The following is a 129,059-nucleotide window of genomic DNA, read 5'->3' on the forward strand; positions in this document are numbered from 1 at the left end:
ACCGCAAACAGCGATGCGGCCCGCACCGCATCCTGTACACTCAGCAAGTGGGACTGACGCCACAGAACAAGTAGCACCAATGGCAGCCGCCTGTCAGGTCTACGTAAGCGACAGACTGACGTGGCGACACCCCCACAACCGACATGCCTGACACACCTGCAAAGGTGCAGCATGCCGTCAGTCTATCCATCCACCTCCTCCTTCACTCCTCGGCTATAAGTACCAACCCCAAACCAGGTTTGAGGTATCTCTGGACAACTCTCTCACTACTACTACGATCACACTTTGCTTCCCAAACAAACTACTGATTCTCACGCCGAAGAGTGGTAACAAGGAGCACCCCCCACCCCATCCTCCTTGTTACGAGTCACGGTTTGTTTCCTTGTGCAGGAGATCAACCCACCGGTGATCCAGCCAGCGATCCTTGAGAGGAAGGGATTAACCCTTCTGGACGAGACCAGTGAGTTAATCCTGCCCGGTTAACCATTGTTTCATCACGTTAGTTCGTTTCCTAGAGTTCGTAGTTGTTTAACCCCTTTTCGAAATTTTTATAGTTTTGTTCAATTTGAATAAGTTATTTTAGAAATTTTTATTTTATAGTTTTGTTCAATTTGAATAAGTAGAGGGACTTTAACATGCAAAAAAATAGGTTAAGGGATTTTTATGAGAAAAAACAAAAATATATTGGTTTTTATAGTTTTTGCTCTTAAATATATGTAAACAATTCTTAATTCACATTATATTTATTCGATTAGGTTCTTCTTGACTTTATTTTATATGCAATGACATAATACCACTAATGCTATTCTTTTTTAATTGCCACTAGGTGAAATTCTACTTTTTTTATACAATCATTGACATATAAAAGATATGGATTTTAAAGCATAATCTGATGAAAACTTCGATCACTTGATTTTTAAACAGCCATGATATGCACAATCATAATTCCTATATTTTAATCACGGTTCTTATTTGAAAACTAAATAAGACATAAAATATCATTGCTTACTCTAAGATTAATCAGTAATAGATTAATCTTATATATAAATATAATAATAAATATAAAGTTGGATATTTCATATTTGGTACTAAAGTCAAAGTATCTCAACAAGAAAACAAGACCTGCAACAGCATAAACATGGTGAGTAATCTAATGAAGATGGCTACAATGAAAATTGACAATGATAAGAACCTTTTTTATTGTCGGCATGCCGCATGCGGATTGTGTTCTGCAGACAATTTTTGATGAATATGCAGACTTCCGGTGATTTCATTCTGTTTAGAAAGAGGCTAAGAAAATACCTACTTATCACAATATACGTAGGTCAATTAGTGAATGTAACATGTATTTGTTAAAATTCACTTGAAACACTATACTCTAAATTCACTATACTCTATTTTAATATAGTCGCCGTTCGAAAAAAAAAAAGAAAAAAAAAATCTAAGATCTCTTCACTTATCAGATTACTCCCAAATTTAATAAACTGGATGTTAAACGAAATGTTGTGTAGTTAAGTAAATAATTAGAATTTGGCAATTAATAACCTACTTATTTTCTCAAGGGTTTTACATTTTTTAGGATGTTAATGCATCTTTAATCGAAATTTTGGTTAAATATAAAAATAACGTTAAGTTGGTCGACACTCGACAATAACCTCAAATGCGTAACATGAAAATAGTTGCAAGCTGACACATTATTTGCAGACAAACAAAATATTAATAGTCCTAAGACTATGGGGTATGGGGTTTGGGTTGGGGCGTGGGTTCGAGGAAAACGCCCAAACCACCACCTCGGGTGGGCTTGGATTGGGGCGTGGTCCTTGGGGGGCTTGGGTTTGAAGCCGGGCATGGGGCGGGGAAAGCATGGTGACATGGCGGGCTGTCAATGGCCAAAGGAAAGTAGCCGTTGGCCAACGGCTATGTTAAAAAAAATATATATTTTTTTTACTATAAAACTCACATTTTTCTTCCATTTTTTTACCACATTCAACTCACATCTTCTATACTCATCTTCAATTCTCATTCTACAAAACCAAAAATGCATCCTCATAATCGTGCTTACGACCCGAACAACCCATATGGGTTCCAAGAAAATAATCCTAGCCCACCACCCAATCGTCCAATGCCTCGTCCATTTTTTCATACACTCCCCTATGCCCCTTGAAGCGAGTTATGCATCGTATCTCGGGAATCATGTGTTTACTAACTTCCCACACACTGACGATTCGATACCTACCCCGTTTACCCAAACACCCATCAACCTTTCACCAACCTCCATCGACCTTTCACAAACCGAAACGGTCCCCGAAACTCAACCACCCAACGATGGTCCTTCTGCCTCAATAGTTCCCAAAAAGAGAAGCCATAAGAAAAAAACCGAGGCGGAGAAAGCACTTGAAAACGTCAAACGAAAACAACAAAAATGGGTCGTTAATGAAGAACTTGCATTGGCGAGAGCTTGGTGTCAACAATCTCAACATCCAAGTTTAGGTATTGTTAAATATTTTGTATATAACTTTGTAATATATTAAATTTTGTTTTTATTAATGGTTATTTTTTATATAATTTTGTAATATATTAAATTTTGTTTTTATTAAAATAGGAAACTCTCAACATCGAACCCATTTCTGGGAAGCGGTTAGTAGAGCATTCCATGAAGAATTGGGAAGGGAGGCTTATCATGAAAACGATAGCTTATCCTCGAAGTGGAGCGAGATTAGCAGCCAACTTACAAAATATAGTGGTTTTTTAAATAAAGAAAAGCAAAACCCAAAAAGTGGTCAAACCGAAGCCGACATTGTGACAAATGCATTGGTTGCATTCAAATCAAATGTGGGGAGCGACTTCCGTTTCATGCATTGTTGGAAGATTTGTAAGTTCCATCCAAAGTGGACGAATATCCCCAGTGGTAGCGAAGGTAACACGTCTTCCAAAAGGTCAAGGGCCTCGTCCCAAGCCCAATCTGATGCACGAGATCAAGAGTTTGATGACCTTTTGGATGATTCGCCAAACCGGCCTGAGTATGGATGCCGCAAAAAGGCGTGCTCAAAAATCAAGATCTGGTACGGCATCGCCTTCAGCTGGGAGTTCGGGCTCGCGTAGGGGAATAGACAGCGATCAGTTGGATGACATTGCATGCAAGTTAGATACATTCAACGTCTTCCAACAACAAAGGGCCGAACAACGATCACCTAGAGGGTGACGAATTGCAACTAGTCTTGGAGATGAGAGAAGAGATAAAAAAACAAATATAAACGTTAAGAATTTTTTTATGTAATTTTCTTTATTTAATAATATTAAAAAAATTATATTTGTTGTTTTAAAAAATATACAAATAGCCCAGCCCAGCGGTTTGGCTCAGCCCAGCGAAGCCCACCAAACCCACACCCCACCATACCGTGTTGAATGTGGGTCAGCCCATGTCTGCCCCCCAAGCCACGTGTCAACCCATGCCTCAAACCCCCGCCCCACCATACCCCACGGTCTAACAACCAATTTAGTTGACTTTTGTACTTATATTTGGTAGCCCGGTTGGCATTGAAACCGTGGTAACTAATTTATATATATAAATTATATATATATAGAGAGAGAGAGAGAATTGGTCATAATGAACTTTATTTTACTATTATAACTAATTATATTCGAAGATTAAGTTGCATTACTTGCGGATGCATGTTTTATTTATGTGTAGTTGAATTCAATGTTTTAAAAACCGGTTTTTTAATCATACCGGATTAGGCATAAAAATGGTTTAACCGGTTGAACCGGGTTGTGCCGGGCGGTTCAACCGGGTTGACTAGTTAATTGTATAATTTCATAAATTACAACATTAACTCAAAAAATAATCCAAAATTGGATTAAAATAGAAATCTGGAACAAACGATGGGGGTGATGGAAGTCTGGAACAAGTCACGAATGATGGAGTGATGAAACAAGTTTTGAATTTTGCTTGATGGAGATAAAATATTAAATGGAACAAGTCACGAATGATGGAGTGATGAAGCAAGTTTTGAATTTTGATCGATAGAGATAAAATATTAAAAGTTGTTAGGTTAAAGCTAAGAGTAAACATGGAGATCGGATGATAAAAAGTAAAATCCCAACCCAAAAACAGACCTGAGACGGTACCGGTATAACGGTTCAAACCGGTATACCGGATTTTACCGGCGGTACAAAGTCTATGCCGTTTCTCCTACTTACCGGGGTGTTTCGTACCGGATTTACATCCGAAAACGGTAATACCGGTATAACCGGCCGGTATTTACCGGTTTTTAAAACATTGGTTGAATTAGTCATGATGGACCTTGTTAATTACCTTGTTTATGCATATCCTTCGTTTGTCATTGATCACAATTTGATAACATTTTTAATCAACTAAGTTATGACATTTGTATATATTCTAAAATAGGCTAACAATTTGACTAATATTGATATAACAATAGCTTAAATTTTTTGGCTTTACATTCGAAAGAAGTAATAACAACCCTTTGTAGATTATATTATATATGATTGAAGAGGTCATAATGGATCTTGTTTAATAAGATTATATCCATCATAATTATTGCCATTGACAAATTCATAACATTTTTAAACATCTAAAATCATGATCTTTGTTCACTTGTATCTTGGAAAATGACTTCTCTAGAGTATGGATGTATTAACCCAACAAATCAATGTGTTTTAATATCATATGAATTCATGACAGGGTGAAGGATTTGGTTATATATCACTTGTGTTCATGCCAAATAATATTAGCTTTTATTGTAGGTTGCACTACAAGAAAAAAACCTCATTGGTGTCCACTACTACACAACCAAGTATTAGTTACCGAAGAGATTTGTTGCAACTTTTCTACAAATTAGCTATGGATATATTATTGTGTCGTATAGCCATAGCAAAATCAATAAAAATAAGAGTAAATTATTTTTTGAGTCCCTGTTTAAGTGCTTTTAGCCATTTGAGTTCAAAATAAAAAAGTTTAACGCTCTGATCGAGTCACTAACCGCTCATTTTATAACTTTTTGAGCCCTTGTGTTTTAGTGGTTTTAAGTAGTTGAGTCCAAAATCAAAAGTACAAGTGTTAAAAATTGGACTCAAAACGTTAGAAACTGAGCGGTTAGGGACTCAGGATGTTAAACCTTTTTATTTGTATTCAAGTGATTAAAACTAGTAAAGCACAGTGACTTAAAAAGTAATTTACTCTAAAAATAACAATTTAATAAATAATGTAAGAATATACTTAGCAAAATCATGAAATAAATATTAACAAATAGATTAGCAGAATACATAGCGAAAAAGTGAAATAAATATTTTTAAAAGATAACAAGAAATAGTTAATAAATTCGTAACAAAATACACAACAAAAGTAAGAACTCAAATATTTAAAAAATTTGATAAAATTCTTATTGAAGTTATAGCCAAAGTGAAATATATACATTGAAATATTAAAAAGTACATAGCTTAAAATCGGTAGAAAATATTCTTAGCAGAATTATAACACAATTACAAAAAATATAACACAATGTCGAAAAAAAAAAAGGACAGAATTAGTCATAAAAAAGACTCAATTACGCAAATATAGAAAAGACACAATGATAAATAAAAAAACACAATGATGTAAATAAAAAATCTAAAATCTACCAGTTAAACATCTAAAAACAAAAACCTAAAATTTCACATCGTAGAATTCAATAAGACAATTCTAATGTCGCTTGAATGGTATCAATCGGGGTTCGTTTGATACCCTTCTTACGACTTCTTATTTTAGAAGACTTTGTATTTTTATCCTAACACTATAGTATATTAAAAATAAAACATTTTAAAACTTAGAACTAGTTGATTGTACCTGTTTTAGATATTTCAAGTGTTTTTTAGAATTTTTAGAACGAGTTAGAGTAAAGAGAATCTAAAATGGTAAATTTTAAGCACCTAAGATCATAAATGGTGACCTCTAATCTCCATAAGGAAACCTATGAAACCTATAAACCTGGTGGTTATTGGCACTACTAGAAAACTAGGTTTTTCTGACCGCAATTTTGGTCGCAAACCGGTTGCAATTGCCCTGTTGCGACTGTTTTCCGACCGGAACTACAATCGGAGAAACACCCGTCGCAATTGCTCTATTCCGACCAAGTTGCAACTGCTGCTATCTTTTGCGACCCGGGTTTTGCGACTTTAATAATGGTCACAAATATTGCGACTGTTCCTGGTTTTGTGGGACTTCGGTTGCGACGGTCTTGACGCGACCGTATTCCGACCGCATGCCTTTTACAAACTGCGATCGTTTTCCGACCGCCTGTCTTTTACAAACAGCGACCATTTTCCGACCGCCTGTCTTTTGAAAAATTGCGACCGTTTTTGCGGTCGCAATTTCTATTTATTTTTTAAAAATTATTTTTATCCATTTTCTATTTTAACCTGCATATAATGTCAATTTTAAATTTTACATATTATCAAATTTTCACAATTATATAAAACATCCCACTTGAAACATCAAATACTAAAGTTATCATAACAAAATACATATTCAAAACAAAGTGTTTATACGTTTTGAAACCTAAGTCGATGATTATACGTTTTGAAACCTAAGTCGATGATTATGCGTTTTGAAACCTAGCTTTTAGCATCGCTTCAATGTTTGCCATCATTTCATTCATAGCCTCTTTCTCCGCCTTATCTTTCTCTTTTTCCACCAGCAATCCCGCAATAATCGCGTTCAACCTTTCAATCTAATAAAACCAATGCAAAGTGAAATATTAATGGCCAACCTTATACAATTATAGAATAAAGAGAAAAAATCAGTTTGACTTCTAAGGTCAAATAGCCTATTTTCAATAATATAAATACAAAAGTTAACATATTATTGACTTATTGACTGGTTGCATGAAAAAATAATGTCAATATTTGAGTTTAAACATGTTTAAACCAAACAACTTAAAAGAATAAACATACCTCTTGGTCTTGTTTGCCATGATGCTGAACGTTAAAATCATTCTTAAGATTGCTTAACCCATATACTTTACCTCTCTTCTTTCCCCCGGCAGCTCGGTACCACAATTCTTTGTCAAGTTCTCGGTGTTGGCTACTTTCCTCCCCATATTTTACCTACAAATACAACCTAATTTAACATACTTTGCAGTACCGAACCAATAATATAGATATAATAAAATTGTTATGTAACTTTTTATTATTTATAAAAAAACACCAGATAACTTGTTTCAACCCAGACCAGCAATGATATCTCTAAACTGGAAACCAACCACTGTAGTACACCAGAATATCACCTCAATCAAGCGTAAGGGGGTGTTTAGATAGTTGGGTCACTTTATATTCAACTCGTTACTCATTATCCGTTTTCCTATAGCACTTCTCCTTGGATATCTAACCAAAACTAACCAGCAGCCATAAACATGTTATTGACATAAGTCCATACACGTATATGATGATATTAACAGGAATAAAACATACAGAGCATAAAACAAAATCAATCGATTCCTGTTGTTGACTCTCAACGGATACTTGTTTATCAAATACTCTCAAGTCAAGTCTGAATAACAATTATACTCTCAACTCAGCACAGATATTTTGATTGTGGACCCAGTATTATTAGGTTTAATTTAGCTTGGGCTTGGGCTATCAAATTGGACTTGGGCTATCAAAGTGTACACAATTCACTATTTCAATTTTCATCATCAGTGATTCTTACTCACTTATAGAGGTGAACACAAAACCGGTTAACCGAACCGATTCGGAAAAATGACCTGAATCGAAATCCGTTCAAAACCGAAATTGTAGAAATCGGTTTGGTTTGGTTTGGTTTGGTATACAAAATTACAAACCGTAGGTTTGGGACCGGTTCTTATTCTCCACACCAAAAACCAAATCAAACTGGTTTGGAACGGGTAAGAAAACCAGTCCATTTGTACAATAAAATGTTATTTTATTAGATTTTTAAAAAATAAAAAAACAATTATTTTTATTCTATGATAGTTCAAAAACTATAAAAAAATATAAAATTTGTATTTTATGTTTTTTTAACTATTTTGTCGTAAAAGCAATTAAAAAATGCGCTTAAGAACAGGTTTGGAACCGAAACAAAACCAACCCAAAACTTAGAGTTAATAGCTAAAATGGTCCCTGAGGTTTGCTCATTTTTGCCAGTTTAGTCCAAAATCCAAAATTTTTAAATCTGGGTCCCTGAGGTTTGTATTTTGTTGTCATTTTAGTCCAAATTTCAAAACCCCCTTTTTAAGTGTTGAAACCTAATTGTTTTGTCTTTTTGTGCAGGGGCAATTTGGTCATTCTGATTTACCCTTTTAATAAATTAAAACAAAATTATATATATATATATATATATATAACTCTCTATCTCTCACTAAAACACAGTTCTCTCTCTCTCTCTACATAGATCCCCCATCCACAGATCACCACCGTTCACCACCGCCATCTAAATGCCAAGAATGTGACAAGGGTCATTGGAAGACTCTGGTCTGCCGCTCACTCAAATCCATCTTATGTTGGATCCTCGTCTCAAATTAGCAATGTTTCTTGCCCTAATCCGGATGTGCGACCCCCAATTTGTGCAGACATCAACTGTTCTTCTATTTCCCAACATATCCCTAAACCTAAAGCGGGTTCCCCTAAGAACTTATCAAAATCGAGCAGAGGTGAAGGGGCTAAATCGAGATCTGGAGATCCGGAACTCGATGCTGCTCGTGCTGCGGCCATTGCTCATGATGCTTTAATCCAACAGAAGTTTGATGAAGCCAGAGGTTATGTTCGCCCTACTCGATCTCGGTCTAAACAAAGTGGTGTCTAGATAGCTGGGTTTGGAGTCTGGTGCACGATGGTTCCGGTGGAAGCCCGGCTATGATGACGAAGATGATGGTAGCGGCGATGCTGTAGGTTTGTTATTGTTGTTGTTCATCGAATGAATAAAGATTTGAATCAAAACCAAAAGTTGTGGTGGTGGAGTTCCTGGATCTGATCATCACCGGCGTGTCGACCTCCGGATACCGGGCTTCGTACATCCGGCAGTCGGAGTTTGCGAGTGATGTCGTTGTTGACATCGGTGAATGTGGTGGTGGAGTTTCAGGGTTTTAGGTTTTGGGGGTTTCGATTTGAGAGTGAAGGTGGATGAACAGATCGAGAGAGAGAGAGAGAGAGAGAGAGAGAGTACAGAGACTTTATAGAGAGAGATGTGTTTTTTAGGTTTTTTTATTTGTTATAATAACTTATAAAATGACTAAAATGCCCCTGCACAAAAGGACAAAACAATCAGCATTCAACAGTTAAAATAGGGGATTTTTGGATTTTGGACTAAAATGGCAACAAAATGCAAACCTCAAGGACCCAGATTTAAAAATTTTGGATTTTGGACTAAAGTGGCAAAAGTGAGCAAACCTCAGGGACCATTATGGCTATTAACTCCAAAACTTATCTTAAAAATCGGCCATAAAAACTGGCCAAAACGGGGCAAGACCACTTTAGGCCAAAACCCCAATTTTTTCACCAGAAAGTTCTCTAGTTAATTTTACAACTGTTAATTTATCCTTAGACATTAGTTATAACTGTTGGAATATTCGTTTGGCATCAAATGTTTTTATTATTAAAACACTACTATAAGTGAAATTATGTAATGATGTGATTATAACATTGAGTAAGAAACTTACCCAAGTCTCATGTGCCCTATCATCAACCCATGCCGATTTTTTTCTTGTACATTCCCTTCTAATTCAACGCCCTCCAAATCAACGTCCTCCAAATCAACGTTCTCAACTACCGAACTGCTAGAATCAAGGTCTTTATCAAACGGCCTACTTCCTTTTCTGAGATGTGTTTGTTTCCACATCTCTGAGTGTGACGGTTCATGCCCAATTATCTCAGCCTACAAAGTTAGTATTTATAAGTTAACAAATAATGGTATATTTATCGGTTAAAGATAACGATTAACAACGTTTACCAGTTTTCTTTTGGCAGTCACATAGGTTTGTGACCCGAGGGTATGTTTGCCCCCTTTTGATTCAGTTCTGATTTTTTTGTTTCTTTTAGACTTCGCTTTCCATTCGGGTGTGTTCCAGATCTTAATCATTTGTTTCCATGTCTCTGTTTTGATCCATGGTGGTTTAAAATCAGTAAGAACAGACATATCGTCTTCGACTAGTACATCTTTACTTCTCGCCGTTTCTTTAGCTTGATCTCGTACCCTACACAACAAATCCGGAATTTTACCAGCAATGCACCGCTCCCAGCAACTATATATTTCACCATTCCATTTCTCCTCCCACTGAAAATAACACTACAATAAAAGAAATTTTTAAGAAACATACAAAAGGGTTTAAGTACACACATGGAATCTGATGTAGTGCGTGGTACGATAAATGAAGATCAAACACGTTGATTCTACGAATACCCGTGTAGTTCTTCCCCAACCCCCAAATTGCAACCCAAAGGGCACAGAATTTGAAGTGAAAAATTGAGTATTTTCAAAATTCAAGTCTGATCATTCATATTACTAGAGGAACATATAAATAGAAACTGAAATTCGAAATAGGCCTAAAAAAGACAACGGGCCAAACACATGGCCTAAAACAAAAAGCCCAAAATAGTTCAAAAAACATAAAAATGCAAATAAGTAATAGAAATAAGCATTTTTTTGGCCCGGCCGATGGCCCAAACCGCCATAGGCCGTTTGCAGCAAGATGGAGCTCGTTCTCACGTTCGAATCGCCTGGTCGCACGTCCAAAACGGACCCCCGTAGCCCAAGTTAGAGCCATTTTAGTGAAGCCCCTTTTGTTACGCGGTCTTGGGCCTCCAAATACAAAATAGCCCGTTCCTCCACACTTGGGCCCGCATCAGAATCGTTCAAACAACCGCTTTTTGTCCTCATTAGGAACATCTTTCCAACTTTCCCATGGACCGGACCACATACCCTTTAGGTTTACTCCAATAATCCGCGTAGCCGTTATTTGATTGCTAAATCTATAAAGCAATAAATGAAAACCACATTAGTATCATTTTTATATCCACATAAAGGAACAATATTAATGTATGTGTACTTACTCTCCATCTATAATATAGATCCACTCACGGTTCACTGGTTCAGGTACTTGGACTTGGGAAGAGCCTCCCCGCTTCGTAGAAGCAACACGACACGAAGACTGTAACACCCGTTCTTATAAATCAAGGTTTAACGTATATTTTGCGAAAATAATCATGTAATTTAAAATTACATATACATCGGAAATACGGGTTTGTTAAAAACTTTTACAATTTAAGTGATAAACATAATGTGATTTAATTCGCCGTTTAGAATAACGACAAAACAACGTTGCGGAAGCTTTGTTTAACGTGTGTTCGGTTCTTGCTCGATGCTCGATCTTCATCCGGGACTCCCGACATTCACCTGTGATCAAAACCAACTTAAAGGTCAGTTTTGATAATTAATTAACTAATACAATGGGGAAATTAGGAAAATCCAACATGGATATCTTAAACCCAAAACAAAAACTCATTTCTAACCTCCACCGTAACTTACGGTAGCACCGTAAGTTACGGTGGCCTCTGTGTTTCAATTATTCAACCGTACAACAGTAGGCATTTACCGTAACCAAATTATGTCCACCGTAACTTACGGTGGCACCGTAAGTTATGGTGGCCCCTGTATTCCATCTTTCTATTTTGCCGTTTTTGACACGAAAACTTTAGTATCTTTCAATTTGCTCGTCCGTTTAACCTACCGTTTCTTCCTACGTGTTTGTAATTTGATTCTCCATCATATGGAGTTAAAATCTAACATCCGGTTTAACAAAATTTCAGACTTTTAAGTCTTTGGCTTATTACCCTTTTTGCCAACTTTTGACCCGTTCGTGATTTCATCATCAAACTTGTGTATTTGACCTTTATATCTCATATATTTCTTCAACTTAATGTTATCTACCATACTAGATTATAATCCCCGGTTTATTACACAAATTAAACTCGTTTTCGTTTGTATGCTTATTTTGACCCGTTAAGGGTATTTATGCACTAAGGTCCCATAACATCCCTTTTATACTTATCTTAAGGATTTAATCTACCAAATCACTTATTTCCAACAACCTTTAAAGGTCGTTTGCCCGGTTTACCCATCAAGGGCATTTTAGTCAACTTTAGCCCCTCATTTACGACGAAGGGCATTTGCTACTTAATTGACCCCAAAAATGTATGTTTAACTACAATCGTATTTATACGTACCTGGCTCGAGTCAACCTAGTGACCCGTTTCGACACCTTGCTTTTATTACCGATATTCTATGGCGACGCAATTATCCCAATTACTATTCGCTCCTGTAACACATGACTTGACCACCACATTAGTTGATTTTGTCAAATGACGTTATTCCCACGATTTGACCCGTTCGGTCTATATAACCCAACATTTTCATATGTAACAAAAACATGGTTCTTAATTACCAATCACACATCCGAACCATTTCGGGTTTTCTCACTAGATCCCTTTCTTTCTAAAGTCAATTTCCTATATTTTTGACCCATTCGGCTTATGCTATGGGTGTCCTTTGAAACTTATTTTACTTTAGTCAATACTTGACTAAATTTCCATTTTTACCCATTTTCCATTACTAGTTACGCTATAAGGTAACTTTAAGAAAACTCTTAAACTATTAACCAATTCATGACTAGTTTACCATTTTGCCTCTTTCACCATTAATCATGGTTTAAAACGTTTCTATTCGTTCCAACCCAATTCGTTTCGTGTTGGAACCCATAATTCGAACCAAATCCTTTGTTGTATTTATCGCCTATAAAATAAACACGTATACTACAAGTAGGTGTAAGTTTTACTTACCTTGCATCCGAAACATGCTTTTACTTCTTATTTACTTCGTTTGACCCGCTTCCTTTCCAAGCCTCCACCTAGCTTGTCAAGCGTCAAACTATCATCATAATTCGTAAGACGGTTAGTTTAGTCATTATCACATACGACTATTCCACCTTACAAACTCTATGTCGGAACTACTATCCGACTTCAATATTGGTTTATTTGACTTTCGATAGTCAACTAACTTCAATCATATTACACGCACAATAAGTTCAATCAACATCACGTTTAGAACCCATATTATTTCGTATTACACGTAGTTAGTCGAGTTAGCCAATTACGCGTTTCTTTCATAATTTCATTATGTCAACATTCATTTGGGCATTTTAACAAACACCTAATGTGCATAATATTACTTATTTACTAACTAATTCATAACTAGTTATCTTTACCAAGATTTATACCACAATTCAAACCTCTATGTTTAGTGTTCATGAACTACACATCATATTTCCAGAAATCAGTTTCTAAGCACCAATTTACACTAGATTAGCATCCTACATCCTTGTGTTTATCATTTTCTCATAAAACCCATGAATTACCTTCAATGTGTTCATGAAATTTTTCAGAATTTAGCCATGATTTTACATGTTTTTGTCTAGGTTTTACTCCTAGACACCATATCAACCCTAGTCTACCCAAATAGCTAACATGCAACATAAATTTTCAGATTTCCCAATTTCATGAGAAATTCAAACAGAGAATTAACACCAAATTTTACATACCTTGTAACCCCCTTGTGATGAGGATCACGAATCTATATATGTTTAGATTTTGATTTGGGACAAGAATTGACCTTCAATCTGGTTGTTTTGTGAATGTTTAAGGTTTAGATGGAGCCTGGGGGTCGCCCCTGATGTTGGTCGATTTCCACAAAACACAGACAATTGTGTTTTGTGTTTTATTTTGTTATTTCTATACAATAGTTTTCATTTAGACACATATGGTCCCTCATTTTTCACTCTTAATTCTTTTGAACTCCTAACTACTCATAAGTGACTAACTAACTTAGTTAGTGTCATTCCTAGTTAGTTTAGTAGGTTCGGGAAGTCGTAACCCGTTTACTTTAAGTCCCGTTAAATCGGGCCTTTTATCCATCCTATTTCTTTAAAAGCTTTTATTGACTTTTTGTTTAATATTAGGATTAATTATTTAAATCATAATATTTACCGGGTAAAATTTTACCACTAACGGTACTTTACCCGTCTTTTAGTGTTAACGGAGTTTGATTACCCAAACCCGTTTTCGGGGTGTTACAAGTCTACCCCCCTTAAAGAGGTTTCGTCCTCGAAACCTTTTCTTACATAATTTATTGAGTTTCAACCCAATGTACATAAACTGAGTAACCTTCTAAGCATTACTCACACTCTGACCATTTGTTAGTGTCATTAGACAAATATGGTAACATCTTTTAATTACACAACATATGTATTCTTTCATGCGAAATTACGCAACTCAGAATAACACCATCTCGTTATTTCGACTTGTTTGATTAACTTAGCGAAATCCATCGCCTTTATACTTTCGGATTCTTTGTGAATCCGTTATTTTCGCCCATTTGTATGTTTCTATTGAGATCTTTCACTGTTTTTTTTTTTTACAAACAGACCCTTTCCTTTACGAACTTATTCATTTGGTTCATTCATACAGAATTCGCCGCTAAAATGAATTTCCTGATTTTATCTTATTTATTTAGCACTATCTAGGTGTGCTATTAACGGAATTCTACAAGGCATATTACCACATACCTTTCGGCCTTATCCTTTTTATCGTGCCTTTACTCGAACTGACTTCCCAACACTTTGCTTGTGTTGTCTTGTGATCGCTCAGTATAGGCGATCAATACTTTTTGTTATTATGACCTTATGGACCATCGCTGCCGTCTTCTACTCACTTACCTTTATTGTTTGGCTTGACTGAGTAGCTATTTGGCCACTTGGTCATACACGCTTATCAACTATGATTATTTGACGCTAATCTTAATATAGATAGCGTGTTGAACACTTTCTTAATTTAAATATTGACCTTAACCGGCCTCACTGACTAGACTTATTAGTCTAGTTACTTCATACCCATCTTTCGCGCTACTATGTGATTTTATTTCACATAACTTTCCTGACCGTGATCGCGTCACGTCATGTTTAATTTATATCAAAATTTCATTTTTGAAAATATCGCTTTTCAAATGTAACGTCTTGCGCCTATCAGTGTCAAGACTTGAACCTTTCATGCTTAATATTCAATTTCCTATCAGAATTCATATTGGTGACAACGTTATTTCTTACAAAAATCGAAGTTTTAGTTTTAGGATCCTTTCTTTAACTTTTGTCATTTATCCATACATTGATATTGACAGTTGATGAAACAATGGTTAACCGGGCAGGGTTAACACACTGGTCTCGTCAAGAAGGGTTAATCCCTTCCTCTCGGAGATCGCTGGCTGGGTCACCGGTGGATGATCTCCTGCACAAGGAAACAAGCCGTGACTCGTAACAAGGAGGATGGGGTGGGGGGTGCTCCTTGTTACCACTCTCCGGCGTAAGAATCAGTAGTTTGCTTGGGAAGCAAAGCAAGATTGTAGTAGTAGTGAGAGAGTTGTGTAGAGATACCTCAAACCTGGTTTGGGGTTGGTATTTATAGCCGAGGAGTGAAGGAGGAGATTGATGGATGGGCTGACGACGAGCTGCACCGTTGCAGGTGTGTCAGTCTCGCCGGCCGTGGGGGTTACGCCACGTCAGCCCATTGCTTTAATAGCTCTGACAGGGGACTGTCGCCGGCGCCACTTGGTGTCAGCCACTTGCCTGGCGTGTCAGTCCACTTGCTGGATATGCAGGGTGCGGTGCGAGCCGCATCGCTGCATGTGGTAACGTCTGAAGTTACCGCGTCTCCTACTTGTGATCAAGAAATACGCGAGATGCGGTGTTGGCCGCATCGTCGTATGTTGGAGACTATTTGCTCGCTTCCCTTGTCGTGACGAAAATGGCCATATGATGCGGTGCCAGCCGCATCGACATGTTCATCTTCTTTCGTACTTGGGTCAAGCTATTCATCTTCGAACCGAATGGGTTCGAAGGATGTGACCGCATGGGTGCGGTTTGCTTGCTGGTAGGGGTTTGTTTGATGCGGGTAATGGTCGTTTTGGGACCATACCCCTTCAAGTCCCCCCAGTCTAGTGTTGCTCCCTTGTGCAAGTTGCACGTGGGAGGAGTACTGGACTTATAGTGTAGGAAGGTAGTGTGGCAGTTTGGAGAAAATTTTAGGCCAGATCAACCTGGTGATCTGGTAAAAAATCCGGCTATGCCTCTTCCGTACCGGTGAAGGGATTTCGCTTGATGCGAAATTCTCAGCCGTTGCATGTCATCAGGTGGGTTGCCACCTGTTGTTGTGTTGAAGGCCTGTTAGGGACCTTCATAGTAATGCTGCACAAACTTCGAACCAACCTTTTTGATGGTGGTTCGAAGGTTTGCACATGTTTCGAACCTCTTGGAGGTGGTTTCTTCTTCGAACCATTTGCCAGAATGGTGCACGAAGAAGAAAAGAAAAACTTGTAAACCAACCGTTGCGGTCAGGTTTGAAGGTTTTGGATGTTGTGTTAGAACTTTGCTCAAGTTCTATGTTCAGCATCCTATGATGAGATGACCATCCCTTTTTTGTTGGGTGTTCGTGTTCATCTTGATAGCTCTCAAGTAACCGTACGTTCTTTGCGGTTACTTCGTTGCGTCATTGTTGGCCGTGTTTGGTCGAACAATGTGGATCTAGACTATGGGTAAATAAACATGGTCATAGGCAAGGGGATGCCCATCGTTGTTTATTCCAAGCGATCCATTGGTAGGTAAACAAAGTCCTAAGCAGACTTGTTACCGCGGTCCGTTGGCAGGTAAACAAAGTCATAGGCAGACTTGTTACCGCTGTTTGGACACTTGCTGCTTGATAAGTGCTTGTTTAGAGCACGTATCTGCGTTCTTTCTGGGGCCACTTACCTTCACGCTCCAATACCGAGTTTACAACGAGGTAGCCTCGTTCGGTGATGTGGAGTGAGCTTTGCGTTTCCGTAGCAACCACTCTGCGGAAGCTATGGTTATGTCTGTAGCTCGTCATGGGTGTCTGCAATGTTGCAGTCCCATATTCGCTCAAAGTGTGCTTGTTGCACGGACGTAACTCTTTGAAGGTTCAGGAGTCAGGGCTGCTGATGTGCGGGCGCGTAGATTCCGTTCCTTCTTTCTTCTGAAGAAGTTGTTCATGCACCCTCTGTGGTTGTGAACCGGACAGGAGGGATTTGAAGCTTGAAGAAAAGGAAGGCAATGCGCTTTGCCTGTTTCTGAGATGCGGTTCAGTCCAAAGAACAATACTGGTTCTGAGCATCTGACACATCTGAATGGGTTCATGTGTGTCACTTCCGCATATTTCACGTGTGTTCGTGAGTGATGCGGAAAAGGTAATATATCCCTTTATAGCATAGATAGATATATTTCTACCTATTTTTCAGGGTATATAAAAAAAACGACATGCGGTATGGGTTATGGTGCGGTAAACCAGAAAAAACCGCATGCCGCTTATGTTTTTTGGATAATGTTGTCGCTTTTTCTTGCCTACGTGGCTTAATCGCACGTGTGAGTTGGTAGAAGTTGGTGAGACGTTTCTGCATGTGCTGAAATGAAAGGACATTTGTACTGCCCGAGGTATTAAATGCACTGTAGCAGGGAGTGTAAACGTCTTCTTTGTCAGGCGCGTGGGCGGCCACGCGCGCGTGATAACCGTCAGCTGAAACGGCGCTCGACACGTGTTGTTGCAGGATACGCTCTTTTTGAACGTGATAATTTGCTTTCTCCCTCCGCATTAATTGCGATGGGTATATAAGGGGATAACCGTTTGTGGTTTCCTCTCACTTTGTCGAAAATTCAAAAAATTTGCCGTTTGAGAGAAAGTTGTTATCTGTCTTCTCCGACGATTTTTTCTGAAATTCCGGTGAGGTTTCTAGTGTTTCTGTTCACCATCTTCTATTTCTTTGATATTTTCGATGGCTGAACCATCTAGTCCACACAATGTGGAGGGTGAAAACCCTGAACAGCCGATAGTGGCTGAGGAAGAAGAAGAGGATGATGACGTTGATGTTCCCGGTGGTGGGTTACCGGTGTTGAAGTGGACAAAAGGTAGTTTTAAAACCCTGATGGCCACTGTTCAGATGGCCAAAGACTGGAATGCTACTTACCCACAAGTGGGGGACACCGGTGCCGATGCTCCGGCCGGTTATATAACCTTGTGGGCGGATTTTTTCACCCACGGTAACCTTGGGTTGCCGGTGACGGTGTTTGTGGCGGAGGTATTGGAGTATTATCACCTCCATATCTCCCAGCTTAGTCCTTTCGGAATGTTCCGAATTAGGAATTTTGAGTACACATTCCGTGCCCATGGCCTGCCCATTTCAGTGGAGAATTTCCGGCGTTTCTACCAGTTGACGGTGAACACCGGTTTTTTCTCGTTCACTCAAAGGCATGGGAGTCTGAAGTTGATGACACCCCCTAAGGGTGTGACAGGCTGGAAGAAGAGGTTCTTCTACGTGAAAGCCTGTGCGGTCTATGCTAACATGTCTTTCAGGAACGTCGATGTTGGAGTTTCTGATGAAGATATTCCTGTTGCTTCCGCAAAGACCGCGGACTGGTTCTCTAGGCTGCGGCCTATTGAACTCAAGAAGTTGGATAATGACCAACTATGGATATTGCGGATGATGCTCTCTAGACCGGATAGGAAGGAAAGACCCGTGTTACGAGAACAGGGTGGTGGTAAGTTAGTTACCCTTTGTTATTTTCCTTATTTCCTAAGCCTTTGTGGTAACCTGCATGCATGTATCAGCGGATGCGGTTGGCTTGTGGAGGATGTTTGAACCTGATTTCAAGGGCCAGGTTGAACTGATCGCGGTTGAGCTGAAGAAAGGTTTCAACCTTGAAATTCTGAAGAACTTCCGCGTACCATCAAAAGCGGTGCTGGAAGCCCCGGTTCCGGGAGACGCAAGAGGTACGTCTTACGTGGCATTAGTTTTTTCAGTTTATCTTTTTGACTGGTTCTGTTGATTGTGTCAATCCAGGTGTCCTTGCGGATTTGGGGAAGTTTGAGAAACGCGTCCCCAAAAAGACTGTGGAGAAGAAAACGGTAAAAAAGACCGTGCGGGGTCGTGGTAAGGGGAGTGTTGAAGGCTCAGCTGCCCCTTCTTCCGTTTTCGAAGCCGCAGGTACCTATCAATCTTGTTCTCGGGGATATACCGATTACGTCGTAGTATCTGACACCCTTGAGGGTTTGGGTGTTATAGGTAGCGGTGCGGCCGCGGGTGGAACTGCTGTGGTTCCCCCCGTTGTTGGAGAGAAAAGGGGGACAGAGCAGAAAGCTGCTGGTGGTGGTGAACCGAAGAGGCGGAGACTGCAGACCAGGAGAGTTGCTCCGGTGCAGAAGAAACCTGCAGTCGCTGCTGGTAAGTATATCCCTTTTCTTTGTTTTGTATGTACCATGAGTGGGAAATACTCATTGAATACTCTTTGTATTTGCAGAATCCCGAGATGCGGGGTATTCTTTTTTTGACATTCCTGCGTCTCCTCCGCACACCGCTGCCGCGGGTGCGGATGTATTGAAGGAGAAGGTCGCGCCTAAGGAGCCTGCGGCCCCTTTTGCTGTGCCAGTTCGTGATCCCCTTTTGGAGAAGACGGTGGAGGCGACTGCTGACCGGATTTTTGACACTGTGGACTCCTCGGACAATCTGATCTCTCCTGATGAGGGTGACGGATTGAACTTGAGGTTCTCAGATGCCGGTAAGCAGAAGTCTGATGCTGAGGTGCGGCAGCAGGATGCTGAGCCGCAGAAGTCTCCTGCTGGGGAGAAAGGTAGCGGCTCGTCTGCCGGTGGTGCGGGTTACGACGGGCCTCCAATTCAGCCTGGAGAGTCTGAATTGGAGTATTATTACCGCACCTACTCCCCGGGTCGCAGTATGGTGTACCACCGACCCCCCTGGGCTGTTATGCAGGGGGATGATATTTCTAACGACCCTGCGGCATGTAGGGAGATTTTGGGTGGTCTGGGGACCCCCTTTGAAGTTGATCGGGCTCGTGCCGCACCGCGGGAGCTGCGTATAAACCAGCTCTCGACCATGTTGGTAGGGACTTCCATTGTGGCTAATGCCATTGTGGAAGATTATAAGGTGCTGGGCCGCCGCGAGGAAGATGCTGCTCGCATGCGGGCAGAAGCGGAAAAGCTGGTCCAGGCTGCCCGTGCGGGTGCGGAGCAGCTGGAGAAGGACAAAGCTGCTTTTGAGAAGCAAAAGCAGACTTCTGAGTGGGCTGCCACTGCCCAGCTGAAACAGGTGCGTACTCTTGCTAAACTCCTTGCTGATGAGCGCAAGAGTTGGAACGAAAAGTTGTCCAATGAGCGCAAGAAATGGAATGAATCTTGGGCTAAGCAGAATAACGTTCTGTTTCATACTCGGCAGGAGTTGGCGACTGCCAAGGCAGCGAATGCTACCTTGAGCAAGGAGAAGGCTGCGGCTGAGGCCGTTTCTGTTAAAGCGCTGCAGGCGAAGGCCGACGCCTTGAAGGCCCTTGAAGAGGCCAAAGAAGCCGGGGCTCGTGCCTCAAAAGCCCAGGAAGAGGCCGCAGAGAAGGAGAGCCGTGCTTCTAAGGCTCTTGAAGAGGCGAATGCGGAGCGCATTCGTTTAGGCAAAGTTGTTGAAAGCCTGCAGGTATGTTTCTTTACCTTTGTTGCTTTCGTCTTTATTGTTTTGAAAATATTCATTGAGTGAACTGTTTGCTGTTCTTGTAACAGGCTGAGGTTCAGGCCCGGGAGGTCGCGGTTACGGACCTTACTGCCCGCGTATCTGTTGCGGAGAACCGGGCTGACGCTGCTGTTGAGGCCAAGGATGCCTTGGTGTCCTCTTTTAACCAGCTGGAAGCTGACCGTGAGTGGTTGCGGACTCACGGCATCGCGCGTGTAAGTATCCTTTGCCTTTACATTTGCTTGGATTAGCATTCAAGACTTATGATCTTTTTATTGCAGATTGTCGAGGCTATAATGAATGCCCCTGAGACCTCATCAGGTTTGGACCTGGTTAAGGAACGTGCGCGTGATGCTGGCTTCAAGGCTGGTTTTAACCGCTGCATTGGGCACATCAATGTACTATCCGCAGGCGGTTATACCGATCAGGCATCCGGGTTCCGTGATGTGGATACCGAGGGTCGTCTGGAAGCGGCCGTAGCCTCCTTTTATGACACGCCCCTTGCCTGTGTAGGGGAGCTGGACGAGTGTTTGGAGGTTGCGGACTATGTTGACCGCTTGCGGATGCTGTACCCTGTCGTGGAAGAGGAAGAACCCGCTGGTGGTGCCGGAGGCGACGCGGGGACCAGTGGTTCAAAATAGGGTTTAGGTTGGCGAGTGTGCCTCCTTTTTTGTATTCCTCTTGTATAGGGTAGGAACTTTATGTAAATTCAGTAAGCATCATGTAGATACTTGAATTTTTTGAATATAAAGTTTCTTTGTTCAGTTTATACAAGTGTTTTTAATTCTTGCATGTCTGAACGTGTGTATGCGTAATCTTTACCCATTTATGAACGGGGTCAAGTATACTCCATACTTTTGTTGTATGGGTATGCATCAATTCTGTTATTTACCGTGTGAGGGTTTTTAGAATTGCTTAAGCTTTGTAAAAGCTTATGTTACCGGAACTCTACCCATTTGTGAATGGGGTCGAGTGTACTCCATACCTTTGTCGTATGAGTCCGCGTCAATTCCATTGTTTGCCTTTTTGGGGCTCAGGAATTGTGTTTAACAAAAACTTGTGTATCCGGCCGGATAAAACATGCAAGTCTGTTTGTCTTTTGCTGGCCTATTACAATATTTGTGTGTGGTTACCACTTTGTATGGGTATCATGAATGAAGATTTTGCCAATCTGTTTTTGGGATACCGCAAAGTGGAACACGCATTTGTAATAGTAATAACAAACAATATTGTAGAAAATTGCTTATTTATTTATTTGCAAATGGCCTGCGGCCCGATAGGTTACATAGAGAGTGTAGGAACATAGCTTACATATAGCAGCGTCTAAGCTGTTGTGCGTTCCATGTTCTGGCGATAGGTTCGCCCTCTAGTGTTTGTAACCTGTATGCGCCCTTCCCTAAGACCTCGCTGATGAGGTAGGGTCCTTCCCACTTGGGGGCAAGTTTTCCTGGGCGTTCGGCATTAGATGCCTCGTTGTCACGTAGGACGTAGTCCCCTGGAGTGAAAGTACAAACGCGAACTCGCGCGTTGTAATACTTTTCCAGTTTGGATTTGTATTTGGCCTCGTTGATGGCGGCGTTCTCGCGCCTTTCTTCTAGGAGGTCCAAATCGATCCTACGTTCCCTATTGTTGTCTAGCTTTTCGATAGCCAACATTCTAGGAGATGGGAGGCCCATTTCCGCGGGTATCACCGCTTCAGACCCGTAGACGAGGCTGAAAGGTGTTTCCCCGTTGCTTGTTTTTGGGCTAGTGCGGTGAGCCCATAAGATGCTTGGGAGTTCATCGACCCAGCCACGCCTGGCTGTTCCCAATCGTGCTTTGATTCCTTCGACTAAGCCTTTATTTATACTCTCGACTTGGCCGTTCCCTTGTGGGTGTGCGACTGACGAGAATATGTGTTTGATGTTCAGCTCTTCTAGCCATTGTTGGAATTCGTCGGCAGCGAAGTTGGTGCCGTTGTCGGTAACAATGTACATTGGTAAACCGAAACGGCAGATGATGTGCTCCCAAATGAACTTTCTTGTTATCATAGCAGTGGTGGAAGCGAGTGGTTTCGCCTCTACCCATTTTGTGAAGTAATCAACCGCCACTATGATAAATTTAACTGCACCTGGTGCGTCCGGGAATGGTCCCACTACGTCGATCGCCCATTTTTGAAAAGGCCATGCAGTAGTGACGGGGACCAGATTGTTTTTTGGCCGCAAAGTTTTTGGTGCATGGCGCTGGCAGTCCATGCATTTGCGTAATTCTTTGACGGCGTCCAGGTGCATGCCGGGCCAGTAATACCCGGCATTCATGATTTTTGCCACGACCATGCGTGGTCCGGCATGTATGCCGCATATGCCCTCATGTATCTCTCGGATAAGGTATGTGGCATCTTGTGGATTAACGCATCGGAGGAGCGGTCCGAGGTATGACTTTCGGTATAAGATACCGTCTCCCATTTGATAGTGGCACGCTTTGTATTGCAACTTACGTGCCTCTGTTTTGCTCTCGGGAGTCACACCTGACTGGAGGTATGCGATAATTGGTGTCATCCATGACGTTGTTCCGTATTGGATGACACTGACCTGGCGTAGAGGAACCGAAGGATTTTGCAAAATCTCGATACGTACCTCCTTTGCCAAGTGTTGGAAGCTGGTGGATGCAAGTTTTGATAGTGCATCCGCAGATTTGTTTTCGCTTCGATTAATGTGTCGAATATTGAATGAAGCGAATTTGGATTTTAGCTGCAGGGCTTGCTCGAGGTAGAGGATCATGATATCCCCTTTGGCGGCATAGTCGCCGCGTACCTGGCCCGCAACTAACAAGGAATCGACGTGCGCTTCCAGATGTTGCACGCCGATTTTGACTGCTAAACGTAGCCCGGCTAGTAGTGCTTCATATTCTGCCTCGTTGTTGGTGCTTTTAAAATCGAGGCGGATGGCATATGTAAGCTCTTGGCCGTCAGGGCTGACGAGTCGCAGACCTGCGCCCGCGCCGTCCTCGTTGGATGCACCATCGGTAAATAGTGCCCATACTTCTGAGGAGGGTGGTGGGGGCGCAGGATTTTGGGATTCTTCGCATTCTTGGATGCGATCCGCTGGTACTTCAGCGGCGAAATCAGCTAAGATTTGGCCTTTGATGGCAGGGCGCGGTTTGTAATGTATTGTGTGTGCGCCCAGCTCAATTGCCCATTTTGCTAATCTCCCAGAGATGTCGGGTTTGGACAGGATCGGGCCGATCCTGTAATTGGTTAACACTGTGATGATGTGGTTTACGAAGTAGCGTCGTAACCGTCTTGAAGCATGTACCAGTGCTAGTACCAATTTTTCCATTATTGAGTATCTCGTCTCCGGGTCGTTGAGCATTTTGCTGATATAATAGATGGGTGTTTGAACCCCCGTTCGTTCCACTATTAATACCGCGCCCACTGCGTTGTCCGCAGCGGATAGGTATAAGATGAGTGGCTCATCTTTGCATGGTGCGGTTAGTGTTGGGAGTTGTATCAAACACTCCTTCATTTCCTGGAAGGCCTTTTCGGCCTCTGTGGTCCACTGGAATTGTTCTTTCTTTGAACAGCTTCGCAGGGTCTTGATGAAAGGGTATGACTTGGCTGCGTGGTTAGCCAAGAACCTGTTGAGTGCCGCCAGCCTTCCGGCCAGGCGTTGCATATCTTTCATCGATGCAGGCGATGGCATGCGCTCGATCGCCTGCACTTTTTCCGGGTTTACCTTGAATCCATCTTTGGTGACGATGAACCCAAGGAATTTGCCCTCTTCCATTCCAAACGAGCATTTCCCTGGATTGAGCTTCATGTTGACGCTTCGCAGAGTTTGGAATGTTCTTTCTATATCGGTGAGCATGGTATCTTCTTCCATGCTCATGACGACCAGGTCGTCCATGTAGATTTCGACACTTTTGCTTATTTGACCGCGGAAAGTGTCGTTCATCAGTTTTTGGTAGGTTGAGCCCGCGTTGCGCAACCCAAACGGCATTTTTGTGTAGCAGTAATTTCCGGTTGGGGTCCGGAATGCCGTTTTGTCTTCATCCTCAAGTGCCATTTGTACCTGGTGGTACCCTTTGTAGCAATCGAGGAAACACTTCCACCGAAATGGCGCGAGGTTATCGACTTTTTCGTCGATTTCTGGAAGCGCGTAACAATCCTTGGGGCAGGCCTTGTTAAGGTCCTTGTAATCGACGCACATGCGCCAGCCCCCGGATGGTTTTTCTACCATGACAGGGTTGGATAACCAAGTCTGGTACTTGACTTCCCGCAGTATACCTGCGGAGAGCAGTTCTTCGATCTGCTCTTGCATCGCCTGATTTTTAGCTGACCCAAGGTGGCGTTGGCCTTGGATCACTGGTTTGATACCTGGTTTGGTATTCAAATAGTGCTGCGCTATTTCACGTGGGACCCCTGTCATGTCTGCAGGAGTCCACGCGAAGATGTCTTGGTTCCTGAAGAGAAGCTCCTTCAGGTGCGCTCTGGTGGTCGAGGACAAGGCGTGACCCAATGTGACCTTCTGTTCCGGATGCGTTGGGTTGAGAACCCATTTTTCCGGTTGGTCGACGGGGGTGGGCCTTGCGACCTTTGTCGGACGTGCTTCGTCCGTCATCATAACGTCCTTGCGGGCGTAGATGATTGCAACCCCTGATGCGGTTGGGAAACCAACCGCGGAGTGGGGGACGGATGTGATCATATTGAAGTCTCCTTGGGATTCTCTCCCAAGGATGACGTCATAATTGGAGGTGTGGGGTAAGACCATAAAGTTAACCTCCTCTGTCCGCGTGTGTTTACCATTGGTAAGACGCACGGGAAATGTAATTTGACCTAGGGGAAAGACTGTTTCCCCTGCGAATCCGGCCAGCGGGTAATCTACGGCTTGCAACCGATCTTTGTCCTCTTGGTCAAATTGATTGAAGCATTGCTCGTAGATTATATCGGATGTACTGCCCGGGTCGATGAACAGACGCTCGGTGCAGTAATGGGCCAGCTGGCCTGAAATGACGACGGCGCGTCTGTCACGCGGTCCGCCTCGGACTTTTGGGAAGACGACTTGCTCGTCTTTCCAATCATTGTCCGGTCTTCGTGCCGCTTTTCGCGGCCTACCCTTGCCTCCGTAGATCATGTGGGTGGAAGCCACGCACATGGCTTTCTTTCCGGAGGAGGTACCTTCGTTGTGAGGGGTGATATGCTTGGTGGGCTTTTGTCCACCTGGTAAAAGGTGTTGCAGTTTCCCCTCTTTCAACGCCCGCTCAATCTCCAGCCGGAGACTGATGCAGTTGTTGGTGGTGTGGCCCGAGTCCTTGTGGTACTCACAGTATAGTGTGAGGTCCTGACTTTTCTTGGACTTCATTGGTTGGGCCGGTCGCAAGAATTGTGGGTCCGCGAGGAGGACCTCTCTTGGCGACTGGTTGATCTCGGTCCATTTGCGGTCCCGAGATTCTTTTCTTGGTGCCCGAGTGTCTCGGGCCGGGTTGTAGCATTGTGGGTCAAACGTGTTGGGTTGCGGGAAATAGGGTTTAGTAATATCCCGATTTCCTGCCTCCCGGTTTCGCTTGTTGTTACGTTTGGACCCTTGGTGGGATGTTTCGGCTTGAGGTTTTGCCTTTTTGACGTGCGGTTCGAGCGACCGCTGTGTCTGGGCGTATGTCTTGACTGCGGTCATGACATCCTCCCATTTTTTAGGCAAACCCTCCTTGCCAGAGATGGTCATGACCATCTCTCTGTCTTTGACGGCCCGAATAAAATGGTTTCGCGCCATTTGGTCCGCCACGTCGCCTATTTCTAGGCATTCTTTATTGTAACGGATGACGAATGCCTCGAGCGATTCGTCATCCCTTCGCCAGATGTTCATGACGTCCAACGAATCGCGTTCGTGGCGTCGCTGTTGGCTAAAGTGGGCGAGGAACTTGGCGCGCAAGTCCTCGAAAGAATCCAGTGATCCCACTGGCAAAGAATCAAACCATGCCCTGGCCAGACCGATAAGGGTCTGGGGGAAAAAATTGCACCAGGTGGGTTCGTCCCACCTGCCATTGACGCCTGCGCCTGTGAAGATGTTCATGTGGTCGTCCGGGTCGGTCGAGCCACTGTATTTCCCAATGTTGACTGGGAATTTTGTCGTTGTGATATCGGCGTTGGCGATGTGCGGGACGAATTTTGAATTTTCGGCCGCGGCCCTTGGCCTGTATGGTTCGTGCGCAGGGCGCTTTGCCGCCCTGAGGTATGTAGTGCGGGGGTGACTGGGAGGAACATAGTTGCGTCCCCCCGGTCTGCTGTTGGTGTCGTGAGACTCCCCGCGGTAGGTTTGATCGTCAGGGTCGGTATGCCCGTACCCTTCCGTGTAGGGTTGCGGGCCCAGTCGGCTCTGGATGCCTGGGCCGCGCCTGGAGGCTGACCGCCTCCTATCTTCCCCACAGGGGCCCAGGCGGGTGTGCACTGGCCCTCTGGAGCGGGACTCATATGAGAAAGTGTCCTCATCGAGTGTGTGGATCGAACAGTAAGATGATCCACGGTCGTCATGTCGGCTTCTGGAAGCCGGACGTGAGTGTAACCTGCCATCGTATTGGAGTATACGGTTGGCAGGTGTGTGTTGTATTGGAGTAGGCCCAGCTTGTACGTTTGCTTCCGTACAAGCGCGGTTGTAAGCCGCTATCAGCAGATCAGTCTGCTGTTGGTACCAGGAGTGCAAGTCCACGCCTGGTGGAAGCACAGTTGGGGCCTGTGATAAGTCGTGTCCGAACGCAAAGGATGGGATCCTTTGGGTGGACGTGCCAATGTGTCCGGGTTGGGGGGTCGAAGGGTGGACCCCTGTTGTTACCGGGGGATTTGGGTTATCCGCATTGGTGTTTTGGTTATCAGTCATGATCTTGAGAGGGAGAGGGATGGATTAAAAAGTGCTAATAGTAGCGGTGGGCGCCAATGATGAAACAATGGTTAACCGGGCAGGGTTAACACACTGGTCTCGTCAAGAAGGGTTAATCCCTTCCTCTCGGAGATCGCTGGCTGGGTCACCGGTGGATGATCTCCTGCACAAGGAAACAAGCCGTGACTCGTAACAAGGAGGATGGGGTGGGGGGTGCTCCTTGTTACCACTCTCCGGCGTAAGAATCAGTAGTTTGCTTGGGAAGCAAAGCAAGATTATAGTAGTAGTGAGAGAGTTGTGTAGAGATACCTCAAACCTGGTTTGGGGTTGGTATTTATAGCCGAGGAGTGAAGGAGGAGATTGATGGATGGGCTGACGACGAGCTGCACCGTTGCAGGTGTGTCAGTCTCGCCGGCCGTGGGGGTTACGCCACGTCAGCCCATTGCTTTAATAGCTCTGACAGGGGACTGTCGCCGGCGCCACTTGGTGTCAGCCACTTGCCTGGCGTGTCAGTCCACTTGCTGGATATGCAGGGTGCGGTGCGAGCCGCATCGCTGCATGTGGTAACGTCTGAAGTTACCGCGTCTCCTACTTGTGATCAAGAAATACGCGAGATGCGGTGTTGGCCGCATCGTCGTATGTTGGAGACTATTTGCTCGCTTCCCTTGTCGTGACGAAAATGGCCATATGATGCGGTGCCAGCCGCATCGACATGTTCATCTTCTTTCGTACTTGGGTCAAGCTATTCATCTTCGAACCGAATGGGTTCGAAGGATGTGACCGCATGGGTGCGGTTTGCTTGCTGGTAGGGGTTTGTTTGATGCGGGTAATGGTCGTTTTGGGACCATACCCCTTCAACAGTCCATAATTTATTCTTTTCTTTTTTCTTTTTTTTTTAAAGAAATCTTAGTTTTATACGGGGAATCGTAACAAGTTCCCTTATATCACACTACTGACCCGTAGGTCCCTTTACTTAGCCTCGTAGGCTATTTCCTTAGGCTTTCACCTCTTTGAGGCGAGGCCCTTATGATCCTTTTGCTTCAATTCATGACTCGTGGGTCATTTTGGCCCCGTAGACCTTTTGCTCTGATTAATATCCCGGTTATGATGATCCCGTATATCATCTTTTATTCGAGTCTTCATTCAATGTGTATACATTTATATACGCATATGGCGTTAAGGCACTATGTTTTTGTTTAACATCATTTGTTTTCGTCTTGATATTATCTTTGACCTTGACCGTAGTCTAAGGCTACATTCGTTTCTTTTCGGTTTTCCGACTTTATGACCTCTCATGTCATTTATGCGTCGGTTTATCTTATGCTCACCATTATCCAGTTTACATACATTCGTGTTTGATTATGTCCCTTTGCCGGGCTCATTATTCTTTTGATTTTAACGTTACTATTGTCCCGTTTGTGTTTACTCATGTCACCCGGCATGATATTATATTCAACCCGTTCAACTTCAAAATAGTTGAACATAATTTATTCACAACTCTATTTACATTATCTTGTCATCTTTTAATTATGACCCTAAAACCCGAGTCTTTTAACTTTCCGTCCGGGTTCCTGTTTCTCGGTCTACGCATGTGTTTAATTCCTACCCATCAACTGGGTGGTTTTACCGAAGTCGTTATTATTGCAACCCTCCCGGTATGCACTAAGATCTCGCTTCATCTTTATATTCCGACTTTGTCCCCGAGTTTGGCGTTTTACAAAAACGACCCATTTAGAGACATATTTGCATTTTCTGGGTTCGAGTGTAAGTACACCCCCTCCCAGTGCATATCTACATCATTTTACATGTTTCCATGTCTACATGTTTATATTCCTCGGGTTCGAGTGTAAGTACACCCCCTCCCAATACATGTCTACATCATTTTACATGTTTCCATGTCTACATGTTTATATTCCTCGGGTTCGAGTGTAAGTACACCCCCTCCCAATACATGTCTACATCATTTTACATGTTTCTTTGTCCCTTCTCTCGGGCTCATTATACTAATAGAATACGCTTCCGTCACTCGGCTGTGCGTTTATATTATGATCAAATATTTTGCTTATCTGATTCATTTGGGTACTTTTTAATTTGTCCCACTCACCCCGTCCTTACTACACCGGGTGTGAATGTGTCCGCTATAAGAAGTTCATGGCATCATATGCCACTACTTACTTGGCCAGAGTAAGCGATTAACACATGACACGCATGACCTTTTTATAGTTTTCGCATCACGCCCTATGTAAGTAATACCTCTGTTTATTAATCTTGGAAACAATATCCTGGATAGGTATTCTATTCAGGTTTGTCCAAGTTTTCAACCTACATCTGAAACTATCAGTTTCTACTTATTGGTTGCATGTTTATATTCATGCAATAATTTAAACGTGCACCTGGTAAATGCTTGCCCTAACGGGCTTTTCTTGCCATTAGTCTTGTTCGCGACCATTACGCGATTTAGGTCCTTGATGAGCATGCTCTTCTTGTCATATCTCGGACCGTTCCATCATCATATCCACAATTCGTTTGACTCTCGTCGTCTTCAAACGCGAGTGTCCTTCAATTAAAACATTCGCAAAAGTTAGTAACATTAACTTCAATAATCGCTCGTATTATAATACAAGGCTTTTTCTACTATACGCGTCAACGCGCGTATTTTCGTCAACTATATCAATCATTTCAATTGGGGTAACGTGTATCACACGATAGCCCTATGTGTTGTTTACAACACATTAGCATCTAAACTATTAACGTACATGTACTTACCGGATTTGCGATCAAGCCTCGAACCGAACACTATTCTTTGTCAAGAGCATAAGGTTTAAGTCCAAGCATTGTTCCTCCCCACCATACTCGAATCTCTTAAACCAAGGCTCTGATACCAACTTGTAACACCCGTTCTTATAAATCAAGGTTTAACGTATATTTTGCGAAAATAATCATGTAATTTAAAATTACATATACATCGGAAATACGGGTTTGTTAAAAACTTTTACAATTTAAGTGATAAACATAATGTGATTTAATTCGCCGTTTAGAATAACGACAAAACTACGTTGCGGAAGCTTTGTTTAACGTGTGTTCGGTTCTTGCTCGATGCTCGATCTTCATCCGGGACTCCCGACATTCACATGTGATCAAAACCAACTTAAATGTCAGTTTTGATAATTAATTAACTAATACAACGGGGAAATTAGGAAAATCCAACATGGATATCTTAAACCCAAAACAAAAACTCATTTCTGACCTCCACCGTAACTTACGGTAGCACCGTAAGTTACAGTGGCCTCTGTGTTTCAATTATTCAACCGTACAACAGTAGGCATTTACCGTAACCAAATTACGTCCACCGTAACTTACGGTGGCACCGTAAGTTATGGTGGCCCCTGTATTCCATCTTTCTATTTTGCCGTTTTTGACACGAAAACTTTCGTATCTTTCAATCTGCTCGTCCGTTTAACCTACCGTTTCTTCCTACGTGTTTGTAATTTGATTCTCCATCATATGGAGTTAAAATCTAACATCCGGTTTAACAAAATTTCAGACTTTTAAGTCTTTGGCTTATTACCCTTTTTGCCAACTTTTGACCCGTTCGTGATTTCATCATCAAACTTGTGTATTTGACCTTTATATCTCATATATTTCTTCAACTTAATGTTATCTACCATACTACATTATAATCCCCGGTTTATTACACAAATTAAACCCGTTTTCGTTTGTATGCTTATTTTGACCCGTTAAGGGTATTTATGCACTAAGGTCCCATAACATCCCTTTTATACTTATCTTAAGGATTTAATCTACCAAATCACTTATTTCCAACAACCTTTAAAGGTCGTTTGCCCGGCTTACCCAACTAGGGCATTTTAGTCAACTTTAGCCCCTCATTTACGACGAAGGGCATTTGCTACTTAATTGACCGCAAAAATGTATGTTTAACTACAATCGTATTTATACGTACCTGGCTCGAGTCAACCTAGTGACCCGTTTCGACACCTTGCTTTTATTACCGATATTCTATGGCGACGCAATTATCCCAATTACTATTCGCTCCTGTAACACATGACTTGACCACTACATTAGTTGATTTTGTCAAATGACGTTATTCCCACGATTTGACCCGTTCGGTCTATATAACCCAACATTTTCATATGTAACAAAAACATGGTTCTTAATTACCAATCACACATCCGAACCATTTCGGGTTTTCTCACTAGATCCCTTTCTTTCTAAAGTCAATTTCCTATATTTTTGACCCATTCGGCTTATGCTATGGGTGTCCTTTGAAACTTATTTTACTTTAGTCAATACTTGACTAAATTTCCATTTTTACCCATTTTCCATTACTAGTTACGCTATAAGGTAACTTTAAGAAAACTCTTAAACTATTAACCAATTCATGACTAGTTTACCATTTTGCCTCTTTCACCATTAATCATGGTTTAAAACGTTTCTATTCGTTCCAACCCAATTTGTTTCGTGTTGGAACCCATAATTCGAACCAAATCCTTTGTTGTATTTATCGCCTATAAAATAAACACATATACTACAAGTAGGTGTAAGTTTTACTTACCTTGCATCCGAAACATGCTTTTACTTCTTATTTACTTCGTTTGACCCGCTTCCTTTCCAAGCCTCCACCTAGCTTGTCAAGCGTCAAACTATCATCATAATTCGTAAGACGGTTAGTTTAGTCATTATCACATACGACTATTCCACCTTACAAACTCTATGTTGGAACTACTATCCGACTTCAATATTGGTTTATTTGACTTTCGATAGTCAACTAACTTCAATCATATTACACGCACAATAAGTTCAATCAACATCACGTTTAGAACCCATATTATTTCGTATTACACGTAGTTAGTCGAGTTAGCCAATTACGCGTTTCTTTCATAATTTCATTATGTCAACATTCATTCGGGCATTTTAACAAACACCTAATGTGCATAATATTACTTATTTACTAACTAATTCATAACTAGTTATCTTTACCAAGATTTATACCACAATTCAAACCTCTATGTTTAGTGTTCATGAACTACACATCATATTTCCAGAAATCAGTTTCTAAGCACCAATTTACACTAGATTAGCATCCTACATCCTTGTGTTTATCATTTTCTCATAAAACCCATGAATTACCTTCAATGTGTTCATGAAATTTTTCAGAATTTAGCCATGATTTCACATGTTTTTGTCTAGGTTTTACTCCTAGACACCATATCAACCCTAGTCTACCCAAATAGCTAACATGCAACATAAATTTTCAGATTTCCCAATTTCATGAGAAATTCAAACAGAGAATTAACACCAAATTTTACATACCTTGTAACCCCCTTGTGATGAGGATCACGAATCTATATATGTTCAGATTTTGATTTGGGACAAGAATTGACCTTCAATCTGGTTGTTTTGTGAATGTTTAAGGTTTAGATGGAGCCTGGGGGTCGCCCCTGATGTTGGTCGATTTCCACAAAACACAGACAATTGTGTTTTGTGTTTTATTTTGTTATTTCTATACAATAGTTTTCATTTAGACACATATGGTCCCTCATTTTTCACTCTTAATTCTTTTGAACTCCTAACTACTCATAAGTGACTAACTAACTTAGTTAGTGTCATTCCTAGTTAGTTTAGTAGGTTCGGGAAGTCGTAACCCGTTTACTTTAAGTCCCGTTAAATCGGGCCTTTTATCCATCCTATTTCTTTAAAAGCTTTTATTGACTTTTTGTTTAATATTAGGATTAATTATTTAAATCATAATATTTACCGGGTAAAATTTTACCACTAACGGTACTTTACCCGTCTTTTAGTGTTAACGGAGTTTGATTACCCAAACCCGTTTTCGGGGTGTTACAAAGACACATCATCATCATCACCATCACTATCCTCCTCAATGGGAGAAGACATCAAAGTATGCTGCTGATTTGACTTTAGTCCAACGGTATCACTACTACCTAGAACACTTCCTTGACTACGACCTTGCTCACCACTACTTCGATCAACATCTTGGCCACGACCCTTGCTGATATTTGTCGTAGTACGTCCCATGATATCTACAATAAAAATCCAAGTTTGAGATTCAGCAAATATGATTTGTTGATTTTGATTTTTAGGAATTAGTTATTTCTTGTCAACATACCTTGTTGCTGCCCTGCTCTCTTATTTTTGACCAAAGGAACCTCAACTTGTCCATGTTCATCAAAAGCATGCCGGATCTAACAGAAAACAAATAAAAAATTAAGAATTTGCATGATTACTAACGGAAAACAAATAAAAAAAGAACTTAAATATGAAAAACTTACATCCTCTTTAGTGACGGTCTTTGGAACCGAACTAACAGAAAGTTTGGTAACACTGCCTCTAGATAGTTTTTTCTTCGCAAAACTGCCTCCACCATATTGATCTGTGAAGTTTATCAATTTCATCACGTTAATAGGCAATTAAAAAAGAACTCTAATTACACGCTTACATACCTTGTTGCTGCCCTGTTCTCTTGTTGTTGCCCAATTCTCTTGTTGCTACCATGTTCTTTTCAGTGACCACACCTTGCCCCCTGCCGCCTCCTGCCACAAACGATTACATAAAAGTACAAAGAAAACAATTTAAGGCTATGATCATATTGGCTATTATATAGCATAATACATAATAGCACGGTTCATGCTGCTGATCAATGACAGACATTTTATCATAATACAAAGACAAAACAAGGACAACTCAAGATCATAATTGGACCAAGCTTAATTGGCCACAACAGGATAAAACATTTGAATTGATGTCTATAAGGAATCAATATACAGTAAGCAACATCATTAGTCTAGTATATAACCATGTTCTTCCTATATATAAATGCATTCAAAGCTGATGCAAGTGTTGTTGCGGTTCATCTAGTATATAACCAACATCCTCCTCTTCCTATATCATTAACTAACGAAGGTTAAGACGACCAATTCTTATTCAGTCAACACAACGCAAGTGGAACGATGAATCTAAACAGCTAGTAATGAACAAAATCGAAGGGAAAAATACACAGATTAAGGTTTAAGGAAGAAATTAGGGAGAATAAGAGACCACACCTTGCCCTCTGCCTCCTCCTGGCACAAAACCACGACATATGCCAGCATCTGCTGTACTGCGTGCCATGATACTACAAAAAATAGAATCAAATTAACCTTCAAATACCTTAGATCCGTGAAACGATGTGAAATCGAGAACAACTTCAATGTACCAGCAAAAGTGTGACAGAAATTGGTTAAGATATAGAGAGCAATAGCTAGCAAGCTCATCCATAAGATTAGCCTGAACGATGGAACCTTCAACCTTTCCTTTGTTTTTAATCATTCTTTTTAATCGACCCAACTTTCTAAAAATTGAATTGGAAAATGTTAGCAGTTACCTAACATTTAGAAAATTAAAAGATCACTTTGTTAAGTAAAATCAGTTAACTCTCATACGGATACATCCACCTAAACTGCACCGGACCACCAAGAATAGCTTCATTAGTCAAATGTATTACAAGGTGTTCCATTGAGTCAAAGAACACGGGTGGAAAGATTTTTCCTAACTTACAAATTGTTACAACAATACTTTTCTTCAATTTTCGTAAATCTTCAATGTGTAGAACCCTTGAGCATATTACACGAAAGAATGTGCAAAGCTCTATTATCGATTCCCATATTTGCTTTGGTAACATCCCTCGTAAGACGATAGGCAACAATCGTTGCATGAATACGTGACAATCATGACTTTTAAAGTTGTAGAAGGTATCATCCTTTAGGTTCACACATCCCCCTACATTTGAAGCATAGTCGTCTGGGAACTTTACTTGCTTCAACCATTTACATACTTCATTTACCTCCTTTTTGGTTAAGGTGTATGCTGCTTTTGGTTTTAAAATTTTATTATTATTTCCACTTGAAACATGCAACGATGGTCGATTGCAAAACTGTTCCACATCCTTCCTTGCCTTGACGTTATCTTTTGTTTTAGAAGTATCCATAACCATTTGAAATAGATTCTCAAAAACGTTTTTCTCGATATGCATTACATCAAGGTTGTGTCGAATTAACAACATGGGCCAATATTCAAGCTCCCAGAAAATGCTTTTCTTTACCCAATTATGAGTTTTACAAAATTTTGGATCTTTATGCTTCGGGTGCGTTACACCTTCATAAAACTGGTATGTTAGAAACTTGTTCTAAGATTTCCCAACCGGTTAACTCGGGTGTAGGTCCCACTAACGACGATGTTGATCTCCGAAATCCATCTATATCAGTACGAAAAGGATGTGACATTGGTAGAAACCTTCGATGACAGTCGAACCAACTAGTGTTACCCCCATCATGTAACCGAAAAGCATCTGTGTCCCCCATACAATATGGGCAAGCTAAACGACCATGCGTACTCCAGCCAGATAACATTGCATAGGCAGGAAAATCACTAACTGTCCACAAAAGAATAACTCTCATAATGAAATTTTCTTTACGATAAGCATCATAAACTTCAATGCCTTCTCCATACAACTCTTTCAACTCATCTATTAAGGGTCTTAGAAACACATCGATGTTTTGACCTGGACTCTTTCCACCCGGAATAATCAAACTTACTTCAACAAACGAGTCTTTCATACTCATCCAAGGGGGTAAGTTATAGATTGTAAGAAAGACGGGCCATAATGAGTAAGGAATTGAGTTAGAGTTATTTGGATTGAAACCGTCAGTGCATAACCCAAGACGAACATTGCGATCTCTTTTGCAAAGTCAGGATTCTCCGAGTCAAAATGCTTCCAAGCCATGCCGTCACTAGGATGTGCCATGCTACCCTCTTTTGTTTTGTGGTCATGGTGCCAAGTCATATCTTTGGCCGTTTTTGTAGACATATATAACCTTTTAAGTCTAGGACCAATTGGCATGTACCACATCACCAAATTAGGTACCTTATTCAAGACACTTTTGTAACGAGATCCCTTACAATATTTACAATGTGTCAATGCCTTGTCTTGCTTATAGAATATCATGCAATGGTTTTTGCAAACATCAATTCTCTCGTATGGAAGACTCAATGGTTCTAAACTCTTCTTCGTATCATAAAAGTTTTTTGGAAGTTTATTATTTTCGGGCAACATTGCATTAATCATGGAAATGTTAAAGTTGTAAGCTGCAGTTGACACATTGAAAAGTGATTTCCATGTAAAAAACTCGTAGCAGCTTGTAACTTTGAAAAACTTGTAGCCTTTTCGCCCTCCCACAAAGGTTCATCAGCAGCTTCTAACATGTCATAGAATCTTTTTGCTTCTGGATTCGGTACACGTCCTTCCAATGTACTTGAAGTATAATCGTATGAACACAAGTTATCTAACACCATACCTTTGCAACCATCATCATCATCATCATCAATCTCCATTGTAGTAGAAGACTGTCCAACATCATGGTTGGACTTTTCACCATGTTCACTCCATATTTCATAGTGAAGCATGAAACCATCCTTAAATAAGTGTTTTTGTACAGTGGCTCTGTCTCTGTAACTTATATTTTGGCATTTATAACAAGGACATTTTATGTCACGTGTTGTCTCACCATGCATATTCACCCTCGTATCAACCACTTCTTCTTTAGAAAATGCGAAGTCCAAAAACAATTCGACATTGTCACAGTATTCAGAATTAAGAAATCCATTACTATCGGTCTTTTCATACATCCATCCTCGGTCAGTATACCACGCCATTACTACTCGAGTTAATCCTATAAGATATTTTCAAAAAGTAACACTTAAAAAATGCATTAAATATGACATCAATAATTAAAGATATTGTTGAATTGTTAAACAAAAACTTAGCTCCACCAATTCAAGATAGTATTGTGTATGAATCATAACTTTTTGATGTTGAAAGATGTTAAGATATTTACCACTGTTCCAGCTATGTATTGTTGCCAATGTTGCATAAACTTACTTCCGGTACAACAACAAAGATTGGGGAGGTCATACCTTATCAAAAGTGATCCTATTGTGTAAAGAATTAACGTCATTTCTTTTAAAAAAAATAACATTTGTCAACAAACAACCAAAATATACAAGTCTTATAAGAAAGGGATTATTTATTAGGTGGACTCCATTATTACTATTAATCAATATAATCAATATTACTCCTAGAATAAAAAAATTGCAAGTGCTTAATATTTTAAATTTCCTTCATTCATATTTGTTTACATAAGCATCAAAACACAAAACCCTAACACAGACCTACAAGCAAAATTTCAAATTTCATATAGCTTTTTGACATGAAAAACAACAAAATTGAACTCAAATAAAACCCAAATTCGACATATATCTCTGAACTTAACTACTGATGATAATATACAACATCGTCGGATTTAACACATACTGTGAGTCACAGATCTGTTGTGATGAACGATGAGGATGATTGAATCTGGGAAGCGAAGATGAGGATCGATGAATGATGAGGATGATTGAATCTGGGGAGGGAAGATGAGGATGATGAAAGAGGACTGTGACTGATGAAAGAAGACGATGAATACTTTGTCTAACTTATGGCTACTTTCAGTTTTAACCCAGAACTTATGACTATTTACAGTTTTTACCCTAAACAATGATGAATAGTTTTTTTGCTTTTTCAATTTTTTCTTGTATCTGCGACCGCTTTAAACGGTCGCAACTTTTGTTTTTTTATATATTTCTCGTATTTGTGACCGTTTTATAAGGTCGCAACTTTCGTTCTTTTGTTTTTTTTTTATTTGCGATTGCTTTAAACGGTCGTAATTTTTGCTATTTTTTATTTTTCTCGTATCTGCGACTGTTTTCCGACCACAAAAATATGGCCACAAAATTTGCCACCGTTTTGCGATCGAATATGGGTTGGTCTTTAATTTTGCGACTGTTTTGGTTTTAGTCGCAAATCGGTCACTAATTTTGTGACCGTCTTATGTTAGTTGCAAAATTTGGTCGCAATTGCTTAGTTTTCTAGTAGTGTTGGTAATCAGAACCTGGACCTGTGAGGATGAAACATTTGAAAGAGCAAAACAGAAAATCTAATCGTTAATTGCACAAACTCAGATAATTTTATTGATATCACTTCAACACTTATATAGCAAAATACATGCAACGGCTAAAAACTTCAACAAAAGAAAACATAACAATCAATACGTAAAAACTGGATCAAGCCATAAAATCAGGAACTAGCTTGTCCATCCACTTTATTCTCATCCGATAACAACTTCAAACGGCTAGTAGCATAACAGTCACTTTCAGATTGAATTACGTCCAATACCCTCCTTTAATTCAATCTTTCTGACTCTGAGAGCTTCTCTAAAATAACTGAACTGGTCCGGTCCAAGTGGCTTTGTCAGTAAATCAGCAATTTGATCTTCAGTCTTGCAAGGCTTTAGCTCTATCTGCTTTGAGTCTACCATGCTTTTAATGTAATGAAACTTGATATCAATGTGTTTGCTTCTGCTATGAAATGCTGCATTCTTTGTCATGAAGATAGCTGATTCATTGTCACAAAAAATCTCAGTTGCCTCTTCCTGTTTATAACCCAATCCATTTAGCAGTTGCCTCATCCAGATTGCTTGACATGTTGCTCCAGTTGCTGATATGTACTCAGCTTCACTTGATGAAAGAGCCACAACTTGCTACTTCTTTGAGCTCCAAGACACTACACTACTACCGATTGAGAACACATAGGCTGATATACTTTTTCTATCATCACTTGATCTAGCTCAATCACTATCCGAGTAACCAAGTAGCTTGACAGCTACATCTCCTTCATACCATATACCATAATCAAGTGTTGCAGCCACATACCTCAAGATTCTTCTTGCTGCTCCATGATGCTTTGAAGTTGGACATTGCATATATCTTGCAATGAGTCCAACTGCAAATGCTAATTCAGGTCTTGTATGTGTCAAGTATAACAATCCTCCCACTAAACTTCTGAACTCAGTTCCATCAACCTTGCCTGCATCATCTCCTTGTAACTTTTAACCTTTATTCATAGGTGTTACTACACCCTTGCATCCCCACATACCGAATTTCTTAAGAAGATCTGTGGCATATTTCTTTTGTGACACAAAACACCATCCATTGCTTGATTAATTTCCAATCCAAGGAAGTAAGCTAACTTCCCTAAATCAGTCATATCAAATTCTTTAATCATTTTCATTCTGAATTCTTCTATCAAATATGGAGATGAGCTAGTATATATTATATCATCAACATAAATGCAAATGATAATAATATCACCCTCTTCAGTTCTCTTTATGTACACAGTAGGATCACTTGTGAGTCTCTGATACGAATTATCATTTAAATACGAGTTGATACATTCATACCAGGCCCTTGGCGATTGCTTGAGACCATAGAGAGCCTTGTGCAGCCTGTAAACCTTATGCTCTTCACCTTTAACTTCAAATCCTGGTGGTTGTGTCACATAAACTTCCTCTTGTAAAGGCCCGTTCAAGAAGGCAGACTTGACATTAAGTTGAAAGATAGCCCACTTTTGTTGAGCCGCTAATGAGAGAATCACTCTAATCGTCTCGAACCGTGCTACAGGAGCAAAAGTCTCTTCATAGTTGATGCCATATTCCTGAGCATATCCCTTTGCCACAATCCTTGCTTTATACTTCTTGATTTCACCACTTGCATCCATTTTCACTCCAAACACCCACTTGAGACCAATAGTCTGTTGATCACTAGGCAGTTCAACTAAGGACCAGGTCTTGTGTTCTTCTAAAGACTTCAATTCTTGAATCATAGCCATTCTCCACTATTGATTCTTTGTAGCTTCCACATACGATTTTGGCTCCATTGATGACAGAACTAGTTGGCATTCATACAGTTGTTGCACTTGATCATTATTAAGAGGGACAGTTTCTTGATAGACCTGATTCAACGACTTGGTTCTGGGACTGTTGTTGCTACTTCCAGAGTTGGGCTCATTTTGATCATTGGTTTCATCTTCTTCATTGACTGAATTGTTGCTGTCACTTGCATTATTATTTTCACCATCTTCAGACTCCCAAATAGTAACCAGTTCAGCATGCAATCCATGCTTATCTTCTTGATTATCAGTCCACTTTGCATGCTCATCAAACACTACATTTCTACTGGTCACAACTCTTCTTTTCACTGGATCATATAGTCTGTAAGCTTTAGAGTTTGGTGAATAACCAATAAAAATGCATTTGCAGGCTTTTTCTTCCATCTTCCTTCTTTGCTGCTTTGGAATGTGACTATATGCAACACACCCAAAAACCTTTAAGTGATGAACTGAGGGAATCCGATTATACCATACCTGAAAAGGTGTAGCTTCATCAAGGGCCTTTGTTGGTGACAAGTTTCTGAGATAAACGGCTGTGGCAACGGCTTCACTCCAAAACACATTACTGAGATTCTTTTCATGCAGCATGCTCAGGGCCATTTCTCCTATGGTTCTATTCTTCCTTTCGGAAACTCCATTGTGTTCTGGTGTATAGGGAGGTGTCAAATCCCTCCTTATTCCTTCTTGCTCACAAAAAGCCATAAACTCATTTGAACAAAATTCTCCACCTCTGTCACTTCGAAAAGCCTTAATCTTCCTACTTGTTTCATTTTCAACTTTGGCTTTAAAGACTTTGAACTTATCAAATACTTCATCTTTTCTATGTAGAAAATAAACCCAAGTCATCCTACTCACATCATCAATGAATAGTAAGAAGTACCTGCTTCCACCCAAGGATTTTGTCGACATAGGTCCACATACATCAGCATGAATTAAATCAAGAACTTCAGATGTTCTGGTTCCTTGTGACAGAAAAGGAGCCCTTGTCATCTTTCCACTGACACAACTTTCACAAACATTCCAATTTCTGATCTTTGGCAATCCATAAACCAGCTGGTTGCTACTCAAGCTTTGCAAGCTTCGTTCATTCAGATGCCCAAATCGTAGATGCCACATATACGATTCATCAACAATAGTGGTGAAGGCTACATTATTTGCATTTGAAACATCAAGAGGGAACGTCTTATTACTAGCAACAGGAATCATACACACCGTCTCACCAGTTTGCTTCTTAATAATTCTGCATGCACCTTCATCAAATACCAGCCTATGTTTCGTTTTCATCAGTTGCCCAACACTCAGCAGATTATAACCTAGATCAGGTGCATAATAGACATCATCTAATGTCTTAAACTGGCCACCTGCCACTTCAAGCCTTCTAGTTCCTTTCCCTTCAACGATAATTCTCTTACCATTTCCCATTCTCACAGCTACAGTTTTGGTCTTATCTAGTTTCTTAAATAATGATAACTGGCCTGTCATATGGTTTGAGCAACCACTATCAAGAAACCAGATGTGAGAAGGATTAGCCACATCTTTTGTTGTCACCAATGCCATTTCTTCATCATCTTCCACAGCCATGAACAATTGCCCTTCTTCTTCATCATTGTCGTCTCCTATGGCAGGAGATGCTTGTGGTTCATTCCAGCAATCTCTAATGAGATGACCAAATTTGTTGCAGTTATAACATTGAATACCTGCTTTTCCTCGTCCATTTGTTCTTCCTCGACCACGACCTCTACCTCTTGGAGGCCCTCTTCCTCTGCTTCTCATAAACAGGCCAGCATCTTCTTCTTTGGCTTGTAACACCTGCTCTTCAGCAACATTTTCATTTCCTCTATTAACTCTTGCTTCATGTGACTGCAACGACCCCATCAATTGATCAAAGGTCAACACACTTAGATCCTTTGATTCTTCAATGGTAGCCACAATGTGATCCCACTTGACTGGCAAACTCCTCAATACTTTCTCCAACTTTCTGATCGGATACATTTTCACCATAAGCCCTTTGTTGATTAACAATCTTCATTACTTTTGACAGAAAATCTCCCACTGGTTCCCCTTCTTTCATATGTATGGTTTCAAAATCTCTCCGCAGCCCTTGTAATTTCACCATTTGGACCTTTGTGTCTCCTTCATACTCATTTTGCAAGAGAGTCCATGCCTGTTTGGATGTCGTTGCACCTGCAATTTGAGAAAATAATTCATCATGGACACCAGATTGAATAAGAGAAAGTGTACGTGCATCTTTTCTCTTATTATCTCGGAGTCTCATTCGATCAGTGTCTACTGCATTGAAACCGGTTTCCACAAAATCCCAGAGATCTTGTGACATGAGAATGGTCTTCATTCGGATCTTCCAAAATTCATAACCTTCACCTTTGAAGATCGGAAGCGTTGCATTCACGGAACTATGGTTCGTGTTATTCCAGGCCATTGGATGAAAAGCGAACTGAAAGTGAGAAAGATAATTGAGAGATTGATCAGAACCTGGTTCGCTTTGATACCAAATGAAAGAGCAAAACAGAAAATCTAATCGTTAATTGCACAAACTCGGATAATTTTATTGATATCACTTCAACACTTATATAGCAAAATACATGCAACGGCTAAAAACTTCAACAAAAGAAAACATAACAATCAATACGTAAAAACTGGATCAAGCCATAAAATCAGGAACTAGCTTGACCATCCACTTTATTCTCATCCGATAACAACTTCAAACGGCTAGTAGCATAACGGTCACTTTCAGATTGAATTACGTCCAATAACATTGTTGGGACATATGTGATTTTATAATTAGCTAGGGAAGAGATCGGAAATACTTAACCCGTAGCAAACATAGTGTTTTAGATCCTTTTCTCCCACCCTCATCCTCAATTTTAACTTTGAGGGATAATGAAACCAGTGTTGTAAAAGTCGGATTACTCGGCCGAGTACTCGGCGAGTACTCGGTCCTCGGACCCCCTCCGAGGCGACTTCCTCCTAGGCGGTCTCAATTAGTCGGCCTCGGGATTACTCGGGAGTACTCGGTGCCTAGTCGGCCTACTCGGCGCCTAGTCGGACGTAGTCGGCCTAGTCGGTCTAGGCGGTCAACGTGGTTTGTTGACTTTTAATCGGTCAAACTCGGTCAAAATCGGCATACTCGGCCTTGTACTCGGACTACTCGGCCTTGTACTCAGACTAGTCGGACTTGTATTCAGAATATTTGATCTTTAAACATGTTTCATTTTAAATTATACTCAGTTGACATGAATTATGCTTATTTTAACACATAAATAATATATAACAATTAATTTTCTTTATATTTACCATGTCCGCGTACTCCCCGAGTACTCTCCGAGTACTCCGATTACTCCCAACTCCCCAGTCAGCCGACTAGGAACCGCCTAGCAACTTTTACAACACTGAATGAAACACATAAAAAAATTAAATAGAAAAATAATAACTATTGAAAACACCTCTATATTCTCATCCTCATATTTTCCAAGGAAAAATAAATCAATCCCTTTTATTTCTCACTATTCATCCTTCATATTTATTTACTTTTTTTATATATTTTATTGGTGGATGTGACTAGATGGAAAAGAAAGAATAAAAATCTATTGTTTAATTGAATAAAAAAATGGGATATTGGCCTGTAATAATCCCACCTAGATTTTATTGGTCATTAATAATCCCACCTCAGAATATTCCCCCCACCAGTCCCACCTTTCACATATTTTTCCTACAATGGTCCCCCGTTAAAAAAAACTTAACTCCGTTAAGGTTTTTCCTACCATTTCGAAGTAAGTTTTACATCAATGGACTCGTATCATCGTTCTAATCAAAAGCCCTAAAAATCTGTTTGTAGTTTGGAAAAAAGCTTAACTCCATTAATGTTTTTTTAACGGGGGACCATTGTAGGAAAAATAGGTGAAAGGTGGGACTGGTGTGGGGAATATTCTGAGGTGGGATTATTAATGGCCAATAAGGTCTAGGTGGGATTATTACAGGCCAATTCCCCTAAAAAAATAAATATGAGAAATAAGATGCATGATGTTTTTAAAAAGTAAGAAAAAAATTAAAAAATATAGTTTTTAATTATATTATATAATATATATAATTACGGATTAGAGATCTAAATTAGAAATTTTCCAGTGTCTTTGTTTTTCTTGTGGACTAATAACATTTATTCAATGAATGTTTGTAAAAAATTATGTTAATACAAGTGCTGCCTTTGGATAAACAAAGATATTATATTATAATCCTTAAAAAAAGAAAAGAATTGCCGGCCACTAGGCCTGAACAAATTAAAAATCATTTTTTAATTGTAACAAAGACATTGCAGTACGTGAAGACTTTCTGCAATATCTGTTTGGTATTGTACAATGATCAATTCAAAATGAGCATGAATAGTTTTAATTGTGCAATCATGTTTTGTAAACAGTAAATTACTTATTGCATGTATTAGTGAATTTATCAATTGAATTTTTAATTGTTAGATCTAGCATGTGTTATTACCACTCGGAAAAACAATTAACCTCCTAAACCATCAAATAGCGCCTGAACCAAGTCGATTTTTGATCGTATTGGTTGGCTAGTTTGGCTGAACCACTCGGTTTAGCTGGATCAACCGATCTAGGGCCAGGCGGTGTTAGAGCATCTTGGTTCGAGTCCAAGATCTAGTAGATCTATCCTATAATAAAAGTTGACTCTGGAAATTAAGTTACATCTACACAAGAACATACAAGATCTACAACTTTTCAAACACAACGACTACTGGAATAAAGATATCAACAATGAAACTTGATACAGATACAATCATTTATTTGGGATGCGCATGAATCTGTGGATCTTCGGCTGAGGTTGACTTACTTAGCAGCATCTCCAGATTGAACAGGCTGATTAGTTGAGTTCTTGGCACGTGGATCCACATCTCCATGTGATGGGGCTTTTGTTTGATTAATTGGGCGTTGAAATGATACAGGCTTATTGTTGCCAGTAGTATTACCAGATGAAGATGAAGAAGCTGCAGGCTTCCTGACTGAAGAAAGAGATGGAGGTCCACCAGACATGATATTTGTTGGATTTGATTAATGAATTCTTGCAAGTGGTTGGGGGAGATGGTGGACTCAGATTTACTTATACAAGGTTTGGATATCATTTACGTAAGATGATGACGCATAGGATGACCTTGCTTCTTACCAAATTCTCTTTTTATATATTGTTTGTTTTAAAAAAAATATTTAAGTCTTCAGATGACTTTAGTTTCGTATTTCATTCCAATCAATAGAGCAAATTACATAAGGATAGTAGGTAAACGAGCAACAAACTGCACTGTCATTCCCTTCTAAATAGAAAATCCGAATCTAATAAAAACAAAGCCTCGCGCCCCTGAAGCGTTGAAAAGTTTTTAAATTAAAATTTACTTGTACAACTAGTACGTACTTTTCGAATTGTGTCACGTGAAACTTTAAATACCACTATTTTATATGACAAACACTTGCAATGTAATGTAGCTTTCATTGTTTTTCCTCACGCAAGGGACCAAATTCATACAATCATTATCGCAAATGTGTGGTGGTATGGTATTTGTACCTTTGGGCTTTATGTTGGGCCCAAAGGGGCTGAGGCCTGAGGGAGTGAGGGCTGACCCCAGAGACCAGAGTCCAGAAGGGGTATAGATTAAGGATTGAGCCTATTTTGTGCAAAGTTATAGTATGAACCTAACCTAGTTTGCAGCTAGACTGGTCCAATAAGCCCATATGTTAGTGATGAAGGTTTGTCACATAATGGAGACTCCATCTCTATTTATTTATCTAAACTAAAAACACATTTTTCTCTATATTTTGTTTATTTTTCAATTAAAAACACATTTTTCACAATGAGCGTGTCGTCTCCATTTGCTTTGATACAAATTACAACATTAGCCCAAACATTCTAACAATTACATTTCGGGCACTAACTATACTAACTAAATTTTCCAACTAAACTAACATGATTAACTAACATGTAAAAGGTTCGGTTTTACACGTTTTCAGATCTAAACTGATGTAGTGAGTGATACGATAAACGAAGATCAACACGTTGATTCTACGAATACCCGTGTGTCTCTTCCCCAACCCCCAAATTGCAACCCAAAGGCCACGGAATTTGAAGTGAAAAATAACTTTTCTCAAAATTCAAGTCTGATTGTTTCATTCACTAAAGGAACATATAAATAATGACAGAAATTCGAAATGGGCCTAAGAAAGACAACGGGCCAAACACAAGCCCAAAAACAAAATGCCCAAAATACATGAAAAAACATAAAAATGGAAAAAACTAATAGAAATAAGCGTTTTTTCGGCACGGACGATGACCCAAACCGCCGTAGGCCGTTTGCAGCAAGTTAGAGCTCGTTCTCCCGTTCGTTTTGACTGGTCACACGTCCCAAACGGACCTCCGTAGCCCAAGTTAGAGCCATTTCAGCGAAGCCCCTTTTGTGACGCGATCTTGGGCCTCCAAGTACCGGATGGCCCGCTCTTCTACGCTTGGGCCCGCATCATTCCCTCCTGGGTAGACAAAATTCGACCTCGAATCCGCAGCAACCTCATCATCAGACGAATCCCCATGAAAAGGCAGCAAATGTTTGACATTGAAAACATCAGAGCAACGAATATGGCTTGGTAACTTCAGACGATAGGCATTAGAATTTATCTTCTGCACAATCTCTACTGGCCCAATCTTCTTGGCTGACAACTTATTATACTCCCCCACTGAGAAGCGATCCTTAGTCAAAATGGCCCAAACAAAATCACCCTCTTCAAAATCAACTTGCCTACGCTTTTGATCTACAGCTTGCTTGTACTTTGAATTAGCGTTGGCCAAGTTATCCTGCACAGCTTTATGAACATCATGTAACCCAACCACAAAATCTTGCACCTTTTTGGGAACAGAACCTGGTGAAGGAAGTGACATCAAATCAAGAGGACCCCGAGGCTTAGCAGAATAGACCACCTCAAACGGACTAAACCCAGTACTCCTATTAACAGCATGATTATGAGCAAACTCAGCTTGGCACAACTTTTGATCCCATGCCTTCACATGATCACCAACCAAACACCTCAACAAATTCCCAAGTGACCGATTAACAACTTCAGTTTGCCCATCAGTTTGTGGGTGATAAGCACTACTGAAGTTAAGTTGAGTATTCACCATCTTCCACAAGCTACGCCAAAAATGACTCAGAAATCGGGTATCCCGATCAGACACGATAGAAGAAGGTAGCCCATGCAAACGGTACACATCACGAAAGAATAGTTGGGCTACATTAACAGCATCAGTCGTCTTCTTGCAGGCAATAAAATGGACCATCTTGGAAAACCGATCCACCACAACAAAGATGGAATCATTACCTCTCTGAGTACGAGGTAACCCCAACACGAAATCCATACTAATATCAACCCATGGCCGTGAGGGAATTGGCAAAGGCATATAGAGACCCGCATTGGTAGCCGTGCCCTTGGAAACCTGACATACACGGCACCTCTTCACATAGCGATCCACCTCTTTTCTCATAGTTGGCCAATAATAAGAAGCTTGAACCAATTGTAAAGTACGATCACGACCAACATGCCCTTCACCATGTAACTCCTTAATAATCTTTAAGCGAAGACTAGAATCGGGAATACATAGTTGATTCCCCTTGAACAGAAAACCATCATGCAAGAGAAAGTCTGACTTTTGCCCACTTTCCACATCCTGCAAAATAACTGAGAAATAAGGGTCGATGGCTAACTGCTCACGAATGACCTCCAAACCCGGCACATCAACCCTCATAGATACAAGCAGATTACTCCTCCTGCTTAACGCATCAGCGACCCTATTTGAAACACCAGTCTTGTGTTTGACCACAAACGTAAATTTCTCAAGAAAGGCCAACCATCGCCCATGCTTGTGAGATACCTTGTCTTGAGTACGAATGTGCCTTAGGGAATCATGATCAGTGAATAAAACGAACTCCTTGTGAAACAAGTAATGGCGCCAATGCTTTACAGCTTGGACCACTGCATAAAACTCTAGGTCATAAGTACTGTACCTCAACTTAGGCCCAGTTAACTTCTCACTAAAATAAGCAACAGGTCGACCACCCTGACTAAGAACCCCACCAATCCCAACCTTTGAGGCATCAGTATGAAGTTCAAAAACTTGAGAAAAATTAGGCAATACCAGAATTGGTGCTGTAGTGAGCTTCTTTTTCACAACTTGAAAAGCCAACTCTGCCTCATCTGTCCATACAAACGTCTCCCCCTTCATACAATCTGTCACTGGGGCCATAATAGAACTGAAGTGTGGAATAAACCGTCTGTAAAAAGAAGCAAGCCCATGAAAGCTACGAACTTCCGTAATGGTAGTAGGAGTTGGCCAATTTTGAACAGCCGCCACTTTGGATTCATCAACCTGTATCCCATCACCAGAAATAACATACCCCAAGAATAACACTTTAGGGGTCATGAACACACACTTCTTTGTGGCTGCATAAAAACGGTCCCTGCGAAGTAAGGCCAAAACCTGCCTCACATGCACAACATGGTCACTGAAAGAAGCACTATAAATGAGAATATCATCAAAATACACAACCACGAACTTCCCAATAAAAGGCCTAAGCAACTGATTCATCACATGCATAAAAGTACTAGGTGCGTTTGATAAACCAAATGGCATCACCAACCACTCATACAATCCTTCGCGAGTCTTGAAGGCAGTCTTCCATTCGTCACCCGGTCTAAGACGAATCTGGTAATAACCACTCTTCAAATCTAACTTCGTAAAAATACTAGCACCACTAAGTTGATCAAGCAAATCATCAAGTCGAGGAATAGGAAATCTGTACCTCACAGTAATCTTGTTGATTGCTCGACTATCAACACACATACGCCAAGTGCCATCTTTTTTTGGAGTCAATAAAGCCGGAACAGCACAAGGGCTCATACTTTCACGAACGTGGCCCTTAGAAATTAACTCCTCCACCTGTCTTCGCAACTCTTCATGCTCAGCAGGGCTCATCCTGTAATGTGGTCTGTTGGGTAACTGTGACCCAGGCTCCAAATCAATATGATGTTGGATGTCACGCAAAGGTGGTAATCCATCAGGCAACTCAACAGGGAAAACATCAGAAAATTCCTCAAGCAAAGGAACCATAGCATCAGGAATTTCGACTTCCTCGGGCACTACCTTCCCTATCAAAACGAAAACACTGTCCGTATCCTCCAACTCATCTTGAAACTGACTGATGGTCAACAAAGTACCCGACTGTTTTGCGGCTAACTGCTTAGGCTTGCTAGGAACAAGAGTGATCTTCACACCACCAAACAGAAAACTATAAGTATTGGACCGCCCGTTATGTTCTATATTACGCTCGTACTCCCAAGGTCTGCCCAACAATAAGTGACACGCGTCCATAGGGACCACGTCACACACGACATCATCCTTGTACGTGGACCCAATGGAAATTGAAACCAGTGCCCTTTTAGATACCGTCACTTCACCTCCCTTTTTCAGCCATTGAAGCTTGTACGGTTTCGGGTGACTCTCTGTCTTCAAGGCCAACTTTTGGACTGCCTCTTCAGAAATCAGATTGTCACAACTCCCGGAATCGATGACGAACGTGCAAACCTTTCCCAAAATAGTACATGTTGAGTGGAAGATGTTATGCTTCAGCCAATCATCCCCATCTGCCTTTGGTGTATAGCAAGAACGTCTAACCACCAAATTTACCCCAACATCACCAGTCACAACCTCTTCTTCGTACTCGGTTTCTTCATCGTACATTGGATTGTTTTCATACTCTTCATATTGTTCATCTTCAGACTCAGCAAACAAGTGCCTTTTGCCAGCCCTTTTGCACTCCGCCTGACGATGGCCCGTCTCACCACAATTGAAACATCTTGGACCACTACTACTAGCCCCCTTAGAAGTAGGCCCGGTATTGTTACCCCCCGGCTTCTGTTGACTAGGCCCGCCACGAGGCGCCCCACTGCCAGACCCAACGTTTCCCCCAGCAGGGGTAAATGAACCGCCCACCCGACGGTTTTGCTTCTCAAAGGCCAACGCCCGTTGGTGTGCCTCAGGAATGGTTAACGGATCAAAAAGATTCACGGCCTCCATGATTTGAACCCTTAGACCCCCAATATACCGAGAAACAAGTTGCTCCTCCGGTTCTTGAATATCATTCCTCGCAATCAACTGGTAAAACTCTGTGGTATAATCATCAACCGATTTAGCCCCCTGTTTCAAATTCTGCAGTCGCTGGTACATCAACCTCTGAAAATTATGAGGCAAAAAATTGGACCGCAAGCACTTTTTCATCTTGGTCCATGTCACAATCCTTGACTTTCCGAGCCGGTTTCGTGTTAACTTCAATTGTTGCCACCACGCAGAGGCCCTACCACGTAACCTGGTAGCGATCAAGGCCACCCGCTTGTTTTCAGGCACCTCCTTGTATTCGAACACCTCCTCTACGGTAGCCAACCAATCGATGAACCCCTCCGGATTCAAACTAGACCCATCAAATTCTGGAATATCAACTCTAATCCCAGAATCCCAACGCCTGTTACCCCCGCCACGTTCAACCCTTGGTCGCCCTTCCTGTTCGTCTTCGGAAGCCGAACCGTCACCAAATGGGTTACTAAAATTAGAACCATACCCGTCATTGGGTCCCTGCCTCCTACGATTGATCAAATCGGCCATCCGATCAGTCAACTGATTGACCACTTGATCCAACCGTTCATCCATCCTCGCCATAAGGCGTTGCTCCAACTCTCGTTCATACACTTCATCGAGAGGCCTGTTGTTGTTTCTCCTCGGAGGCATTTTGAGCCAGGAATTCGGCTCTGATACCAACTGATGTAGTGAGTGATACGATAAACGAAGATCAACACGTTGATTCTACGAATACCCGTGTGTCTCTTCCCCAACCCCCAAATTGCAACCCAAAGGCCACGGAATTTGAAGTGAAAAATAACTTTTCTCAAAATTCAAGTCTGATTGTTTCATTCACTAAAGGAACATATAAATAATGACAGAAATTCGAAATGGGCCTAAAAAAGACAACGGGCCAAACACAAGCCCAAAAACAAAATGCCCAAATACATGAAAAAACATAAAAATGGAAAAAACTAATAGAAATAAGCGTTTTTTCGGCACGGACGATGACCCAAACCGCCGTTTGCAGCAAGTTAGAGCTCGTTCTCCCGTTCGTTTTGACTGGTCACACGTCCCAAACGGACCTCCGTAGCCCAAGTTAGAGCCATTTCAGCGAAGCCCCTTTTATGACGCGATCTTGGGCCTCCAAGTACCGGATGGCCCGCTCTTCTACGCTTGGGCCCGCATCATAAACACGACTACAAACAACATAAAACATCACAAGGTAAACCATTTACAACTATCTATCTTAAAGTGCCACATACAACTTAGGCCTTTCTTTTTCCAATACCAAGAGTAAGTTTCAGTAAGAACAAATATGGCTGAAACTGTCTTGAATGTACTTACATTTGACGAAATTCAACGCTACATACAATAAGGCCCGACACATTACCTTTATAAGTTATCACTTCCTTTGTTCCACCTACACATGAGCATGGATACTTGCATGTTTATTCTAGAATACGAAGAAAATAAATAATTTTGTACTTTAAAGTAACTGACTTACTTGAAAGTTTAATGCTCTCTCAATTTCTTTGATGACAATATCCAAGGTTGGACGATCAGCTTGAGTTTCTCCCAAACATCTAAATGCAATTCCTAAAAATGTGTCCAATGAATCTTGATTAGGTCTTCTATTTGAAGGAAAAATGTCTGCATCAGTTTCTTCCATTAGTTTGGGATCTATCATATTCTTTATGGTTCCATCGTTGAAGCATCGTTGAGCAATGGGTGCAAGCCCTTTCTCACTTTTGTCCATGTAAACTTGATCATATGCCAACCTTCCACAAAAGATCTCAAACATAACCACTCCAAAAGAGTAGATATCTGATTCTTTTTCTAATTTGCCTGTCCTTTCATATTCTGGATCCCAGTACACTTGCAAGCCAACCTCTTGATTTAATGGGTGTAATTTGGAGATCCCAAAATAAGCAATCTTCGCATTCCGGTTGTTACCTAACAGAACATTGGCACTCCTTATGTCACCGTGTCGCTGAGGGTCCATCTTGGTGTGAATGTGATTGAGTCCACGTGCAATATCAAGGCACATGTGTAGACGTTGTGTCCATGTAAGGTTCGTAATTTTATCAACATTTTTCAAATAGTCATCAAGTCTTGTTTTAGAAGCAAGCTCATAAAGAAGTATCATCTCATCTTGTTCATAACAAAAACCAAGAAGAGAAACAATATTGGGATGAGTACAAGTAGTATGCAATTCAATTTCAGAAAAGAACCTTTGTTCTCCTTCCCCTTTTTCTCTGCCAGAGATGCGTTTGACTGCTACTAAAGAACCTTTGTTGTCAACATGATCGAGTTTTGCTTTGTACACCATTCCATATGCATATGATCCAATGCAGTATGTTTCAGAAAAGTTATCAGTGGCATACACTATATCACTAAGTCGAAACCTAGAGAGTATGATAGTTTCCCCCTGCAATATTGACATAGAGTGTTAAAAATGTAGGTTGCTGCACGATCTCTTCCGAGATATGTTGTTGTACTTGAAGTGACAGTATTATAAAAAAAGATGGGAAATGGTTTAAGCCCTTATTGCCACATTGTGGTTCGTAAGTTCAAAACGAACTAGGTGAAGATTTGTCCGAGCTGTATGTCGAAAATTCTAAACTTGATGATGATGAACCCATTGTAAAAGATTATAGTTGATAGAAATGGAGAAAAAGACGATATCAAAAACCCATTGTAAAAGATGGTAGGTTAAATTTTTTTATATAAAAAAACCTAACATAGCATTGTGGGGGTGGGGTGGAGTCGACCTTTGCAGGGCCGTTCCAACATTTTTTGAGGCCTAAGGCGAAATAAAATTTTGGGGCCCTTTTTTCTTTTTGATTATTATAAACAGTACTCCTTTATCCGTGTTTGGAACCAAACAAAAATCTTACACAACTATAACAAAGAGTGATTTGCATGTATAAGAAATCAAACAAATCTAAAACAATAAATTTACACTAATACTGATAGTTAACATATAAATTTCATTTAATTGGAGGCCCTATTTTTTGAAGACCCTAGGCCCAAGTCTGGGTTACTTATACTATAGGTCCGGCCCTGGACCTTTGGGGAATGGTATCATCCACATAGCCTTACCCGGTATGTCACTCCCTTGCTGATACCGCATAGGGTGGAACGGTGTTCCCTAGCGATATCAGTAGACACATCCTCCCCTTTTGCCGAAACTCAGATGATACCCACCCCCTTAGGACGAGACTAAAATTCTTGAAACAACTTACTTTGACGGAACTCCCTAAGTACATACTACATTATCTCTAGAATTCAAAACAACTCGTTATTTATATGTTTGAAAAATGAAATTACATTGTAGTTTTCCTATGTATCGTAGATTAGAAACTCCAAAAATTCCCTAAGTTTGTGGTTCAGTGGTATGAGCTATAAGTGCATATATATAATGTGTACTTTTGTACATATGAATTCAAGTTTGTGCTTTATGTTATAAAAACTAGAGTTATAAAAGACAGTACCTTTTTTCTAAGATGAAAATGGAAGAGTACACTATAACAAAAGGGTTCAACATGTAAAATGCAAAATAAATAAATGAATAATTAATGTGAATTTGGCAATAAAAGAAATGACAAACTTACCTGCAATTTTAATGCATTTTCAAGTTCCTTGATAACAATTTCCATTGTTGGACGTTTGGTCTGAGAATCTGCCAAACACTGATACGCAATTTTTGAAAATGCGTCAAAAGAATCTTGATTGGGTCCTCTTTTTATAGTTAAAACGTGTTCGTCATCTTCTGTTATTTTAGGATCCACCAATTCCTTTAATGTTCTTTCATTGAATCGTTGCCGCACAATAGGTAAAAGGCCCATGCCTTTTTCCATATTGTAGAATTTATCATAGGCTAATTTCCCCGACGAAATCTCAAATAAGACTACTCCAAAAGAGTAAACATCATATTCTTTTTTATATTTGCTCGTAGCCAAGTACTCTGGATCAATGTACAAATCTGTGCCTACAATATCATTTCTTGTATAGACAGCGTCAGCTTGTTGCTCTATTGGGTGGAATTCGGAGAACCCAAAGCTAGCAACCTTCGCGTTCAGATTCTCATCCAACAAAATGTTGTTGCTCATTATATTATGATGTAATATCCTTGGTTTTCCTTTCATGTCGGTGTGAAGGTAATTAATTCCATTAGCAATATCAAGAGAAATTTGTATTCTTTGCCCCCAAGTAAGAGATGTCCTTGTGCTTTTGAAGTAATCACCTAGGCTTCCATTAAAGACGTACTCATACACAAGAACCATTGTATCATTTTCTTCAGAAAATCCTAAAAGAGAAACTATATTTGGATGCTTACAACTGGTTAGCGATTCTATTTCTTTCAAAAACCTCTCTTTACCTTGCATTTTATCAGTGATGTGTTTTATAGCTACAGTTTTGGTTATTTTGGGTAGTTCTTCTTTACACTTCCCTTCAGTTGATGACATATGTTGGATGTCTAAAACATCAAGTTCTGCTCTGTACACCCAACTGTACCCGCCACCCCCGACCAGGTATTTGGAAGCAAAATTTTCTGTAGCCTGTATTATTTCACTTAGTGGAATCTTCAAAATATCCATCTGCAAAATAATATCTTGAGTGAGAAGGGGAGTATTGAAGCTTGCACTAGCAAGGATGATAACGATATTAGAAAGAAATCTGCCGCCTTCATTTTATGTGCATAAACATTATTAAGAGAAAGTTTAAGCTAACTTTATTAAGAGAAAGTTTTTTTTTTCTGGACTTTCAAATCAAGGCAGGTACTTCAATTTTTAAAACACAATTGAGCTCATTTAAATAGTTTAGTGACAATACTTTTTTGATTCGAAAAAAATTCATTCGCTTCCATAAATATCTTATATTTGTTCAAATTTGATAAATGATTTAAACTTAATTACACCTCATTAAATTCACCAATACGAACCAAACAAGCGTACTTGAAATTTTATACAGAAAACATCACATAACTTTAGAAAGGGTGGGAGTTGACTACAACGTCCATTTTTCCTACAAAGTGTACAAAGTCATAAAAAACCACAATTTCAGCCAAAGAACACACTCAAAACCCACAAATAACAAAGTGAAGATTACTAAAACGCCATACTTGTGGGTTTTGTGTTGTCACACCCCAACCAATGGCGGAAACATCGGGATGAGACGAAGTGTGAAGATTGCTCGAGACATCATAACGCTATTTGTGACAATAATTTAATAATCCAAATTTCATTTCCAAAATAAATTGTCAACATTACAAGAAAAGCAAATAACAACATTGTTCAACATAACATAAACAAAATTGATACAACACTTTAAACCTAAACGTCTAAGTGAGTATCTAGGCATCTTTGCTATCCGTTTTCATTTCATCATCATCAACCTGTAACATGTTTAAAAATACAATTCAATGCAAAAGCAAAGGCGAGTATACAAGTTTGGTACGTACATAGCATAAGATAAAAAGTGTGAACAATTCCTCATGGCAAGCATATGATTCAAGATAACATTAAATATGGCATGTGTCTAACATATCAAACCAAGAAAACGCAATATGCTCAAGACATAACCTCAAGTTTACGGGCGGGTCGTTAATCCTATAGCGCTACATATGTCAAGGTTTGGCTCGTACGAAGTTAATGATAAGTTCAACACATAAGAATAACCCAAGTTTAAAGTATCAAGCCATCACGTATACAAGCATGTTATAGGAACGTTCATGTGTTTAACAAAGTGTTCATGTGTAAGTTTTCAATAGGTAAACATGTTACACCCCAAAAGTGGTAAAAGTAAAAAGGGGAAATACGAGTATACTCACAAAGTTTGCATACGTTTTCCGATTATCCAATTGTTGACGAGTAGAGATTTAGAGTCCGAATGTATAAGGGTTAAAGTTCAAGTATGTTTAGAGTCGAGATTCGGTGTTTAAAACAACATAAAAATAAGATATGAGAATAACATGGAAAATAATCATTTAGTACATATGATGCTTGTTCTTGACACTAGGAAACTCGAAGGAGTTTAGATGTTTTCATGGAACAAGGTTCCATTAGAATCGTGACAAGTTATCATAGTCTAGGATGATGTAATCTAGTACCCCGACATATGAACACTAGTTCATCATCAAAGATTCGATTATTCGAATAATATATTTAGGTTATATAATATATGTCCAATAGTTCAAGCATGAGGTAGAAGATTAAAATCTTCATTTTGGTACCTCTAAATGTCATAGAAGTCATGTAGGAGGTAGGAAGATCAAGTCTTCCATTTAGGCACCTCTATGTGTTCACCACTACACTTGATGTAAAAAAAACAACCAAGGAGGGTCATGAACATACAATAAAGAATAAGAAATATACACACTAACTAAGAGAAATCATCAAATCATGTGAGGATTGTATGTTTGGACAACCCAAGTTGTTCCATAATCACTCATGTATCAAAGACAAAGTTTGACATGACTTGTGGGTTAAAACCCTAAACAAAACACCAAGTTTATGAGGTTTAATCCTCTGATTTTAAATGTCTCAACCTTGTTTTTAAGCTTAACCAACCATGGGATAAGTTGTAAGCATTAGGACATAGGTATGAGATGTGTTGGACACAAGTTGCATAGGTTTAAACAAGTTTTTGATGAACATAAAAACAAACAGAAAGTTTATGGACTATTTCGGGGCATTTCCAGGTCTGATTTCTCCAAGGAGAAGTCTAGGAATCGAACCCCATGATTATACAAGCAAGTAGGAAAAAGAATCGAGTGAATCGGATAAGAATTGAGTGAGTTATGCTCATTTTCGTGAAGGGGTGTCAATCTACTCGAACCCTTGCTTTCAGCTACGGTTTGGTGGATGTTTTGTGAGTTTTTAGGGTTGTAAAAGTGGTAGGGAGGCTGGTTATAAGGGGTATTTATAGGGGGAAGGATTAGGGTTTCAATGGGTTGGGCTTTGGAAGTGTTTAGAAGGGGTTACCCCTTGAAACTAGCCCACAAAACACAACTATATGGGCTGAATTTTGCTGAATTGGGGCTGCCATATTTCTTTACTTTTTTTATTTTTTTTAAAACATTATAATGAGTAATTTTGTTAGTTAAGTTGTGTAATAATGTGCAACAATGTTTCCCCTAACTTGTAACAAGGTGAAATATGAAATAAAACATGATTTAACTAGGTAAAAAGTGTAATGTACAAGTTTTATTTACGAAGCAAGTTCCGTATTTTACAACGATTACAATGAAAGAATGGTTATAAGAACACAAGATTTCCAAAGTTAGAATTTCACGTAAGGTTTCTAAATGTAGGAAGTTTGAAAACGCAGGGCGTTACAGTCTCCCCTCCTTTAGGAAATTTCGTCCCGAAATTTATTCAAGAGGAAGGCTTGAAAGAGTTTTTGGCATAAAGGTGATCATTAAGAATTGAAACTTGGGAAGTTTGAAAGTTTTGAAAAGTACCAAATTTTGGAGAACGTCAAGGTAGATTTGCAAGGGGAAGTTTTTAAGGATAGTATAAAAAAATCATACTTTCGTAAAACCTGTTTATTGAGAGGAACGAAAAGGTTTGTTAGTTTAAATAAAGCAATAGAGGTATACTAAGTATAGTTTCACAAGAATCAAGAATAGGGAGGCTATTTTATAGGTAATGAGGTAAGTTAGGACTCAAATGTTTAAACAAGCTGGATTGCGAACGAGTTTTGTATAAAATAATACGAGTATAGAATGAACGAATGACTCTTAAAGAGTACAAGTATGTGAATAGCATAAGTGTTGGATAGATGAACGTAGTGTGTTAAGGATGAAGTCTCGTCATGAATAATCGGATATAATGCGTTTGTGAGTTGCGTGAAGTTGTATTAGGTCCAAAAAGGTCTGCAACACACTGAATTTCTCATGGCACGTTTTACGAAAGTTTGGTAACATGGTGAAAACACTTATATATAGGAAGTACCAGCGGCGTATCCACCATGTTTTAACCACATTACGTCCGTTTCGTTACTTGGGGTCATGTTACGTTCCGTGTCTTACCATACACAGTAGTACACTCTATGGTTCTCATACGCCTATCACTATAATCCCGTGTGCACCCGTGATTATTTTGATCGTCGCATGGTCCGCATAGCTTGTACTAGTTGTGTATGAATCAGGGTATACATAAAAAGTTTAGAATGTGTACGTACAAGAATATAGTATATAAGCAAGTCCATGTTTAAGTATGTGTGGGACCCACGCAAGCGAATCCCTCAGGTTACGCTCGCGTATAGGTACGAATGTATGAACCATGAGTAAGGATGAAAGTATGAGCATAAGTTTAAGTATGAATACGCATGTATGTATGAGCATAAACATAAAACGTGTAAGTAGTATGTGTATAAGCAGAAGCGTAAAACGTATAAGTAGTATGCGTATAAGTACAAGCATAAAACGTATGAACATAGGTGTAGTTATAAAAAAATAAATATTGCGTATATAGTGTACGTTGAGGCATTGCGGATTAGAAAGGCTAAGTATGTAGATACGAACGATATAAATGGTGTTATCGCGAGATATCGACTAAAACGTGTATGACGATGTGCATGTATAGTTGTTCCAACAAAACGTTGAGTTTATCGAATCAAAATTAGATTGAGCCTGGTTTGAAAGGTAGAATATAGTTTGTATATGTAAAGGAACATAAAGTACTCGTTGGTTATGCAAAACGTATTTTGTAACAAATAGAAATGCTAATTTTGTTTAAAAGGGTTTACGTAATCCGAAAAAAAATGGTCGGTCCCTATGAAGTCTTCTTGCGCACGTGTTTTGTAAATTGGTGTAGGAAAAAGGTTTTCGTTAAAAAGTAAGTTCGTTTCATCAAAGAAGAAATTATGAATTTAGGAGGTTCTTGTGAAAACTAGGATCCTTAGAAGAGAAATTTAGCAAAAGGACTTAGTGATTAAAAAAATTAACAAATGATTTGTTGATGTTGAAAAGGGTATTTGGTAAAACAATCATATAACTTCTATAAGATCTTATAAGTATTTGAGAAAGGTTGGTTGGATTTTGATTAAAAGTAGAAGGTGAGCATGTTTTAGTGATTAAGTCGAATATGAAGTTCATGGGCAAGAGTTTCATTGAGCCGATTAAATTGATAGGTAGCATTTCGTAAGGTTTTGAAGTTCGAGCAATAAAACGTTTTAAGACATGATTATGAATTTCGCGTATATGAGTTGAGTGAAAATAGATTGTAGAATAAGAAGTACGTTTGATAAAACAATGCATTTTGAAATCGGTATGAGTGGGTATTTTGAATAATCATAAACAATTTGGGTATAAAATATGATCGAGTTTGCATAATAAGATATTTTTGAAGAGATGTTTTGGTAACGATCACCTAGGTAAGGGAATCACCCCTAACTCGTTGGTGAGGTCGTTTTAAGGGAAGAGGGGTGGAGTCAATCGTCAAGGTAAGGAAGTCACTCCAATCTCGATGATACCTCTCCACTAGTTGTTACAAGGAATATGAATTTAAATTATATGAAAATCATGCATATATAAATGTATCGAAAAGGTTCGATATGTTGTGCGTGTGAAAAGAGAAATCAAAGGTAAACTCGAGGTTGAAAGATTGCATCGTATAAAATGAACAATAGAAACACATGTTTGACCAAAGTTTGGAGTGTTCCAAATGGAACTTTGACTAACCAAAGTGGTCGAAAAGTCTTTTGAATTTGAGAAGCATGCTTTGGCCTAATAGGTAAAATACTCTCGCCGACAAGTCGGTTAACGGTATTTACCCTTCCGGTTACTACATGTCCCAAATCAATCGAAGTTTCGAGACTTGGCGGGATTTATAAAAAAAAAATACCAAGGAGTGGAACTAGTCGACAAGGTGCGGGTTTCACCCCTAACTTGACGATTTCGTATCCTAAGTGTGGTTGGTACTCGTCGGGTCAAAATTTAATTTCGACATGTTGACGAGGGTCCACTAGAATTTAAAATTTGAGTTTTACCATTAAGATGTGGATTTCACTCCTAGCTTAATGGCGATATCTCGTGTAAAAAAAGAATATGTAGATTGAGAGTCGTTCACCAAATTGTGGGTTTCACGCCTATTTTGGTGAATTCGTCTCGAGTGTTTACGGATTTAGAATAGTCGAGTAAAATGCATGAGGGAAAGAGTATGTTAAAGGAATAAACAACAAATATAAACTCACAATGAAGCATATTAAGAATAGCACATAATGAGTGGGACAATAAAACATGTATTAGCACATAATAAAGCAAGTATAGCATGTCAAGTGTTAACACATAAGCGACATATATGCTTAAAAGATCAAAAGAGAATAAATAAGAGCAAATAAGGTAGCATGCAAGTAGTTTCAAGTAAAACATAAGAATAAGGCTCTAAAACTATAGACTAGGCTAAAGCATTCCTACTTTTCCTAATTCCCTATAGTTATGGCTCTGATACCAATCTGTCACACCCCAACCAATGGCGGAAACATCGGGATGAGACGAAGTGTGAAGATTGCTCGAGACATCATAACGCTATTTGTGACAATAATTTAATAATCCAAATTTCATTTCCAAAATAAATTGTCAAAACATTACAAGAAAAGCAAATAACAACATTGTTCAACATAACATAAACAAAATTGATACAACACTTTAAACCTAAACGTCTAAGTGAGTATCTAGGCATCTTTGCTATCCGTTTTCATTTCATCATCATCAACCTGTAACATGTTTAAAAATACAATTCAATGCAAAAGCAAAGGCGAGTATACAAGTTTGGTACGTACATAGCATAAGATAAAAAGTGTGAACAATTCCTCATGGCAAGCATATGATTCAAGATAACATTAAATATGGCATGTGTCTAACATATCAAACCAAGAAAACGCAATATGCTCAAGACATAACCTCAAGTTTACGGGCGGGTCGTTAATCCTATAGCGCTACATATGTCAAGGTTTGGCTCGTACGAAGTTAATGATAAGTTCAACACATAAGAATAACCCAAGTTTAAAGTATCAAGCCATCACGTATACAAGCATGTTATAGGAACGTTCATGTGTTTAACAAAGTGTTCATGTGTAAGTTTTCAATAGGTAAACATGTTACACCCCAAAAGTGGTAAAAGTAAAAAGGGGAAATACGAGTATACTCACAAAGTTTGCATACGTTTTCCGATTATCCAATTGTTGACGAGTAGAGATTTAGAGTCCGAATGTATAAGGGTTAAAGTTCAAGTATGTTTAGAGTCGAGATTCGGTGTTTAAAACAACATAAAAATAAGATATGAGAATAACATGGAAAATAATCATTTAGTACATATGATGCTTGTTCTTGACACTAGGAAACTCGAAGGAGTTTAGATGTTTTCATGGAACAAGGTTCCATTAGAATCGTGACAAGTTATCATAGTCTAGGATGATGTAATCTAGTACCCCGACATATGAACACTAGTTCATCATCAAAGATTCGATTATTCGAATAATATATTTAGGTTATATAATATATGTCCAATAGTTCAAGCATGAGGTAGAAGATTAAAATCTTCATTTTGGTACCTCTAAATGCCATAGAAGTCATGTAGGAGGTAGGAAGATCAAGTCTTCCATTTAGGCACCTCTATGTGTTCACCACTACACTTGATGTAAAAAAAACAACCAAGGAGGGTCATGAACATACAATAAAGAATAAGAAATATACACACTAACTAAGAGAAATCATCAAATCATGTGAGGATTGTATGTTTGGACAACCCAAGTTGTTCCATAATCACTCATGTATCAAAGACAAAGTTTGACATGACTTGTGGGTTAAAACCCTAAACAAAACACCAAGTTTATGAGGTTTAATCCTCTGATTTTAAATGTCTCAACCTTGTTTTTAAGCTTAACCAACCATGGGATAAGTTGTAAGCATTAGGACATAGGTATGAGATGTGTTGGACACAAGTTGCATAGGTTTAAACAAGTTTTTGATGAACATAAAAACAAACAGAAAGTTTATGGACTATTTCGGGGCATTTCCAGGTCTGATTTCTCCAAGGAGAAGTCTAGGAATCGAACCCCATGATTATACAAGCAAGTAGGAAAAAGAATCGAGTGAATCGGATAAGAATTGAGTGAGTTATGCTCATTTTCGTGAAGGGGTGTCAATCTACTCGAACCCTTGCTTTCAGCTACGGTTTGGTGGATGTTTTGTGAGTTTTTAGGGTTGTAAAAGTGGTAGGGAGGCTGGTTATAAGGGGTATTTATAGGGGGAAGGATTAGGGTTTCAATGGGTTGGGCTTTGGAAGTGTTTAGAAGGGGTTACCCCTTGAAACTAGCCCACAAAACACAACTATATGGGCTGAATTTTGCTGAATTGGGGCTGCCATATTTCTTTACTTTTTTTATTTTTTTTAAAACATTATAATGAGTAATTTTGTTAGTTAAGTTGTGTAATAATGTGCAACAATGTTTCCCCTAACTTGTAACAAGGTGAAATATGAAATAAAACATGATTTAACTAGGTAAAAAGTGTAATGTACAAGTTTTATTTACGAAGCAAGTTCCGTATTTTACAACGATTACAATGAAAGAATGGTTATAAGAACACAAGATTTCCAAAGTTAGAATTTCACGTAAGGTTTCTAAATGTAGGAAGTTTGAAAACGCAGGGCGTTACATGTGTTGTGTTTTGAATGATAAGGCTTTGATTATCGAATGACTAACATTAGTGTGTTTTATGTTGATTATCATGTTGTGTTTTATTGAATGACTAACATTAGGGTTTGGAGATTGTGTTTTCGTGTTCTTAACTCTGTTATTTGTGGGTTTTTGGTGTGTTTTATGGCTTAAATTGTGGTGTTTTTTGACTTTGTACACTTTGTAGGAAAAATGAACTTTGTAGCCGAACCCTGCCCATACCTTTTGAAATGGGGATAATTTTATATATCGCACAATATCATACTTACTCAATATAAATCATAACAACAAATATATCCATTTACAAATTAATGACATACCGTTATTTAAAACTTGCAATAGGATACACGTGTAGAGTGTAATGAGAAGACGAAGAGTAAATAGTTCAGACTTGATCAGAACATAAATAGTATTAATGAGATGGCTAAATATGGAATTTGTGTAGGTGAAGACGAAGTGTAAATAGTTCAGACTAGCCATTCTAGCTATAGCTGGGGTGGTACAGGCTCTTGCCTTTTGGAAAAAAGACAACGGTTCAAATCCTGGCATGTGTGTAATTTACTATTTATTGGTATAGTTTAATAGTAGGAGTAATGTATGAAGATCGTTTTGGTAATCAAGATCATCCGAGTTTCACATGTTTGGGCCTCGGGCCTGTTTATATTTATTTGTTTTATGTTTATGTTAGTAATGGGTCAAAACAATAGTCTATGTCATGTATATGTATTCGGGCCGTAGGCCACCTGAATGGGTCGAACGAGTCAGTTATGTTTAGTCCGGTAACACAAGGAGTTTGGGCCGGATATCATGAAGCGTCATGTCCCTTATCAGCAATAACCGCTGGGCGGTTATCATGGAACGTCACAACTGTTTGTGAAACGGTGTGACTGGAATTGACGTGCCTTTTCATCCCTATATAACCGGCTGCCAAACTTCCAAGTTATCCGGTTGTTCAGTTAGTCAAGTTTGTAATCAGAACGTGTTTACAAGCAGTTATCATATTCAAAGTTTAGTGTTTGTTCAAGTTTCATTCGGTTAGTTTATTGTTTGCAAAATCGTTTCGTTTCAATTCATAATCATGAACTCGTGTGAATGTTGTGGATTGTTCGTTAGTGATTGTGTTTGTGGTCACAAGTCCATTCGTTCCGATTGGTCCTGGGTTTCCGATGACGATGATACCAACATTGGTATCAGAGCCAAAGGTTTAACAGGAACCAGAAGGGATTGTGATCAAGAAGAAAACCGAATCGGTGGAAACAAAGGAAAATCGGTTATGACCGATTATGGTGATGATGTGTTTGTTCGTAGTGGAGAGTGCGGCCGGGCGGCGGAAGCGAGAGAGTACGCGCAGGGGAAGCCAACCATGCGGACCGGGGTATCACCAATGAAAAAGTTTCCAAAGAAGGTATTCAGAGGGGGTTTCACGAAGAAGAACGGGAAGAAACCTAATGCACCAGTGGGTAGGCCAAGAAAACCGGGGGTTCGGTGTTTCAAGTGCAAGAAGTTTGGCCACATAGCGTCAATTTGCCCTAGTAAGTATATTATATTATCACCTTTACCAGTCGAGAATGATTATATCGTAAAGGATACTTGCGGGGGTAAATGGGATTCAATCTGGGTTGTGGATCCCACGTTTAAGACGTACATGACGGGAAACCGTAATTTGTTCAAGTGTTTTAAAAGACACTTCGGGGTTGTAACGAATGAAAGCAAGAAAGATGTTTCGTTTGTTCATGGAATTGGTGAAGTAAGGGTGCCGGTGGACGGCAAGGATAAGACAATCCCGTGTGTTAGTTACGCACCAAAACTTGACAGGAATGTTCTAAGTTTGGAACAACTCCTGTTTCAAGGGATTGAGACGGTTACTATGGGTGAGAAGTGCGTATTGAAGAAGATGTTCGGTTGTCGATCAAAGGGTTTTGACATATACGAAGACAAGTCGGAAACCGACTTGGAACAAGATTATCTTGACGCCTTTTATGATAATCTTGGGGTCGACAATGGGTACAAGAAAGAGAAAGAAGAGTTTCAAGAATGTTTGGGGGATTATTATGAACGAGAATTTGAAAAGTCGAAAAATAAAAAGAAAGTGTATGACGAACGCCCAAGCGCTAGGAAGGTCGTGTACTCGAAGAAAGCAAAGAAGGCTTTAATGATCTACATCGAAGGCGAGAAGGATAATCCACGCCAATCAAAGCAAATACTTCGGGAACGGGCAATAACTCTCTCTCAACTCGAGGAGGATGTTGTTGAAAGGGGGTTAATCATGGAAAGCTGCGTTGAACCAGGGGATCTTATCACACTACACGAAGAAATCAAGAAGCACCCAAGATTCTTCGACGCACCGTTTGAAGAAATCTTAGTTTGGTTTATCACGAACTTTCTAGGAATTGTTTGTGAGAAGGCAATGCCGCCGGAGTTAATTGATGGACGTGATGTTAGCCTCATACTACTACACCGCATCGTGAAGCACAACGGTGGGTTTGATGAGATAATGGCAAAAGACAAATGGGGCGAGATATCGGTGAAGTATGGCTATGAAGCGGACGACGCTTATGAGATGAAGGTTGCATTCGTTTATTATCTAGAGTTGGTCGAATGGTATTTTGATTACATCAAGAAGGAGCGTGCAAGAGAGAAAGTTGGAATGGCCGAAAGCTCAAGCAATTGCGGATGGATCAACGATTCAAGTGATGATGACGTGGTGGTGAAGATCGAAGTCACCAACAACCGCAAGGAGTAATCGGGATCGAAGGGCTCGGATGCTCTTGCTTAAGGGGGAGAATGAAGATCGTTTTGGTAATCAAGATCATCCGAGTTTCACATGTTTGGGCCTCGGGCCTGTTTATATTTATTTGTTTTATGTTTATGTTAGTAATGGGTCAAAACAATAGTCTATGTCATGTATATGTATTCGGGCCGTAGGCCACCTGAATGGGTCGAACGAGTCAGTTATGTTTAGTCCGGTAACACAAGGAGTTTGGGCCGGATATCATGAAGCGTCATGTCCCTTATCAGCAATAACCGCTGGGCGGTTATCATGGAACGTCACAACTGTTTGTGAAACGGTGTGACTGGAATTGACGTGCCTTTTCATCCCTATATAACCGGCTGCCAAACTTCCAAGTTATCCGGTTGTTCAGTTAGTCAAGTTTGTAATCAGAACGTGTTTACAAGCAGTTATCATATTCAAAGTTTAGTGTTTGTTCAAGTTTCATTCGGTTAGTTTATTGTTTGCAAAATCGTTTCGTTTCAATTCATAATCATGAACTCGTGTGAATGTTGTGGATTGTTCGTTAGTGATTGTGTTTGTGGTCACAAGTCCATTCGTTCCGATTGGTCCTGGGTTTCCGATGACGATGATACCAACAATGTAACCTTTGTTATTCGAAAAAAAAATTAGTTCAGACTAGCTTGATCAGAATATATATAGTATTTAATGAGATGGCTAAATATGGAATTTAAATATTTTAAATGGGTATATTCCATGTGAACTTTTTGGGAAATATGGAGATCTATAACTTACTTGGTTTAGGTATAAAAGTTTATATTGGAGAAACTTCAAACAATCTAAAAGAAAATCAAATTATAGCTATATCATCAATGCCATATGGTGAAAAAAAATTATTCACCATAATCACCTCAAACTTATTAACAATATACTTACCTTCGAGCGCTTGGTTGATGCATCTTCATCTGCAGCTGCAGCTGCTGAATGTCCCTCTAATACAGACTATCACAATAAAAATGAATAAATAAATAAATATCAAAATAATAATGACATAAGGATGAAAGAATGCAAAGAAAACACAAAAGGATGGTCTTACAAGATTTTCATGTTTCGATTGAAGTTCCATTGCCTCCTCAAGTTCTTTGACAATTTGGTCCATCGTTGGACGTTCCACAAGTTCTTTTTTCAAGCAGGTTTCAGCAATATTTAAGAAACTGATCAATGATTGTGTGTCAATTTGTTTTCTTAAATTAGGATCAATGATGTCATCCACTTTTTCCTCTACAACATCTTCTCTAATCACCGGTTTCCTCCCGCAAAGTATTTCAAACATCAATGTACCAAAACAATAAACATCAAATTTGGGTGTCATACTTTCATGAGAGTAGCGAGAGTCATGAGAGTAGAGAAGACGATGCCTCCAACTTTGAGGATATTTTGTGGAAAATTCAAAACCAAATAATTTAGGTTCCCAGTCTTCATCCAAAAAAATTTTAGAGCTGTTGATATCACAATGTATAATAGCATAATGTACGTAACTCAACGCCCTTGCAACACCTAAACATATTTGTAGTCTTCGTGACCAGTTGAGAGTTGGATCACTTATATGTTGGTCCAGACTTCCATGAGTTGCTAGCTCGTAAATGACGATTTTTTCATCATTCTCATCAACAAACCCAACAAAAGAGATGATATTTATATGCTTGAGACTAGAAAGCATAGAAATCTCCGTCCGGAACTCAACATCTCCTTGCCCATAGTTACCATTCAACCTTCGGGCAACGATATCCAACAACTTCCCCGACTGAAAGAGTCGTCCTTTGTAAAGGTTTCCTAACCCACCTTCTTTGAGGAGATTTTCATCTGAAAAGTGGTTGGTGGCATATAATATCTCTTGCAGTTGGAGTTTTTGGACCCTGCTTGGCTAAGACAAGAAACAGCAAAGAATAAAATGAGGGATAAAGATTAATGAGAGGACAAAGTATGGTAAAAGTTGATTTATAGATATGAGTCAGATTTGCATAAGATGATACCAACACACTAATTTTAGCTCAACGTGAATTGTCAGCCCTACGAAAATGCACGTATTATATCTATACAAGGGGTAGTAGTGGCCAATTATTCTATTAGTGAGCTTGGTTTTAAAAATGGGGAGGCGCTCAAGGGATTTCGAATCACGCTGCAATCAACTTGAAAATTACAAAAATAAATTGAAATTGTTATCTAGAATCCTGCTATATCTACATTGGGCCGTCGATAGGTTATGTACTTCTGTCTTCTTAGATCATAGAATTACCAGTGAGACAGAAGTAAGGACAATTCCGTTGAGTCGTTCAGTACTCACCTCGTAGGGATGGCAGCCGGGAAGACGGGAGTAGGGACGAATCGTTTAAGTAAGTAAATAAATTATTTAGCTATAATATTTTTTTCTGTTTATTGATATTACAATTATCAGCATATTATTGAATTATATATGTGTGCGTGTGTGTTTAGATTTTAGGGACCCATGCATTTTTTCTACTAGCACAGGGCACCCGATTCTTGGAGATGGCCCTGATCCGATCTACAATATCACACTATCAACGCCAAAGTCTTTTAAAAAGGTTTTCTAAAGTATATAGTGGTGGAGCCACATGTAAGGGTGGGGGCGGCAACCCCTTTAAAAAAATTGTGCATTTTTTAGGTAAAAATCCTAATCGTCCCAATTAGAACTTTGCTTACTTGATCGCCCTTCGGAAAATAATTTCTGGATCTGCCACTAAGAGTATATAAGGCTCCCTTTCTATCTCAACCAATTTTCACACAACAGCGCCCCCTTACCATTACCTGAGCACTATTAGGGGGCGTTATTGTCCCTCTACCAAGACAATAACGAGCGATAATGTATCGATTTTGTGGGGTTAGGCCATTGATGTGTTCATTCTCTACACATTCTCTTATGAAACGGCAAGATTAAGATCGATTTTGTGGGCTTAGGCCAAGACAATAACGCCAAGATTAAGTTGAAGATTTAGCATGGTTTTGGCACACAAGGTCAGGCCATTTAGACTTTGATTCTATTAAAGCAATGACTTGAAAGAACTTGGTACATGGAATTCCTCAAATAAGTCATGCTAGTTAAATCTCTGATACATGCTTATTAGGGAAACATAGTAGCACACCATTTCCAAATTAGGCGAAATTAAAATCCTTAAAACCTCTGGATTTAGTCTACGGAGATTTGTGTGGTTCTATATCCCCACGAACACATGCTAAGAAGAACTACATATTCTTACATGTAGATGATTGCACTTGCTACATGTGGGCATATCTACTAACTTCCAAGGATCAAGTATTTGAAACTTTCAAAGTGTTCAAAGAAAAGGTGGAGACAGAAACACGAATCAAATTAAGGATGCTAGGGATGGACAGAGGATGAGAATTCATGTTGAATGAATTCAACTAGTATTGCAAAGAGAAGGGCATAGCAAGACAGGTTAGAGCATCATATTCCTCACAGCAAAATGAAGTAGTCGAAAAAAGAAACAGGACGATGTTATCCCCTACTCGCAGTATGTACTAAACAGGGTTCCAACGAAATCTTGGGTGAACAAGACACTGTATGAAGCATTGAAAGGAAGAAAGCCAAATCTGGAACACTTAAATGGTTTTGGCTGCACTCGATACGCTAAGGTACTCCCACTTCAACAAAAGATGTTGGATGATAGAAGTGTAACTATGGTATATCTTGGAATAGAAGAAGGATCAAAGGCTTTTAGATTATATGATTCGGCAACGAACAAGATATGTGTCAGCAAAGATGTAAAGTTCATAGAAGGCCAACCATGGAACTGGAATAGCTATAAGGAAATGGTAGAATCAAGAAATACTGAATAACCTTGTCAATCAAGAAAATGACAACCCACCAGATTTAGGAGAGGACGTACCAAGTAGTTCTCATAGTAGCGGGCCACACCATGAAGACGCAGGAGTGGATCAGTCAGAAAATATACCAGACTCCTATCTAACCCTGCCAGCATACTCATACAATCCGAACTCATCACGAAGATCTAGTAGTTTATCAACAAGTAGAGGACCATCTGCATCAAAAAGTACAACCAGGAGTATTATTGACACTCTGGTATGACTAAGAAGTCTTGACGAATTATAAGATGAGACGGAGGAAATCCAAGTAGATTCACATGAATTACTACTTGCTGAAGAAGAACCAAGAAATTATAAGGAAGCATCCACTAACAGCAAATGGATTAAACAATGAAGGTTGAGTTAGACTCAATAAACAAGAATAACACTTGGGGATTGATTGAATTGCCAAGAAATCAAAAGTTAATAGGATTAAAGTGGGTATTCAAGACTAAGAAAGATGCAAATGGAAAATTCTTCAAACACAAAGCAAGACAGGTAGCAAAAGGTTACGTTCAACAACATGGGATAGATTTTGACGAAGTATTTGAACCAGTAGCACGCATCGAGACAGTTCGTCTAATGTTGGCTTTAGCAGTATATCAAGGTTGGGAAGTACATCACTTAGATGTTAAGTTTGCATTCTTGCACGAAGATCTCAAGGAGTAGGTCTATGTCTCACAACCGTAAGGATTTAGAAAGCGAAGAGATGAAGGAAAAATTTACAAACTATCAAAAGCTCTGTATGGATTGAGACAAGCACCACATGCTTAGAACACGAAGTTAGATCAAACCTTAAGGTCACCTAACTTCAAGAAGTGCACTTTAGAACAAACAATCTATACAAGGATAAGTAAGACTTTTACACTAATTGTTGGAGTCTACGTTGATGATTTAATAGTCACTAGAACTTCAAGGAAGGAGATAGATATTTTCATGTCTCGGATGGAGAAGAAGTTTGAATTGAGCGATCTAGGATTGCTAGCATACTAACTGGAAATAGAAGTTACTCAAGAAGGGGGTGAGATAGCCATAAAGCAAACATTGTATATAAAAAAGATACTCAAGGAAGATGATATGTTAGCCTGCAACGAAACAAAGATTCCTATGTATCCAGGAACACATTAGCAAAGACTGAAGGAGATCTAGTAGATGTAACACATTACAGAAGCCTAATTGGTTCTCTCACGTATTTATTGCATACAAGGGCAAATCTATGTTACTCAGTCAATTTGATTAGTAGATGCATGCAAGCTTCGAAGGATCATCACTTGAAAGCAGTGAAGCAAGTACTACGTTACATCAAAGGAACTAAGGAGCATGGAATCATTTGCAAGAAGCAACAAGGATGTAAGATCCCATGCCATAGTGATAGGAGTTATGGTGTATACACAGACCAAGGAAAAGGTACAATTGCTCTCGTATTTTACTTTGGAGAATCGCCTATAACCTGGTGCACACAAAAGCAAGAGACAGAAACACTTTCATCATGTGAATAAGAATTCACGACAGCCACTACGGCAACATGCCAAACACTATGGCTTAAAAGGTTGTTAAGTGAAGTTACAGGCTGGAAAGAAGAAAAGATAACACTAAGGGTGGATAATGTTTCTGCAATAGCACTCATGAAGAATCCATTCTTTCATGGAATAAGAAAGCACATTGACACATGCTACCATTTCATAAGAGAATGCGTGGAGAATGAACACATCAGTGGGAACTGCAACAGACAGACATATTAACAAAGGCACAAGTAAGAGTCAAGTTTACGACAATGCAAGAACTACTCAAAGTTCAAGATCCACAATAACTAAAGGATGTTTGTGATTAAGGGGTGAATGAAATTACTAATCCCTCACATCCCAAAGTACGAGGGTTGTTTAGTAATTAGTTAGTTTAAGTTATAGTTAGACAAGAGTACAAGGGCGAGGACTAAAGATGACAAGATGAAAGTTTGTAACCTATAAACTTAAAGAAGCGATGTCTCCTAAAGACACACCTCTTCACATCGACAACTTCATCACAGGAACAAGGAGATGCACTGTTTGTGGAGAGACACATCCATTCACATCACACCTGTTGGATTAGTATAAATAGGGTTTCTGTTTCTCATTGTAATTAATCACATGTACAAGATATTCAGGTTTATTTTCAAGTTATTCATTCGTTCTGGAGATCAAAGATTAGTTCTGGGCAACAAATAAAAGCTTGGGAGGTGCTGAAAAATTCTCCAAAGTGGTATCTTGTACCCCCAGTTAAACCTGGCCATCATCAAAGCGTTCCAAGACTAGTTCAGGCATGCCTGAGCCACACTTGTCCGTTGGGAGATCAAATGCTCGTTCATATTTAGACATAAAGGACATCAACGATGAGCTGGAGTTTGAGAAACCACAAGAATTGCAACGCCCACCCGGTAGAGACAAAAGCAAAGTAGCTGCAAGAGCAAGATCTAAATGTGTAGGTCCACTAGCGGAGGATCTAGTAACCTTATCCTTGTTATAAGACAAACCCGGTTGTGCGGAATCCAACCGGTAAGTTAAACCGAGCAAAGAACACGAAATACAAGACAAGATTCAACGATAGAAAGTTCACTTGTATATTTATCAGAAGAGTTTTACAAGATAAACAACATCAAAGTTCACTCTCTAAACTCTCCTGTTCTCACACTAAATCGATTGTTCTGTGTGTTCTGGTTTCTGTGATCTGCAAGCGTCCCTTAAATAGCCAAACCTTATCCACTCCTCTACGAAGAGTGTCCTGGGCCCAGACAAAATCCCACGAAGACTTAGATCACCCTACGAACACTAGACATCCACGAGCCGTTGGTTGTTCGTCATATGTGATCTCAACGAACAGTCATTGTTCGTTGGCAAGGGCTTTGGATGAACCTTGAGAGGTCTTCGGCACATGAGTCTTCATCTCATGAGGAGCAATGACGAACCTTTTGAAGGTTCGTGACCTGAAGTCGTCGCCGTGGAGGAGTCTTCGTCACAAAGTAATCATGGAGTCTTCGTGACACACCTTGAGTGTTCGTCGCAAGGAGACTCTCCGACATGTGGAGTGTTCGTCCACATTAACTCTTTTCTGACAAAGGAGTCTTCGTCTCCAATAAGGAGTGTTCGTGACTTGGAGGGTTCGTCCACCTTGAGTCTTCGTTGCACGGATTGTTCATCACATGAAGAGGCTCCGTGAGGTGTAGTCTTCGTAGGATGCACATGCCAAAACAAAGAAAATGCCCCAACATGTATTAATTCTACGTATTTATCCATGGCAGATTTCATAGCATGCATTTGGTCAAAGTATATGACATCATCATGGTGATGTCATGGTGATGTCAACTCGCAACTCTTCATGCTTCGCGTGTCGAACTCTGGGGTGCACGACGGAGGAATGTCGCGACATCAGGCTCGAACCGGACCGAACCAAGTCGAACCGAACCGAGCCGAGCCGCATCCACAAAGTGTATCAACAAAATGCAAATCCACTTCTACAACAACAACAAATACCGAGGGTGGATCAAACTTCTCCAAATTAGACGAGAAACTTGTTCAAATTCTCTCCATAAAGGAACAAGAGCACCAATTGGTAATGGATAAGCAGAGTGCTGCCAATCTAAAGTTCCTCTAGAAGCTCATCCCCTCTCATCTCGAAGACAATTGTATGATAATGGAACTTGAGAAACAACGTATTCGAGCAAATTGTATCTAAACAAGTATTATTTGTTTATGTTTTTTTAAGTAGTTGAAATGTTATGTTTTTTTTTCAATGTTATTTTTTTGGTAGTTTAAATGTTATGTTTTTTTCATTGTTATTTTTATTTAGTTTAAATATTATCTTTTTTTTTAATTTAATATAAAAACATTAAAAAAATAAATAAATAATTAAGTAATGATTAGGGGCTTTAATCCATTACATTGATGTTATTGGAAGAGGGAAATAAAGCCCCTTGTTGAGGTAGCACAATTGCATATCCTCCTGCCTAACTAACAGCTTTACAACAAATGATTAAGTACATAATAATATAAAACAAAATTAAAATAACGAGCTTATAAATTATAATAATCAATTATTCATAATCAAATACTCCATGAGTACGTCTATAGGTTTTACAAATGATAATGCAGCAGTAACAGTATTTTTTTCCAATCAATGAGATATATACAACTAGGTAGAGGATCCTGTACATTAATCTAGAAGTGTGAGAAATGTATTATAACATTATATATAACACTATATATGTAAGTGCAGTTCCTGCCGGGTAACTGTCGCTTATCAGTTCTGGTCAACCAAAGCAGAAGTCCAAGTTAAAGTCAACCATAACGAAGAATTCAAGACCACATGAAGACCTGCATTAATCAAGGGGGAGTTTCTTAATGCACTTTTGGGTGATAAGTGCAAGGCTTCCAACATTTAGGGTCTTTATTGAACAATGTCCAAACTTTGTCCCTAAGAAGTTCCTAGGGAGAGCTTTGTCCAAGGTTTGGAAAGAGTTTATGTTTGGAAAGAGTTTATGTTTGGAAAGAGTTTATGTTTGGAAAGAGTTTAGGTTTGGAAAGAGTTTATGTTTGGAAAGAGTTTATGTTTGGAAAGAGTTTAGGTTTGGAAAGAGTTTATGTTTGGAAAGAGTTTATGTTTAGAAAGAGTTTATGTTTAGAAAGAGTTTTTGTTTAGTCAGAGTTTGTATAGACTAGATTTGTCTGAGTTTTGGTGTAGAATTGGTTTGTCCGAGGTTTAGTCCCTAGCCTATATATATGTGTGTATTGTGTAGATTAGGGCAACGAATTCAGAGAGAGCTTTGTGCTCCTCTCCCAACTTGTTCCTCCTGTGTGTGAATTCTAGAGAGAGAGACTATGTGTTAGTGAGAGAAAGCTAGGGTTTAGATCTTTGTGATCTAAACCAGCTTGTAGATGATGTATACTCCTTTGGTTTGTGTAATCTGTGATGACTGATTCAATAAAAGGATTCATCTTCTACATATTTCTATCTTGTTCTTCATATTTTGTTCTTCATGTCTTGAATCAAGTGCAATGTTTGATGTTCGTCATCGATCCGATGCTTTCACAAGTGGTATCAGAGCAGTGTGCTCATACTACTGTAGGTGTTCTTAGTTTGAAGGTTTTGGTGAGATTAGTTCATACTTTGATAGGGTTTTGGTGAGATTTTAGTGAGTTTTTGTGTGTTATTCATGATTCTTCATTCATTTCTAGTGTTTGGATGATGGATTTTGAGTAGGTTAGTGAGTTTTTAGTGTTTTCTTCATCTGGGTTTTACAGGGGTTTTTGTTCTTGTTCATACAGAGCTTTGAAGAAGATAAAGATTCTGAGTTTTGATCTTTGGAAGCTTGGTCTGAGGTTTACACTTTGTGTTTGTGTCTCCGGGGTATTATTGAACCAGTGTGTAGTCACATTGGGGAGATACTCCGAAGATTGGTTCCTTCTGAGTTTTGAAACTTGTCTGAGTTTCAAACCAGTCTGAGCTTTTTCCCTAGTCTGAGTTTTCCTTTTAGAGATTATTGAGTCTGAGTTTTTCATTGGTTTGGTCCGAATTTTTCCTTTTATAGGTAAATTAGTCTGAGTTAGTTTGTAGTTTGTTCTGTCCGAGTTTATTTTACATATTAAAGTCCGACCTTTATTTTTCCTTGTTCCGAGTTTGTTTACAATCCTAGTTTGTTTTTTTTTTGTTCCTTGAGTCAGAGTTTGTTTGTCCGAGTTTAATTATCTCTTGTCTTGTCCGAGTTTGTATTCAGTCTCTAGTCTGAGTTTATTAAACATATATATATAGTCTGAGTTATTTAGAGAATATATAGGTCCGAGTTTACTAGTGTAGAATGTCCGATTTTATTTCCTTTGGGTCCTTAGTCCGAGTTTTGGTGTAATTGTTATAGGTCAGAGTTTGTTTTAAAGTGTTAAAGTCTGAGTTTAGTTCATGTATTAATCTGGTCCGAATTTTATTCATTATATATAGTGTCCGAGTATTAAAGTCACTTAGAGTCCGAGTTTTTTAAATGAGATATTGAGTCTGAGGTATAATATCAATAGTCCGAGTTTTTATTTTATTTTATTGAGTCCGAGTTTAAAGTTTTATTCTGTATCCGAGTTTAATTAGTTTATATTGTCCGAGTTTAAATAGTTTTTATCTTGAGTCTGAGTTTGTCAATGTTTTGAGTCCGAGTTTGTTTAGAAGTCTTTGTATCCGAGTTTAGTTAACTTGGAGTAAGTTTGTTTTCTTTTTAAAGTGTTAGTCCGAGTTTGTCGTCTGAGTTTACATTTATCCTGTAGTTAGAGTCCGAGTTTAATACTCTCTCTCTAGTCTGAGGTATAAGTGCAGTGTGTACAAATTTTTCAATCAGTAAGGGTGTCTGAGTTTTAAATTTCTAACAGTGTTGTGTCCGAGCTCTGTTGTCTGTGTTTAATTTCAGGTTTCTGTGATCCGGGGTACACACTCTGACTATAGCTCACCTCACTGTTTGGAAGTTCTGTTGTTTCCTAAAAATGGCGAACAACAATCTGACTACGATGGTGCAAAGCCTCAAGCACAATGCTGAGGTAGGAAGTAACGACAAACCTCCTTTGTTGATCAACGAACTTGATTTTCCTGAGTGGAAGGAGCGTTTCGAAAGGTATGTTCGAGCAAAAGACATCAAAATCTGGTTGTGCATCGTTAAATGATGTGGTGCTACTCCGGTACGTACGTTGACGATTGATACGTATTTGGCACTCACTGATGATCAGAAAAAGTTTTATGACTGTGAAGAGAAAGCTTTGTCAATGATAACGATGGCAATGACACAATCTATACTTCATACGTTCCGTAAGAGAAATAGCTCAAAGGAATTATGGGATAGTATGATCCAGCGATATGAAGGAAACGAAATGTATAAGAAACGACGTCTCGAACGTTTGAAGACTCAATTCGTTGTGTTCAAGGCTTTGAAGAATGAATCGTTCGATGACACAGTGAATCGATTTTATCATCTGCTGAGCGAACTTGATAGAAGTAAAGAGGGTATCTACACTGAATTCGAGAAGGTTGAGAAGTTTCTGAATTGTCTTTCGAGAGAATGGAATATGTACACCGCTTTGATCAGAGAGGGTGTTCTTTACGAAGAGCTTACATTGGAAGAAGTTGTTCAGAAGCTGAGGGGTTACGCTTGGAATATGGAAGATCAAGCATCTGAATTCGAGAAGATCCAAGATCCTCAGTTGTATAAGGCTTCGAAACCAACGGATAAGGGTAGTAATGGTGGAGTCGGTGTTGGTTTGTATTCGGAAAATGAAGGTCCTGCAAGTGAACACGCCTTCATAAGCAACAATGTCAGTTTAAGTGGAACAACCAATTCAAATCAAGGGATGTACTCTTCTAGTGGCGCTCATAAATCTCAAGGAACAAGTGTGAACATTCCTAAGATAGATGCAAGCTGTTTAAAGATGATTGAAGAAAACATGAGTCTGTTGGCATCCTTCATGACTGCATACGAGAATTTCTGTCTTGGGAAACTCGTTGAACCGTCAAGTCTCGATGAAGACTTCGATCAGATAGATCAAGACGAGATGGAAGAACTTGATCTACAACTCAATATGGCATTGCTAGTCCGTAGAGCGAAGAAGTTTCTGCTGAAGACGGGTAGGAAGTTCATAGGGGGTCAGACAAAGACTCGAATGGGGGTCGACATGTCAAAGGTAAAGTGTTACAACTGCGGGATCTACGGGCATTTCGCACGTGATTGTCGAAAGCCGAAGATGGAAAGATCTGACAGAGACAACAACTCCCGAGGAAACAATTCAAGACCTCAAAACAATGCATCAAATGCTAACTCCAACTCAAGTGCTCGTTCAAGTGGGTCTGAAAATACCACATCTTCGATAAACAATGCTATGGTGGCTCAACCTCTACAGAGTGTGACTGAGCCTTATGACTGGGGTTATGCTTTGGAAGACATCTCAGGAGCTATTGTGTCACAAGCTTTTATAGCTGAAATTGTGAACGAAGAAGTGTATGAAGAGGTGGTTGAAGGGACAAGCATTGAGGAGCTTGCAGTTGTAGCTGAAGTTCTTGGGGAAGAGTTGGATTCCGGAAATGTTACTGAGAATGAAAGTCCTTCGATCGAAGAGACTGTTGAAAAGCCTAGCAAGACAGAAGATGGAGAAGAAGGAGAACGCTTTGAATTCAACATCTCCACAGCTGAAATGCAGCAATTTGCGGATGAAGAAGCTAAAAGGTTGGAAGAAAATTCCGTAGAAAACGAGGCTTGTGCATTCATGGCTGGCATTGAGGTAAAATCATCTTCTGTAGATAAGCGATGTGCTAGATGTGTTGAGTTTGTGACTAAGATAGATAGATATGCACTTCATAACACAAACTTAATTGCAGATTTAGAAAAATCCAGAGAACTCATTGCTGTTTTGTCTAATTCGGATAAAGAACACCGAATTAAGATAAAAGCACTGAAAAATGATATCTCTGAATTTGAGAGACTTGTGGCTGTGGGTAATCTTAGAAATCAGGAATTAAAATCTGAACTTGAAATGAATCAAAATTGTGTTTTGGAAAAGAACAAAATCATTTTGGAAAAAGATAATCTGATTTTAGATTTGCAACGAAAGATCGAAAAGTTCAGGGATTCATCCGAAGTGATGAACTTCTGTATTAACAGCCAACGTCTCAAAGAATCTGAGGAAGGAATGTTTGGCATTGGTTATAACAAGGTGCCTCCACCGGTAAACCATAATTATACATCAATGCCAAGCATCGATCCTGAATTGGCAAACTTTGTGCCAACGACCCCTCTGACAGTTGAACCACAAAGTGAGTCAGAATCTGAACCAGATGAAGTCACTGACTCAGATCAGTCGAAGAAGAGTGGAATTTCAAAGAAAAATGAGGTGAACCTTGAAAACATTGAAAATTTGATAAGCAACAAGATTTTAGAAATTTTCAATCAAGTTCAAAATGAGAAGTCAAAACCTAAGTCACGTGGGAAAACTAAAAGGACTTTGAAAAATATCCCTAAAACTGAGTTTGTTAAAGGGGAGGATTTTATCAAAGAAGAAGTAAAAATTGAAACAGGTTCCAACTCTCAGTTTGTGAACCAAATCTTGAAAACTTCCACCAATGCCTTTTCATCTTCGACCGATCATGAGGAACGTCCGAAGAACGCTGCGAAAATTCGCAAGTGCTACAAGTGTCGTGGGAAAGGACACTTAGCAGCAGACTGTCCAGATGACAGGGGTAAATCACTTGTTGATCCTGATCAAAAGAAACCTTTTGTTGACAAACCACAAAATGAAGCAGTTAATGTTGAAAAGAAAATTGGTAAAAATCAGAAGGTTGAGAAAAACAAAGTGATTAAACAAGAAGTAAAACCTGATGTTAAACCAAATGTTAAATCACAACAAAAACAGGATCAAGAGGAGAAACCCGTTGTTATTAACCGTGGGGACAGATCAGAAATTGTACCTCAAAGACATGATACTCGTGAGAAAACCCCTCACAGACGACAAAATCATGTCACCTTTCAAGGAGTTGAGAATGACAAATGTTCTGGAGGTTCGAACAACAACTATGCTAGACCTCATGCACAGAACAGATTCGTGAATGATCGAAATGGGTCACCCCCCCGATTTCCAAATCAAAGACCGCATTCGGATAATCATCCACGATCATTCTCAAGACACGAAGATGCTCCTAGATTTGGTAGGAATTTTGAGCCTCCCAGGAATCAAAATTACAATTACCAAAACTATGGAAGCCGTGGGTATGGAAACTCTGGTTATACCAACAGATCGTCAACTCCGTATAATCCACGATTTGCGGGGACTCATTCCAACAATTTCCGAAATGGAAATGGTGGACACAGAGGCGATGATGGTTATTTCAAAGAGTTTTCTTATGTTGACGAATCAGGACGACCCAAGACCATCATGGCTTGGGTCCCACACTCTAACTAAATTTTTGTTGGGGAGTGTAGGAGCAGCTGAAGAGGGCTATCTATATTTGGTATATCGATAGTGGCTGTTCCAGACACATGACAGGAAATAAAGAATTATTGAACAATTTTAAACAAATTCGTGGTGGTTATGTGAATTTTGCCGGTGAAAAGGGTGGTTACATCACCGGTGAAGGCTCTGTGTCAAACGGAAAAATCACGCTGCATAAAGTGAACTACGTTGAAGAACTGAAGCATAACTTGATGTCGGTTTCTCAAATCTGTGATAACAAGTACACGATGCTGTTCACTGATAAAGCTTGCTTCGTTTTGCATCCGGGATTTGTTGTTCCTGAAGATTGGATCGTTATGAGGGCTCCAAGGGTGAATAACACATATGTCATGGACATGCGCCCGTTGGTTAACGCATCGGCTCCAGTGACTTGTCTACTTTCAAAGGCGACTGAAGATCAATCGTATCTCTGGCATAGGAGAATGGGCCACGTGCATCTGCGAAAAATGAACCACTTAGTGAAAAACAACTTGGTGTTGGGGGTTCCTTTACGTAGTTTCAATATGCACAACAAATGTGAATCATGTGAAAAAGGAAAAATCAAACGAAAGCCTCATAAACCGAAAACAGTTAACTCAATCCAAAAACCACTTGAGTTGCTTCACATGGATCTTTTCGGCCCGATCCATGTTGCTAGCATTGGTGGTATGTCTTATTGCTTAGTTGTCACTGACGATTTCTCACGTTACTCATGGGTATTTTTCTTAAAAACAAAGGATCAAACCGCTGGTATTTTAAGAGATTTATTCAAACAACTTGAGAAAAATTATTCACTTCCTATTAAGAAAATCCGAAGTGACAACGGCACTGAGTTTAAAAATCAGTATATGGATGAGTTATGTCGAGAAATGGGAATAATTCATCAGTTCAGCGCTCCATATGTTCCTCAACAGAACGGAGTTGCAGAACGGAAGAATCGTACCCTAATTGAGGCGGCCCGCACTATGCTTTCTGAATCAAAATTGCCAATTTTCTTCTGGGCCGAGGCGGTGAACACTGCATGTTATGTGTTAAATCATGTGCTTACTGTCAAAAGAGAAGATAAAACTTGTTATGAATTGCTTGAAAACAGGAAACCGAATTTATCCGGTTTTCAGCCTTTTGGGATTAAGTGTGTTATCAAACGCACCAAAGATACTCCGAAAATGGGGGAAATTGGTGAAATTGGGTTCTTTTTGGGTTATGCCAATGGAACTCCAAACAAACGCGTTTATAACATCAAGAAGCGAATAGTGGAGATCGTGTTTGACATAACTCCTTTGAGTTTTGATCCTCCACCGTCCGAATTCGGTCCCAAAAGCGGATATGATTATGATAAATTGTTTGATTCGTTTGATCTTCCTGATGTTTCAGAAGAAGATTCGGAGGTTGTATACACACATCTTGTGAACCAAGATGAAGTGGATGCGAGCTGGAGAGCAAGTATTCCTACTAATGTGTCTTCGAATGCTCCAGTCGCTGATTCTTCGATCGTAAATGATGTTGTTGCTGAGCAGATCCCCAATGCAGCGGCTCAAACTACAAGTGGTGATCTATACGTTGACTTTTCAGCATATCCAAATGTTGTTGCGTCTTCTGGTAATGGTGAAGCTTCTAGTAGTAATGCAAATGCTGAGGGGGAGATTCAATCGAATTTGGGAAACAATCTTCAAGCTCCGGCAATCCCAGTTCCAAGAACAAATATTCATCATCCTGTTGATAATATTATTGGGAATCCAACTGCGGGAGTGCAAACGCGAAGAAGTATTTCAGAAATGCAATGTCTGTTTTCTGCTATCAAGAAAGAGGAAATCTACAATCTTAGCCTGCATGAATGTTTTATCTCTCAGATAGAGCCGAAGAACTATCAGATGGCTCTGAAGGATAATTCTTGGTGTGAGGCAATGCAAGAAGAGTTAGCTCAGTTCGACAAGTTAAAGGTGTGGAATTTGGTCGATCTTCCTAAAGGCCAACATGCAATCAACACGAAATGGGTTTTCAAGTGCAAGAAAGACGATAAGGGTGTCGTTGTCAGAAACAAAGCACGGTTGGTTGTTCAAGGCTTCAATCAGGAAGAAGGGATTGATTATACTGAAGTTTATGCACCGGTGGCAAGACTGGAAGCTATTCGTTTGTTTCTAGCCTTTGCTGCACACATGCGTATCAAAGTCTATCAGTTGGATGTGAAAAACGCCTTCCTTTACGGGAAATTGCATGAAACTCTGTATGTGTCCCAACCGCCGGGTTTCGAAGCTCCAGGGTTAGACAACAAGGTCTATTTGTTGGACAAGGCTCTCTATGGTCTCCATCAGGCTCCTCGAGCATGGTACGAGACGTTGTCAAAGCATCTTTTGGAGCATGGGTTCTCGCGTGGTGCAATCGACTCCACACTATTCATTTTGAAAAAAGGGGGAGTAAAAATTTTGAAATTCCTGTTTTCTTTGTAAATCAAAAGCTCGTGGTGCTACATCGAAACAAGTTCTTGTTTACTATCTTTGAAATTAACTTAGTGTTAATCTTACCGATGGGGAAGTGTTTTTTAACATGAAGCAAGTTAGAGCTAGTGTATGATTGAGTTTTGTCAAGTTTGTTCGAGGTTCAATCAAGTGTTGACGTGATGAAACAAATTGTTCATTTGGCAACTAGTTGAAGGTCAAGCCTTTATCGTATGCCGGTTAGAGTAGAGAAGATTAGTCTTCTTGGTACCTCTTCCAAGTTGGTGACTGATCGGATTCTCGAAATAGGGGTTCTTACATTGAGGGGGAGATGAGAGACGAAAGTCAACGGGAAATTGGTGGATTTGTGAAGATACGGGATTGGATCTTGAAGATTCGAGATGAAATGATTTCAGACACTCGGTTGAAGACTCTGATCAAGATGGTGGATGTACTTTTACAAAGTTCAGTTTGTTATTAACTTATCGAACTGAGCTTCATGTCTTTGTGAAGTTTAAAGTGTTCAAGATTGGGCATTGGAAATCCAATGTTTCTTTCTGCTACCGGTTAGGTTTGAAGATTAATGTATCGAGCGATATTCCTACATGTGGTTGTAGGTCGGTTCGCGTTAACTTGATTCGGGAGTAGTTTGAGGGGGAGGATCTACAGTGTTGGATGTTGGATTCTTCGGGTTTCTCAAAGCGGCCTTAAGTGATCGTCAGCAAGTCTTTAATTAGAAGGGTTGAAGATCACTGTGCTCTACCTAAAAGATCAAGTCTCAGCCAAAGTTGAAAGCTGACATGATATCTTCAGTTAAAGGGGAGTCTCTAAGTGCAGTATCCGGTGATTGAAGATTATCGATGCCACACAGAACTGATGCAACAGTTAAGGGGGAGACTGTAAGTGCAGTTCGTGCAGTTCCTGCCGGGTAACTGTCGCTTATCAGTTCTGGTCAACCAAAGCAGAAGTCCAAGTTAAAGTCAACCATAACGAAGAATTCAAGACCACATGAAGACCCGCATTAATCAAGGGGGAGTCTGTTAATGCACTTTTGGGTGATAAGTGCAAGGCTTCCAACATTTAGGGTCTTTATTGAACAATGTCCAAACTTTGTCCCTAAAAAGTTCCTAGGGAGAGCTTTGTCCAAGGTTTGGAAAGAGTTTATGTTTGGAAAGAGTTTAGGTTTGGAAAGAGTTTATGTTTGGAAAGAGTTTAGGTTTGGAAAGAGTTTATGTTTGGAAAGAGTTTATGTTTGGAAAGAGTTTATGATTGGAAAGAGTTTATGATTGGAAAGAGTTTATGTTTAAAAAGAGTTTATGTTTAGACAGAGTTTGTATAGACTAGTTTTGTCTGAGTTTTGGTGGAGAATTGGTTTGTCCGAGGTTTAGTCCCTAGCCTATATATATGTGTGTGTTGTGTAGATTAGGGCAACGAATTCAGAGAGAGCTTTGTGCTCCTCTCCCAACTTGTTCCTCCTGTGTGAATTCTAGAGAGAGAGAGACTATGTGTTAGTGAGAGAAAGCTAGGGTTTAGATCTTTGTGATCTAAACCAGCTTGTAGATGATGTATACTCCTTTGGTTTGTGTAATCTGTGATGACTGATTCAATAAAAGGATTCATCTTCTACATATTTCTATCTTGTTCTTCATATTTTGTTCTTCATGTCTTGAATCAAGTGCAATGTTTGATGTTCGTCATCGATCCGATGCTTTCACAAGTGGTATCAGAGCGTGGTTACCGATTTGGAATGGTCTAACCGCCTTCCGAATCACCATTGCTCTTGGTTTGATGTTTGTTTCCGCCAAACATCTTGAAGACTTGAAGATTTTGGGGAAAAGTTGAAGAAAATGAAGCTGTTCGTGGTTGTTTTGTTCTCGAAGTTGTTGCAGATATGAGGTTTGATCCAAAAATTGCTCTGTCCGAGTTTTTCTTAGTGTTAAACTTGTCTGAGTTTTAAAACTCTGTGTTTGTTGTTTCCGGGGTTTTGGTGAACTAGTGTGAAGTCACACTAGGGAGATAGTCCGGAGACTTGTTTCTGAGCTTAATTCCGAGTTTTTAAACTCTTTCTTGGTCCAAGTTTAAAACTCTTTCTTAGTTGTCTGAGTTTTAAACTCTTTCTTGGTCCAAGTTTAAAACTCTTTCTTAGTTGTCTGAGTTTTAAACTCTTTCTTGGTCCAAGTTTTAAAACTCTTTCTTAGTTGTCCAAGTTTTAAACTCTTTCTTGGTCCAAGTTTAAAACTCTTTCTTAGTTGTCCGAGTTTTAAACTCTTTCTTGGTCCAAGTTTAAAACTCTTTCCTGTTTGATAGTTGTCCAAGTTTAAAACTCTTTCATGGTCCGAGTTTCTTCTTAGTTTATCTCTGAGTTTTCAATACCAACTTTCAGCTCCGAGTTTTAGCAGGTCCGGATTTTAGTAATCAGTTTAGAAGGTCCGGGTTTTGCTTGGATTTTTTCCGAGTTTTTAATGATAGTGGATATATTCCGAGTTTGTAATCTTCTATTTTACACCTGTTCCGAGTTTTCTCTGCATGTAAAGGGTCCAATTTACTTGGTATTTGTCCGAGTAACTTTACTTGTTCCGAGTTTTCTCTGCATGCAAACAGGTCCGAGTCTTGAATGTTATGAACTTTAATCAGTTCCGAGATTCGGTTCAATTCCAAGTTTCTTTAACCGTATCCGAGTTTTGGTCAAGTTTAGTTCCGAGTTCGGTAAATCCATTCAGGTCCGAGTTTTTGGTCCAAATTCAGGTCCGGGTTTTAGTAACTATTCAGGTCCAAGTTTTTGGTCGATTTGAGATCCGAGTTTTGGTAAAATTCGGTTCCGAGTTATTCAAAACCAACTTTCGAAACCAATTTTGTTTGTTTCGAATTCCTTTGTACTCTAAATACTGCTCAGATGATCCGAGGTTTCAAGAGCTTTCGGGTTTTACGAGTTTCGAATTTTCTAGAATTCCGGGTTACCTGGGGTACCGGATTTATAGCTAAATTCAGAAGTTTGTGTTGTTCGGAAGTTTCGAGTTGTGCATGTTCCGAGTTTTTCTAGTTATTCCGGGTTACCTGGGGTACCGGATAACCAACTAAGAGTCAGAATTATGTGTAGTTTGGAAACTTGAAGTCGGTTTCGGATTATCGAAAAGTTTTATGGTACTTATGTTGTCCGGATCAAGTGAGGAGGTGAAGAGAATACGACTTGCTTGGATTTTTATATTGTTTACAAAGAAAAAGGGGGAGTAAAAATTTTGAAATTCCTGTTTTCTTTGTAAATCAAAAGCTCGTGGTGCTACATCGAAACAAGTTCTTGTTTACTATCTTTGAAATTAACTTAGTGTTAATCTTACCGATGGGGAAGTGTTTTTTAACATGAAGCAAGTTAGAGCTAGTGTATGATTGAGTTTTGTCAAGTTTGTTCGAGGTTCAATCAAGTGTTGACGTGATGAAACAAATTGTTCATTTGGCAACTAGTTGAAGGTCAAGCCTTTATCGTATGCCGGTTAGAGTAGAGAAGATTAGTCTTCTTGGTACCTCTTCCAAGTTGGTGACTGATCGGATTCTCGAAATAGGGGTTCTTACATTGAGGGGGAGATGAGAGACGAAAGTCAACGGGAAATTGGTGGATTTGTGAAGATACGGGATTGGATCTTGAAGATTCGAGATGAAATGATTTCAGACACTCGGTTGAAGACTCTGATCAAGATGGTGGATGTACTTTTACAAAGTTCAGTTTGTTATTAACTTATCGAACTGAGCTTCATGTCTTTGTGAAGTTTAAAGTGTTCAAGATTGGGCATTGGAAATCCAATGTTTCTTTCTGCTACCGGTTAGGTTTGAAGATTAATGTATCGAGCGATATTCCTACATGTGGTTGTAGGTCGGTTCGCGTTAACTTGATTCGGGAGTAGTTTGAGGGGGGGGATCTACAGTGTTGGATGTTGGATTCTTCGGGTTTCTCAAAGCGGCCTTAAGTGATCGTCAGCAAGTCTTTAATTAGAAGGGTTGAAGATCACTGTGCTCTACCTAAAAGATCAAGTCTCAGCCAAAGTTGAAAGCTGACATGATATCTTCAGTTAAAGGGGAGTCTCTAAGTGCAGTATCCGGTGATTGAAGATTATCGATGCCACACAGAACTGATGCAACAGTTAAGGGGGAGACTGTAAGTGCAGTTCGTGCAGTTCCTGCCGGGTAACTGTCGCTTATCAGTTCTGGTCAACCAAAGCAGAAGTCCAAGTTAAAGTCAACCATAACGAAGAATTCAAGACCACATGAAGACCCGCATTAATCAAGGGGGAGTTTGTTAATGCACTTTTGGGTGATAAGTGCAAGGCTTCCAACATTTAGGGTCTTTATTGAACAATGTCCAAACTTTGTCCCTAAGAAGTTCCTAGGGAGAGCTTTGTCCAAGGTTTGGAAAGAGTTTATGTTTGGAAAGAGTTTAGGTTTGGAAAGAGTTTATGTTTGGAAAGAGTTTAGGTTTGGAAAGAGTTTATGTTTGGAAAGAGTTTATGTTTGGAAAGAGTTTATGATTGGAAAGAGTTTATGATTGGAAACAGTTTATGTTTAAAAAGAGTTTATGTTTAGACAGAGTTTGTATAGACTAGTTTTGTCTGAGTTTTGGTGGAGAATTGGTTTGTCCGAGGTTTAGTCCCTAGCCTATATATATGTGTGTGTTGTGTAGATTAGGGCAACGAATTCAGAGAGAGCTTTGTGCTCCTCTCCCAACTTGTTCCTCCTGTGTGAATTCTAGAGAGAGAGAGACTATGTGTTAGTGAGAGAAAGCTAGGGTTTAGATCTTTGTGATCTAAACCAGCTTGTAGATGATGTATACTCCTTTGGTTTGTGTAATCTGTGATGACTGATTCAATAAAAGGATTCATCTTCTACATATTTCTATCTTGTTCTTCATATTTTGTTCTTCATGTCTTGAATCAAGTGCAATGTTTGATGTTCGTCATCGATCCGATGCTTTCACAATATAACATCATATAAACAACGTATAACACTATGTAACACCATATGACACCATATAACACTATATAACATTATATAACAAATATAACACTATATTTTGTCTGATAGCATATCTATGATAGGTGTATAGTGTTATATATTGTTATATACTATTACATAGTGTTATATGGTGCTATATGGTGTTACATAGTGTTATATGATGTTTATATGGTGTTATATAGTGTTATAATACATTTCTGACACTTCTGAATTAATGTACACTATACCTACCCTATACAACTATTTATCCATCAATGGAGCAATAACTACACAATGTTTCCATGACATAAAATTAATTTGTTCGTGTTTATGTAGAACCTATATGTTAAGTTACTTCTAAAATTGGAAAAGAAACATAGAAGTCCAATTCATGGTTTCATAAATTTTTAGTGATCTGCTAACAAAGAAAAGCCACGTATATACTATGTATTTTATAATAACAACGTAAAACATATTTAATGTGTTTACATATTTAACATTGATTAATAGTTCAAGTCTTCCAAAAATTAAATGACTTACTTGATGAGACAAAAGGGTTCTATAGTTGGAAAATAAAGTTACCTGAAAGAAGAGGGCTTTCTCAAGTTCCTTGACTACAACTTCCATTGTTGGACGCTCGACTTGTTCTTTTGCCAAGCATTCAAAGGCAATTTTGGAAAACGTATACAAAGACTCTTGACTCGGCCCTTTAATTGAAGTAAAGAGGGATTCAGTAATCTGTTCTTTAATTTTAGGATCCAGCATTTCCTTGATTTTTCCATTATTGAAGTGTTGTCTTGCTATGAGTGCAAGCCCTGCGTTATTCTTAGCGTATTTTCTATCATAGGCTACCGTCCCACATAACATCTCAAACATGACTACTCCAAAACTGTAAACATCTGATTCTTTTTTCAACTTAGCATCCTTCTTATATTGTGGATCCATATACCCAGGTGTGCCTAGAGTTATACTGGAAAACCGAGTGGGACGCTGTTCACTGACAGAGGGAAATATGGAGAGCCCAAAGTCACCAATCTTTGCTTTAAAATTCTCATCCAATAGAATATTGGCACTCTTAATATCACGGTGCACTATCACATCTCGGTCTCCCTCGGTAGTGTGAAGGTATCTTAATCCCTTTGCAATATAAAGGCAGATTTTCACACGTTGTGCCCAACTATCATTCTCATTATCCCTGGTTTTTTGTAAATAATAATTGAGACTACCATTGGAAGCATATTCATAGATTAGGATCAATGCTCTACCTTCGTCACAGAAGCCAAGTAGAGTGATTATGTTGGAATGCTTACAACTCGTAAGCATTTCAATTTCTGCTTGAAACCCTTGTTGTGACATCTCATCTTCTATATTATTAATGCGTTTTATAGCAACTGTGCTCCGTTTCTTGGGTACTTCACGTTCATTCTCCTTATCAGGCGCAAATATATATGCTTTATCTACATGGACCAGTTCTGCTATGTACACTGATCCAAATCCACCAGACACAATGCAATATTTTGTAGCAAAATTCTCGGTGGCCTTCACTATATCTTCGAATTGAATCCTCATATGTTCCAAGCTCTTCAGCTGCAACAATAAGTGTTTAGAGAAAACGAGTGTTGCAATATACTTGCTGGTAAAGTTGACGATGATATTATATATATTGATTCTTCATTTTCTAGAACGCTTTTTTTTTCTTTGCAGATACTAAGAATAACAAAAGGTTTATCCGAAAGGAAGTAAAGAAAACGGGATGGATATAAAGTTGTTACCTTCAACTTCATGTGGTCGGATAATCTACGTTCAGCTGCAACTACTGGGTGCTCCTGTTACATCATTGCAAAGATACAGAATATGTGAATGAACTTATAGGCTGCTAGACATAATGATTAAAGAAAAAAAAACAAGGATAAAATTATGGTCTTCTTCTCACATTATTTTCATGAGCCTGTTGAATTTCCAATGCTTTCTGAAGTAATTTGAGGACCTGAATCATATTTGATGATATTCCCTCACCGATTAGGCAGCTATATGCTGTTTCCGAAACTATACCGAATGATTGTTGATTCATTTGGTCATATAAATCCGGATCAACCAATTCATGCAATCTTCTGTTTTCATAATGGAATATGGCTAATGAAGCAATGCTCGAATCATCTTTTGATATGAATGCATCCTTACCGCACATAAGTTCAAACAAGACAATGCCAATGGAGAACATGTCCGATTTGTGGGTTCCTATTCCAAGCTTTTCATATGCCAGGTCTAGATTTCCCGCTGGTATCGTCATGGAATATTCAAAGCCCGATACTTTGGCTTCCCAGTTTTCATCTAACAAGATTGAATTGCAGTTAATATTATGATGTATGACGCTAAAATTGTGCCCCACATCATTATGCAAGTAACTCAACGCACGCACAGCCCCAACGCTTATCTGCAATCTTCTCATCCATGTAAGTCTGGGGTCACTTAGATAACTGCTTAGACTTCCACGGGCGACTCACTTTTGTATAATTAGCATCTCATCATTCTCATAACAATACCCGACGATTGAGACCACGTTTGGATGCTCAAGTCGAGTAAGAGTTGAGATCTCCTTTTCAAACGCAATCTCTTGTAGCCTAAAACTATTATCTAACCTCCGCACAGCAACATCGACTAACTCTCCGGATAGAGAGAGTTGTCCTTCATAAATCTTCCCAAGAAACCCCTCTCCGATGAAATTTGCATCAGCAAAGTTGTTGGTGACCGATTCTATATCTTTTAATGGGATCTTTAGGGGAGCAGACATCCTGTTTCTGTTTTACAATGAATGTGAGAACTTAAGTGAAGAAAATATTATCGAAAAAAATGTACATAGAAGAATATAATGATAAATTTAGAGAAAGGTGATGTTTATGCTAAACTTAGATCTCAACTATGATTTCTACACTTTTTTTACTTTCATATATAAGATTATGTGAAGATCTATTTTAACAGTAGACTAGTATGATCTTAATACAAGATTATGCATCCCTGGATCAGAAAAGATCATATGCAGAACTAACCATAAAATTAGGGGTGTGAATTTTTGACACGACACGAACCTAACATGAAATTCGTGGGTTTTGGTCTAGTCTAAGCGGGTTCGGGTCAGTTTCATGTTGAACCCACGATCCCATTTAGCTAAATGGGTCGGGTTTGGGTCAACCTGATCAGGTTGGCGGGTTGACCCGTTTAACCAATTTATATTGTATTATATTTTTTATTATATGTTTTACGTCATAAGTTAAATGGGGTGTGTATTTTACTTATAACTATATGTTTTACGTCATAAATTAAATTGGGTGTGCAATTTATATTATAATTGTGTTTTTTAGTAAATTTTAATCTTAATATATTAATTTGTAGAAAAAAAACTAAAAAAATAAAAAAAATCAGGTTAAATGGGTCATGTTCGGATCAACCCGTGAATATTCGGGTCGTGTTCGGGTTCACGATTTTCGGGTTCGGTTCGGGTCGGCTCGTCTACAATTTTCGGATTCGGCTCGGGTTGAACCTGCTAACCCGCAAACACGACCGGCTTAGCACCCCTACATAAAATGTCCAAATGATGCATGATTACAGTATTAAACACAAACACAAGAGAATAAAAATCAGATCATTTGCCAATCTAACTCGAGTACTTGTAATCAATACTCAAAAAAACCGAAGAAACTTTCCAAACTAAATGCATATACAAAACAGAAACTCATGAAATGAACATTGTACCTTGCTCTGTTTAGCTCAGAGAAAACTGCCAGAAAGAATCTCTGGTGATAGCAGTATGAAGAAGGCAAAAGATCGGAGGGCTACCGAATAACGGGAAGGTATGCCTGAAGACTATTCACGATAGTCCAATCGTTTCCTCACTTGTGTAGTAGATCTAGGAGAGTGGGGAGGCTTGGGAAATCGTTGACCTTAATTATTGGTGCGAGGGAACTATAAAAATTAAAAATAGTTTGTCTTTCTCATACGACATTAAAAATAGTTTGTCTTTCTCACAGGACAATTTAGTCTTTAAGAAAATGTTTTAAAATTTAAGCCTAACTACTAGTTTACCACCCGCATTGCGTCGGTATCACTATTATTAGTGTAATGGTATGCTTGTAGTTGTAAAAAAAAATAATAATAAAAATAAAATAAAACTCTACTCAAGAGTTTCACCCTATAAAGAGTTTAACTATTAATTATAGAAATGAGATCAAATACAAACACTTATGTTTGTAAGAACCGTAAGAACCAACACATAATTGACAAGTGTCCCTCAAATAAAAATTAGTTTAGGGGTAATTTAGACCTTTTCACCATATTTATTTATAACTAATTAAAAATAATTAATCCCTAAATCCATGCAAGTTTAATTCAAATCAAACTTTGAATTTTTTAACATATCCATGATCGAACCAACCTGTAGGAACCACCACAAAAAATATAATCAGCACAACACTATATAATTAGCATAACATCCTTAATCGTTCTTCATTATCAGTACATCGTCCTCAGTCGTTCTCCATTATCAAGATAAACGACATTAGCACATCATCCTCAATCGTTTCTCCGTTAACTATTAATTATAATTTCACTTAATTATAAATTAACTAAATATTCATTCACTAATTTTCCAACATATGTTTCCTTTTTTTGTTTAAACTAATGATGACAAACGGTGAAAAGTTATTTAAGAAAAATTATTTTACTTAGTAAACTGAATAGTATAATAAAAATATTTTAAATTGAATGCTTAGGTAGATCTTTGAACAAATTGGCTTTGGCCGCATTTGGCTCACACCATTGCCCTCCTTAGTGAACCCTCTTCTATGCCCAGCTGTCGTGACCTTGATCGGATGTTAATACTTCTCATCAGGGGCGGCCCTAGGGTGGGTGGGGAGGACCACCGGCCAGGATCCATGATTACGAGGGGCATGTTTTTTCTAAATTCGATATACATATATTATAATTTTCTTTAAATAGTATACTCATAAAATCATCAGTTTGTTAGAAATTAGCCCATTATGTTTAGTTAGAAACACCAGTTTGTTAGAAATTTCAATTATTTAGGTGTTAACTCAATTTGCTAGAAATTTCGTTAAGGTCTATGGACACATTTTCATCGAGCTCAAACAAAGTAAATGAATTCTAAAGGCCTGCCCTCCTTCTCATTCACGCTCAAGGTGGTATGGTGAATTGTGGTTTCAGACCTGTTGAGGATTCGTATCAGGTTTAAATAAAATGAAATCAACGTTAAATCTATTACGACAGGGAAAATTATGCACAAATCACATTATAAGTATTTTATATTTATAATAATTTTTTTTGAAGATATATATTTATAATAATTAATCCATAAAAGTCTTGGTTTTATGTGCGAAGATTCGGTTGCCTTACTAGCTTCCGGATGTAAATTTTTTTATATCTATTATAATCAATTCTCGCATACCAATAGCTCAAAAGTATTGGTTTTATATTACAATTTGTATTTATAATATACTTAATTAATCCATACAAGTCTTGGTTTTATTGTATTTATAATATAATTAATCCATAAATGTCTTGGTTTTCGAAGATTAGGTTGCCTTACTAGCTTCCCGATGTAAATTAATTTTTTTTAACGGTGACTTTCTTTTTGAGTGACTCAATGTCACACCGCCTATATGGCGGTCCTAGTCAAGATCTGCCCAGACTACGTTTTCTTAACCAGACCCGCGTTGGGTTGGTCAGACTTGGTTACGAAGTTCCCCCGGAAACCATACTGCCTCTACACGAGATGCCTCGCTGAAAGAACAGCCGGATGAAAATCAGGGTGCGGCTCAGGATCGAACCCCCACAAGTCGTTACCACCCCACTTCTTCATCGGCCCAACTGACCCATTCTCTCCAACCCCTCTCGACTCAAAACACTCTTGTTTCCACGACACGGGTACCAATGATTTACATATTTTGTCACTAACATGGGTTTTCGCCCAACTTAAATGTGATAACTCATTATTGTTTATCTTCTCATATATGTGGATAATATCATTCTCACCACCTCTTTGGATGCTTTACGGGTTACATGTTTCTCTTGCAAGTGAGTTTGCCATGAAAGATTTAGGACCCCAAGTTATTTCTTAGGCATTTCGGTGACACAAATTGGGGACACCCTCTATAATCCCAACAGTCTTATGTTGTAGATATTATTGAGCGCATCAGAATGTAAACTTGCAAATCAACCCGAAAATGGGTGCCTCATCCAACCCGAAATTCGAAAATCCAACTCTATACAATAGTTTGGCGGATGCATTAAAATATGTGTCCGACCTGACATCACTTATGATGTGCAACAAATTTGCGTGAAAAACGACTCATTTTGCATCGATGATCATTGTTAGGGCATGGATTTTATGCTAAGGATCATCTATCCTGAGACTGGGCATGGATCACGGATCCTTAACAGATAATGCAGGGAGTCTGAGGATCCAGGATTCTTACTATTATTTATGTTTTTAACAATTGTCACGTTTTTAATGCTTATACACAGGTAATGGACGACATGGACTTAGTCTTTACTGGAATCTCGTCGAATATGCTTCATATTGGCACGTGCTTGATGAAAAATAACCGTTTTGGAGAACATGGGTGACTTGCATATTTTTCGGAAAGTTAGTTACTTGATATTTTTCTGTCTTTAAAGGGGAAAATAAGCTCATTTTAGGCAGAGGTCGAATACAACACTAAAAACACATAACTCTCTGATATTCGTTGGCGAAATACACACACTCACACTAGCAATCCATTGTATTGAGCTTGTTTTCTTCCGAAATTGTACAAGGATCATTATTTTTGCTTTTGCAATACATTTGGTGATCGGTAGTTTCCATCACCCGAGGTGTTTTATGCCGCAGATCATTCATTGATCAAGGGCTTTTTCCTCGGTGTTCATCGTTGATTTTATTTTCTATTCGTTCATACATTTGTTTATTTAACCAAGCATCTAACCTCACAAAAATCAAATTTGGTTACATTATCCTTGTGTGATTTTTGACCAAAACAATCACTGGAATGCACTCAAACATATCATTCAATATATTCAGGGTACTTGTTTTAAACTTCATCTCGAACCCTCACAGGATGATTCATTACGCGCCTTCATTGATGCTAACTGGGTTGGATGCCCTGATACTCGCAGATCTAGAACTAGATATTGTGTTTACTTTGGAAGAAATCTTCTTGATGGTCTTCTAAACGACAATCAACTATTTGACGCTCTAGTGTGCTAAGGCCAAATACGGGGGTGTGGCAAATGTTGTGGCTGAGTTATGTTTATTGCGTAACCTGCTATTCGAACTTAAAAGACCTCTAGTGTTGGTTCAGGCCCCTATCACACTCTACACAAACTCACAATTACGTATGTAATTTAAATGCACAAAATATTTGAATGTGAATATGATACGTGAAGATGGAGGAAGTTTGCAGAAAAGAAAAACTTGATATTATTTAATAAACAATGGCTTTATATAGAGACTTACAAGCACACATGAGATTAACAAAACACTATTTTCTATCCTAAACAACTTGTACGTGACCCACTCTTCAACCCAATTCACCTCCATAATAATCGGTCAAACATAACTACTAAGTGTAACTAATTAACCTATAATAATACATGTACAATTAAGATGGATATCTTCTGCTGCAATTTAGGGCTACATTTGACCCGTATCCAAAATCATCAACCCATGAACCCATGACTCGTTGAGCCGTTGAACCGTAAATGAACCGATTTAATCGAACAATCACCCCCTTAATCGGTTTATTTACGCCACTCGTTCACGATACTCGAATCACCGTCTTCTCTCGAACCATCTTGACTTCTACCAGACTCCCAACCTTCACCTCGGTCACGCCCAAAGTCTTCTTCTACTCGACCTATCCCGGACACCCCGGTCTTCACCTCGACCACGTCCAAATTCGTCTATGATCATCCTGAATTAAAACCACTACACTTGTAACATGTAACATGGCATCCTGTTGGAATCGTTCATTCACATCTTGACTCATCACAGATCAACGACCTTTCCACGGCCACATCCGAGTCACCCGATTTGAACTCCAACACCATAATGTTACACCGTATTTTTTCTTTACCTTTTTTCGATCTCCCTTGTTCAAAAGGCCACTCCATCGGCAAAGAAAACAAAGCCAACAACTTATACCGTTTTCTTTCAACTACTAAACGAAGCGAATCCAAAGCCACCTGCTTTGACGAATCCTTTCTGCTTGCTTTTCACGCAACACGCCAATCTCCTCTTATCACGAACAATCTGGTCAAGGTACCCGTTCTCACCATCTACTGTTATCACCGGTTGTATACCAACTGCGCAAACCCACAACTAACAACCGAACAGCCTAGTATCTTCTTCCTTTGGACATCACTAACAGCCACGAACACTGATATTCATCACGGTCACCCCCGTTATCTCAACCGGGTCTCACCCGCAACAACGGCTAACCCGAACACCATAAAGTCTTCGTCTTCCGCTGTTAAACAACCCCAAAACAACACCTTCGTTTACGACTGCCCTCCACCGACCGACACACCGCCGGCGGCGGAGGCTTCCTTCATTCTTCAAACCCGTGTCCTACGAGCCCTAGGCTCTGATACCAAATGTTGGTTCAGGCACCTTTCACACTCTACACAAACTCACACTTACGTATGTAATTTAAATGCACAAAATATTTAAATGTGAATATGATACGTGAAGATGGAGGAAGTTTGCAGAAAAGAAAAACTTGATATTATTTAATAAACAATGGCTTTATATAGAGCCTTACATGCACACGTGAGATTAACAAAACACTATTTTCTATCCTAAACAAGGGTATTTTGGTCATTTAACATGGACTTAACTGGAAAACATAACAAATGTTAGTGATAAGGACCACACGAGTGCAAAAATTACAACCACCGGGATCAAGTGTGTAATTAGTGAACCATTAGAACTAAGTCTGCAATTTTCGCAAACCACAGGGACCAACCAAACATTTAACTCTGCTATAAACATATAAGTTAGAGCATGGAATATGTTTTCTCCCTGCATCACCTTCATTACAAAATATAACGCAAAGAATCTAGAATGAGAATATATGCAAACTTGCATTGTCAATTGCTCGAAACTCAATGCCTTCGACATAGATTGCATCATCTTTGCATTAGTATGGTGAAATGCTCTCTAGTAGAATCTTAAACACGACATTTTCCTTTTGATTCAAGAATCGGTACAACACAATCATCATCCACTCATCATCTCTCAATTTTGAATTATATGCATGTACGGTTTTGCTCCCCATTCTATACTTTAGGTTAACATACATGGGGTTGCCAGACACGGGTTTAAAATCACAAAATCTGAAGACTAGATGGACCCCAGAAACCATATTTGGAGATAAAAGTTGAGTTCTTGTCTTTATTTTGATCATCAAATCTGCTACCTTGTGAAAACTGCAAGATATTAATGTCTAACTACTACTTTCTAACTTAATATTACTCCTTGAACCAACATAAGTAGAATACAACAGCCTTTAGCTAGTAACTTTACGACCTGGTTAGACTGTGGCTAGTGGCAGATCTAGAAAAACTTTATAGGGGCAACGTTTCAGGAAAAAAATGGTAAATCAAACTTTTCCAAAATTTAAACTACCGTCAGAGTGTTAAGGGGCAACAGGGGTGATGTAACACATCATCCACCATCCAAGGTATCTAATGCCCTCTATACCCCTTAGCCTCGTTAGTTTAGTTTAAAAGAAACTCGGGATGGAAATAAGGCTGGATTTTGCAAGATTTAAAAAGTCAGACCACTAAAAAAGTCAACTTTGCTAAAAAAGGTCATCTTGCTGATAAAAGTCACGCTTGTCCACTCATTGTTGATGATCAGATGACGTCTTACTTTAATTGGTTTTAGTGTAGTTCCCCTATATTCAGTGTTCCAAAAATGAGTTTTTAAACCATACTAGATTACACTACGAGAAAAAAGTACAATTTTCTACAGAAATTTCCTATACAAATTTTTTCGTCACAGATTACTACGCTTTTATGACGAATTTCCTACAAAAAAAATTTCAAGATTTTGTTACAAATTTTTGATGCATCCATGACGAAAAATAAGAAAACCCTAATTAATTGACAGTTGCGTAACAAATACATCGGAAATAACCTACAAAACAAAAAAAAAAAAAAAAAACAACGGAAAATGATATCGTTTCCTACACATTTGTGACGAAAAATAAGAAAACCCTAATTAATTGACAGTTGCGTCACAAATCTGTCGAAAATAATCTACAAAAGGTTAATTATTATTTTTTACCGAATAAATATTTATGTAAGCCAAAAGAATAAGGGAAAATAATATCGTTTCCTACACATTTATGACGAAATATTTATTTTTTAATTAACTTAAACCATCCGTCGGAATTCCGTCACAACTTGTGACAAGTTTCTGACAAAAAATAAGAAATTCCTAATTAATTGACAGTTGCGTCACAGTTCTGTCACAAATAATCTACAAAAGGTTAAATAATAATAATAAAACTAGTATATAATAGTTATAAAATAAACATATTCCTATACATTTATGACAAAATGCTTATTTTTAAATATAATTGTCACAAAGGCGTAGGAAACAATCCATGTATGAATACAATTTCCTACGCTTTTATGACAAAATACTTAAATCCATTGCAAGTTGTGACACATTTCTTACGACCTTTAAGGATTTGTCACAGATGTATAAGAAACAACCTATATAATTATTCTTATTTTAAATATTAAATGTACGTAACTATGTGGACGTATCGATATGAGTATAATGTGAGTATGTATATATGTATTTGTGTATGTGGGTATGTATGTATGTATGTGTACGTATATGCATGTTTGTATCTATATGTGTATGTGGATGTGATTATATTTGTTATTAAGTGTGCATTTGTATACATGTATGTATGTATGTATGTATGTATGTATGTATGTATGTATGTATGTATGTATGTATGTATGTATGTATGTATGTATGTATGTACGTACGTACGTACGTACGTACGTACGTACGTACGTACGTACGTATGTATGTATGTATGTAATGGATCAACAACTGCTGGTAACAACTTGTTTGGTAGGTTGGGTTATAATTACAAACATAATATTATTAAGATATTTGTAAAATGCTATGACTCCATTTTATTTATCATTGTCAATAGGTATGCTCAAAGCTCAAATGGGAGCCGTTTTCAACTTCCTCGGTATGTGCACTTTGTTCTTGATTCTTGACAATAAGCTCAAACGGGACTGTCGGTTAGCAGATTCATTCATGATTAAACTCACTCTTATATAAATTGGTCCTGTTTGAGCATTATTGAATCAAGATATCTGCAATTTTATTAGCTTTTTAATAACACATTCCAACATAGGTAGAAAAGCTCAGGTGAACGAAAGCGCTCTTTTGAGGTAGATATCTAACGGTTTGATTCGCGGTTTTACCAAATCATGAATACCCTAGTTAGTATGTATGTGTGTGTGTGTGGGTGGGTGAGTGCGTGAAGGCGTGGGTGCGGGCTTATGCGTGCATACTCATAAACACCTTTTCTTTTGCCTCAAACGTTTCTTTATATAATGTATTTACTAATTATAACTATATATATTTTAACAACTTTTTAGGCTCAAGTTATGCGAACCCGAATGGTAGATCTTGAAGCTCGGGTTGAAGAAGAAAGGAATCTACTTGCATCTCGTCTTGAAGAAGAAAGGAATCTACTTGCAACGAAAGCAAGGGAAGAACTTCAAAAACGACTTCAATAATTTATGAAGAATGGGCGTCCTCCCTCTAGTTAGTTGTAGTTTTTGATATCTTTTTAGAATTTCGTTGAATTGTATTTAGCTTACGGTTTAAACATATTGGAACTTGCGTTGTGACACATGATTTTTGAATTTATGTCATTGTAACTTCGGTGAATTTTGTTAAACAGGTTTTTGGTATTACAGTTCTGGAATTTTTCGCCATCGATAATGTGTCACAACATAAAAAGCTTTTGTCGAAAAATGGTAAAAAATAATAGACCTTTGTTCTTTATTTTGTCAGAAATTTGTCACAATTGCTGACTCAGCTTTCGTAGGAAATTTTAACAACACTTCTTATTTATTTGTTGGAAATGGGTCATAAAAAATACTCAGTTTTCTCAGAAATTTGTAACAACACTTCTAATTTATTTGTAGAAAATTGGTCACAAAAAATACTCAGTTTCATCGGAAATTTGTAACAACACTTCTAATTTATTTGTAGGAAGTGGGTCACAAAAAATACTCAGTTTCCTCAGAAATTTGTAACAACACTTTTAATTTATTTGTAGGAAGTGGGTTACAAAAAATACTCAGTTTCCTAGGAAATTTGTAACAACAGTTCTAATTTATTTGTAGGAAGTGGGCCACAAATAATGTTGTATTAAAATTTGTTAACTACTTTGTTTTTTTTTTTTTGGGTCGAAAATGTGTAGCAAAAAAAAAAAAATCCTAAAAGATAATAATTAAATATATTGTTGGAGATTCGTAGCAATTTGCGACATAGTAATTTCGTAGAAAATGTGTAGGAAGTTGCGTAGGAAATGTGTTGAAAACGGGTTTCCTACGAGTTGTTTTCCTACATCAGGTGTTTGTCATAAATGCGTAGAAAAGCCAGTTTTATGACGCATTTCCTAGGAAAACTGGTGTAAGAAGTTTCAGATTTTCTAGTAGTGTTAGGCTTAAAATAGTATAATCAGTTGAAATAGGTTATATTAGGTGGTTCAACTAGATTGACTAGTTAACCTTATAAGACTTGATTGCAAAAAATGTAACATCAACTCAAAAAATAATTCAAAATTACATCATTCCATAAAAATCCAAAATTCAAAAATAAATTTTGAAGATTTTGTAAACCGGTGTAACCGGATTTAACCGGCGGTTTAGACCTTATGACGTTTCCTCGTTTTACCCGCCTTAAACGTTTCAGCTATCCGGTATTACCAGCCAGTTTATACCGATATTTAAAACATTGCCAATATTGCACGTATAAAAATATAGTATATACTATAGATAAGATAGATGTGATTTGAGTTGAGATTTCAACTAGGCCAACTTTTGGCTCAATTTAGGAACTTGTGTTGTTAGGAATCTTTAAATGGGCGTATGTGGCTTATTTGGCATAAATTTGATTGTCTTTGTTCTGATAGTTTTTTATGTTAAGATCAATGGAGATCAAATAAAAATAAAACAAAACTAGAATTCGTAAAGTTAAATAAAATTAAGTTATCAACTAAACTTTAGACACATTGTACGAGAGAGAACCTTGATTTTGATACAACACACCACTTATGTGGAGTCCGGTTTCTACATGGTTAGCGGCTCTAATAAGTAATAACACAATGTTGGAATAATTGAGAGTGAATGAACTGAATTATAATGTGGCAGAACGCTGCTTTTATTTTACTGAACGTACTTAAACGTCAAAAAGGATTAAATATATAACTTACAACAGAAACAAAACAAATGAAACCAACTATGATCAATTCAGCAACATCCGACCAAGAACTTATTTAGACTTATTCAAAGCACTTAAATGGCTACTAAAACACAGCTACTTCCAATCTTATCGGTCTCGAATGTACTTAGATTGGACGAAACTCAATGCCACGTACAATAAGTCCTGACATAGTTCCTTCATAAGTTGTCAATTTCAAATCAACAAAAAGATGATCATGTTTAATCTCGTTACTCGACTTAAATATCCAGATGATAACCTCCATCCATCCATCGTTCCTCTTTTTTGGAATCCAATCACCATCATGTAAACTCGTTGGGTGTGGGGATCTAAAATAAAGAATTTCTCTCTTTTTTGTGTGGGAAAAATCCCGTACTAGCACCGGAGCATGCAACCCGCGACACTTTTCTGAAAGCTTGAACACAAGGTAACACGCATTTTTCGTATCTGCTGACAATATTTGTCTCTGAATCTTGTACCTTATACGAAATAGTTGGTGTCGTTTAAACTCAATCGCCCCACTAAATTTGATTGAATCTTGATGTATTTGGTGTGATTTATACATACGCGCTCCGTACATATGTTCGCCTAGCTTTTCCCTGTAATCCAAGTGGGGGCATTAAAGTGGGTTGGACTATGAATTGGTTCAGACGGTTGGGCTTGATTGTGCTAAATCTGGCTTGCACGTGTGACATCATATAGTTCATCAAGTACTTCTTAAGATATAATAATTTCTTTCTAGCTAGTCTTATAAAACCACATTTGAGATATAAAACTTTTAAAATCCATCTATTGACATTTACTTGATATTATCTTGTCATTTGGTAATAAACAAGAATAATATCATTTAAAAGATGAATTTTATTATCATGAGAATAGTTCAAAAGGCAAACCTGCCAAGGTATCGGCCCATTGAATAAGAATTGGTGCGGACAACCTTTTTTGCAGAAAGCATCATCTCTTCTTTCTCTTCCTGCATACAATTAAGAGTTCTATATAATCATAACAAGAGTCAATATTTTCCTTGTTAACTGAGAAATGTTTCATGCACCTTATCCATATTGGAGTTTTCTATCAAGACATTTGGGACTTCCTTTAACCTCTTGCTATCTTCATGACTCACCTGCATAATTGTTTAAACACTTTTATAAATTTGTATTTATTGTAGATATGAAAACCTTGCATTAACTGATTATTTCCAAACTTGCATTTTCAACGGCTTGAAATTCAATGCCTTCAATGTATATGGAACTATTTCCACAATAACCGCGTGACATGCTTTCCAATTGAACCTCAAAATGAGTATCTTCCTTATGATTCAAAGATCGAAACAATTCAATCATCATCCACCCATCTTCTCTCCATGTTGCAAAATATGTATGTAAGGTTTCATTCCCCATTTTGTACTTCAGATTTACATACATCCGTTTAGCTTGAGATTTTCTTGGACCCCAAAATCTAAAGATGAGATGAACCTTTTGATTACCACTTGGAGGTAGAAACTGAGTTTTTATCTTGATTTGAATCTTCAAATTTGAAACATCAATAATCTCTGCTACTCTTGGAAACCTGCATGTTTATAGATGAATCAGTTCATGCTCTGTGCTAGGTAGCTAAACTGATAATCAGCATGCCACTGATATCTAATATACTTATAATGCTAAAGTTTACATGCAGTTTTTTTTCTTTTATGATACAGAGATACAAATACACGTAGAAAACGATACAAACCTTGAATCCTGACTAGATCGCCACTTAAGTGAGCTGCAGTTTTTGTATGAAAAGTTTCTTGCGGAAATCAATTCGTTTCTTTCTCCATTACTGCCAAGTGAAAGCCACTAGATACAAAACAAAATGAATCAAACACAAGTTCAGTGTGAAGTGTGAAAGCATTATGATTTTGGGAACCATTGAAGACACTTGATAGTTAAATATCCATTTGCTTTAAAAGATTTAGAAAGTGATATAAATTAACCAGCAAACGCTTATTTTATCTTATTAAGCTTCGATTAATTATCAAGCTGTCATGTACAAAGCTAAGTCAATAAGGAAGTATTCACATTAAAAGGTTAAGTGAAATGATATATGAGGAAATTATTACCACTTTGTTGTCTTTAAGGAGAATTCCTTTGGAGAATATGTCGTCGAGATCCTTCTTCATTTCGGCAGACTCGTACATCTTTGTCATGCTTGAAATCTGGATGATAATTTTTGTGAACCCATATAAAACGATTTAGTTTTATATTACAGTTATTTAGAATTTAAAAAAAGAGCTGTACATTTTATTTGTTTTAGCTGTGAAAGCATTATGATTTTGGGAACCTTTGAAAACACTTGATAGTTAAATATCCATTTTGCTTTAAAAGATTTAGAAAGTGATATAAACTAACCAACGGGCACCTATTTTATTTTATTAAGCTTCGATTATTTAGCTGTCATGGAGCACATAAAATTGAGATCGATTTTGTATAAAGTTAAGTGAAATGAGATATGAGAAGTTAATTACCATTTTGTCGTCTTTAAGGAGAATTCCTTTGGAGAATACGTCGTCCAGATCCTTTTTCATTTCAGGAGACTCGTACATCTTTGCCATGCTTGAAATCTGGATGATACTATTTTGTGAGCCCATATTAAACGGTTTAATTTTATATTACAATAATTTAAAATAAAAAATATGTATATTTTTTTCCTATTAAATGTGAGCCCTTTTTGAAAAATAAAAAAATATATATATATTTAACAAGAATATTGGCTTTCATGTACGAAACAGTCACAGCTTATCTTGAAATTTTAACTGATTCAACCTGCGTTCATCTTCCAAGACATATAGTTTAACAACCAGTTGTTTAATAGGTTTGGATTCATTTTTTATTTAATATTTAATAAACATTAGGAGTTAGTATAAATGTATTGAAAGGAAACAAAAAAGTTAATTTAGAGAAAAGTGTTAAAACTCACTTGAAGATTCAGTGCCTTCTCAAGTTTTGTTATCACCTCCGTTACTCGTGGTCGATATTTCCTATAGGCTAAGCATAAACCGGCAATATCTTCAAATGTATCTAACGATTTACGATCAATTTGTTCCTCCATACCCTCTAGTAACACTAGGCCATCAAGAATTTCTTGTCCGTTGTGGACGACATGATGACTGCCACGGTCAGTGGGATCCGTCAATCTCCCCCACAACACCTCCTTTAAAACCACACCTAATGAGTATATATCCGACTCTCTTGTTAAATAACCCTGTTCTTGATCATTTTTCGAAACGTAGCTCAGGGAACGATAAGCATTATCATCAGTGACATGCTCAATTGGCTTCGTGTCAGACAGTGGGGTGGACAACTCAAAATTGGAAATTTTAGCCTTCCAATCACCATCTAATAGAATACTAGAACTTTTGATGTCCCTATGCATCATTGAAACACTTGTATGAAGAAACTCTAATCCTTTTGCGACATCTATGCATATCTTGAGTCGTCTAATCCATGTAAGACTAGCGTTGATCAAATGCTTATCCAAGCTTCCATTAGGCGCATTTTGATAGACGATTATGTGTTCACCCTTTTCATTACAGTAGCCGACAAGAGAAATGATATTTTCGTGCTTGTTCTCATAAAGAATTTTAAGCTCGGTAAAAAATTGATAACGACCTTCAGGAGAATTGCGATCCCACCGCTTTGCTACAATGGTGCTAGGTTTGTTACCATGTTTGATTTCTCCTTTATATTGCTTCCAGTGTCTTCCTTCTCCAATGATTTTGCTGAAGTTTTTTGTTGCTGACTTCATGTCATCAAGGGAAATATGAAGGCTATCCTTGTAGTTCTCCTGTAATGTATAAACAAAATGAATTTATATATTCAATTATACACCATTTTTAGCTGGTAATTAAAAGTATTAATATGCATATCGATAAGAACTATCAACCTAATAATTAAAATATTTAAATGTAATCATAAGTAGACATTCAATTCTTTTGTCAATGGTTTTTTTTTCTAATCTGTTATGCACGTACATGACATAACCCTAAAATCAAACATATAGATCCATTACACTGTCATAGATTTGTTGTATTTTACATATATTTGTTATATACATGTGTATATATATCACAAACTAACATCGACGTACATCAATGCATGTTTTTTCTTTGAAACGGCAACGGATGAGTATACTATTCGATCACTATTACAGATTATTAATATGATGAGAGATAAAAAAAAAGAAAAAAAAAGACATAGTTTGGAAAGAGCTACGTACTTGATAGTATAAAGCTTTCTTGAGTTTTTTGATGACGTATTCTATTGTTGGACGATCGTCTTGACTTTGTGCCAAACATTTATATGCAACTTTTGAAAATTTATCTATAGAAACTTGATTCACCCCTCCATTTAGTGTAAATACGTTTTCACGAGCTTCCTTTATTTTTGGATCTACCAATAGCTTTAAGTTTCCATCTTTGTAGCAATTTCGTGCTATTGCTGGAAGCCCCCCCATCCCAATGAAATCTTTATCATATGCCAACCTCCCGCATAGGATTTCAAATAACACAACTCCAAACGAGTAAATATCTGATTTCTTTTTCAACTTACCACCTCTTTTCATATATTCTGGATCTGCGTAAAACATAGTCCCTACACGTTTGTTGGTAGCAAAGGTTCTGTGTTTTTTATCTCCTTTGTGTAACTTTGAGAGGCCAAAGTCAGCAATCTTGGCCACCCACTTATCATCCAATAATATATTATCACTTTTAATATCACGATGTATTATCGTGTTTTCGCCGGGTAAACCGTTGTGAAGGTGATGTAATCCCTGCGCGATATTAAGGCATATATTTAAACGCCGACTCCAAGTAAAGCTCGTCGTACTACCATTTCCCAGATACTTATCAAGGCTTCCGTTTGAAGCGTACTCGCAGATAAGAATCATCTCATCAGCTTCATCACAAAAGCCAAGAAGTGAGACTATGTTGTCATGCTTAGCTTTTATAAGCATGTCCACTTCTGCCATGAATCTTATTTCTGTTTCCTTGTCTCTTCTTTTGTTGGTGCGTTTAATAGCAACAGGTCCAATGCCATCAAAGCACGGGAGTTCAGCTACGTACACTGTGCCGTATCCGCCTAAGCCTTTGAAATATTTTTCTGAGAAGTTATCGGTCGCCTTTATTATTTCGCTTAGTGGAACTTTTAGGTTATCCATACCTTCCACCTGCAACGTTATATGTTGGAAGAAATATAAGTGGCTAGATGATAGTAAGGATGAGAATTTAATCAAAAGGTCTGAGTAGACGAAGCTCAAACAAACTTTTAACTTGTTTGACCGTTTCAGTTGTATAAATCATTTCTTTTTGTATGTTAACTTAAATCATTTACCCCCAGTATAGGCCTAAATCAGGGGCTAAATGGTCTTTTTTCCCCTAGACGCCCAGTATAGGCCTATACGAGGCGTATACGAGGCAAATAAGACAAAATATGACATAATCAGAGATTCTCTTGGAAATTGAAAAAGGCTATACGCCTCGTATAGGTCTATACGAGGCGTCTTGAATGGTGTCCAAATAGGCAATAAGGTGTGTAAATATGTAGACCCTAAAAGCTAGTCGAAGTGTACATGGAAATTGAATGGAAAGTTGGAATCTAATCCTAATTCTTCTAGTAAAAGTGAAATTTATATATTTTAATTAGTTTTTTTATCAATTGTTTGAATCTTTTAGAAAAAGTTTGAATTTGTTTGATTAGTATGGTGAGCGAGGTTATGGGTCATTATTTTGGGGTGTAATTTTCCGAATTCAAGAAAATTGTTTCCGTTGAGTTCTTCTGTTATGTGTTCTTCGTTTTATTTTGTTATTTGGGTCCCACTTTCTTTTAATTAAATAGATAATTAATTACAATTTTAATAATTTATTATAGTCAGAGCATTTTAGTCGATTTACATCAACTTGACACAAAAAACTAACTCATATCCACGACAGAGACTATATCCAAGAAATGAGTATGCAAAAGTTTGGGATCAAGGCTAAGAACAAGAAAATGAAAAGAAAATCATCAAATCACGTGGTGGGATTCTCAATTTCCAGGTTTTGCTTTTCTAATTGTACATGAATTTTACTTTGTTTGGTATAGGGAGAGATCATTTTAAAAGAAACTTTAATTGGGAAGTAAAAATACAAAGGGAACAATTATAAAATATAAAATAGTTTCTCTCTTATTTATTATTATTTTTTATTATAGTCATAAATACTATCATTCTTCACACTAAATATTTTAGTTATACACATCAAAATTTACCATACACATTTCGAAATTTATCTTACAAGTATTCAAATTTATCAGACATTTTATCCTATACACGTCGTAATTTATACTACACTCTAAATCATTTTTTTAATAAAAAATATATATTTTGAAAATAATTTACACATTTAATTTAGTCAGCTATTAATGATAAAAACTACAAATTAATGATCTATATAAGCTTATCAATATACACTTACAATAACTTAAAATACAAATATTAAATGAAGAAAAATGAAACATTTTTATTTGTTGAAATTTCTTTTTTTTTTCTTACAAAAAAATTTATTCTCATTTGAGTTCTCAAATACCCTTTTAATTGATTCACTACTAAATAGAAGTATGAATGAATGCGAAGTAATATTTGTTTTTTTAAATAAAAAATGTTGAAAAAACTGGTTGATGAATCTTCTTCAAATTCCCTAAAGGGATTTGGGTGTATAGATACAATACAAAGATGTAGGATTCCTAACCCATTTCAAATTCCCTATCTTGAAATCTACAAACTATATCAAAATTATACTAGAGGCAAACGGAGTATGGGATATGATTGAACTGAGTAAAGACACAACCATTTGTTAAGAAAAACAGAACTACGATTGCATACTTGTTTCCAATACTAAAGAAGATCATGTATTGCAAATTGCAAAACTGCAAAAGAACTCTAGAATGCGCTCGAGACAAGACATGTCAGTGTAGAATTGGTTAAAAAAAAACCCATTAAAACAATCAAAACCGAGTTTGAGAAGTTGTAGATGAAAGATGAAGAATCTGTGTATTTGTTCACTGCAAAGTATGGACAGTAATTCTTCTAGGGCATATAGCATAGGAATAGGATCAACCTTGTTTAGTACAAAAATTGTTGCATCCATAAAACAATACAATGATCAAAATAAAATGACACTAGATGAAACTGCTTGGTAGACTTAATACCTTCGAATAAAAGATTATGTTGAAAAAAGGAGTCACGGTGACAATAATGATTAACATGAACCCCAGATAACATTTTCGAAATTGTGGACGGGTCGACTCCACCCGTCACAAGGTCGAGGCATGAGAAAATCTCAAGATAAGGAATGAAAACAACTCTCTTGTGTCAAGAAACAATAGGAATCAAAATTATCAAGACGAAATGGGTACAAAAGATCATGGTCGCTCGACCGGGGAGTTGAGAGTACTCGGCTTAGGCAAAGAGTACTTGGGGAGTACTCAGACATGTTAAATTATAAAGAAATTAGTTTTCATAAATAAAATATATGTCAAATAACATCGATTTACTAATATTTATAACAAAATACGTGAAAATGAAATTCATTATTTAATATGATAAGCATAAAAATTATGTTTTATTTTATTTTTTTTAAATCAAACTCGGTCCGAGTTAACCTACTAGATCTGATTCTGGTCGAGGTTGACCGCGTTTGATCGATTCCAGTAATTAGGCGGAGTTAAGAAAGTCGTCCGGCAGCCTACCGTATGCCAACTACTCGGAGAGTACTCGGCCTTAGAGACCTTGTTTTACAACCGTGCAAAAGATACATCTTAAATCTAGTGTTACCGGTGTGAGAAACTTCGAATAATGAATCTCTCCAAAATTGAAATGAAAGATGAACAACTCTCTCTCGATAACTACATGCATAATAAGGAAGAGTAAGTGGAAGCTTGATCTTATGATACGATTAAAGCAAAACCCGTGTGATACGGAAACAATCCATGAAGGTGCAATCAAACAATCTATAATTTATCAAGGAGAAGACCACTCGTGTGTGATACGAGAGCAGCATGTGAAGGGTATGAATAATCTTGTGACTGAATTAGAAAGAAGATCAATTGTCTAATACAACTGCAATTAAAAAATCTAAGTGATCTAGATTATCCAAAAATGTATGCAAGATGAAATGGAGTCTTGTGATATATATGATGTTTGTTTAATTAATGAATACGGGGTGGAGTTGTGTGAGACAACTGCACAAGAAAAAACAATAGGCAAGAAACACTTTGTGTGTGATATGAACCAAGTGCATTCAAAATGTAAAGCAAGTTCATGTGAAGCATATCAATAAGAAGAACCATGTGTTGCACTAAGTATGGAACAAGGTCATCAAGAAGATGACTCAAGCTTGGATCAATAATTAGGGGTGTGATAATGTCTTATTCGTTAACCAAGCTTGAAAAAAAAGTTAACGGTCAAATATGTAAATTGTTTAAAGTATATTTAGGGGCTGTTTGGTAGCCTCTTAATCCATTCAGAGGATGTCTCTTAATGAAATCATTTGTGGCCCTTATGTCTCAATGAATAAGAGGTAACCTTATGTCTGACTGGATAAGATGTAACATCTGAATGGTAAACCATCACATGTCACATTCTTGTACATTATCTTTGTTAAACTCTTAAATGATTTCATTAAGAGGTAGCCTCTTAATGTCATTCAGATGCTACCAAACAGCCCCTTAGAGTCAGTTATGTAAATATGTAAAGTTAAAGGGTTTGATGTACATATATCGTTGTTTGAAACCCTGTAACCTTAAGGGATACGACTATTTAGAATACTGCATCGGTTCATATTTTAGGGTGTACTAGAAGCTAGGGTGCTTGCACGATGCGACGAGGAACAGAGACATTTGTCTCCCTAGTGTGTGCACGATTAGGTTCGGTTTAGTTTTCAGACTAAAGCAGAAACGAAACCGAAGTCATCGGTTAATCAATTTTATTAACCAGTTCAGTTAATCTTTGATTTTCAGTTCGATTCGGTTAACCAAAACAGACTTGGCCTTAAATTTTTGTTTAGCAATATATGAAATGAAGGTATGTATACATGAAATGGAGGTGTACAACATGAACTAGAAATATAAAAGATAGAAATATATGCGTAAATATGAATGGTTCGGTTTGGTTAATTTTGGTTAACCGACGGTGTACTATCCTAAGGGTTACTAATTAGAAAATTGTGTCGGTTCATATTTTTGGGTGTACTAGAAGGGTGCTCGCGTGATACGACAGGAAACACAGACACTTCTCTACCAAGGGTGTGCACGGTTTAGTTCGATTCGGTTTTATTTGACTCAATCGAAACCAAAACTGAAAACCAAAGTCATTTGTTAATCATTTTATTAACCATTCGATTTTCGTTTAATCGGAAAAGGGCTCCATGGTTATATTTTCCGGTGTCGGTTTGTTTTAGTTAATAACCAAAACCAGACTTCCTAAAAAATTTTTGCTTATAAATTTATGAAATGGAGGTGTATAACATGAAATACATGAAAATGAAGGTATAAAACCTACTAATATGTGAAAATATAAATGGTTTGATTTGGTTAACCGAGGGTACCAAAAAAACCCCATTAACTGATTTTGGTTAACCGAGGGTACCAAAAAAAAACCTGATAACTGATTTTCGGTTAATTCGGTTTTAGGTTGATTTTGGTTCAACTTCGGTTGATTTCTGTTCGGCTTCAGTTTATGGTTCGGTTATTGCTCTTTTTTAAATTAACAAAACTATATCAATACCATACTCAAATTAAAGAGAATATAATGTTTGTTTTTATATTGTATTTTGTTTTAAATGTTTTAGTGTTTCAAAAACTTATGTTCGTTTAAAAATCCTGTAGATAGTTACTTTAAAATAAGAAAGCAAAATAATTTAATTATTACTTATATAAACAAAAGTTGAGTTTAGTTATGGTTTATGCTTATTTTAGTTGTACTATTTATATACTATTATTTTGCAATATGTTGGTGTAATATGGTGTTGTAAGTATGACTTTAGTTATGGTTTATGCTTATTTTAGTTGTACTATTTCTTTGGTTATTTGTACATTATTTATAAATTTATATACTATTAATTTGGTGGTTTATGCTATTTTTAGTTGTACCATTTCTTTGGTTATTTGTACATTATTATTCATAAATATATATTTATATACTATTAATTTGGAACATTTGTGTGTATGTTTGGTTGTAAATTGTGCTTAAGTGGTTGTACCTTAATCAAATAATGGTTTCATTAACTTACCAAATTCAATCTGTTTTGTATGCATGTATGGTTGTAAATTGTGCTTAAGTAGTTTTACCATAATCAAATAATGGTTTCATTATCTTACCATATTCAATCAGTTTGATCCATTCAAAGTTGTGTAAATATAATAATCTAACTAATTTAGCCAAAAATCTTGTATAAATATAATTTGCAACATATTGATGCAATGGTTGTTGTAATGTATGCATTATGGTTTCTATGGTGGTTATGATATATATATTATATATAGATTACAATGAATCTGTCAAACAGGAAAAAATAGACGCGAGTTCATCGTAACGCGCGAGTCCTAGATCAACTTAATTATTTTATTCTATGTTTTACGTTTCAGTTTAATTTCTTCGCATTAACACGCCGCAACTTCAGTGTCGGTGGTCACTGTCAATAGTGTGGCATTAGTGCTCGTCCCCGCCGCAACGCAAGGGCTACTTAATACTAGTTGTTTAGAAATAGGATAACACAAGCATTAAGTGTTGTAACTTGAGTAATAATTTATATATACTCTAATTTGCAACTGCTTTGTGCAGTTGCTAATTGTACCTCTTGCTTATAAGGTATTCTATGTTAATGTGGGATTGTATTTTCCGCTTTATGAGTTGTAAGTTTTTCCCCTGATGCGGTGTGGCCTCTTCCAAATATGTGTCTTCTTCATATCCCCAATACAAGTTCACTTTCTTTCCCTCCCATGGCTTCACCACCGACAATTAACCTCATCTGAGTAGTCTTCTCCAGCGTAACCATCGGAGATCCCTGCTATTCTTAGAACATCACAGCTAACAGAACTCGAAGACGATTGTTGCAGAATAGGTCAAAATTAGGGTTTGTCTTTTTTGGAAAAGACAGAGGTTATGAGCACCTCCGTACAATTTCCGGAATAAAAAAACGTGACCACCATCTTCAACCAAACAGAGCACACGATGGCGACGAACAACGGTAATTTTTTTCGTATTATAGATCACTGATGACATGATTATTGTGTATTATCTTTGTGGTAGGTAGATTCAGGGGTTACTAATTTGTTTGAAGTATTGTTGAGTTTTGCATTATGAATGAGTCATTTATGTGGATTTCTTTGTTTTGATGGCGATTTCGAGATTTATTGCTGCTGATTAAGCTTTTTTGGATGAAGAGAAAAGGTTGACTTTTTAGTCAAAATAAGTGCATTTGTATTAGAAGTTTGATATGAATCACAACAACAAAATGTTATGAAAAGTCTTGGATTATAGGCTCATAATCAAGAAGATTGATGTCTTCAGTTTTGTTTTAAGGGCTGATTAGGCAAATTTGAGTACAAGAAGGAGTTTGACTTCAATGAAAGAAGAATTTCTTAAGAAGTTGAGGTTGTTGAAAGAATTTTATTCTTTTCAAACTTCAATAAAAGAACCATTTCTATTCATTCATAATTTTATTTGAACCCAATGTTCTACATAATATTTATGATACAAGTACATAAACAGCAGTGACATTGAATCAAACTTTAGCAGAAACCAAGGGTTTGTTTTTAGTCTAAATACCTGAGTATGTATTATTTCATTTCACAGTGGTCATACACACCTTTAATGTTTAATGTGAAAGTATAAGCTATAGTGAATCCACAAGCATTGTTGTGATAATGGACAATCTAAATGTAAGCATCTTTGTGATAATGGATAATCTAAATGTAAATATAGCATTTTTAATGTATTCAGGATGTAATATAATAGCTTTACATTGTCATGATTCTGTTTTCAAAAAGGTCTCTTGCTCAGATAAAATGTCTGGCACATTACACTCAATGGGATACAAGAGGCCAGTGATCGTTCAATCAATGTACATATTCAAGCTATTATATTGAACAACACGCTTTCTATTGGTTTGCAGATCTAATAATATAAAACTTAAACAAACTTGGTGTTCTATTTATTATTTCAGCAACCAGGGATTGGCGATGAAGTTGTCCCTCATCAAGATATTTCATTTAGATACACTAGCCCTAGCAGATGCCACCGTTGTCAATGGTTGCCTATGGGCAATTCCTGGGTCTCACAAAGGTTGTTTCTTTTTCATATTTTTTGAAGACATTTGGATTTATTTGTAATATTTTTCTTTTTTAGATTTTATAAACCAGACGGTCTTGTAAGACGATTTATCGGTGTTCATAAATCGTCAAACGAACAACCACCCAACCGAAGCAAGTCGGCTGGTTTAAGATTCGCAGGCTTCAGTTTTGGCGTGTTAATTTGTAAGCCCCGGACGCATCGCGGCAGGGGGGCTTGCTTCTAGTACTTTTCTAATTTAAAATTTTACATTCATAAAGTGTTGAACCTTAATAAAGTTCTAGTTTATTGGTGCTATTTATTAATTGGGTTCAGCGGATACAATATGTGGTATCAGAGCCTAGATTCAGGTAATCTTGGGTCACTATTACTCACCTATCATTTCAATTTTGGTTATGCTCGTAGCAATCTTGGGTCACTATTACTCACCTATCATTTCAATCTTGTTGAAGATTAATTACCTTGATAATACTGGATGTTGAATCTTCAACTGCAGCCGGAGAATTGACCTGTAATACAAATGATCGAAATATTAAGAATTAAATTAATAAAGTTGTAGCTAGGTTAATTAGTTATGGCATAAAAATATGAAAGGTATAAAATGGAAGTCCAAGGATTGATGGTCTTACGAGACTTTGATGTTTCTTTTGAAGTTCCAAGGCTCTCTCAAGTTGGTTGACAATCTGATCCATATCTGGACGTTCTGCTCGTTGCTCTTTCAAACAACAATATGCTGTTTCTGAGAATATGTTTAGTGATTCAACGTCCATTTGCCTTCGTAGATCAGAATCAATCATAGCATCCAAACTTTTATCTTCATAATGGAGCTTGGCGAGATTAGCAAAATACCATATATCTTTGTCTGAAATAGATGCCTTCCCTCCACACAAAGCTTTAAATAAAGAGGACACAGGTTTGTCCGGTATGGATGCTTTCCTTCCTAATAAAACTTCAAATAACACAACTCCAAAAGAGAATACGTCTGATTTATGAGTTAAACCTCCGGTGCCTTCGAATGCCGGGTCCTTATACTGTGATGTGCCATTATAATTACTAGTAATGTAAGGTTCGTACCTTTTAACTTTCACAGCACATCTGAAATCATGTAACTTGGGTTCCCAGTTGTGTCCTAGTAAAATTTTTGAACTTTTGATGTTACCATGAATTACACAATCATCACCTTTTAAACCAAAATGAAGGTAACGTAATGCTTGCGCAATGCCAACACAAATATGCAGTCTTTGCATCCAAGTGAGGGTTGAACCTCCAAGATGCTTGTCCAGACTTTCGTTGGCCTCATACTTGTGTATGGTCAATGCCTGATCCTTCGTGTCATCAACCTTAAAAAGAGAGATGATATTTTCGTGTTTGAGATCTTTATACATCGTACAGTCATTGACCACAACACTTACGTTTGGTTTCAGACATTTTCTTACAACAATGTCGATCAACTCTCCAGATTGCTCGACCTGCCCTTTGTAGACATGCGCATAACTACCTCGTGCGATAATATTTTTATCAGCGAAGTTGTTTGTGGCAGATTTGATCTCTTTCAGCGGAATTGTTATGCTAGCAATATAGTCGAAGAAATTCATTTGGGCTGTGTCTTTGGTAGATGAAGGTGCCATATTTAATTATGTTATCGGTTAATCAAATACAAAAATAGAATGGCACGAAAAAAGCAACAAGTTGGTGAGATCAAAGAAGGATGAAAACTGTATAAGGAGAGTAAAAAAGATGGTTCAATCAGGAAAGTAGAAACAAAATAGAAACGAATGTGTAGAAGGAATGGTTACACAAATTAGAAGCGGAAACTTCTGGGATGAATTGGGCATAGCGAATTGAGTTGTAATTTATAACCAATAAGAAGGAGAAAAGTAAAGGAAAAAAAATAAAATATTAAGATGATAGGCAATCAATGAAAAAGGTTGCAAGCTGGCACATTATTTGCAAATGAACAAAATAAAATATTTTTAACAACCATTATCAGTCCTCACACCTAACAAAGTTGACTTTGTTTCTATATGCGTTCTCACTGATCAAGACTTACCTATGCATGGGACTAAGGTCAATTTCAAATTAATTACTTAGACATGGAAAAGGAGTCGTCATGACGATTTTATTAGTATTATAAACATAATTTATTATATTATTATGTGTATTAAACTTATACTTATTAGATAAGTGTGTATAAATGAACGGAAACATTCGAACGGATATGTTGGTTGGGTGATACCGTTTCAAATGACGGTTATTCCCGCCAAATATAACCACCCTCATAACCGTTCTAGTGTAATGGTATATATAGGTTTTACCGGCAAACATTACCGGTTACCAAGACAATTTCTTTACATAAGATTGTCCATCATTTGTTCATATACTTTCGTGTTAATATCGATCAAATGTATTCACATGATTCCGCTGCAAACATTTCTGATATACAAGAAAGTGGTATCTGAGCCAGTATTTCAATCAGTGACAATCTCAGGCCAACCTCTTCAATGATGCCATGCGCCCACTGTTCAGAAGAAAGACGAGACCGAAGAAGAATGGAACGTCGCTGTTACTACTGCAATATGCCTGGTCATCAAATCTCTTCATGCCAAGAGAAAGAAAAGGATGAAGAGAATCAATTACTACGACAAGCGGTTAATGCATGAATTCAAAAAGGGGCTGAGGAAGATAACAATCATCAGATTGAAGAGCGACTGGAATTTATTGTGGAAGGAACCGATGGAGGATATTGGTCCGATATGTGGTATGTTAGTAAATCTCTCAAACGCCATTTCTCTAATAACATAGACATGTTTAAACGTATTAAAAATATGTCTCATGTCGAAACTATGACTGGAGAAAACCATTTTTTCTTCATTAGAGGCGTTGGTGTGGTAGATGTTGTGTCCGGATCTGAAAAGATACGTATTCAAAGTGTATTATACACTACGGACATAGACAGAAATGTATTAAGTTATGATAAGTTAATAACTCAGGGTTATACGGTAAAATTCATGGGAGATAAATGCAAATTATATCCAACTTTCAGCGTCCCCATAAACAATAAAAGGAATAGTCATTCAGGGATGACAAGGGAAGAAGAAATGGGTGAATTAGAAAAACAAAGTGTGATAGAAAAGGGGCACGAACATGAGAAGTATAAAACAGACTTCTTAAATGATTATTTTGAGAAACTGAACATATCTACAAGTGAACCGGATTGGAATATTCTAATCTTACAAGCAATGAAGTTCAATGATTTTAGAGATTGCAAAGCCCCTGTTAGATATGCTTGACGATGTTGAGTATTTTCTTAAGTACAAACATTATCTCGAAATCACGTTTGAGAAGATGATAGAATGGTTTCTTAAAGTCAAATTAGAAATACATTCAAGACCGCTGCCTGCTGTTATTTCGAACAATCGGAAAGTAGGATTGCTGGACCTGTATATGGCAGTAAAGAGAGAAGGTGGTCACCGGCATGTTACTGAAAATGGTATGTGGGCTATGATAGCAAAAGATACGGGTTTCGAATTTGAAGATGGTGAATACATGCGTCTGATTTATGCAATGTATCTGGATGTACTTGTATACTACTACAAGTTCAAGATAACACAAGAAAGGGCAAACCGAAAAGAGGATGAGAAAACAGTAGATCCCAGACAAAGCAAGAGTGACGGAGATAAAGAAGCAATGATAAGCGAAGTTCCAACAGAGACTGTCGCGTGTTCGTCAAGTGCAGGTGCAGTAGAGAAGGAAGTCAGTCATTATGCTTTATATGCAGGTCAAACAGGTGGAGTCGGCTGGTTACAAGGGGATTCTGAAACGATTCAGGATATGGCTGAAGATCATTATGTTTTCTATGGAGGTAGTGATTGGTATGGTCTCAAGAAACTTCAAAGGAAAAGATTCGACTTCTCAAGGGCAAAGAAAGCCGTAAACGAAGCAAATAATAGCGTACTCAAGAACTCTCTTAAACCAAATTATGTTTAGGGGAGAGTATTAGTATTATAAACATAATTTATTATATTATCATGTGTATTAAACTTATACTTATTAGATAAGTGTGTATAAATGAACGGAAACATTCGAACGGGTATGTTGGTTGGGTGATACTGTTTCAAATGACGGTTATTCCCACCAAATATAACCACCCTCATAACCGTTCTAGTGTAATGGTATATATAGGTTTTACCGGCAAACATTACCGGTTACCAAGACAATTTCTTTACATAAGATTGTCCATCATTTGTTCATATACTTTCGTGTTAATATCGATCAAATGTATTCACATGATTCCGCTGCAAACATTTCTGATATACAAGAGATTTTAACGATCATGACCTACTGACCTGCAAGAAGATAAGGGTAAACCTCATTCCTTTTATCTATACTTGTGAACTCTCTTTAATCAAGATTTATTTATGTTTCAATAGATTTTAAGTCTTGCTTTGTATCATTAATATTATCATGTTTTTTTTATAAATAACATATATGCGCTTAATTGGTTTTAAAAGTACAACTATATGTAAAACATGTTGACATCGTATTGCATTTACTTTTTATCCTGTTAAAAAAAAAAAAAAAAAAAAAAAAAAAAAAAAAAAAAAAAAAAAAACCTTAATAACACTTCCTTCCTTTCTTTTTTTAATTATAATAAATATCGTATTTCATTTACTTTTATCCTGTAAAAAAGCGTGATAACACTTCCTTTTTATATTTATAATAAATAGAATAAGATACATAATTAGGCAGGGGCGGACCTATCCTTTGGCCAGGGTGGACGGTCGCATCCTTTGAAAAAAAAATTAGTGTATATTTTCGGAAAAAAACCCTACCGCACCCCTTAAAAATATGATTAAACACCTCATCCGCACCCCTAGCAAAAATTTTCTGGGTCCGTCACTGTAATTAGGTTGTTCAGAGCTTCCTCTTTGTTTAGTAGAACAAATCTGAGTACATGGCCTAAAATATTCCCTACTAGACCATTGGCTTTATTTCGTTAAAGTGCCCGACAAATGGGTGTAGGACATCTTCATAACCAAATTGTGCGATTGTTTAGTTTTGTTCATTTCTTAATTTTAAGACAACCATAGAAAATCGGACCGCATTGAAATTTGAAATAACAGGAAAGTGATAGAAAACCATCAAGGACTAATGCACACTAAGGGATAGTTGCAAGGAATATCAAAGAGGTTGAATTGGTGGAATATCAAAGAAAGCACATAAGTTAAATGATAAGTACAATGAATGGAAGCATGCTCATTAGGTGAATTGAAGCAAGGGATAAGAAAGCATGCCCAGCTTGTTTAAAATATCAAAGGCTCCTTGAATCACACGGAACATGACACCCCATGCGTGAGATAGCGGAGCTAGGTACAAGGCTCTGGGTTCACAGGAACCCATTGAGTTCGACTATTTTGTAAAGCGGCTATATAAATAATTCAGAGTGAACCCATTAATAAAATTTGGAGTGATTTCGTACACGAAAATGAACAAGGGTTCCAGTAGTTAGGTAAGGAATTTTGAACCAAAGGTTTTGCCGTTGTGGTTTCGAACCCGGCTTTTGAATTTTTTTTCAAACTTCATTTTTTATATTTAAATGCAAACGTAAAAACAATAATTAGGGTTTTTAATTAATTGTAACAAATTGATGCAAAAGTAAACTCAGCCGGTAAAACTCTCCCACTAAGCTCCATCATTGGGGACTGGAGTACGGGGACGATATAGGTACGGGGAACGGTAAAACTCAAAAATCTCAGATAGGGTACGACAAAAAGATATAAAAAATGAAAATATATTAAACATGAGGATTGAATCGAGCAAAACATGAGGACCATTCAGAGTTCAAATCATATAATTATACCATAGTTATCGATAGCGAATAGCGACTAATAGCGACAAGGTACCTATATGTTACGTAGCGATAGCGATAATACAGCATTCACTATTTTATGTATAGCGATAAGGTAGTAGAAAATTTAGAAATTATAAAAATTAGATATTTATAATTTTCTATGTATATAATGTTAATTTTATACTTTTTATGCATAAATTTAGAAATTTAAGTACCAAATGTAAATTAGTGAAGATAGAGGGGTTAAATCTTTAATTACAAAACCAATCTTACACTTTTTATGTAAAAATTAAAGTTTTATGACTAAATAGAGACTAGTTAAAGATAAGCAGGTTTAAATGTTAAAATACTTAAAGTTATTTAACCCTAAAAGTCTACAACATGCCGCATCTTTTTCTTCTGGTTCGCATCTTCTTCTCGTTGATTTCCGGCCAAAAAGCAGCATTTGGAATAATATATTAATTGTATTACCTTTTTGGAATAAATATTTAGATTGATTCATGTATCTCCAAACACTGGAATTCACCGCCGGGGGTCGCTATATGGTCGCTATGTGGTCAATATCTATGCTGTAGCGGCATATAGGAGCGAATGAGTAGGAAATGTCCCCGAACATCAAACAGCCGTCCCCACTATCCCGAAATAGTCTTTATGTCGTCCCCAATTTCCCGGAAACGTTTGAATACACAAGTTCATGGGCTGAAACTGCAAATAAAACAAAGTTTGCAGAATCTCTACTCACCCACGCCATGCAGAGGAACCTCCTTAACCCCACGCGTCATGCGGGGGAACAACATTTGACCCAGTCAAATGTGGCCGTAGCGCCACGTGATAAGACTAGGTCTACCCGTCGTGTGTGTTGCGAAGGAGCACCTGTAACCACCAGCATCGAGCTAGTCAAGCGGGTTGACTTTTGGTCGTTCAAACTCGATTTTGATCATAATTTTTAGTTACAATCTCAATTCCAATATATCTAGACCTCATATAAACCACGATCCTAAATCAATTTCAACTTGAAACTCTAATTCTAATTCTTGCATTCAAGGTTATACACCCACATTATTAACATAATCAATTGAGATCTTTACACCCAAGATTGAGTTATAAGCTTCATTCTCGGATCATTTTCGAACTCATTAGACCTTAAGCACACTATCAATTTCGCAAAAATCAACCCGCAAATCAAGAGTTCAAAGCTAGGGCATGGAACTTCCTTCTTCAATTTCGAACTCGATTCTTATCCGAATTAGGTAATTCTTGAGCCTAATCTTGTTATTTTCTCATCATCTACAAAATCTCTCAATCAACTTCTATTGATAAAAGGTAATTGATTCTCAATTTTGAGAATCTCAATTAGTATTGGGGATTTTAGGATTCTTAGGATATAGGGTGTACTCATGACCCTCATGACCACCATGACCCTCCATGTCAGTGACATGTCAACCACCTCTAATCCACAATCCAAAACCACTACCATAAAGGTGTGGTCATGACCCAAACCACTATCCCCTTATTTGTTTTAATTTATCTTTGTCTAAAAAAGAAAGGAAATGATTACATGAAAAATGCAAAGGAGGACCATGGTTGTCATGGTTTAATCCATGCAAACCATGGTGGATTAGGGAAAGGGGCAGTATAGCCTTCCATTCATGTTCTTACGTAGTGAATCATGTCCCAACCATGATACCCACACCCTTTAGCCTTAATTCTTAAACAAATTAAGCAACTTGTTAATGTTATAATTCACGCAATTTGTTGTTTTAGTTCTTGTTGTAGACTTAGGGGGCGTTTAGTTCGCAGGAATTCAATGGAATTTAAGGGAATTAGAATTTGAATTCCATCTCTTAAGTTGTTTGGTTCACAGAATTTGATGGAATTGGAATCTCAATTCCAATCTTCATGTGTTTGGTTGACAATGGAATTGGAATTGTAATTAGGCATGAATTTCTTCAAATTCCTATAACTAAAGGAATTCAAAATCCTTCCTATATGTGAAGGAATTAAAGTAAATTCATTGGAATCTTCGAACGTCTCGATCCGCACCGTTTCGACCCATATTAGTTTCGATCTGAATCGTTTCAACCCGCACCGTTTCGACCCATACTGGTTTCGATCCGAACCGTTTCGACCCGTACCGTTTCGACGCGAACAGCTTCAACTCGTACCGTTTCGACGCGAATGATTTCGACCCGTAACGTTTCAATACCAACGTTTTCAACCCGTATCGTTTCGAATCGAACCGTCTCGACGCGAGCCGTTTCGACCCGTATCGTTTCGACGCGAACCGTTTCGACGCATATCGTTTCGAAGCGAACCGTTTCGACCCGTACCGTTTCGAGACATGGACCGTTTCGATGCGAACCGCTTCGACGCAGACTGTTTCGACCCGTACCGTTTCGACGCAAACCGTTTCGACGTGAACCATTCGTACTGTTTCGACCCGAACTGGTGGTTGTGGGTGCCGGGGTGATGGATTCCAATTCATTTGATAACCAAACACAACAAAAATGGAATTGAGATTCTAATTCCAACAATTTCCAATTCCAATTGGAATGTTTAAATTCTAAATCCAATTAATTCAATGTAACACCTCGAATTTTTGTGTCCAATGATGTGTTAACACGTGTCATTTGTTTACACGTGGCATCTATAATAAATAAAGGACTAATTTTGACAAACCTTGAAAGTATATAAATTCGAGGGTTATAAATGTCAACAAGGGTAAATATACTGTATAGTATCCCTAAATAATGCCTAAACCTTCAATCGAATAAATTATAGATCGTACAAAAATAAAACGCGGAAGAAAGTGAGAGATTACAAACTACAGGGGTTAACTGTGTCAACATGTTTAATAATACCTCTGAGTGACCCTTTAACGTTCCAAAGACTTTGTAACGGTATTATACCCTCACTAAAATAATATAAATGAATTTCGCGAAGTTTCGATATGAAACGAGAAAGTTACGATCGAATTCGTAGAAGAAGGGTTAAAAGCGTCAACAGTGAAAGTTAAGGCTTTCCAATATAATTAATAAATAAACCGGGGACTTAATAATGCGGGTAATTAACACGAGGCCCCTATCGGTAAATAACCGAGGGCCAAACCGCAAAGTTACCCCTTCAAACCCGAAAGGTCAGGTAAATCATTACGAAAGATCTCGTTATTAATGGTCGGATTCTGTAATCATTACAAAAAGATTTAAAAATCCTGATTTCTTAACCTTAGGCGACCCGCGTGAAGGTTAAGGATTAGTTGAGGCGGGTCGCGAGCCTCCTCACTAATTCGCCTGATTTCTTCACCTTTAGGCGACCCGCATTAAAAAGCATGGGAACTCCCATGCGGGCCGCGTAAAGTGCCCAGATGCAGAATTGTAGTAACTACTTGGCTTTTGGACCATTTGAACGATCAAACCTTAATCAAAGAGGCATGGGCACCCTACAATTGACCCATATCACTCAGGGGACATCTACCCATCATCATGATCAGTAGTAGCATGTTGTGTAATGATTTTAGGCCTTGTTCTTGGCTATAAATAGCACCATTGTGCTCATAACATTCACAACATCAAAACTCACTCATCTGATCATTCCAAGAGCTCTAAAGCTTTCCCCTGTGTTCTTAAGTCTTCTCTTAAGCTTCTGTAAGTAATTCAACCTCTGTGGTTCCACATTTGCTTAGTATTTAGCTAAAAACCAAACCGTCGTAACTACGGTTTGACTTTACGATAAATCAGTAATGGTTCAGTCTTATGACGAATCAAAAGTGGTTATGAGTTGGTATTTATGTGGGTATTAAACCTCTAAAATGGTTCCCCCTGATCACCACTCTAACTATGTCAAATGTCGAGTCAAACGTGCGGTTAAAAAGTCAACAGAAAGCTATTTTGGCGATTTATGCATAATCTGTAATGTATATGTTATGGAACCTGTTTTGACAATCATAAAACATGATAATAAGTATATAAACCTGTTTGCGCTCGTTTGAATCGATCATTTACTATATTGAACCGGTTCGGAGCCGAAAGTCGCAAAAGTTTGACTTTTGCTTTGACTTCAGTTCTGACCCGTTTTAGTGAGGTATGAATATACCTTAGGACTCTCTTAGGACCAGGTCACATGTTGGTATAAGCCTCTGTGGTCGGTTCATGAGTTATCCGAGTCTTTAGCACATTTCCGTCATTCGCCTAAAAAGTTGACCGTAACGGCCTTTTAAAATTAAAACGAGTATTCCGGACACGTGAACGGACCAAAACCTTGCTTATTAAATTATAAGCATGTCCTTAAAGTTTCACGTCAATCCGAGGTCTAGAATGAGAGTTATGCTAAAAGGCGCACTTTTAAGAAAGTTTTGTAATTAACGGCGCAATTAGCATAACGCCCATCTAACCCAAGTTTTCGTCACCAAAACTTTTACCCACTGTGGTAAAATAATATTTTGGAAATTTTAAAGATTTTTAATAATTTTTACCTTGCTCATAACCTGCGGTTATGGCTACGGTTCGGTTAATACCGAATATGCCCTTTTTGGCCAAAACGGGAGTTCTACAAGGTCTTTTGACCCGATTCCAGTGGTCACTGATTTTAAATAATAAATAAAGTATTTTAAGCTTTATAAGCTGTTCGGGAAACTCAGATTTCCTGTAGAACTCGAAAAGCCTTTTTAAAGTCTTTAAAATGACCGAAAAGCCCCTACGGGGCATAATCTAAACTTAAACTCGTTACGGGCATTACGGAAGGTATCCTACTGATACCAAAATACTTTTAAGGCATATTGACTTAGGAAATAAGCGTACGACTCTTATGATTAACCGTTTCGCCTATTTGCGCACACGGTACGGCTCATGGAACTAGTTTTCGTGCAATAGCCGATATGGGTCAAATTATATCATTTGAACCCCAAAATCCAGAGTATGAACTATAAACCCATATAAAACAAGTCTCTGAACTTGTTGGGTCCAAATCATACTCCATTCTCGGTTTTCGCCTTTTCGTGCGAATTAACCATATTTATATATATCAGAACCAACCGGTCTAGGCTACGGCCATTATAACGACCCGTTAGGATTCTAAGAGGTTAATTAAAACCTTCGTTCCAGATTAGGAGCCCCAGTAAAAGCTATCGGTGACTTGATCTTAATTAAGGATTTATACTTGCAAAGGTAAATACTTTTGACTTATTTCCCCTATATGGGCTTGGGTTACGGTATATTAATACCGCTTGATTGAGCATTATATTCATCCATCGCTTAGGTGGATAATTAAATAATATGATCGGCTCATTTAAACAGTTTTGTTGCTTAAAAGCCTTTGGGGGGTTTAATGACCGTTGTCCCGGATATCCTCGGCATCATTTTACGAAATGGCCACGACCATCGACATCCCGGTGTAGGCGTACACCCGGTATAAAGTGTCGACATTAAAACTAAAAGACGTAGCCGTTGGTTTCTGTACTACGGTTTTACGCGAACGTGGTGTGTCTATAAATCTTTAACCCGGCACGACCCGGGCTACTGAACGCATAAAAGAACATGTAAAACGTTCACAAGATCATTATGAAATTTCCCAAGTTATAAAAGAGTTTGTGCCTTGTGCATTCAAATCAATTTTAATAAACATTTTCAAATGTGTCAGTTGAATGTATTTACCAGTGTAAACTGACGTATTTTCCCCAAAAAGATTAAGTGCAGGTACCTAAACGTAATTGGCTGGTATTAGCTCCCTAGCGTCGGGATAAGCCTCGCAAGCTTGATTGCAGTATCTGATGGAACAATACCTTACTTTTACTTACGATCCACTGTGGATATATTCAACCCCTGTAATACATTTTGATATTACAATCAGAGGTTGAAATTTATATACTTATCTTATGCTTCCGCTGTGCATTATATAATTGTGTGGTTTGACTATATTGTTGCCAACATCGTCACGGTAATCCCCCACCGGGCCCACCGGTGAGACACGTGGAAATCGGGGTGTGACAGGTTGGTATCAGAGCCAACATTGAGTGAATTAAACACTATCCTATTGTGTTTAATCTCAGTGACACAATTGCACATACTTGAGTCTAGACAAGAACTTAGGACAAATTCGGATTAATACTCCTTTTTGTCTTTATTTTTCGATTTGATTTTTAATAAGTTTTGGAGCATGAAAATGCCACCTGTTATATTTCGAGGAAGAGGAAGGGGACGAAGAGGCCGAGGAGAAATCGTGACACATCACGATCAAGAAGCTGGACCATCTGGTACAAGACATCCTTCGATGACACGAAGCGAAGAGCCACAACGACGAAGAGATCTTTACGAACCAGCGAGGCATTCCACTTCGCACAGCTCGACGCCATCCTACCGGCACTCCTTTGGACCAGATTCAGAAAATAATCCCAACAACCCACAACCTTCCTTCATACCTCTACAACGTTCGGTTTCGCACCGGAATTACGACGACCCTACTCCATACTACGTAGCTCAGTTTAATCCGGCTGACTACATACAGGAACCTTCAGGATTTGTTCCGCTAGGTCCACAAGACCACTTTTCTGAAGATCCCATGGAGGAAGATGAGGATCCAACTGAACCAGCTCGTGGTACGCCCACGCATCCGATAGAAGTATCTGATGGATCTTCATATCATGGTCCGCAGTATCAAGGCCCAGACAGCTTTATGGCCTTGTTTGATCGACATGAGTGGTACAACACACCACCTCACCAGACATCGCAACCGAGACATCCACAGGATCCCTCTGAGGATTCACGCTTTGAGGCAGTTACGCCACCACCTCCGCCACCGGCACAACCAGTAATACCTGATCCGCCGAGGCGTAGGAGGACCAATGCTCGTATGTCTACACGAGGAGGAGGGGGTATCCACTTCAGCACTCCTCGACATTCTAGTAGCAGCCACTATCCGCCGCTACAAGAAGAAGGACCTTCAAGTCCTATACAGGAGGCGAACTCCGCACCAACTGCACGAAATTCGCCACCATTTGGGTATGACCAACCCATACCAGCTTACACAGGTCCAACGGCTTACAACCCGTTTGAACCATCACAACCCCAATACAACTACGGCTATGAGCGCGACCCATATGTGGTGTCGGCAAGATATAATGCGCGCTACCCTGACGGAGCACATGGAAACATGGGACCACCGGATTACTCAGCTCATGGGTATCCAATACCTCCCAGACCTCCAGTTCCGCATCAAGCGCCGCAACCACGATTCTCTCCTCCTGAACAGGAAGAAATACTCCATCGACTAGATCGCGTGGAGAGAGAGTTCGAGGAAGAGAAGAAAAGCCACCGAGGATTTCTCAAGGGCTTGGCGAACCTACTAAAGGGCAAAAAGAAGAAACGTGACCATTAGCCCTTAATCGTTGTACTACTGTAATTTCTACTTTAAAATAAGTCCCTGCGTGGACAACTTATCATATTTTAGTCCCTACGTGGACTTATCTTTAGTCCTTGCATGGACACCTATCTTGTATTAGTCCCTACGTGGACTTATCACTTATTTTAAAAAACCTCTATGGAGGTATGTATTATTTGAAAGACCCGTTTAGGGCAATATGTAATTGTATTTGATATTATGGAATGTATGTTATGAGTGTTGTTTTAATATATATAAAAATAAATCAAAACCATTCCTTTTATATTGATCTGCCTAAATAAAGAATCTTAAAAAGGTGAAACCTAGCTTGGGGTCTTTTAAGATCTAGTCAAGATGGTACGACCTAACTGAAAAGATTCTGATTCCCTGTTAACCTCTGTACGCATGTTAACATTCATGGCAGATGTGATTCGTTATAATCACGCACGTCATTCCTATACAATAATCCTTTAAGGATTTCAAAACCCAACTAAATGATTTATAAATCGTGGGTTAAATCACCAATGAAGGTGATCAATATTAAAAACATCCATTAGTGATGCAGTGCCTACGGGCCAGAACTATTAAAACATCCATTAGTGATGCAGTGCCTACGGGCCAGAACTATTAAAACATCCATTAGTGATGTAGTGCCTACGGGCCAGTATTATAAAGACATCCATTAGTGATGCATTGCCTACGGGCCAACATATTAAAACATCCATTAGTGATGCAGTGCCTACGGGCCAGAACTATTAAAACATCCATTAGTGATGTAGTGCCTACGGGCCAGTATTATTAAAACATCCATTAGAGATGTAGTGCCTACGGGCCAACCCTATTAAAACATCCATTAGAGATGTAGTGCCTACGGGCCAATATTATCAAGACATCCATTAGAGGTGTAGTGCCTATGGGCCATAATAATTGTCTTATAAGGACAAAAGGCAGTGGTAGTCTATGACTCTCTGTCAGAAAGCGATGAAAGAACTACGGTTCAAATCTCTATGCCTTTGATTCTCTGAAATCTCGGCTGATATTATAAAACATCATCATGATTAGGCTTTATGCCGCCAATACTATTTATATAGTTGAAGTAGGATATATTCAGATCCTAATATATAATGAATTAATAAGTTAACCAAATATGGTCTCTATACCATGGTTGACAAATTGTCATAAAAGACAATCATATAATAATCTCCTAAATTAAAATTTTGTTATCTTCTGTAACAAATTCAAGTTACAAATGGCGGATCCCAATGGAGAGAACAGCCACACAAACGAAGATGACTATGACAATGCGTCAGTACATTTGACAGGCGCACAACTGAAGGCTCTGATCAACAATGCTGTCCAGGCAGCTATTGATCGTCAACATACAGAGTCTCAAGGCAGAACTGTGTCAAAGCCACTCTCTAAACCAAAGACACACTCCAAACCACCCTCTGAACCCAAGAAAGATGACGACAAGCATTCGTCTACTGAGCACAGCGTTCATCGCGATAGAGAATATACTGATGCGTCCAGTGCTAAGGGTTGCACCTACAAATACTTTGTATCATGTAAGCCCCGTGAATTTACAGGGGAGAAAGGTGCGGTGGATTGTATCACCTGGCTGGACGAGATGGACACGATTGTGGACATCAGCGGGTGCGCTGAGAGGGACGTGGTTAAGTTTGTGTCCCAGTCATTTAAGGGCGAGGCCCTGGCGTGGTGGAGAGCTCTGGTGCAGGCTTCAGGTAAGTCTGCCTTATACAAGATGTCATGGGGGGAGTTTATTACCCTCATAAAAGAAAACTACTGCCCTCAGCACGAGGTTGAGAAGATTGAGGCTGATTTTGTCTCACTAGTGATGACAAACCTGGATTGTCAAGCTTATCTGACAAGCTTTAACACTATGTCACGCCTGGTGCCATATCTTGTGACACCAGAACCTAGGAGGATTGCCCGTTTCATTGGGGGCTTAGAGCCGGCGATCAAAGCTAGCGTAAAGGCCTCTAGGCCAACGACCTTCAGGTCAGTTACTGACCTCTCCTTGTCTCTTACACTTGATGCTATCCGTCTGAGGGCACAAAGGAGCAAGGAGGCTGAAAAGCGAAAACGTGAGGATGATACCTCACGAAAGTCTGGGAAAAAGCACCGTGGAAACGGTGAGGGCAAGAAAGGGTCGGAGGCAAGGAAAGAGGGGCAATCTGATGGAAGACCTCACTACAAGGTCTGCAAGAAACCAAAACCTCACTCCGGGAAGTGTAGGTTTGCGTCTGGTTCACAGTCGCAACAAAGGACTCCACCCTGTGGGCTATGCAAGTCCAAGGACCATAAGACAGTGGAGTGCAAAAAGATAAAGGACGCAACTTGCTATAATTGTAAACGAAAAGGGGCACATAAAGAGTAATTGCCCGAAGTATGGCCAAGAAGGCGGAAGAAACGAAGAAATCAAATGCGAGAATTTTTCGCTTGGATGCAAAGGAAGCGGTCAAGGACGACAATGTGCTTACAGGTACTTTTCTCGTAAATAATATACTTGCAAGAGTACTGTTCGATTCTGGCGCTGACAAGTCCTTTGTAGACCAGAAATTTTGCCAACTACTAAATATGCCAATCAAAACCCTAGACGTAAATACGAAGTAGAGTTGGCAGACGGCACGATAGAAACCGTCTCTACCGTTCTAGAAGGATGTGAAATATCCATTAGGAACCATTTTC

The 129,059-nt window shown here is 38.4% G+C and overlaps 3 protein-coding genes and 2 long non-coding RNA genes across 6 annotated transcripts; 1 reads left to right on the top strand and 4 right to left on the bottom strand.

Annotated features, from left to right (window-relative positions):
- Positions 1 to 12,246: 12,246 nt before the first annotated feature.
- LOC118481111 lies at positions 12,247 to 13,632 on the bottom strand. Its single transcript, XR_004864411.1, has 3 exons — positions 13,605 to 13,632; positions 12,847 to 12,934; positions 12,247 to 12,326 (listed from the first exon to the last, which is right to left on the bottom strand). It is a non-coding gene; the product is annotated as an uncharacterized LOC118481111 (long non-coding RNA).
- Positions 13,633 to 31,453: 17,821 nt separating this feature from the next.
- Positions 31,454 to 32,839, bottom strand: LOC118481112. The gene is made up of 3 exons (XR_004864412.1): positions 32,812 to 32,839; positions 32,054 to 32,141; positions 31,454 to 31,533 (listed from the first exon to the last, which is right to left on the bottom strand). It is a non-coding gene; the product is annotated as an uncharacterized LOC118481112 (long non-coding RNA).
- Positions 32,840 to 51,665: 18,826 nt separating this feature from the next.
- LOC110933960 lies at positions 51,666 to 91,127 on the bottom strand. Its single transcript, XM_035989757.1, has 10 exons — positions 90,952 to 91,127; positions 89,135 to 89,999; positions 88,974 to 89,027; positions 87,784 to 88,788; positions 67,003 to 67,830; positions 66,843 to 66,908; positions 61,178 to 61,213; positions 54,106 to 55,092; positions 51,996 to 52,919; positions 51,666 to 51,911 (listed from the first exon to the last, which is right to left on the bottom strand). The coding sequence occupies exons 2-10, from the start codon at positions 89,648 to 89,650 to the stop codon at positions 51,894 to 51,896; spliced, it is 4,434 nt and encodes a 1,477-aa protein (XP_035845650.1). The 5' UTR covers positions 89,651 to 89,999; positions 90,952 to 91,127; the 3' UTR covers positions 51,666 to 51,893.
- A 9,547-nt stretch (positions 91,128 to 100,674) lies between these two features.
- LOC110883969 lies at positions 100,675 to 114,946 on the bottom strand. 2 transcript variants are annotated; one of them, XM_035976228.1, is made up of 11 exons: positions 113,758 to 114,946; positions 113,590 to 113,637; positions 105,023 to 105,970; positions 103,724 to 104,590; positions 103,272 to 103,367; positions 102,867 to 102,962; positions 102,497 to 102,603; positions 102,241 to 102,334; positions 101,817 to 101,888; positions 101,659 to 101,738; positions 100,675 to 101,364 (listed from the first exon to the last, which is right to left on the bottom strand). In XM_035976228.1, exons 1-11 carry the CDS (start codon positions 114,754 to 114,756, stop codon positions 100,893 to 100,895), a joined length of 3,879 nt encoding a protein of 1,292 aa, XP_035832121.1. In that variant the 5' UTR covers positions 114,757 to 114,946; the 3' UTR covers positions 100,675 to 100,892. The 2 variants fall into 2 exon arrangements, with proteins under 2 accessions (XP_035832121.1, XP_021987328.1); XM_022131636.2 differs by having other exon boundaries at positions 101,974 to 102,334.
- Positions 111,660 to 113,419, top strand: LOC110883984 (phytanoyl-CoA dioxygenase 2-like). Its single transcript, XM_022131654.2, has 3 exons — positions 111,660 to 112,025; positions 112,796 to 112,901; positions 113,004 to 113,419. The coding sequence occupies exons 1-3, from the start codon at positions 112,010 to 112,012 to the stop codon at positions 113,167 to 113,169; spliced, it is 288 nt and encodes a 95-aa protein (XP_021987346.1). The 5' UTR covers positions 111,660 to 112,009; the 3' UTR covers positions 113,170 to 113,419.
- Positions 114,947 to 129,059: the final 14,113 nt, after the last annotated feature.

This window comes from Helianthus annuus, chromosome 1 (assembly GCF_002127325.2).
Source record: "Helianthus annuus cultivar XRQ/B chromosome 1, HanXRQr2.0-SUNRISE, whole genome shotgun sequence".
NCBI lineage: Eukaryota > Viridiplantae > Streptophyta > Magnoliopsida > Asterales > Asteraceae > Helianthus > Helianthus annuus.

What these genes read in the sequence shown, in the direction of transcription:
- LOC110933960 (XM_035989757.1), bottom strand. Translation starts at nt 89,650, where the DNA reads ATGAGAAGATTGCAGATAAGCGTTGGGGCTGTGCGTGCGTTGAGTTAC. An exon ending in TGAAAACGGATAGCAAAGAT is followed by an intron (nt 55,093 to 61,177) that starts GCCTAGATACTC and finishes ATTATTTTGCAG; the next exon opens with ATGGATATTTTGAAGATTCC. An exon ending in AAAATGCATTAAAATTGCAG is followed by an intron (nt 52,920 to 54,105) that starts GTAAGTTTGTCA and finishes TCAATATTGCAG; the next exon opens with GGGGAAACTATCATACTCTC.
- LOC110883984 (XM_022131654.2), top strand. An exon ending in CCAGTGATCGTTCAATCAAT is followed by an intron (nt 112,902 to 113,003) that starts GTACATATTCAA and finishes TTATTATTTCAG; the next exon opens with CAACCAGGGATTGGCGATGA.
- LOC110883969 (XM_022131636.2), bottom strand. Translation starts at nt 114,756, where the DNA reads ATGGCACCTTCATCTACCAAAGACACAGCCCAAATGAATTTCTTCGAC. An exon ending in AGAAGGCACTGAATCTTCAA is followed by an intron (nt 103,368 to 103,723) that starts GTGAGTTTTAAC and finishes AGTATCATCCAG; the next exon opens with ATTTCAAGCATGGCAAAGAT. An exon ending in TCCTTAAAGACGACAAAATG is followed by an intron (nt 102,963 to 103,271) that starts GTAATTAACTTC and finishes ATTATCATCCAG; the next exon opens with ATTTCAAGCATGACAAAGAT.